This window comes from Chiloscyllium plagiosum, unplaced genomic scaffold (assembly GCF_037043375.1).
Source record: "Chiloscyllium plagiosum isolate Xiang-an unplaced genomic scaffold, Cpla_swu_hap1 HiC_scaffold_6, whole genome shotgun sequence".
NCBI lineage: Eukaryota > Metazoa > Chordata > Chondrichthyes > Orectolobiformes > Hemiscylliidae > Chiloscyllium > Chiloscyllium plagiosum.
This window is the reverse complement of record NW_028270144.1, coordinates 84,503,679-84,647,857: the sequence shown is the minus strand read 5'-3', so window position 1 is coordinate 84,647,857 and position 144,179 is coordinate 84,503,679. Positions and strand designations below refer to the sequence as shown.

The window sequence follows — 144,179 nt, the reverse complement described above, 5'->3', positions numbered from 1 at the left end:
CACGGTCACGCTCTCCTGTTTTTAATCTGAACCAACTGGCATCCAGGCGCAACCATAAAGTACAGTTGTCATGCTAAATTGTCCGTGGTGTCCAGGGATTTGCTGGCTAGGTGGGTTAGCTATGGGAAATGAAGGGTTAAAGGGATAGAGTAGAGGGTTGAGTCTTCACATTCTTAATTAACTACTTAACATTTTTCATTAGAGTATATCTTTACTAATGTTTTTATGTATCTTTTTATCTGGTTCTTTATAATATTCACTTTAAGAACAGAATAAACATTAGTCACTTACCAGAAACCTTTCAATAACTAGGTTCTTCTCTGGTGGTGGAGTAAGAATCAACTCCTGGAGGCTGACAATCTTAGGAAAAAACAATAGAATACTTTCTTGCCTTGATAATCCAATTTCAGCACTCTATGTATTTTGTAATCAACCTGTTCAGAGATATTTTCATACATCTCTGGAACACGTAGGTTTTGAACCCAGACATCCTGGCTGAGAGGTGGGAACACTACCACTGCACCACAAAATCCCTTTTAGATAAGGTTACCAGAACTCCAGAGGATCATAGATGACTAGAGATGAGTTTAACCTGAGGGGAGAGATTGAGAAGGTAGGACTTTCATTGTGACCTCAGCCAGCGAGGGAATTGAACCTATGCTGTTGGCTTTTCTCAGCCTCCCCATCCAGCCAACTGAACTGACGTATCCCCAACTAGCATTCTAGATATTTTCCAGTTGAACTGTCAGAGATGTTATTACACACTTTTCGATAAGGAAGGACTTGAACCTGGGCTCCTGTCTCAGAGGTAGCACCTATTACAACTCTACCACAAGAATCCGCTCAAGCACTCTAGATAATTTTCTAATCATCCTGTGGGTTGATATCTCTGTGAGTTTTGCCAAATTCTCCAGTTTCCTCCCACAGTCCAAAGCTGTGCAAGTTAGGTGGATTGGTCATGCTAAATTGTCCGTGGTGTCCAGGGATTTGCTGGCTAGGTGGGTTAGCTATGGGAAATGAAGGGTTAAAGGGATAGAGTAGGGAGTTGGGTCTTCTATTGTGTTATTATAAAAGATGAATGAACAATATTAACTGGACAATGGTAACATTAACAGCAATGGTAACATTTTCGTTCAGCCATTGCAAGCATATCATATACCAACAGTTAAAACTAAAACAATGAGGTACAGCTGCTTAGTGCGTTCTTCCAATACACCACTAGTTGTTTTTTGTTTCTAATTTCTGTCACATGGCAGAGTCTCCAGTATTTTGAGCTGTGCATCATTCCCAATTAACGTTAACTTGGTCAGAAGGATTTTGTGGTAACGATTAATTTGAGGTACAAGATTCTGAGTAAAACGTTTATTTTGGTGATATTATGACAAACGTCTACAGCATGTGAGACTTGAACCCATGCCTCCTGGCCCAGGGGTAGGAACTTTACAAGTACACCTCAAGAATCTTACTCAAGCTCTCTATTGTAAGATGCTCTCAAGTGCTTAGCTACAGTAAGTTGGCTAGTTTATGTGCCTTGTTGACAAAAGGCTTACCTGACCACTTACAGAGGAACTGGCTTGAGCTGCTTATTTATTTAAGCCCAACTGCTCTTCCAATTGAGGCCTTGTTGAAACCCTTCAGAATATAATCATTAAAGTTCATCTAAATGCCAACCACAAACAGATTAGAATTGTACACATAATTCAAACTTTCCAACCCACTAACTACAGCATTCAGTCTGAGACGCGGGAGTGGACCAATGTTTCCTGTAGGGAGACAAAAGGAGGGAGTGAGTATGCTGAAAGTGGATGCAAGTAGTTGTGATGCTCAAGCAGCAAAAGTGGTGAGGTGCTGCTAATGGGTGAGTAGAAAGTGCAGAGGAAGGAAGGGTTAGTAATTTAGGATGGTGAGGTGGACATGATAAATACAGGAATGAGAATTGTAGTCCATGAGCCTTGATGATAGTTGAATACAGTGGTACATTTAAATTAAGTGGTGACCCAAGGGATGAGGCAGCAGAGAAAGAATGGTGACACTTAATGTTGTGGAGCATAGCCGATCATTGACCTTGTACCTACACAGCTGGGCATTGGGTTCAGGTTGACTTTGTCAAGTGGCATAGCCTCCTGTGGTGGCCTGCAGGAAAAAGAACTATCACACTCTCCTCCACTTCCAGGTCCCCATGTGCAAAGAAACAAGTGAGCTTTCCTACATACGGGCCATGTACTCAGTCTTAACAGTCAAGGGCCACTTCTGGGCTTGCAGTATCTGAAGTGATGTGGAGCTGTACTTTAAATGTGGCACCAGCAGCATGAATGCTGGCAAGTTCCAGCAGCGGTTGAGATGTCTACCTCGTCGAGAAAGTTTACAAGAGGCTGGTTATATAATTATTAAGATGAAGAATGGAATATTGCAGGAACAAAGTCACTCTGAACCAGGCAAACTAGCTTCCAAGAATCTCATTCAACAAAACACATTAACCGAAAATGGAAAGATTTCATCTAAAACTTTAGTAGTCAAGAAACCTAAATGCAGAGATACACCCCACAATGTAGGTTGAAAACAATTTGAATAAGACTTGGTAACTTTAGTGATTAGGTGATAACAAGCTTGCATGTGGATGAAAAACTTTTATTAGAATTCCTCATCTTGCTATCTCCACTAAATGTCAGTTTAAGCAATCCTTCTGCTTTCTTACAAAATCCTCACACTGAGTCAGGCTTCCAACATTAAATTTTACTTAAGCAGAAGGCTTTCCATTTGTTTTCAATTTATTATTAACTTGCAATGGGATGTTAATATGTGCTAACATTTAGGTTTGCAAATATGCACAACTTCACAAACTTTGACCCCATGGCTAAGGTGCTGTGCTGTTTTGGGCAGAATGAATGCAACAGGTCACCAGAACAGTTCCTTTGAACTTTGCCCACTAACAAAGTCTATCCCAGACTAAACCTTTTGTTCAGAATCTTGTCCCTCAAATTATTCGTTATCACAAAATCCTTCTGACCAAGTTAAAGTTAATTGGAAATGATGTACAGCTCAAAATTCAGAATATGGAGACCCTGCCATGTGACAGAAATTAGAAACAAAAAACAACTAGTGATGTATTGGAAGATCACACTAAGCAGATGGGAGTGGACCAATGTTTAACTGGTGGTATATGACATGCTTGCAATGGCTGAATGAGAATGTTGTTGTAACAGTTAATGTTACCATTGTCCAGTTAATATTTGTTCATTTGTCTTTTATAACAACACAATATGAAGACCAACCCCCTATTCTATCCCTGTAACCCTTCATTTCCCTTAGCTAATCCACCTAGCCTGCAAATCCCTGGACACCACAGACAATTTAGCATGGCCAATCCACCTAACTTGCATATCTTTGGACTGTGGGAGAAAACCGGAGGACTTGGCAAGATATGAGCTGAACGTGCAAACTCCACACAGACAGTCGCTGAAGGCTGGAATTGAACCTGGTTCCCTGGCACTGTGAGACAGCAGTGCTAACCACTGTACTGTCCATGTATGGCAGGTTATTTTTTGTAACCCCTCTTTCCACTGCCATGTAGATTTTCCACTGCCGTGTTTTTGCTAGATTTTAGGATTGAATAACTGAAACAGCAATTCTACACCCTGAAATTGCATTCTGATCCAAATCTGTACAGTATCATTTAAACTCCAGTATTTGTTAAATATTATTGCGACATAAGAAATATGAGTAAGAGTATTCTATTTGGTCCTTCAAACTTAACACCATCATGGCTGATCTTCTATCTCAGTTCCATTTTTCTGACCATATCACATATTCCTTGATTTCCTGAGGGATCAAAAATCTATTGATCACAGTCTTTAGTAGATTCAATTCACAAATTCTGGAGTAGATAATTCCAAAATGTCACCATTTTTTGAAGAAATTTCTCATGTCAGTTCTAAATGACAGACCCTTTCATTTCAAGCTGTGACCTTGTGTGTGATTTCCCAGCCAAGGAAAACTTATTGATAATCTGGCAGGAATTCTGAGGCTTAGTGATCTCAGGAACAGGCAATGGTTACACATTGAGAGTAATTGGGTGAATTATTGACTGTGTTTACTATATATATATATATATATATATATATATATGTGTGTGTGTGTACATATGTAAGGAATAAGTAATTAGCAAGACGTGAGTTGGTGGTGCGTGAGTCCAAATAAGACTCTGACCAGAAAAACATATGTCTGAATCTGTCTAACCAACATTTCACCCTCTGGGTTTTTATCAGTGGTAGCAGAAAATGGCTAGTTGTTTGTCAATCAAAGATTGAAAACAAAGTATTATTCTAACCCTCAGAATGGATTTGGAAAAAGCTTCAGTAAGATGGCTGAAACAACATGTAAAGTATTGGAGTATAATTACCTGCTGTGTTCTGAATGGGAACCTTAGGACCAGTCTAAGAACAAAGTTACTCTGTGAACATGGATACTTCTTTCTGAAAAGGAAATGAAGTATGACCACAGCACCTTCGCTACCGCACAAAAACAAGATGATAAGCAAAAATTTATCAAAAATTAGAGACTGATGATTTGAATCATGGATGAAGGTTTAGTCAATCATTTACTTTTTTAAATGCATTTTAACAAACAATGGTTTACTAACTGGTTATGGAGTGTGGTCAGATTTGGACAAATTTAGAAAGAATCAAGATAGTTCCAGAGAACTATAGAATAGTTCCATAGAATAATTCTGTATATTCTATGCACGACTGCAGAAATTAAATGTAGGAAACCTTAATAAAATGCTTTGAAAAGAATTCCTTTCCAGCAACACTCGTAGCACAAATGGGACATTTTGCCATACAAAAGAAAATGGAGAACGTAATGAGGTGAAACCATCTGGATATAGATTGCAGACAACAGTACAAGGGAAGAATTTTAGCTGAGACAAGGATAGAAATGTTCTTGAAAATGTTGAGAAGTAAAAAGAATTGAGAAGTGCTGAGGGTGCAGTCAGTTATTGTTTCAAGTGTGTTTCAAAGTACCATTACACCATGATCCATCCCAAATTTTAAAATAGATTATTTGAAACTAAACACAGATTGAAGATTTAGGACTGCAAAATGGCTAATGTATCGCCTGTTTAAGGAAAGAGGGAGGTAGAAGACAGGACACTATAGACCAATTAGCCTGACCTCAGTCATTGGTAAGATTTTAGAGTCCATTATGAAGGATGAGATTGCAGAGTGCTTGGAAATGCATGATAAAATAAGGCTGAGTCAGCACAATTTCACCAAAGGGAGGTCATGCCTGACCAATCTGTTAGAACTCTTTGAGCAGGTATCAATCGAGTTAAATATAGGAAAGCCAGTAGACATGATCTATTTGGATTTCCAGAAGGCCTTTGACACGATACCGCAGAGCAGGCTGCTTAATAAGATAAGAGGTGTTCGGGGAAAGATACTGGCATGGATAGGGGATTGGCTGACTGGCAGACGGAAGAGGTCTTTTTCAGGTTGGCAGCCAGTGACTAGAAGAGTTCCACAGGCATTTGTGTTGGCAGTACAATCATTCATGGATTGTTTTCAGCATTGTTTTTGCTGGAGTCCAGGTGAATGAGGGGGATCTCATAGAATTCTAATAGGACAAGACAGGGTAGATGTAAATTGCATGTTCCTGATGTTGGGTGTGTCCAGAACCAGGAGTCATAGTCTGAGGATTAGGGGTAGACCATCTAAAACGAAAATGAGGAGATATTTCCTCACCCAAAAAGTCGCGAGCCTGTGGAATTCATTACCATAGGAAGTAGTTGATGCCAAAACATTGAACGTATTCAAGAGGCAGCTAGATATAGTATTTAGGGCAAAAGGTTATGGGGAGAAAGCAGGATTAGGCTATTGAGTTGGATGATCAGCCATGATTGCAATGAATGGCAGAGCAGAGTTGAAGAGCTGAATGACCGCCTCCTGCTCCTATCTGCTATGTTTCTATACATTAATGATCTAGATGAAGGAACTGACGACATTGTTGCTAAGTTTGCAGATGACGCAAAAGTAGGAGGATGGACAGATAGTGTTGAGGAAGCAAGGAGATTACAGAAAGACTTGGATAGGTTGGAAGAGTGGATAAAGAAGTAGAATACCCTGTGGGAAAATGTGAAGTTTTTCACTCTTTGGTTGGAAGAATTGATGCAAATACTATTTCCTAAATGGGAAATGGTTCAGAAATCTGAAGCACAAAGGGACTTGTGAGTTGATTCTCTTAAGGTTAACATACAGGTTCACTTGGCAGTTAGGAAGGCAAGTAAACACTAATTTCAAGAGGTCTAGAATACAAGAGCAGAAATGTACTGCTGAGGCTGTATAACACTCTGGTCAGACCGCATTTGGAATATTGAGAGTAATTTTGGGCCCTGTATCTAAGGAAGGATGAGCTGAAAATGTGTTGCTGGAAAAGCGCAGCAGGTCAGGCAGCATCCAAGGAGCAGGAGAATCGACGTTTCGGGCATGAGCCCTTCTTCAGGAATGAGGAAAGTGTGTCCAGCAGGCTAAAAAAAAAGGTAGAGAGGAGGGACTTGGGGGAGGGGCGTTGGAAATGCGATAGGTGGAAGGAGGTCAAGGTGAGGGTGATAGGCCGGAGTGGGGGCGGAGAGGTCAGGAAGAAGATTGCAGGTTAGGAAGGCGGTGCTGAGTTCGAGGGATTTGACTGAGACAAGGTGGGGGGAGGGGAAATGAGGAAACTGGAGAAATCGGAGTTCATCCCTTGTGGTTGGAGGGTTCCTAGGCAGAAGATGAGGCGCTCTTCCTCCAACCGTCGTGTTGCTATGGTCTGGCGATGGAGTAGTCCAAGGACCTGCATGTCCTTGGTGGAGTGGGAGGGGGAGTTGAAAGTGTTGACCAACCCAACCACCCTGTGGCTCAACACTTCAACTCCCCCTCCCACTCCACCAAAGACATGCAGGTCCTTGGACTCCTCCATCTCCAGACCATAGCAACACGATGGTTGGAGGAAGAGCACCTCATCTTCCGCCTAGGAACCCTCCAACCACAACGGATGAACTCCGATTTCTCCAGTTTCCTCATTTCCCCTCCCCCCACCTTGTCTCAGTCAAATCCCTCGAACTCAGCACTGCCTTCCTAACCTGCAATCTTCTTCCTGACCTCTCCGCCCCCACCCCCACTTCGGCCTATCACCCTCACCTTGACCTCCTTCCACCTATCGCATTTCCAACGCCCCTCCCCAAAGTCCCTCCTCCCTACCTTTTATCTTAGCCTGCTGGACACATTTTCCTCATTCCTGAAGAAAGGCTCATGCCCGAAACGTCGATTCTCCTGCTCCTTGGATGCTGCCTGACCTGCTGCGCTTTTCCAGCAACACATTTTCAGCTCTGATTTCCAGCATCTGCAGTCCTCACTTTCTCCTCCAAGGAAGGATGTGCTGGCATTGAAAGGGGTCCAGAGAGGTTTATGAGCAATGCCCTCAGTTCCTTCATCTAGATAATTAATGTATAGAAAAATTAAAGATAGGAGCAGGAGGAGGCCATTCGCCCCCCCCCCGACCCTGTTCCACCATTCATCACAATCATGGCTGATCTTTCAACTCAATAGCCTAATCCTGCTTTCTCCCCATAACCTTTTGCCCTAAGTGCTATATCTAGCTGCCAATTCTGTGGTAATGAATTCCACAGGCTCACCACTCTTTGGGTGAAGAAATATCTCCTCATTTTTGTCCTAAATGGTCTACCCTGAATCTTGAGACTGTGACTCCTGGTTCTGGACACACCCACCAGCAGCAACATCCTCTTTACATCTACCTTGTCTTGTCCTGTTAGAATTTTATAAGTCTCCATGAGATTCCCTTCACTCGCCTGAACACCAGCGAAAACAATGCTGAAAACAATCCATGAATAGTTGTAGTCCCAACACAGACGCCTGTGGAACTCTTCTAGTCACTGGCTGCCAACCTGAAAAAGTCCCCTTCCTTCTATCTGGGGATGAAGGGCTTAGCATATAAGGAGAATTTCAGGACTCTGTGCCTGTACTCAATGGAGTTTAGAAGAATGAGGGGGTATCTGATTGAAATTTATAGAATACTGAGAGGTGTGGAATAGAGTGGATATGGAGATGCTAGGAGAGACTAGGATCTGAGGACACAGCCCAGAGTGAAGGGACAACCAGTTAGAACTCACATGAGGAGGAATTTCTTCAGCCTGCTGGCAGTTAATCTGTGGAGCTTGTTTTTGCAGAGGGCTGTAGAGGTAAGTCATTGAGTGTATTTAAGAAAGAGGTTCTTGATTGGTAAGGGGGTTACAGGGAGAGGGCAGGAAAATGGGTTTGAGGACTATACCAGTCACAATCGAATGGTGGAAAAGACTCGATGGGCTGAAAAGCCTAATTCTGCTCCAAGGTCTTCTGGTTACCTCACTCAGAATTTACAGGAGGTCACCCAAGATGCAACAGTTTGTGATGGCTGCATGGGGAGAGCTCAGTGTGGATGAGTACATCCTGGAATCGCCATGTCCTGTTGCTGACCGGAATCAAGGAAGTCCTGTTGGCCACCAGCAGTAATGTGGTGCAGATCAATTCAGGGTGAATCAGGCAGAGAGAAGCCTGGTGTTGACCCTCATGCAGCTGTGGCCACCAGGACCTAAGACTCCTTCAAGATCAACTGGCAGCAGCTGCACCACCTCCAGGAGGATCCAAATTACTGAATGGCACCAGCTGCACCTCACCCTCTAGGAAGATCTGATCTCCTAAGCAGCATGCGGGGATATAGAAGGAACAGCTTTTGTGAAAGGGAGCACTTCAAAATATAAAGGTGGGAGACAATTCCGCATTGGAGGACATGGGTTACTGCAGGAAGGAGTATCATCAATGGTCGCCACTACGCTGGCAATGGGGCTTGGGATGCAGAACAGTGCATCATGATAGTTGGCATGGCTAAGATGTAAGGCCAGGATTTAGGATGTAATGTTGGGAGATAAAGATAATAATAAAAGAGCTGGTTGAGAATGTATGGAAGCTCAGAACTGAAGAGATTAACATGGAGTGCAAGGAAGTAACAATATTTGAGGAGGGAATTCCTAGATTACAAGGCTGAGATTGTGACCCGCTCTGTGAAGTACAACTTGAGTTGCCTTCATTCCTCATCTGGGTTGTAAATACTCACAAGAAATAAAAATGGCTACCAATACAGAGCAGAGTAAGTGGGAGTTTTCTGTCTGAGCATGCGGGGTCTACTTATAAGTGATGCCGTTTGAGGGGCAATTGAATTAATCAGGCATTTGCACAGGACAGGTTAAAGACATTTGTAACATAATACTATACATTATGAAATGTGGAGGTAGCAGTGACCAAATATGTGGGTTACAGATCCTGAGGCCACAGGTAATCTGGACCATGTCATTAGTCATTACAAATTTATTGTAGCCTTCTTTATGAGGCAGATCTAGTCACAGGTGACCTGGCAAGTGCCACCTATGGGCCACAGTTTACAAAGACAATCCTAAGATCTCTAAAGCTGTACACATGCACAGAGCTTCTTTCCTCACACCTCGAATTGTAAATACTTGCCAAAATGCAATAAGCTGTACTGAATTTCTTGGCTGGGTTACAATCGCCTGCTGTATTTGCATGGTGTGGCTTGTTTTACATATATAGGTCCATTATGTCAAAGTTTCAAGTAGAGGCATCCCATGACCCTCCTTGGTGGAGTCCTCCTTCTCCCAGCCTATGGACTATAGTAAACTATAATTTGTGATATGAATGCTGATTGATTACATAATGGAGAGCCTATTCTGTTTCTGATATTTCCTAAACAGCTCCATTGAAAATGTGACTAACGGATCCAGCCACAGCAGGGGTTATCATCCCTGAGGATGCAATGCAATGAAAGTGCAGAGAAATTGAGAAGAAACAAATGCACCAGCAAATCCAGGACCAGCAGCAACTTCCAGCAGCTGCCAAACTGCCTCCATATGAAAAGTCACAGTTGAAGGTCCCCTCAGGATGTGCAGGAAGTACAAGGGGCTCAGAGTCTATTGTCCTCGATGTCATTTGCTCCAGATGAGCAAGACACTTTGGCCGGGCCGATTGAGGTTGTCACAGAATTATGCCTTCTGCTGGAGTGCAACTTCTATGTGTAGGTGATGACATTGTCCCAATAGCTGTCAGGGTACCAATGTTAATGGTTCCAACTGTTTGAAGCTTTTAATAATGTGATACTCCCACATCGAACAACGAGAAGATTTTATGCTACACTAGCCATTCTAACATGGTATGGTGCTAAGAATGATTAGCTTCATTCTTGTATCTGCAGTTACAGTGACAGTCAATCAGACATGTACTGATGTAAAATAGCAATACAGTCAGGAATGTGAAGCTGCTTGCAATAAATTGTCACCCGTGCCTCATACGTGCCCTGAGAAGTTTTTCTTGTTTCCCTTCTACAATGTGTTCTGTAAAAGGCTGTTCACGGATGGCATTGTTTGATCTGACTTAAATGTGACATTGGTGGCATGAATCCCAGAAAGTTCTGACAGTATGTTGCCATTTTATGACAGAGATGAGGGAACCTTTTTTAATATTGGTCTATTGTGCAACTTTGCTACTCTCAGAAGCTGTAGATGAGGTAATTAAATAATTTTAGAAAACAGAGGTGGATGGACTAATGTTAGGCGAGGGAATCAAAGTGATTACACAATCATGGGATTGTATAATTCAAAACATGAACAGATCAATTATGATTTTATTGAATGGCAGGCTCAAGGAGCTGAATGGCCTGCTTCTGCTCCTATTTCATTTGTTCAAGTGCAGGAGGATTTATAATTTCCCTTTATGGGAGGATGGTAAATGTTGCTTGGGAAGTTAAAAAGATCAAAACATTCATTGTAAATACAGCAGCATTAGAAACTCTTCCTCTTGTTTAGGTGCTTAATGTGGCATTTTTCTTAGGAAAATATTGGGAAAAAATTCAAAAAGGGATTTAGCAGCAATACCATTAAATGCTACATTGATAATATATCATTACAGCATAATGTATCTTTTACAAAATGCATCAATGAAAAAAGCTTGAAGGATACTGCAGTTTTAAAATTGATGCAGGAAAATGGAGAAATCTCTAATTTGAAGTGGGTGCACAGCAGCAGTCACTTAACTGATTGCTTTAGCAAGTAAAGGGCAACCCCTAAGAAACTATTAGAAATATTGGAAAATGGCATTTTGAACATTATATTCCCTTTTTTTTATACATTAATCTACTGTCATTTTGCACATTATGTCATGATTTGTGTTTTTAATATTGTTTGTTTTTCATTATTATTGTATATACATTATTTTATAAAGAAAAAAGAGTAATGTAATTATCTAGTGGAGAAAGTGAGGTCTGCAGATGCTGGAGATCAGAGCTGAAAATGTGTTGCTGGAACAGCACAGCAGGTCAGGCAGCATCCAGGGAACAGGATGCTGCCTGACCTGCTACGCTGTTCCAGCAACACATTTTCAGCAATTATCTAGTGGAGTCTGGCAAGGATGCCTGAGACCAAATTGACCTGGGGAACAGGTGATGAGTAATAGAGGGTAACTGGATAAGAACCTGACTTAGTTTATGTATACTATACTATATAATTTTATTATTATTATTCATTCATTGGATGTGGGAAATGTTGGGTCATCCCTCACTGCCCTTGAGAAGTTGGTTGTGAACTTCCTTCTTGAACTGCTGTAGCCGAGTAGTTCAACAAATATAAATGGAACTTCTTCCAATGCATTTACATACTTCTTTAAATAAGGAGACCAAGACTATACACAATAGCAAAGTGGGGTCTCGCCAGTGTCCTGTGTAACCAAAACATAACTTCCCTACCTTTGTGTTCCATGTCCTTTGCAATAAACAGTAGAATTTTATTAGCTTTCCTAATTACTTGCTGTGACTGCATACTAACATTTGCAATTCATTCACAAGGACACCCTTATCCCTCTGCATCCCGGAGTTCTGCAATTTCTTACTATTTACATGATTTTTAAAAATTATTTCTGCCAAAGTAGATAATTTCACACATTATGTTCTATTTGCTAGATCTTTGTCTACTTACTTGGTCTTTCTGTGTTCCTTTGTGACTTTCCTAAGTCCTTTTCACAACTTATTTTTTCTAAATTCAGCAACCAGATTATGTTGTGTTCAGGGCACCACACTTTAGCAAGGATGTGAACATATTGGTTCCAGGAATAAGAAACTCCAAATATGAGGATAGATTGGAGGAGGTGAAACTGTTTATTTTCTTGAAGAGAACAAGGCTAAGTGGAAATGTTTTCAAAATTATGAGGGATATGGACAGAGTAGATAGGGAGAAACTTTTCCTACCCATAAGAAGATCAAGAATAAGAGGTCACAGATTTAAAGTGTTGTGCAAAAGAAGCAAATGAAAGATGAGAAAACAACTTTTTTTCACCCAGCAAATCATAGAATCCCTTCAGTGTGGAAGCAGGCCACTCAGCCCATCGAGCCTACACCAGCCCTCCAAACAGTATCCCATCCAGACCCATCCCCTACCCTGTAACCCTGCATTTCCCATGGCTAATCCACCTAGCCTACACATCTCTGGATACAATGGGCACTTTAGCATGGCCAGTCCACCTAACTTGCACAAGTTTGGATTGTGGGAAGAAACTGGAGCATCCAGAGGAAACCTAAGCAGACAGTCATCCAAGGGTGGAATTAAATCAAAGTCTCTGGTGCTGTGAGGCAGCTGTGCTAGTCACTGTGCTGCCCCCTAAATGGTTGGAGCCTTGCTTTAATAACTTTTATAATCACATCAACATTTTCTCTGACAGGTCTCATGCTAGTTAACCTGTAGCTTCCTGTATTTTGTCTCCCTTCCTTTCTGAACAAAGCGAATACATTTTCTGTTTTTTCAATCTATTAGAAGTTTCCCTAAAACAAGAAAATTTTGAAAAATTCAAACCAACACATGACCTTAGGATAACGTCAGCCAACCCACACTTTAACAATTTACTCTATAGCATTTCTATAGAAATTGGAATTTTCTTGAGTTCCTATTACCCTTCCAGTTTCTGATTTACAGCCATTTTTGGAATCTTACATTGTATCCTGCATAGTGAAGACCATTGCAAAATGCCTGTTCAATTCAGCTATGATCTTGTTAATCCGCAGATTCAGATTATAGAAATCTTTGTTAGATCTTTTCAAAATATCTCGAGACTTTCTTACTTTCTGTTTTTATATTTCTAACTAGCTTTCTCTTGTTCACTTCTTCTTACTCATTATTTTAAGTCATTCTTAGCTCTCTTTTACATTCTGCCACTTTTCTGACCTGCCACTCATTTCTGTGCAACTATATGCTTTTGCTTTAGTTTTTTTTAATATCTTTAATTTTTTTGATTGATCATGAATGATGGGTCTTCTCTTTAGAATTTCTCTTGTTTGAATATATCTATTCTATGGTGTAATCTGCAATATCCTCTTAAATGTATGCATCCCTATGACCTATCCTTTTAAGCTCATTTGCCAGTTCATTTTAGCTAGCTCTGACTTCATGCCCTTTTAATTGGCCTTATTTAAGTTTGAAATATAATCTTGGACTTAATCATTTAACTGAGTGTAAAATTCAGTGATATTATGATCACAACTATCTTGGAGTCCTTCATTATGAGATCACTAATTAATCTTATTTCATTGCACAGTACCAGGTTTAGTATAGTCTGTAATCTTGTTAACTCCAGAATGTGCTGATATAAGAAATTCCAAAGACTTCCTATGAACTCCACTTCTATGCTATCTTTCCTCATCATGTTGGAAAAGGTCATTGCCCAACATCTATCTGGTATGAATGTTACTTGTCACTTCTTGGACCAAGTCTACATATTGTCCAGATTTTCCTGCATGTTGGTATGAACTGTTTCAGTCTCCATATCAGTTGCAGATGATATCGAGCACCATTCAGTCATCAATGAACATTCTCCCCTTTGACCTTATGCTGGAGGAGCGAACATTGAGGAAACAACTGAAGAAGGTAGGACCTGAGGATACAAACCTGAGGAACTCCTGTAGAGATATCATCAGGGTGAATTAATTGGCCTCCAAAAACCATATTAAAGAATGACTAAAAATACCTTAATTAGGAGTGGTTTATCCAAACACTCATTACCTGAAATGGAAAAGTATCCAATTTTCCAAAACTATCACCCCTCAAAGAGCACAAAAAATAATCAAAATGGTGGTTTTTGTGAACTGTATGTCTGGAAGGATGCTTCTTGCAGCACATTGGAGAATATACAGATAGGTGAAGAAATAAGTGGAAGCTTGGGACAACACTAAATTCAAAAATCTTTTGAAAATATAATTGATTGTTCGAGGTCAGTAATTCCTTATTTACATAATTAAGTATGAATAGTTTTGCCTTTTGAATGTGTTGGAGGACAAACCATGTCCCACTTTTACGCTAGTGACTGCTATATTCTGTAGTTTATAGGTCTCATAGGTATTTTAATAAACTAGGGAGTGAGCATAAGTGTATTAAGTAAATGGGTTAGGTGTTAGTAGCATAGTTAGCCAGAGTTGGTACATGTTTTAATCATCTAACTTACCTTCAACAATTACTGAAGTGAGTCAGAACCTCTGAGTCTCTGATTCTAACTCAGAGTTGGGCATCTTGATGGAAGATTCCAGGCACATGGTAAATTGCCCATTGGAAATTGAAACTTCCGGAGCAATTAGTGCAAACTCAATGGTTAAAAGAAAGAAGAAAGCCCTCAAGCATCAACTGAATAAAAACACTTTTTTTCAGAGTGATATATTTTTGGTCATGTCAGTGTTTAATATGTTTAATCATAGCACAGAAGCATGTAAATTATCATGAGGACAAAATTATTCATTCTTGACATCTTTTAAAAACAGGTATTTTGAAAATGTTACATCACTCAATATTTAAAATTACAATATCTCAAAACTGCACCCTTTCAAAAAATATGTAAATGTGGTGAAGTCCAATAAACTCCCAGAGGTGTATTCTTTATTTTCTAAATGGCATAAACTGAAAGACTTTACCGGAATTTCATTATAATTGTTGTGGGAATTGCTGCTTTAAATCTGTTTTGCCAACTTAAGCTGTATGACAGGGATCACAGAGGCATGACGATCTGACTTTTCAAAATGAAACGGGTTAATTATTACTTCATGATCATAATCTCATATGTAGTAAATTAATCCAGTAACATTTTGTGATCAATTTAGTAACTGGATTTTTTTAGGTATTTTTTACAGAAATATATACATATATAATGCAAAACTTCAACTGAAGATTTCATTATAACTTCTATGAAGAGTTCCTGAATGCATAAGACAATATATTTTATTGTTGGTTTATGATTTGCAGGCTGTATTAGTAAGTCCTTCTGTCACCTGATGCCCCTCTCAAGTTCTTTTTCTAAAATACAAGTTAAGAATGTGTGAAATTTGACCAAAACCTGCTGTTACTGACTGGCAGCAGTGGAATGTTATTTGTTGCAGATGAATGAAATGATACAGGGAGGCAAGAAGTACCAAAATTAGACAGTGAATGATAAAGTGTTGGCAGAAATGCAATTAAACATTTCTCTCTTTTGTATTCATTAGCTTTTTAGCAAGAATTCAGTTCATACCAGAAGGTATTGACACATTGGATGGAACTTAATTGACCCTGTCAGAGTAGCGTAATGGCAGGAGGGCTGCAAGACTCAGACGGGAGTACTTCCATCAAAAAATACAATTCCGAGGTTGGAAAAAATTATCCCCATTATGTTGGGGGTGGAAAGGGCCTAGCACTGGAACTCATCTGTTGTCTGTAGGATATCAATTAGGCTCTTAATGAGGTACATTACAAAATTTATAAACTTTCAGAATTCACTGTCAGCTCAAAATGAATGGAGCTTGGTCAGCTTTTCTGTGCCTGTCAGAGCCCACTCAGTTTCTCTGTGGCATTTTCACAGCTGTTCAATGTTCGATCAAAGAAATTTCTTTTGAGAAGGGGAGAAAGACTGAAATCTACTCCCTAGTTCCCACTGCACCCACCCCCAAACAAATCCTTCCCCATCATCTCCATTCCTCTCCACTCAGCTGTGTTCTGGGATCCAGTAGCAATGGACATAAGAACATTACTAGTAGTTGTCACTCCTTGGATGGTGAAGGCTGGCAGCAGGGAAGGTTGGTTGAAGATGAGTGAATTGTTAGATGAAGTGCCTTGGCAATACCTGGCATGAAATGCTAGTGCTTTTTGAGCAGCAGCCACTCGCCTGCCATAGCTGAACTCTTCAGTTTCACTGATTAAAGGCATTGAAGCTGTCAGTTTCACTGAACAAGCATTCCCACCTGGGAATTGGCAAGTTACTTAAAACCTTTTGGAAAGTTGGGAAACAGGTGCTCTACTTGAAAGCCAAAATTTAGGGATAAAATAATACAAGGTATTTTTTTTCTTAATTCTTTCACGGGCTGTGGGGGTCAGTGGTAAGGCCAGCATTTGTTGCCCATCCCTGACTGCCCTTGAATTTGGTGACTTCCTAAGCCATTTCAAACAATAATGAAGAATTATACAGCTCTGGTCTGGAGTTGCATGTGAGCCAGACTAGGTAAGAATGGCATATTTACTTCACTAAAGGACACTGGTGAACCAGACAGATCTTTTAAACAGTCAATGATAATTGCCTTTGCATTACTAAGAGTCAACTCTTTATATTCTGGATATATGAATTAAACTAATAAATTTAGTTTAATCCAAGAGAGGATTTGAACCTGTGTCCCAGTTCATTTGCCTGAATTTGTGGATTACTAGTCTGTTGACATTGGGTTAAGTTTCTAGTTATTTACACTCCAACTGCACAGTTACTCCTAGCTCTTGTGAATCCATGCCTTGAAAGATTTAGGGTTGATACAAGGACCATGAATGTAATCCCCATGTACCAGGACCTCTAGGTCCCAGTCTGCAAAGCAGAATGCTAGTATCTCTCTGTTTAACATGTCTGCAACAATTGACAAGGTCTGTGCAGGGCAGCTGCAGACTGCCAAAGCTTGACTGGGTACTTGGCTGGGCTTTAATGATGGCACTGGTGCCAGGAATCCTAGGAGGTCCAGGCAGTGACCAGTATTTTATCTGTGGTGAGTGAGAGCATAAAACAAGTAGGGTATCATAGGGGCATGGTGTAGGAGATGAGGCAAATTTGCGCAAATAACAGGAGAAAAATCTTAGGACTCATGGAGAGAAGCCCTTCATAAAACCAGCCGAAAATGGCACCTATTTCTGGTGAATATTATGATTTTGATCCTGCCTAAGTGCGAGTTGCATTATATTTTTTTGAAGGGATTCTCATAAAATTTCCCACCATATCCTACCAAACCTGCCTCATTAACTGGCTTCCCCACCCCCGGTACTCCTCACGTCTGATTCTATCTCCATCTTACTGCATGCTATTCCAAGAACAACCCGCCACTCAACAGGTATCCGCTGAAAGTCCAGCATTCTTTGTGTGTGCACCATCTTTCAAAGGCTGCTATGTACCTAGATGAATATTGTCGATGAGGGGCAACACCAGATTTCTAATGTAATGGCACAGCAGCCTCAAATTCAGGCTGCTCACAGTATTTAGCTGGCATGGCTGATACTTTCTTGCACATACAACACTATTCGCACACCCCAGTCACTGTTTAACCACCAGGGCCACACAGTTTACCTATCCTTAGCTACATCCTGTATAATCACTCTCTCTCTGTCACCACTACTGTATCCCCAATACCAACTGGACACCCACAACTTCTCATTGTCCAGTAGGGAATATTACATACAGGCAAACTATTGAACAATTTCAAACATAATCTTTTATTTGCAGACAACAAAAGTAAAACCAAAATAGAGACTGCAGGTCGACCTGACATTACAGACCAAATGACCATTGTGACCAATGACCAGGCTACAATCTAATATGGTCTGCTGCAGCTAGCTTTCATCTAATGAACCCAAGTGTCAGTGACATCCCATCTGGCTATATCACCCAATGCGGCTGAGCTCTGTCATGGATAAAAAGAGCTTCCTACTCCCCAATGTCCTCATCTTCCTTCTCAAATAACTGTGCACGCTCTCCCTGCTCATCACCTTGTTTGCATGCTCCAATTGCGCAGAGCACAGCACACCAGGATGACACAACACACCTGTCTGGCCTGCACTGGGGGGACCCACCAGACTGGTTCAAGCACTGGAACTGTATCTTCAGCAGCTGTATCGTCTGCTCAACCTTGCCTCTAGTTGCAGCATCGTTTCTACTCCATCAGTTAGATGCTCACAGAATGGTGTCATGGGCCATGGTCACAGGGAATGATGCTTGTCCCTCGTAAATAGCCTTCTAAGGCACCTGGACCCTTAAACACACCAGATACACAAAACTGCTCCAGGAGGCAGGGTGGCTGCCAGGGCAGTGGACACATACCTCCAGGGTGTGGTAACACAGATCACCAGAACATGAATGGAATGGAATGGTACCCCTTCATACTGATGAATTCCACCACATTGAAATATGGCACCTTCAGTATCATATGTTTATAATCAATGGCACCTTGCACATCGGGATGCCAGCTATGTATATGAATGTGACTGCAGCACTGACCTCGTCACCAGCAACTGCTGTAGTCTTGCACAGCTGGCATCAGTCACTGTCCTGATGTATTTGTGTTTCCATGACTGAAAGATTCCACACAGGTCAACCATCATTCCCGAGAAGGTGCCAGTCACATAGAAGTTCAAAGTGGCTGTCACCTTCACAGTTGACTCCTTCAGGTATCATTCCAGCATCTGGCATAACTCCATCTGGCATTCAGAATCTACATATGCCCAGGAAATGAAGCTTGGTCTGAAAAATGCTGGCCCTGCTTTGGGCCCCACACATCCTGAGGCACCCTGTAGCTGCAACCTCTCCCTGAGCTGGTGGTCATGACAAAGCATGGAAGGTGCGATCATGCAGCTAAACACTCAATAGGTGAGTGCTAAGAGAGCAATGAGCAACCCTGAGATGCAGCCTCGTCTAATCCATGGGCATGTATGCAAAGTGTCTTTGCTGTGGTCTTTTAATGCCATTTGCCAATGCGCTGTGCAATGCAACTGAGAGATGTCATGTGTTGGCAGATGTTGAGAGTCAAATACCATGGATGAGGGGTCCTTATGGCGTCTGCCCATGGACTATGCCACAAGATGCTGTTTGATGCTGAGCAATATTGAGGCTGGTAACAGCCAGCAGTTAGTTGAAGTCACCAGGTACCCATGCTGACTTCCTACACAAGAATTCTCGACTTTGGCGTGTTCAGCCCATTGGATAAGATAGGAAGCTGAATATTAAAGAGGCAAGTTGTGGCTTTAACAAGTTGTAATCATCCTTAGTTGGCAACTCACCATTGCATAGCGAGAAACTTGCCATGACACCCATTAAAAGCACAGAGGACACAACAAAATGCTTCCAACATTAAGGTAGGCTTTGCTGGACTTCCAATTTGATTCAGCCATATAACTCACTGTAGCCCATGTTGTCAGACTCCAATAAGATTCTGCCCATAGTGTTTCACCAGCAGTTTTGTTGGCAGACACAGCAGAATTCCTACAGTATAAATGTGTTTTGATTTATGCATGTCTGGAATTAGGATGAAGTTGGCTTTATAGATAATTTTCTAACTTCATATGTTAACAAGGAGCCTCGCTAATCAGAAGCACACAATAATGAGGGTCATTGACTGAAATATCAATTCTGTTCTTGCTTCATAGGTGCTGCCAGATCTGCTGAGTAATTCAGTCTTTATCTTGGAAGTTCAGGCAAATACTGTGCTAACTATACAGGCTCAAATATCATGTGACCAAATTTTTTGGTGGACACTAATAGCAAGCTATCTGTTCAGCTGGAAAGATACCACTTATATCCTCAATCTCAGAAACTACTGTTTGCTTTTCATCAGGATGGTGTACTGTCACCTGAGGACGTGGACCTTGTAATGTCAGCAGGTTTGGGAATGCGTTATGCTTTCATGGGTCCTTTTGAAACTATTCACCTCAATGCAGAAGGTGAGTGCTGGTATCCTCTAGTTTATCGTATCAAAACGATATCACATCACCAAAGTACTATTGTATTAAAATAATTCTTATTGGCTGGAGAAAAGGTTAAGATCAAGAAGAACATGGGTCTAGTTATAACTTTTGCCTCTTTGCATTCCTTGAATCAGAGCAGTGATTGTGTCGTGTACAAAACCTGACTGACTGAAAGAGTGGGCTGAAACTTAGCCAGAAACTGAAATCCACATTCAATGACGACGGAAACAAAGAATTGCAGGAATAATATCATCAGAAAACACGAATTAACATGGGAAGAATGTCTCAAGATTATATTTGTTCAAATTTAGCCCATGAGCACATAGAAAGGAAGAAAGAAAGGACAGATAGGTAAAGTTGCTGAATTAAAAACTTGTCGAAGAAACAGCAAAATACTGTATTAAGCTGCAACTGCACAGATGTCTTCTACCTCCTTCCCTAACCATGCCATCTCCAAAAGAACAGTAACACTCCTAATTTAAACTTTGAAAATAAAAATGTTTATTTTATGGAAGGACAAACAAATTTTAATGTTACTGAATTTATCTTATAAACAATTGGGTCCCCAGCAGTTGAATTCCTTTCTTTTTGACTTCATGCCAGTAGCTGATTTACACTAAACATTCCAGGAGATTCAGTTTCCATTCTGGAATACCCTTGGACTATCCCACAGGAGTTTGATAATCTTAAACAGCACTCTTTCACTTATCACCAGTGATATTGAAATGAGCCAATTTATTAACATTTTCATAGAAAACCCAAATTTAAGATTTTGGTTATTAAATTCTTTACTCTGTCATGGGATGTAGCATTACTGATAAAGCCAGCATTTGGTGCTGAACTTGCCCTCATTGTCCTTGGACTAAGTAATTTGCTATTCCATTGCAGACTGTATTTAAGTGTTAACCACATTGCTGTTGGTTTGAACACACATGTTGGCCAATTTAGGTAAGGATGGTAGATTTCTTTCCATGAAGGAAATTAGGAAATCAGTGTGCTTTTATGACAATCCTGATAGTTTAATGGTCAGCATTACTGAGACGAGGTTTAGAATTCTCCCTTTCCGAAAAGCAGTGGGAATGTGAGGGGAAGATAATCAGGCAAGTTCACATTGGTGAAATATTGGCTTAGTTCCTGTCATCAAAGAAATTTAGTTATGGATGGGATATCCCAAACCTTAAGTTCCTACCCTGATGCCAGTTGAGGCACTTAATCCTCAATTAATAACTACCTAACGACCAAATCCTAACCCAGCTTTCAAGTCTGGATTTAAATAATTGAATTTAAATTTACTATCTGCCACGTCAATATGTGTACTCATGTCTCCAAAGCATTAACTTGGGCCTCAGATTTACTTAGATTAGATTCCCAACAGTGTGGAAACAGGCCCTTCGGCCCAACCATTCCACACCAACCCTCCAAAGAGTAACACCCCCAGACCCAATTCTCTCTGCACCTAGTACTACGGGCAATTTAGCATGGCCAATTCACCTGACCTGCACATCTTTGGACTGTTGGAGGAAACCCACACAGACACGGGGAGAATGTGCGAACTCCACACAGATAGTCGCCCAAGGCAAGAATCGAACCTGGGACCCTGGTGCTGTGAGGCAGCAGTGCTAACCACTGATCCACTGTGCTGCCCATGTTGGCTTGTCCAGTGACGTTACCACTACGCCAGCATCTCCTCTAGTTGACTGTTCAGTTGAAATTGCCAATTGTTGTTTTTAAAATTATGCTTACCTCATTGTATATCCTTTGTTCTCTTTATAGAAAAATGTGCAGCTCGTATACTTATTCATCTCTAAATAAGATGACTTAGAGATCTCCAAAGTACAATACTACTTTGTCAGGGTATCGGCTGAGCTGTTGTCTCCAGAATTCAAATAGCTCCATATCCATATTGATTATTATGGTAAAAATTCTCATTAAATGCTACCCCTCTCCTAAATCTGCCTTGAAGGAAGTATAGTACAGACTCACCAGGATTATGCTGAAGCTTAAAGTTTTCTGCAGTGAGACCAAGTGATATATTTTCTTTAGATTTGATGGTTAGGTCTGAATTGAAAAGGAACTTTTTCACTCAGAGCGTTGGAAATCTGTGGAATTCCATGCCCAATGAAGTAATTGAGACTTCTTCATAGAATATTTTTAAAGCTAAGATAGATAATATTTTTGAAAATAAACGAATTAAGGGTCATGATGAGAGGGCAGATAAATGGAGCTGAGGCCACAAAAAGATCAGCCATGATCTATTGAACAACAGAGCTGCTCGAAGGTCCAGATGGCCTACTCCTGCTCCTATTTTTTCTGTTCTTATGTTATGTACTTATGTTAAGTGTAATCCATTGAAGTGTTTAAAAGGATAAAAATTTTTATAGAATAGATTCAGAGAAGCTGTTTCCTCTTGGAGTCCAGAACAAAGGGAATCCATCTTAAGTGTTAAGTCATCTAGAAGTAAAGTAAAGCTGCACAGAAGGATTGTGGAAGTGTGTAGAGTTCTGTTCCCCAAAGGCTGTAGTACAGTATTGGAATTTTCAAGGCTTAGGTCAACATTGGTCAGGGGATCAAATTATCTGAATCATAGGCAGACAGTTCTAGTTACAGTAAAGATGTTTAAGATCTTTAAGAAGCTGTTTAAGATGGTCTGATTGAAGCTTGAGGAGCTGAATATTTAACTGCTGTTCCTATTCTTTCTGTTGGAATCAGACATAAAATTGTCTATATTGCAAACTCAATTTATCTGTTAATTTGATAGGTCTCAAGAATTATTGTGAACGTTATGCTGCGGGTATGAAAAGAGTTTTATCATCTTTTGGACCTGTTCCCGAATTTTCTGGTGAAGCCATGGAAAAAATTAACCAGGTAAGTAAGAATACCATTTTTTAGACCTGGTGATTAGAGAGTGAGAAGCTTTTCCAGCAGCTATAGTACGAGAAAATTAGAATTGGGACCTTGTGGGTTGGATGTGCTACATTTGGGACAGCACATTTGAGAGCTTTTTGAGGGCTGAATGCCAGCCTGTGCAGGCCTGAAAATCATATTTATTTTTCATTCTGTGTAATTTGTTTTGATTTTGTGACTTCATTTCGGCTCAACTTACAGCAAAAGTTCTGCTCATGAATCTGGAGTGTATTGGGCTTTTACAGTTGTGATCTGAAAAGGAGAAGGTACATTTTCAATAAATATTTACAATTTCCACAGCACTTTCAGATGTTTGACAGAAACTGCTTTATCTCTCAGAGCTCAGATTAACACTCCATCCTAACTGAGTGCCATGTATGGTGGCTCAGTGGTTAACACTGCTGTCTCACAGCACCAGGATCCTAGGTTCAATTCCAGCCTCCGGCAACTGTCTGTGTGGAGTTTGTTCATACTCCCTGTGTCTGCGTGGGTTTCCTCCCACAGTCCAAAGAAATGCAGGTCAGGTGAATTGGCCGTGCTAAATTCCCATAGTGTTAGGTGCATTAGTCAGAGGGAAATGGGTCTGGGTGGGCTACTGTTTGGAGGGTCGGTGTGGACTTGTTGGGCTGGAGTGCCTGTTTCCACACTCTAGGGAATCTAATCTAATAATATATTCAATTACTTAAGCCTCTGTTGTTTTCAGTCAAAGACAATTCCAAAGACATATGAGCATCTGAGAGAAGAAATTCCTCCTCATATTTGTCTTAAAGGGAGACCCATTATTTTGAAATTCTCTCTCTAAACCGGATTCACCACAGGGGAAATATCCTCTCAGCAACTATCCTGTCAAGCCCTCTCAGAATCTAAGATCACCTGCCATACTTCCGAACTCCAATGAGCAGTGGCCCAACCTGCTCAACATTTCCTCATAAGACAACCCCTTCATGCCAGGAAATTAGCCTGATGAATCTTCTTTGAACTGCTTCCAATGTAAGTATACCCTTTTCCAGGAAGAAGACCAAAACTATACAATATACTAGGTATGATCTCATCAATTCCTTATATACCTGTAACAAGAATTACCTGCTTTTATATTTAATCTCCCTTGCAATAAAGGTAGTTGTTCCATTTGCCTTCCTAATTACTTGCTATACCTGTACGCTGACTGTTTGTGATTTATGTACATATGCAGTTTGTCTCCATTTAAATAATATTCTGCTTCTTTAGGGCCACAGCACAGATACAATTTTATGGTTTATGAACCTGAAAATTATTCATTTATATCATATCTGTATTTCTCATTCATCTGTTCATACTAATAAAATCCCTCAACATCGTGACTTTTATTCTGTGCAGTAACTATTTATGTGGCACTTTGTTAAAAACCTTTCTGGAAATCCAGATACACTATATCTGCAGGTTCCCTTTTAATGTTTTTTAATGATTGTTACATCCTCAACTCAAATAAATTTGTCAAATATAATTTCCCTTTGACAATTTCCCGACCTGATTCTATTACGTTATTCTAAATTTCCAGCTCTACCTCCTTAATAATAGACTCTAGCATTTTCAGATGTAATTACTTGCTTTCTGTCTGCCTTTTTTGAACAATGGAGCTTTTCAATGTTTTTCAGAATATAAGGAATTTTGTCAAATTAGGACCAAAACATTCGCTATCTCAAATGCAAATACTTTCTTTAGCATCCTAGGATGCAGGCCATCAAGTCCTGGGGACTTGTCAGTTTTTTGATCCATTAGATTTTAACGGTACTTTCTTTCTAGGAACTATGATTGCTGAAAGCTCCTCGCTTTTTTTGTCACTTGATTTTCAGCTATTGGGGTTTTTTGTTTAGCTTTCTACTGCGAAGGCATACAAAATACATGTTCAAAAACTATCCCGTTTTCATGTTTGCTATTATTAATTGCTAGTCTCATCAATCAAGACACCAATGCTCATGATAGCTTTCCTTTTCCTTTTCATATAATTGTAAAAAGTGTTTTTTGGCTGTTTTTATATTTCTTGCTAGTTTTTTCCTCATACTAATTTCTTTTGTTACATCAGTTTTTTTGCTGGTTTATAAACTTGTCTCAATTTTCTGGCCTACAATTAATCTTCACAGCATTGTCCTTATTTTAATTTGATACTATTCCTTCTCCTCCTTAGTTAGCCAGATTTAAGATTCTATTTTCAAACTCACAATTCTGATTCTCAAACTAAATATGTAATTCTACTACATTAAGACCACTCATACCTTGGGGATCCCTTATGGCAAAGTAAATAAATTAATCCTGTCTCATTACACATTACCAACTCCAAAATTGCTTGCTCAAAATGCTCCAAAAAACTGTCCTGAATACGCTCTAAATGCATCATCCAGGTTACATTTTCCAATTTGCTTTGTTTAATCTATCTGGAGATTCACATCATTCACAATTATTGTAGTACCTTTCTTATAAGTCCCCAATATGCTTTGATTTATACTCTGTATTACAATATATCTTCCAATAAGGGGTCTAGAAACTATTCAAACCAATGACTAATTAAGATTGCATGGCTCCAAGAAACAGTGAAATTAAGTTGTCTGAGTGCACGAAACACAAGCAGTTAGTATGCAATTACAGCAGGTAATTAGGAAATTAATAGAATGTTATCATTCATTGTGATAGGAATTGAATACAAAATTAGGCAGGTTATGCTTCTGCTATCCAGGGCATTGGCAATACCTTTCTGATGAAGGCTTTTGCCTGAAACGTTGATTTCCTGCTCCTCAGAAGCTGCCTGACGTGCTGTGCTTTTCCAGCTCCACACTCTCAACTCTAATCTCCAACATCTGCCTAATACTTTTACCTAATACCTTTCATCTCCTTATTTAAGGATGAATGTAAATGTGTTGGAAGCAGTTCAGAGAAGGTTTACTATACTAATAAAAAAACTAAAGAACTGCAGATGCTGGAAATTGAAATAAAATTAGAAATTGCTGGAAAAACTCTGCAAGTATAGCAGCATTTGTGGAGAGAAAGTAGAGTTAATGTTTCAGGTCCAGTGACCCTTCTTCAGAACTAACTGATTTGTGTTCAAGCTATTCTGAAGGGTCACTGGACCCAAAACATTAACTCTGCTTTCTCTATACCAATGCTGCCAGACCTCTTGAATTTTTCCAGCAATTTCTGATTTGGTCTATGTATCAATATCTGGAATGGATGGGTTGCCTTATGAGGAAAGGTTGGACGGTTTTGTAACTCCTGGAGTTTAGAAGAATAAGACACAACTTGATTGAAACATGTAATATCTTGAGGGGTTTTGATAGGGTGAACATAGAAAGGAAGTTGTATTTGTGGGAGAATCTGAACTAGGAAGAGCTAGATAGAGACTTGGATAGGCTAGGGTTATTCTCCTGGAAGCTGAGGGCATCAAAATAATAATGGGCTTGTTTAGAAGGGAGAGGTAAGAGAAGCAGACAAGTCAGTTACCACAAATTTGAAGTCATTGATGGAAGAATTAGAGTAAATCGTTTTCACCCAGAATGTAGTAGTTAATGGAATTCACTGCACAGTTTGGTGATTGAAGAGGAAATATTCAACTAATGTAAAATAAATCTGCAATCTGCATTTAAAGGGCTAGAACCTAGATGACCATAGACCAGGAATTGATAAGTCACCTTAGAACGGGTTGCTAGTTTATTCAGCCAGCACAGACACCATGAAATGAATGGCCTTTTTCTGTGTTGTAACTTCTCAGTGGATCTAACTAGAGGTCACTGTCACAAATAAGAGGTTATCTATTTAATAGGGATGAGGAGAAATAGTTTCTCACAGAAGGTTGTGAGTCTTTCAAATTCTCTTCCTCAAAAGAGATTGACGTAGCACACAATTGTACAATAAGATGTCTGCCCTATTGATGGGGAACTTCTCACCACCAAGACAAGCTGCCTGGTTGTGTGACTCTGCTGATGTGTGAGGCAAGGTATGCATTCTGTGGGCTCTAGGTGACCGAGTGCTAAGAGCCCATAAGCAGCAATGACATGCAGCCTGATCCAATCCGTGGGCTAGATGTCTGTCGCTGCACACTAAGTGTTCTTGCAGCAGCCTTTAATGTATGTTACTGGTGTGTGCTGTGCAATACAAGTCTGCGTTCCTTAAGCGGCCTGCAATCAATGAGGTGCCATGATGATCATGAGATATTGGCAAATATCACATGCCAAACTCTATGGATAAAGAGTGAATCTGACTAGTGCTTGTGAATCATGCCCTGAGTTGCTCTTTGGTGCTGAATAACATGGAGGCTGGTCACAGCCAATGCTGAAGTGAACTTGCCAGGTCCCAGCTTCTGAGTTCCATGTCAAGAAATCTGGACACCCAGCTTGTTTGACAAATTTGATAAAGTAGAAAGTTGAATATTAATTAGGCTAGTTGCAGCATTAATAAGACATTTAACAAGCTGTAATCCCTCTTAAATGGCACTCACCTCACTGCTTGACAAATGTATAAAAGACACAGATCTGGGTCTCTAGACTTCTCAGCTGATTTTGCACCAAATGTCATCTTAAGACCCTACCAGATTCTATCCTATGTCTTGATTGTATGAACCAAGAAAGAATTTGTAATTGTTCTGACTTCATCCTTTATTAGGAGGGGAATTGCATTTTTTCCTTTCTTCCTATCACTCCCAAAATATCAATATTCAAGTCCTAATTGTGATCACTTTACAACCGTGGCTACCATATTATACTCATTTGTTTCAATGTATGCCGTCAATTTATCAATTTTGATACAAATGCTGTAGTACCCATTACCCATCTTTCTACTCTACACTACTGCCTTGTGCTTTGCCTTGAACTTTCCAATCTCCTTTCATATTTACTAACTGCCCAATTATTTAAATAAGAATCTTGTCTACAGTGCAAGTTATACAATACATCAGGAGATTGGTTTTATGTCAATTCAGGTGAAGGCCATTTCCGCAAATTTTCTGCTTTTTTCTGCAGTTCCTGTATAAGTGCATCATGAATCAAAATCCATTTTCCCCACATCAATCTCTGGGCCGATCCTGAACTCTCTGATCTTATTTACCCTCTGTTAATTTGTTTGGGCTAAGGTGGTAGCCCGGAGATTATTACCTTTGTGCTTCTGCTTCTTTATTTAGACCCTAGCTGTTCATACTTCCTCAGCAAAACCTCTTTATTAGTCCTGCCTCTGTTGTTCATATTGTTGGACCAGGCCAGCCCCCTCAAAACATTTCAAGAAAGTATCTCGGACCCTGATGTTGCTAGTTGCTTTAAGCAGGTTTAAAATGGATATTCCAGGAGTGATGTAGCTGGCCTAACTACTTAGTTTTAAACAAAATAGAACTTATTTGTAAGATTACCAAATGAAATATCAACAAAAGAGAACAGAATATAGAATAACTTAACTTATCCAAAAGCCCTACATACTATCCCAACTTAATGATGCTATTCCAAATTCCTGCAACAATCCCCATAAATACCTTTTGGAAAAAAAGTTAAAAATCAAACACAGTTTTACAAGAGAGAGAGATAGCAGAGAGATTCAGCATGGGACACCTTCTTCCAGGTAAATGCTTCTTTTGGATTCTCAGCTAACACCTGACCAGTAGTCTCAAAAAAACTGACTGCTTGCTGAAACCAAACCAAACCAAACCAAGTAAGATAAAGCTGAGCTGGGCGAACTGGCTGCTTCCCTTTCATTATACAAGTGTTTTTTTTAACTTAAAAGCTTCTTTAAGTAGATTAACCTAGACATTTAGGCAACTCTGCCTCGTACAACACTTGAAAAAAACCAAGGACAACACAACCTTGAAGGAGCAGCATTGTCACAATATGCAGATGGAGCACAACAACTGTATATTTCCCCTTTCATTCCAAGTTCCTCTCCACTCGGAAATATCCTTCGACCCAAACCAGGCAGTCACCACATACTCATACTCATGGTACTCATATTCTTGGCTGCAAAGAACAGGATCTATCCTCCTAACTATACTAATCCCTACAAGTACATGTCTTTTAATTCCCTCGCCCACTTGAATGTTCCCCTGCACTATAATACTGTAATAAGTGCATTCTTGCACCCTGCACTCTATTTTCTTTTTGATAAAGGTAGCAAAACACCAAATCTTTTGGACAATTGCAAAGCCCCAGGCTCTGCCATTGCCACCTACTGGTTCCCCATACCCACCTCTCCTACAGTTGTTATGCAAATTCATGATATTTTATTCAGAAACTTGAGCTTTAAAGAGGACAGCACCATCTTAAGCTTTAAGTGTGATTTGTAAATTCATACTGTAAGGTTCAGAAGGAAAGAACCTAATTTTCTTTTTTGGGTTGTGCACGTGGTACTGGGTGTCTAAAGATTTGTTTGCATGTGTTTAAATGAGGCTTTTAAGAAACTGTTTAGGTGAGTGGTTTAAGTGCTTATGAAAACAAGAGTAGAATAGACAGAAAAAAAGTGTCCTGTTCCCTAACAACAAGATTTCCTTTGATACAGAAACAGTTTGCCTTTAGAGAGGACCATCCAGACACTTATTGAGTATAGGTTTCTTTCAGAGAGAAAAGGCCTGTGCAGTGCAGTGCCTGTAGCAGCTGCAGTGCAGGTTAGCAGTCTCCAGAACAGTCAGGGCAAACGGGCGAAAGAGATCCTGAGAAGCTTCAGATATAGAAGGCTGTGGAAGAAGAGTTTAAGAAACTGTTGGTAAGAAATAAGTAAGTTTTGTTCACAGTTTATTTAAGCATCTCATGAAGAGGCAATAACTAAAAGTGCAAATCAAGTGAATACAAAGGTTTGCCGAAAGAAACCAAGTACTGCCAACTGGACAAGGAACTTTAAAATGATTAAAGGGTGACCTTTTCTGAGCTTTGAGTATTTATATGGATGTTGTGAAGGAAAGAGGGTTGAATCTTTATTGCTGATATTTGTAGTAAGACTGTTTCAAATAATTCTCACATAGTGTCAAATAGCTTGTGTGTTTTGTTTTACCTTTTCTACGTAATAAACATTGAAGTTCTTTTGTTAGAAGTTCTTTGGCAGCCTCTTTGAGTATGTTCAGTGACTGACCACCATGGTAATCAAATTGGAAAAATAAAACTTAAAGGCTATTAAGTGAGGTTTCCCTCTGAGATGTAACTGGTCTGGCGGTATTGCTGGGATCATGAAGCAATCACCCACTCCTGTCCCTAACCATGGACCTAGACTAAGGTGTGTAAATAATTCTTGGGCAACTTCACCCTCCTTGATGCATTGCAGCGTCTGACAACCAAGCTTATCAACTCTGTACTAGAACAGTGAACACTCACTGCAGATGTACTTATCCTGGATGACATTGGTATCCACTGGCTCCCACCTTCTATAGCTGCAACATATCAGCTGCCCTATCACCTTTATTGTATTTATTTAACTAATTTTGTTTCAAGTTTAGAAATATCACTCAACAACTATCTGTAGTTAGATTATGGTGTTTATGTGATTGCACTATAAATTTAATCCAGTATTTGCATCTCCACTGTACCAGTCTCAACGACTGCTCCAGGTTAGAGAAGAAAAATAATCATAAAAGCACACCAACTAATCAAACTACCTGCTCACCTAATTAATGCCTCGGGGCTTCTGCTCCCAGATCTGGCTCATGCTTTTGACCATTCCTTTTAAATGAAAACAAAATTCCCTTGCTTAACAAATTCCGAAAATTAAGCACTGTGTAAAGCTGCACCTTTTATGCTACTTATTTTATGTTCAACATGGAATGTAATGACATATTGAATAACTTTCAATAATCTAGGTAGTGTCTCAGAAAATTCCACCTGATCCAGAAAACCTCAGTGCACGAAGACAATGGAGAGACTCACGTTTAGCTGCACTGGCACAGTTGAATAAGAACATGAAGTCAGATTGCAAGTAAAACAAGTAGCTGAGATTGTATCAACATTCATCTCATATAAGACCTCTTAATATATATTGCAACATAAAATGTGCAGTTGTATTAATTTTAAAATGTTGTTAATTTTGACTTGTGTCATCGTTTAGTATTATCATGAATTGCATTGTTTGTGAAAAGTCTCTGGAATACGGTTTAGCCTTACCTTTAAAAAAAATCTTCGCTTTAAGAGCTATATATCACAATATACATTTGTCTGTGTTTAGATTAAAACTAGTTTTAACCTTTTAGAATTGGATTTATTAATCACTAAAAACTGCATGCCTTGCACACTACTAAGACAAAATCCATTAATTGTTTTGCTAAATACATGAATTGCTTTTACAAAATGAAACTGGCATTATCTACCATATACAAAATAAAAATATGCACTAACACAAAGTATAAATTGTTCTCTTTCTATCAGAATGCCATCAGCGTTTTTTACTAAAATTGCTGAACAAAATGGAGACTGTAATTTTGAGAACTCTGTATTTTACTCACTTACTATTTTTCTAAAATTAGCATGCTGCAGAAAATACGTTAAATTATGTTTATCACTTTATCATGTTAAAAAGATGCTCCTTGTGGCTGAAAGATTTCATTTTGTCATGGTCTTATTAACCAATGGTAAGAGGATCCATCTTTGGTCCAAAGTTGATATGTGATCCTCGTGGAACCTAAACTGAGCAGCAGTGAGCAGAGTATTTTTGAATAAATGCTGTTGACAGTATAACACCTTCTATCACATTGCTGATGAGTGTGTATACACTGCTGGGGTGAACATAGGCAGGATTAGGGCAGTTTTCCTCCTTGCTGGGTTAGATGTTAGTGTTGTAGTTAACCCACTGAAAGTAGCATCAAAATACATGACTGGCTGAACAGATTTAATGAAATCAACAGTATCCATATATCAGTGAGGAAAGAGTACTCTTGATATCCTGAGGTCAGTCATGACGTTGCTTACAGAAATATGAACATAATAATCATTGGCCTCTTCACTTAGTCTCCCAAGGTTTACTAAATGCTGGGTTATTGCAGGAAATCAGTAGCCTGAAGGTTCTCATTAAGCAGTTATATGCAAATACCCCTGTAGCTGAGTTCAATTTGAAATGAATTTACTGTAACAGTAAATTATCCCTCTTTTATTGTGCCACAGGAGGCAGTATTAAACTCTGCATGCATTTGCAGCCACATTCTCAGCCATGTGTTGCATCAGAAGTATTAATCATGTGAAATACTACTCAACTTCCACTCATATCTGATGCACTGTTGGCAATTTTAGTTTACACCATGACCCTAAGATTAACATCTGCTTTAGAATCAGGAAGAAGTTTGCTGAACCTCCTGAAGATCATCAAGTTCTTTTTTCCATTGCAACATCCTGTTGTGTTCCTCTGTTCTATAACTACTCCAGTGACAATTAATCATTTGTAGTGTGGTTGAGAAAGCTGAAATCTGAGTAACCTCTGCTTTAATTCTGCTGATTGTATTTAATGAAATTCAAAATTTAACACCTTCAAAATTATTGACCAACTTAAACAATACAACTTTCATTTATACAGCACCCTTAATTTAGCAAAACCTATTGAGGTGCTTCATCTGAGGTGTGTCAAACAGCATGTGGATCCAATACACTTTAGGAGTCATTAGAAATAAAAGGAGGAAATACTGGAAACACCGAACAGGTCAGGCAGCATTTGTGTAGAAACAGTTAACATTTCAGGTTGCTTGACCTGAAATGTTAACTCTTTCTGTCACCACAGGCAAAATCCAATCTGCTGAGTGTTTTCTGTTTCAGATTTTCTGTTTTCTGAACTTCTAGACCCTGGAGTATTTTGCTTTTTTTTTAAGAAATAGTACAGTAGGTGAACAAAAGCTTGGTTAAATAGCCTAATTATTAATAATCACTTTTATAGTAAATCATTTCCTCCTCCTCCAGCTCATTCAGTGAATGGATTCTAGTATTAAGGCCAACATAACCATTTGAAAAAAGGTGCAGATGTTTGTTTGAACTGCCTTCTGTAGCCATTGAGCCACAGTCTGTCTCAGTTGTGCAAATAAACTAAAAGTTTCTCACACATATATTTCAATTACAGTCATAAAATAAATTGACATTATTTTTGATTGAATATTGACAAAAGATTCATTCAGAGAAAGTATCTCATTTTACAGAAAATTGAGGATTAGCTCTAATTTCTTCCATCTCAGGTTGTAACAAGTATCAAAATAAAGGATCAACTAATTTTGTGCCAAGTATTTTTTTAAAAATTGGTTTGAAGCCAGGCTCTGAGCTCTACATAATGACTTCACTGTAAAACTGATGTAGCTTGGGCAGACTTAATTCTTTGACAATGTATCCTTCCTTTTCCTGAAAGAAACACTAACCTGATATGCTCGGTTTTCAAAAGGTAACTCTATATATCACATTGCTGAAAGTTGAAGAGTCCAGATCTACATACATTTGCAGGTTGTCTCAATTGTTTATAGGAAGTTGATCTGCCTATGTTATACATATGTGACCCACATCAATGTAGTTGACTCTTAATTCCCTTCTGAAATGATATAGTGAACTTCTCAGTAGTATCAAATTATTGTGAAAAAGTTTATTAAGAATAAAACTGGATGGACCACCTAACATTTGCCAAGGTATGGGAATTGTACACACCAGTCAGACCTGCAAAGTCCTCTTTATTAACATTTAGAGACTTGTGCCAAACTTGGAAGACCTATCCCACAGACTAGTCAAATTTATAGATGTCACAAAGATGGGAAACATTGTAAGTACTGGCGATGGAAGCATAAAATTGTAAGAAGAGGTTGAGTGAATGTCTAAAACTTTGGCAAACAGATTTCACTGCAGCCAGAAGACCATAAGATATAAGAGCAGAATTAGGCCATTCAGAGCATTGAGTCTGTTCTACCTTTCAATCATGCTTAATACATTTCTCAAACCCAATCTCCTGCCTTGCTCCCCTTGCTAATCATGAAGCTATCTATCTCTGTCTTAAATATATTCAATGACTTGGCCTCCACAGGTCTCTGCAGCAATGAGTGCCATAGGTTAATCAATCGATATGTTGAAAAAGTCCTCCTCCATTCTAAAGTGTCACCTTTTCACTTTGAGGCTGTGCCCGTAACTCCTAGTCTTTCCCACTAATGGAAACATCTTCTCCATGCCCACTCTATCCAGTCCTCTCAATACAGTATTTTTAAATTTCAATCAGATCACCCCTCATCCTTCTAAACTCAATGAAGTAGAGGCCTAGAGTCCTTAGCCGCACCACGATTAGTATGGGGTCAATCATGTAAACATCCTGTGGAACATTCCAATAGCAACAAATCCTTCCTTTGATATGGGGCCCAAAACTGCTCACAGTATTCCAAAATGCAGTTTGACCAGAGGCTTATACAGCTTCAGAAGGACATCTTATATTTGCGCCTTCTTGAAATGAATGCTAATATTGCACTTGCCTTCCTAACTGCCAACTGAACCTGCATGTTAACCTTAAGAGAATCCTGAACTTGGAGTCCCAAGTCCCTTTATACTTCAGATTTCTGAAGCTTTTCTCCATTTAGAAAATATCTCCTCTTCCTACCAAAGTCATAACCTCACTTTCCCACACTGTATTCCATCTGCCACATCTTTGTCCACTCTCCTAGCCTGTTGATGTTCGTCTGCAGCCTCCCCGCTTATTCAACGCTACGTGTCCCTCCTTGTGTCACTTGCAAACTTAGCAACAATGCCCTCAGTTCCTTCTTTCAGAATAGTTGGTCCCAACACGCACCCTGTGAAACTACACACGTCACCGGCTGCCATCCTTGGAAAAAAAAACCCCTGTGTTCTGCCAGTCAGCTAATCCTTATCCATGCCAGTACCTTGCCCCTAACATTATGTGCTCTTCTCTTATTTAAGCAGCCTCTTTTGCAGCACCTGGTCAAAGACCTTCTGGAAATCCAAATAAATCACATTCACTAGCTCTCCTCTCTCAAACTTGCTTGTTATAATCTCAAAGAATTCAAACAGATTTGTCAGATATGACCTCACTTGACCAAGTGATGCTGACTCAGCATATTTTGCCAAGTACTTCCTTAAGTGCTCTGGGATATAAGTTATCAAACCCTGGAAATTTGTAAGCCTTTAGTCTCATCAATTTGCCCAACATCATTTCCCTACTAATACTGATTTCCTTAAGGTCCTCCCTCTCCTGAGATCCTGCATTCCCCATAATTTTTGCAGCATTATCTGTGTTCTCCTTTGTGAAGCCAGAACCAAAATATGTATTTAAGTAGTCTGTTATCTCCCTGTTCCCTATTATAAATTCCCCTGCTCTGATTATCCACTAGTTTCCTGACTGATTAAATGCAACCCCATAAATAAACTCATTCTGGAGACATAATTAAATTCATCCTATAGAATTCACGCATTAAATGTCATGAATTTGAAGGTGTATACTGCACCTTTAAAAGAGTGTGAATGGTGCAAAGATGGCAAGCACTTGTCATATGACTGCAGGCATAAAGTGTACTGGACAATTTGAAGATGTAACATTTGAGCTGTCACTCAGGCACTGAGTTATAGAATAGAATCCCTACAGTGTGGAAACAGGCTCTTTGGCCCAATAAGTCCATACTGACCCTCTGAAGAGTATCCTATCCAAACCTATTCCCCTACATTTGCCCTGAATGTACACATCCCTGAACACTATGGGCAATTTAACATAGTCAATTCACCTAACCTGCACATCTTTGGATTGTGGGAGGAAACTGGAGCACCCAGAGGGAACCCACGCAAACACTGTGAGAATGTGCAAACTCTACACAGACAATCACCCAAGGCTGAAATCGAGCCCAGGTCCCTGACGCTGTGAGGCAGCAGTGCTAACCACTGAGCCACCATGCCGCCCCTTGTTTTCACAACAATTTTAGTTTAGCCAATCTGATTAAATTATGCCCCAAGATACTAAAACCCAATCAAATTTGAATTTTACTGATCTGACAACATCGAACCACGGAGACGATCCAATGTTTTGGGGTATAAAAAGCAGGCATTTTGGACAGTTAACCAGATAAAGAGCACCTACTGCCATCAATAGACTGCCCACAACCCTTCTCTCTAAACATTACCTTTTTCATATGAAACAACTTTGAAGCAGAAGACCGAGGATGAACCAGGGGAATCAACAAACAGAGGAAGTTCAACACTCGAAGACGACAACTGGTTTTGAAAATTGATTTGCTGTAAATTTAATAGGAGCTTTATCTGATCAGCATATTGTTATAGAGTGGGAGGTAGATAAAGTTTTAAGAGGAAGGAAGCTTAGAGTTGTGAATAGTTATTGTTTAATGTTCTCTTTTGGAGTTAAAGAATAAATTGTTATTTTTCTCTTTAAATAGTGAAATTTGGGGTAGTTCTCTGTCACTCATACTTTAACAGATTGCAAGGCAATGTGAGCTTTTCTGTCTGTTTAGTTTAATTAGCAGAAGGGTTTATCCCATTTTGTAACAAAAACAATTACAGAAAATAATCTAACATGCTAATGGCTACTGCCCTTTATATCTAGAGGACTAGAATATAAGAGCGTAGAAATCATACTTTAGTTACAGAAATCCTTATTAGATTATACCTTGAATATTGTAAGCTGCTCTGAGTAGCGCATCTCAGCAAAGATAAATTGGCCTTGGAAAGAGTGCCATATAAATTTACCTGAATGATACTTTGATTCCAAGGGCTAAGTTATGAGAAGTGATTACACAAACAAGGGAAGTATTCCCTGGAAGTTAGGTGATTAAGGAAAAATTTGATCAAAGTTTTCAAAATATTAAAAAGAACATTGGGAGAAACAATTCCTGCTTATCAGGCAGGCTAGGTCTAGAAGATGTCATCATAACATTAAGTCCCCCTTTTAGGAGGGAAATTAGGAAACACTTCTATTAAGTCAAAGCTTTGAGCTCTCTTCCACAAATGGCAATTCATTCCAGATCGATTGTTAATTTCATAACAGAGATTGATAGAATTTGTCAGTGTTGGGTCCACTGCATTTCATCATTTATATAAATAATTTGGATGTGAACGTTAGAGGTGTGATGAGTAAGTTTGCAGATGACACCAAAACTGAAGTGTAGTAGACAGTGAAGCAGGTTACCTTAGAGTACAACAGGATCTTTATCATGTAGGCCAATGGGCTGAGGCGTGGCAGATGGAGTTTAATTTAAATAAATGTTAGGTGCTGCATTTTGGAAAGGCAGATCAGGGCAAGATTTATACTCTTATTGGGAGGTCCTGGGGAGTGTTGCAGAACAAAGAGACCTTGAGTGCAGGTTCATAGTTCCTTGAAAGTGAAGTCACAGGTAGGTAGGATAGTGAATAAGACATTTGGTAAACTTTTTCCTTTATTGGTTAGTCCATTGAGTATAGGAGTTAGAAGGACATGTTGCAACTGTACAGGATATTGGTTAGGCCACTATTGGAAGACTGTGTGCAATTTTGGTCACCCTGCATTAGAAAGGATGTTTTGAAACTTGCAAGGTTAGAAAAGATTTACAAGGATGTTGGCAGGATTGGAGGATTTGAGCCAAAGGGAGAGGCTGAATAGGCTGGGGCTGTTTTCCCTGGATCTTCAGAGCTGAAGGATGACGTTATAGAGGTTTATAAAATCATGAGGGGCATGGATAGGGTAAATACATAAGGTCTTTTCCCGGGCATAGGGAGTCCAAAACTAGAGGGTATAGGTTTAAATTGAAAGGGGAAATATTTAAAAGGGACCCAAGGGCAACTTTTTCAAGCAGAGGGTGGTGCGTGTATGGAATGAGCTGCCAGAGGAAGTGGTGGAAGCTGGTACAATTACAACATTTGAAAGGCATCTGGATGGGTTTATGAACAGAAAGAGTTTAGAGGGATATGGGACAAATGCTGCCAAATGGGACTACGTGTATTTAGGATATCTGGTCGGCATGGATGAGTTGGACCAAAAGGTCTGTTTCCATGTTGTCTATCTCTATGACTCTATGTTAATTAAAGGCAGGCATAGGCAGCTCATTTCATAACTCACAACAAATCCCTTACAAACAGCAGTTCTATCTCTTTCCAGAGGCTGCAGTGGTTCAAAGAGTGGCTCACCACCAACTTCTGAATCAAGGAATTAGGGATGGGCAATATATGCTGGCCCAGCCAGCACTGTACATATCTCATGAACAAATTGAAATTAAAGGTAACCCATTGGTTAGAATCATTCATAACACAAAGGAAGATGTTTGTGGTTGATGCAGGCCAATCATCTTAACCCCAGGATATTACCATACAAGCACCAAGCAATGATCATCTCCAACAAGAGAGGATCAAATCATTGACCCACAATATTCAATGGCATTACCATTGCTGAATTCCCCAATATCAACATTCTGGGTGGCTACAATTGACCAGAAACATAATTGGATTAACCATTTGAATACTGTGGCTAAAAGAATGGGTTGAAGATTGTGTATTCTGCAATGTGTGACTCATTTCCTGAATTTCCAAATTCTTTCCACCACCTACAAAGAACAAATCAAGAAAGTGATGGAAAACTCTCCGCTTGCCTGGATGTGTGCAGTTCTCACAACACTTAAAAAGCTCAACTATCTTGGACAAACTAGACCATTTGATTTGCATCCCATGCACTACTTTAAATAAAGTTAGAAGTCACATGACACTAGGTTATAGTCTAACAGGTTTACAGGTATTTGAAATCACAAGCTTTTGGAGCTTAGCCCCTTCATCGGGTGAAGTGACAAAGAGGCGAAGCTCCAAAAGCTTGTGATTTCAAATAAACCTGTTGGACTACAGCCTAGTGTTGTGTGACTTCTGACTTTGTCCACCCAGTCCAACAACGACACTTTCACATCGTGGATACCTTAAATATTTACTTTCTCCAAAACTAGTATACATTGGCTAAAGTATGTACCATCCATGATATACACTGTAACAATTTGCTGAGGCTTTTCCAAAGAATACCTATTCCTACAAAAATCTAGCATCTAGAAAAACAAAGACAACAGGCGCATGGGAATATTATCACATTGAAGTTCCCCTCCAGGTCTAACACCATTCTGACTTGGAACTTTTCTTTCATTGTAGCTGTTTCAACATCCTGATATTCCCTATCTAGAAGCAGTGTACATCTACCTTTACTAACAAAGACTGTATGGTTCACCACTACCTTCTCAAGACCAATTAAAGATGAGTAACAAATACTAGCCTTGTTGGTAATGCCCACATCCATGAATGAATAAATCAAAGGAGCTTTAAAAGTCAGTATTTTGAGAAGTTTGAAGAATTCACCATCTTTTATATACTGTCTAAAAATGATATGAAACACTGTTGATTGTTATTAATCTGGTTCACTAATGTCCTTTACAGGAGGAAATCTGCCATCCTTACCTGGTCTGGCCTACATATGACTCCAAATCAATAGCAATGTGGTTGATTCTTAGCAATTAGGGTTGGACAATAAAATGCTGGCCAAGTCAGTGATACCATGAATGAATAAAAATAAGTCTACCACACAAAAAGACTCAAATACAAATTACTAAACAGCACGTAAAGAGTGATAATGTAAAGAGGCATTTCTTCATCCAAGGAATGTTTGTAACTTGGAGTGGTCCTTGGGCAAGGTAGTGCAATCAAAAATGCTAATGTTCAAGTGGCACTGAATGAGGGAGCTCTGGCACTGACAATTGATGAGAAATCACTAATGCTGAGTGTGAGGCACCTCACCGCTATGTGAGACTAACATTGGCACTGAATCAGAAACCCTGGCACTGCCAATTTTCCCAGAAATCAAAACATTACAAATTTCTGTTACCATAATAGTGCCACTGGGTGCCTTGGGATTTAAGTATTTCTTTCTGTGATGTCAACTAATGTGAAATGATAAAACTGCTTTTGACATTTTGTTAAATTTATTAAAGCAGTTGTTCTGATTGGGATGGATATTTAGATTTCACTACCCTCAATGTAGCTATAAATAGTTTAAAATGGATTAGTGTAAATTGACATTTCCTACAGTTGCCAGAAATCTGAGGATTAGAGTATTAATGAAAAATATGTGATACTATATTGACACCTACACCTAAAAGTCAATTAAATGCCAGTCTTGATTATTCATTCCTTTCTTGACCGATGTTTCATTCCATTTCCAATCTATGGATATTTCTCAGCTGTTTGTTATCAGTTGATTTGTGTTCTGTGTTCTCTTAATTAAGAATTTAATTGCATTTTCTGCAATTGAAATATAAAATCCAATATATATTATGCGATTATGAATTTCTGTCAAAACAAAATATTCTCAACGTGGTACAGTACGTTGACTATTAAAACAATAGCTTTAATACTAATACTATTAAAACAATTGCTTCACTCTAAGCGTTTAGCTCTGTTCGCTAAAGTAAAATAAATTTACAAACAAGGTAATTGACATGCTTAAAATTGTTTGGCAGACATGTTTAGTTAATTTTTAATGTTAAATCTAATAAATTAATCTAGCTCAAGTATTTTTTACTCTTTTTCAAATCAGTCAATCATGCCATGAATGAATCTAAATGATTTGTAGTCAACATTTTTTAAATTAGGGTTATTTATGATAAATTACTCATATTAGAGTTAATTTTAATCTTTCATTTGTTTTATATTAGAAGACTAATTAGAAGACTTTGTTTTGAGTGGATACATAATGTAGGATTGAAGTTGTCCAGATATTTTGGATTAAATCCATATTGTTATAAAAAGAAATTTTAATGCTGTATGGGTGTGAAGCAACAGGTTACAATTTTAAATCTGGAGTAGTAGAAATAGAAATCCAAAATGTAAGAAAATATGAATGTAAATGTAAAGTTTGACTATTGCCACATAAAAGTTAAACATGGAAGCAAACTTATTCACAGAGCAGAACATTGTTTTGTAGATGTGATGGCAATCTGAACAAATGCCTAGTTAAATATTTATTCAGTAAATCAGAGAAGCCTGTTATATGACCCATTTAACATTTGGATGTAGTCCTGAGCTTGCATTCATTCCACATGTTAAAAAGCAGCTTTGTTTTCAGTTCCACAGTGATTGAGCGCTGTAGGTCTGCCAAACGCAGATTTTCAGAACATGCCTTTTGTCAGCTAATAAGATTAATTTCCATCTTGGTCTGGGATATCACAAGACATATAAAAAAGGCTTTCGCTGGTGTCACAGTGAAGTGCTTTCACCTGTTGAGAAGCTTTGATTGTGACTATGAAGTTCTTTCACATGAATCAAACAAGATTAATTGTGCCTCAACACAGGGGTAGCAGAAAGGTAAGTTAAATATACAAGTTAATGGGAAAATTTACTATTGAAAAAGAGTGCCCAATTCTTACAATTAGTAGCAGAACAGTTCCAACTGAAGCTAGTCATATAAAAAAAGACATTAATCTGCCAGTGTCTTTTCTGGCCAGACTTCCAATTCTGGCTGCTATGTAGAAACCTAGGCTGGATTAGAGCGGTACTGGCCTTGATACAGAGTAGGAGAAGCCAAAACACATCGACTTTTTATGTTAAAAATCACACAACACCAGGTTATAGTCCAACAGGTTTAATTGGAAGCACACTAGCTTTCGGAGCGACGCTCCTTCATCAGGTGATAGTGGAGGGCTCGATCGTAACACAGAATTTATAGCAAAAATTTGCAGTGTGATGTAACTGAAATTATACATTGAAAAATTGTGGAGAGGATCTCCAAGAAGATTGCACATATTGACACAGACATCAAGTTTCTATAGGAATGACAATTTTTCAATGTATAATTTCAGTTACATCACACTGCAAATTTTTGCTATAAATTCTGTGTTACGATCGAGCCCTCCACTATCACCTGATGAAGGAGCGTCGCTCCGAAAGCTAGTGTGCTTCCAATTAAACCTGTTGGACTATAACCTGGTGTGTGATTTTTAACTTTGTACACCCTAGTCCAACACCGGCATCTCCAAATCACGACTTTTTATGGCATTAGCTGCTGTAATCTGATAAGTTTAAATATTTGAGAACTTTGCATTGTGTTACTATGTGTGTATGAGTGAAGGAGGGTGGTGTGGTCAGGGCTGGTAAAGCTGGGGAGTTGGGGGTATACCTGAGGGAATTAGAGGATTGGGTTGGGGAGTCTAGGGATCCAGAAGGAAGTTGAGCAGCTTGAACATATAGTTACTAGGATTCTGGATACTAGGTGAGACAATTCAGTCATAACACAGTGTAGTCATTGCATTAGAACTTCCAAGAGGTCATGATGTGTATAATGGTGATGCTTACAGTCTCTGACTACAGTATGTGTAGTAGAAAGATTGGATCAAATTCAATTCTTAGAAATTCATTCATGCTGTGCCTGGTTTGTACATACGAAAAGTCCAAAATGGCAAGATGCTCATCCATCCCAGAAGTATATTGCTGACCATTTTGGATTTATTTTTATTTGTTCATGGGAAGTAGGTGTCACAGGCTTTATGGCAGTTATTGCCAATTTCCAATTGCCTTTGAGAAGGTGGTGATGATCTGTTTTTGTGTCCATTCAGTAGGTACCATGTCGATACACCACAGTATTGTTAGGAAGGGAGTTTCAGAATTTTGACCCAGCAGTGTAGTACTGGCAATGTATTTCCAAATCAGGTTGGTGCGAAGCTTGGAAGGAACCTTGCAGGTGGTGATGCTCCCATGTATTTGCTGCCCTTGCCCTGCTAGGTGATAGAGGTCGCAGATTTGCATTGGATTTGCATTCCTCATAATGGGCTTTGCTGTTAAATACTTGATTGGCCAGTAGCTCTTTGTGGCACTGAAAATCTGCGGTTATAACACAAATTAAAAAAAAACACCTGCACTGTGTCAGCAATGTCAGTGGATTCATCCAATACTATCGAATAAAAAAAAACTTTGCTTTGGCATATTGCACAAAGTTGTTCTGTTACATTGAGGGCTGATTCACGTTGCCAATCAGTTGTGGTCTTTCTTGAAAGAGATAGCTGTTTGTACTTATTAACCTTATCTGAATCTAAACATCCTACTACTTCAACAATGCATTCTTTTATGATTTCCACATCGCTAAATGGCTTATCTCTTCTTCCAAATATATTTGCTATTATATAAGTTGCTCCAGTGATGTCAGTCCCTTGTCCTGACATTATTTTAAATTCTTTCTGTTGCTGCTGCTTATGATCTTTCATTTTGTTAAGTGCAGACTTTTGGGATTCTCCTTCCAGTTTAGTGTATTTGTGGTCATCATGAGTTGCATTATGCTCACATGCATTGTATTTCTTCACTGTTGCAATTATGGCATCGCAGAGCAAACATGTCATTTTATCTTTCACAGCAACTACGTAATACTGCAATTCCCATTCTTCTTTGAATATTCTGTTGTCTTCCTTTAATGTTATTTTCTTAGTTTTGGACATGATTGGGTTACCAGTAAAAACTTTAAAAATGGTACAGAGATTTAAAAAGATGGATTTAGTATTTGCGGACAAAGGCTGCAACTAGTACCCCAAAAGGCCGAATACAGCCTTAAGGTCGTAGGTTCCCCACTCCTGAGCCATCCGAACAGAAATGGTTTTTAGTCTGTGAAATGTCCAAATTGTGAGCATGCATAAAAGCTACACAAACTGAAAAGAGGCTCAGGTAATAAGAGTCATAGAGATGTACAGCATGGAAACAGACCCTTTGGTCCAACCCATCCATGCCAACCAGATATCCCAACCCAACCTACTCCCACCTGCCAGCACCCAGCCCATATCCCTCCAAACCCTTCCTATTCATATACCTTCCGATTCAAATGCCTCTTAAATGCTGCAATTGTACCAGCCTCCACCACATCCTCTGGCAGCTCATTCCATACACATACCACCCTCTGCGTGAAAAAGTTGCCCTTTTATCATTCCACTCTCACCCTAAACCTATGCCCTCTAGTTCTGGACTCCCCCATCCCAGGGAAAAGACTTTGTCTCTTTATCCTATCCATGCCCCTCATAATTTTGTAAACCTCTATAAGGCAATGAAAATAAACTGTGAAGAACCAGTGAAGTAAAAAAAGAGTTGAGATGGCAGAGACATATTTCTGGAATTAAGTATCTGTCGAATGATAGTGTTGAGAAACAGGTTGAAACTTTGTTTTGCTGTTTACGTTAAGATCTTTCTAACTATCATATATAGCTTTGTTTGTTTATTTTCTCTTTTATAAATTAAAATTATGCTCTCTTGTTAAATAATGTTTGCAGTCTCATATGAATATGTTTTCAGCGACTAAGTACCATGGTAGTCAATTGAAAACAATTAAACATATGATCTATCAAGTTAGATTTATTTCTAGGAGAGGATCAGGGAATAGCAAGAACCCACCTATCTACTGCCTAAATTGGTGGCATGGTGGCTCAGTGGTTAGCATTGCTGCCTCACAGTGCCAGGGACTCAGGTTCAATTCCAGCCTCAGGCAATTGTCTGTGTGGAGTTTGCACATTCTCCCTGTGTCTGTGTGGGTTTCTTACCACAGTCCAAAGATGTGCAGATTAGGTGGATTCACCGTGCTAAATTGCCTATAGTGTTAGGTGCATTAGTCAGAGGGAAATGGGTCTGGGTAGGTTACTCTTTGGAGAGTCGGTGTGAACTTATTGGGCCAAAGGATCTGTTTCCACACTGTAGGGAATCTAATCTAAATGAGAGTAAATTGGAGATGAGCTAGTTCCAGTGCTGGTGCGGAGTGACTCTTAAGGCAAATGGTGTCAGACATCCGTGACTTAATTTCTGAAATCCTTGCATTTTTCAGCATTGGTCACATAACCTGCCAGTAGCTGTCAAAATCTCTGTGGCCTTGAATATCTTCACTTATGGCTTTTCCAAGAATCAACTATGGACAATTCTGGCAATTTACAAGGACTAATACAGCATTTCACCACAAATGTCACAGATGCACTATTTTCCAACACAGCAGCACTTTCAGTTCCAGACAGACATGGCCTGATGGTTTTACCACCATTACTGGAATCTCCTAGGTACAAGAGCATTATCAATTACCCTCATGTAGCTGTTGAGGCCCTAATTGACTGCCATATTAGAAGTAAATTAATGTGTAGCAATATAGATATCCTGACTGAAACATGGTCAATGATGTGCATTTGGAAAGTGCATGAATAGTTTGATTTGATTTATTACTGTCACATGTACCTAAGTACAGTGAAAAGTTTTGTTATAAAATACAAAGACAGTAAGATCATAGAGTGATTGAACGGAGTGAGGAATACAAAGTCATGGCTGCAACAAAGGTATACAAAAAGCAAGATCAATATTAGATTTGAAATTTGAGAGGAAGCTGTTCTTGAACCTGTTGATACGTGTGTTTAAGCTTTTGTATCTTCTGCTCAACGGAAGAGGTTAGAAGAAAGTTAAACCAGGGTGGGAAGGGTCTTTGATGGTGGTGGCTGCCTTTCCATGGCAACGAGAAGTGTAGATAGAGTCAATGGATGGAAAGTTGGCTTGTGTGATGGACTGAGCTGTGTTCACAACTTTCTGCAGTTTCTTACAGTCCTGGGCAGAACAGTTGTCATACCAAATCGTGATGCATCCAGTAGAATGCTTCCTATGGTGCATCTGTAAAAATTGGCAAAGGTCCTTATGTACATGGTAAATTTCCATTGCCTTTTGAGGAAAAAGAGGTGTTGTTGTGCCTTCTTGGCCATCGCATCAATGTGGATGATCCAGGACAGATTGTTGGTGATCATCAATCTAGGAGTTTGACGCTGTCGGTCATATCTACCTCAGCTCCACTGAGGTTTTCACTAAAAAACCTGGGAAGGTGCAATGTACAGTATCATTATAAAATAAAGCAAAGCCAATCTAGGCAACCAAGGCCAGCACATTTCTGGATCATTTGCTCCCAGCTTTGGTGCACTGCATTTGCACTATCTATTTCAATTAACATAGAATCCCTACAGTGTGGAAACAGGCCATTTGGTCCATCAAGTCCATAATAAACCCTCTCAAGAGAATCCCACCCAGAACCCTGCCCTTCCATCCATGAAACCCTGCATTTCCCATGGCTATTGCACCTAGCCTGCACATCCCTAGACAATTTAGCATGGCCAATCCACCTAACAAGCACGTCTTTTCACCATGGGAGGAAATCGGAGCATCTGGAGGTAACCCACACAAACATGGGAAAACGTGCAAACTCCACACAGACAGTCGGTGGGTGGAATCAAACCCGGATCTCTGATGCTGTGAGGCAGCAGTGCTAACCACTGAGCCACTAATGCTATCCCTACCAGTATCCAGACTGCCTGAACATTATTCTTGGCTATAGCATTAGTCACAGTTCCTAATGTGACCACTCTTTTCCACAGGATCTGCTGAAGTTGGACGTCGGAGGATATCCCATTGTTAGTCCATACAGCTTTGCTTTTTGCCTTGTTGCAGCCGTTTAGGGTAATACAGATGTACAGATCCTCCGGTCCAACTCGTCCATGCCAACCAGATATCCTAAACTAATCAAGTCCCATTTGCCAACACTTGGCCCATATCCCACTTAACCATTCCTATTAATATACCCATCCAGGTGCCTTTTAAATGTTGTAATTGTGCCAGCCTCCACCACTGCCACTGGCAGCTTATTCCATACACGCACCATCCTTTGTGTGAAAAAGTTGCCCCTTAGGTCCCTTCTAAATTTTTCCCCTCTCACCATAAATTCTGGACTCCCCCACTCCAAGGAAAGGATGATGCTTATTTACCCTATCCATGCCCCTCATGATTTTATAAACCTCTGTAAGGTCACCCCTCAGCCTTCAACAGTCCAGAGAAAACAGCCCAAGCCTATTCAGCCTCTCCCTATAGCTCAAACAATCCATCCCTGGCAACATCCTTATAAATCTTTTCTGAACCCTTTCAAGTTTCACAACATCATTCCAATAGGAGGGAGACCAGCATTGCACACAATATTCCGAAAGTGGCCTAATCAATATCCTGTATAGCTGCAACTCCTATTTTCAATAAAGGAAAGCATATCAAACATCTTCTTCACTAGCCTATCTACCTGCGACACCTCCTCATGTTAGCAGGACAGCCTCAAGGATGAGCAAAGGCCTTTAGGAGGTGCTGGTGCTGACGCTTGACTCCTCACATTTCCCCAGTTCATCATCTGCTGGGTCAAAAACATCATAGTTTTATGTTCATGAACTGACTTTGCAGTATAGCACAAGAATGGCTCTATGGAGTACAGGCAAATATGTCATACCAAGAGTGCATTATTAATCCCCCAACTCAATATAAATATATTACTTTTCACTGTTCTTTAATTCTAGTTAGAATTAATTTGTATTTTAAATCTTAGCTGGAACTAACATAAATAATGCATCACTTGGATCCACTTAAATCCACCTTTTGTTGTGGATCTCTTTGTTACTTTCCTGTTCTACTTTTTACCCATTTTTCATTTCCAATCACATATCTCTAAAGTCAAATTTTTGTGAGTCATCACCCTTTCTTACCTCTGGATCTTAGTTGTATAGTTATGAACACTTTATCTGGGATGCTCTGCTACTTCTGTGTTAGTCACTCTGTCTGGGTCTGGCTAAAGGTTAGATCAAGAGTTACCTTCAACTCTTGGTCATTTGCCAAATTAGTAAATAATCCGACACACATTCCTGTAACAATCCTCCTTGTTTATTCTTCAACTATTTTCCCTATCTCTAGATAATTAAAATACTCAATGACTAAAACACTAGGCTTTGTGTAGGCTCTTCTTATCTGCAATAATATTTCCTGTCTCTCCTTTCGAGGAGTCCTATAACAATATCCAATTATTATAATTTCTATTAATGTTGACTTATTTCTGATATCAAAGAATATTATTCCTCTTTCATGTTCAGTCATGGTTACAGAACAAACCATGAATCATTGACAATATATCTTGATGCTTTTCATTTATTGTGTTACTAAATTATTTGTTTTACATGACTGTAATATTTAAACTTATTACAACTGTGAGGTTAATAAGATTGTCACATTTTGAGACTGTCTTTAAGGTAAAAATGAAATGTTTCATGTGATCTATTCTCAAGTTTGCCTGACAGAAAACCAAGGAGAGTAGTTTGATTGTTTGAGATTAAGAGGCTCTTACTTATTTTACTGAGAAGAAGTGCAAGATGTTGACACTTGGAGACAACGGCAGCACCTGTATTCTAACAGTGGATAAAATGTGAGTTAAGGGTTGTGATGTAAACAATTTAAACTGCCTATTTACTTCATTCATAAGAAAGAGTTGCATTCTCAGACATAGCTAATAAACATTTTCTATTTGGATACAAGACCTGTGTGATTCTCATTGCCATGGAAATTCAGACGGGAATAGTTTCTAAGATATTCCTGAAACTCAGACAAAAGCTTTCTACTAGAGTCCAGAAGATAGGGAGCAGCTATAGGCAGCAAGATACTATTGTTCATCATGCAGAAATGAAGGTGGGAGCTGGTGATCAGTTTGAAAGGACCAAATTTGTGAAGAATTAACATAAAGCTAGAAAATTTGCCTAGCTTTTATTGAAGTCTGGATCAGTTGAAAGTGGAGCATAGGGGATCTAATTGTGAAACCAAGTTTTAAGATTAAAAGTTTTCCTACTGACTAAGAAAAAAAACAACAGAAATAAGCCTTTGAGAGAAAACCTAAGAATCACCTTGCACTGCTTCCTGGGAAGTTGCTCAAAGAACACTGTAATTTATAGCTGTGATATGTGATTTGATTGTATTAAAAGAAAAGTGGGACAGTTCTAAGTTATGCTTCAAGGTATAAGTTGATTCTGAAGATAGTTGGTTAGATATTATAGAATCATAGAAACTCTACAATGTAGATGCAGGCGATTTGACCCATTGAGTCCACTCCAACCTGCTGAACAGCATCCCACCCAAACTCACCCCCATTTCTATAATCAATAGACAATAGGTGCAGGAGTAGACCATTCTGCCCTTCGAGCCAGCACCACCATTCATTTGCCATGGCTAACCCACCTCGTCTGCACATCCCTGGACACTCTGGGCAATTTAACACAGCCAATCCACCTAACCTGCACTTCTTTGGATTGTGGGATAAAACTGGACACTGCCAGTTGTATTTTCAGCATGGGCATCTAATACGAATCTGGTGCTCAATCCATGACTTTCTCATCCAATCCCAAGCTCACCCCCCTTAAACAGATGGTGAAATGGGCGCTAAATTATTCAGACCACCCACTATATGTTAATAAATAATTAATGGTTGATTGAACTTATGAAAAGCAAAATTGGCCTCAAAGATCACCCTAAAACATCATACAATGGTTGGTGTGGTGAGCCAGACTGCAGTGATCTGTCCATTTCTTTTCAAAGCTTTTAACACGTTGGGTAGGAAAAGGAACTATCTTTAGGTGATGACCTTTGTTTTCCAGAGCCATCCAGCTTACACTTTAAAATCCCCCACTCACTTGCTCCCTCCCGAAGATGGGAAATCCCTCCCCATGCAATATCTCTCTGACTTACTTCACTCTGCCATGGACATCTTCTTTGTGAGCCTGCCTGTAGTCATGGCAGGAGCCAATACCAATCTCCAGCACTGCAGGGTCTATTGGAGCAACCAGCCAACCAGCCCCTGAGGGTAGGACTACTGCCCCAGTGAGAGGCAGAAGTCCTACTTTCAATCTGTTAATGCCACCATAACATTTTATTGCTGTAGGGCAGATGTTTTCTTTGTTGGTTGGTATACGATAGACATTTCGGACGGGAGCATGGTGGCAAGTAGTCAAGTGTTTTCACTCAGTGTTTTGATAATAGTTTTTTTCATCTGTTGTTATTGTTATGACATGGTGGTGCACCCTTCTGTTAATTAAACCAAACACCCTGAAAAGCTTACCTTGCCTCATAATCAAATATGAGTGACAGAGAACTCCCAAATTCCACTATTTAAAGAAAATAATATCAATTTATTCTTTAACTCTTAAAGTGAACATTAATCAACAACTATTCACAACTCTAAGCCCCCTTTCTCTTAACTGCTTGTTACCTTCCTTCAAATCTATAACAATATGCTGTTCCAATAAAACACTTATTAAAGTAACATCAATTTAATTTCAAAACCATACAGCAGCTGTCATCTTTGATGTCTTTCTTCTTCTGGCTGAAGATCTCCCTGGGTTATCTTCTTTCTTTTTACTGTGAAGATGATTCATATGAAAAGGTACCTTTGATAGAGAATGTTTCAATGTCTTGGGTCTCTCTCTCTCTCTCTCTCTCTCTCTCAATGGCAGTTGCTCTGTCTGATTTTCAAAATGCCTGCCATTTTTATATCCCAACATTGGACTGTCTCATTGGTTTGATGTTGGCAAAACAATAAATTCAAACTCAATTGGGTTTTAGTATCCTGGGGCATAATTTAAACTGACTGGTTAAATTCGAATTGTTGCCAAAACAGCAATCAACTCAGGTATTTATTTCCCATCCAAATGTTACATATTTTCAATTTTCCAGTACACTCTGAGACTGCTTTTGTAAGCTCTCAGTGCAGAACACCATTCACTCTTTCTTAAAGATACAGTACATGCCTTCAACTTCATAACATTATATCAAACATTTTAAAATGTCAAATCTTATTATATTATCATTCAGCTCTTAACTGGAAGCTTGGATTTCTTTTGTTATATGTAATTTTTCTCTATGAAGATCATAACATATTTCAACAATTCCATAACTAGAGGTCACAATGTAAACAATCACTGGATCTTAATAATGAGATTCATCAAACCCTTACCTAGTCTGGCCTATATGTGGCTCCAGATGCACAGCAATGTGTTTGATTCTTAGCTGCCCTCTGGCCAATTAAGGGGTGGGCAATAAATCTGGCCTAGCTAGTGATGCGAACATCTCATTAACATTTTTGTTTAAATTGTCCTCTAGATGCAATTAATTAGTGAAGAAGCAAAAACAGAAATTGCTCAAATATCTCAGCAGGTCTGGCAGCAATTGTGGAGGGAAATCAGAGTTAATATTTTAGGTTTAGTGACTCTTCTTCATAACACAGTTCTGAGTGTAATGGAGTCAGGATCAGTTGAGGCATTCAAGAGAGCATTGGCTGATTATTTAAATAAAAACAATGTGCAGGATTACTGGGAAAAGGTGGGAGACTGGCAGTAAGATAAAATGTTCAAGAGTCAGCACAGACATGATTGGCTGGATCCTTCTATACCATAACAATAATATGATTCTGTCATTGCTGCAGGAATTGCTGAGGCTAATGACTGACACTAAATCATCCTCATCTGCTTCTGTCCATTTTCCTCCATCATAAAGTCATTGATGATTGCACCTTTCATGACACCTCAGGTACTGAACCAACCTACGTCCAAATGCAGCAAGACCTGGACAATATCCAGGCTTGGGTTGACAAGTAGAAATAACATATGTGCCACAAATGTCAAGCAGCCTGCTTGATTGGCATCACATCCACAAACATCCACTCCCTTCCCACCAATGTTCAACAACAGTAGTGTACACCATCAACAAATTAACTATAGAAATTTACCAAGGTTCTTTTAACAGAAACTTCCAAACCCATATCCACTATGATCTAGAAGTGCAAAGGCAACAGATACATAGGAACATCCTGATGTGGAAATAAATTGCCATTCCTTCAGTGTGACAAGGTCAAAATCTTGGAACTCCCTCCCAAATAGCATTGTGGATTTACCTTTAGCACATGGACTGCAGCCCGATCACCTTCTCATGAGTAATTAAAGATTGGCAATAAATGCTGCCCAGATAGCAAAATCCATATTCCCAAGATGAATAAACAAAAACCTTTAATTCTGCCAATCTAATAACAAGCAATCATGCATTGATTGTTAAATATTGCATGAGCTTTTTTTTTGAAGTTAACTAACAAAAATACTAGTTTCAGATTTCTTGAAAGTAGCGTCCAATATGTTCTAATCGTAAAATTGGCACCCTCCATATGCATGCATATCGTAAGACGAGATTAAGTTTTAACAAAACCAAATCAAAACAAGAGACCAATTTTAGATCCAGTAGCTTTTAAAAAAATGTGACAATTATATTTCCATTCCTTGAACTTGAATTCACAGAAGTCTAAACTGAATCTGTCTTTAGATTCAATGAAACTTAGGTGCGATTATCAAACTGATAATGTTATCCCAAAAAGATGTGTGAGATTTTCAAAAATTCTCTCATAAAAATTATGAAGAATAGCTTCTTGGATTTCATTGATCCATACAAGATGTAACAAAAGATGAGAGTCTGGCAGTTATGATCCACACTATGATCTAATTGTTTAATTCACAGGGACAAAATAAGTCATGAATTTTGGCACATTAATATTTTATGAGATATCAAGTGCTTTCTAATTTAATGACATTATAAAAATGCCATCTATTGGTTAGAAATTCTCCACTAGAGCTGGTGATAATTTATGCTTCGCCACATCAAGTAACTTTGAAATAATTTATAATGCGATGAGTGTTTGAGATACTTCTGAGACATGACAGCATGTTATATAAATACAGAAGTGTAGACTCCCAATAGTATAGAACCAGGCCATTTGGTCCAACAAATCCACACCAACCCTCCAAAGAGTAACCCACCCAGACCCATTCCCCTACACTATATTTACCTCTGACTAATGCACCTAACACTCTGGGCAACTTAGCATAGCCAATTCAACTGACCCGCACATCTTTGGATTGTGTGAGGAAACCCACGCAGACACAGGGAGAATGTGCAAACTCCACACAAACAGTCACCCGAGGTGGGAATTGAACCCAGGTCCCTGGCACTGTGAGGCAGCAATGCTAATCACTGAGCAACCGTGCCGCCCCTCTTTTTATTTTTTCCTCTTATTTATTCTATTTATTTCCTGCTATTATTCCTCCTATTTTTCCTCTTATCTAAAAATATATAGTTCTTAGGGCAAAGGGATCAAAGGGTAAGGATGAGAGCAGGGACAGGGGACTAAGTTTGATGATCAACCATGATCATATAGAGTGCTGGAGCAGGCTCGAAGAGCAGAATGATCTACTCTTGTCCTTACTTTCTAAGTTCCATTTTCTACTTCTCAATACTTAATACATATAAATCTGGAAGTAATTTTGGTAAAAAGAACATGTCACTAAAATTACAACTTTATCCCTAAGTTTATTACGTAAAGGAGGAAGAGATTGAATCAACATCATTTTGGGATGAGCACAATGATCTGGCTGTTATTTCATGCTGATACTAATGCTATTTAAAATATCTGTGGATCATTCTTGTAATGATGAACTAATAAAACATTGGTTCAGCCTTAATTGTAGTACTATGTTCAATTCTGGGCATCATATTTTAGAAAGGATGTGTAGACTTCAGAGAGAGTCGTAGAAAGTCTTACGAGAATGGTTCTAGAGATAAAGAACATCAGTCATGCAAAAAGATTTGATACTCTGGACAGTTCTGAATGAACAGTTGAGAGACCACTTAATAAAGGCTTTCAAAATCATGTGTGGTACAGGCAGAGTAGATGCAGAGAGAGCGCTCCCACTGATGAAGAGAAGGCAGAGTACCTTGATTCAAGGTAAATGGCAAAGAACCAATAGACATGAGGAAAACATTTTTACACAGAGAGTGGTTAGGAACCTCAAGTATATTGACTAAGAGTCATTATTTCCAAAAGGGAGTTGACTAAGCTTCTGAAGAAAAATAGTTTGCAGGGCTCCAAGAAAAGGGTGGGAGAATTGGATTAATTGATTTACTCTTTCAGAGAGGCAGCATGAGCATGGCTGGGCAAATGGCCTTCTCCTTTGCTATTATCATTTTGAATGATTCATTTTATTTTATATATTTGCACAAAAGATAGTCTAATGATTTTCAGTGCTGAAATTAATCAATGATATATTCCAACTTTATTGCAAAACTTGGAACCATACAAACAATAGGAAAACAATGAAAGGTTAAGAGACATAAGGCAAACACCATTTAATTTATTGCCACCTTTCATCTAATTGTAATTCATTTTGATCCAGAAAATTTTCTACTATTTACTTATTACTATTCCTCCACATTTTTAAAAGGTGTTCCTGGGATAAAAGCAATATTGCCAAGGTTACATTTATTACTCATTCACATTTATTACTCATTCTTAATTACCCCTGAAAATGAAATCATGATCTTCTTAAATTCCTGCAAGTCTGAGCGGTTATCAATTACCTCTATAGTGACATGTAGAGAAATGCAAGATTTTGTCCAAACATCACTAATGGAATAGTGATATATATTGAAACAAAGATTTTGTGTCCTGGTGAAAATTTGGAGGTAATGTGTAGTCTACATGTGACATCACTCTCTTGCCTGCTTTATTAATAGATGTCAGGATGGAGGGTGTTATTGCCAAAGTAAATGTGTTGAGGTGTTGCATTGAGTCTGTAGGTATGCAAACTGCTATCACAGTTCAGTTAATGGAGTGTGCAAATATTAGGAACATAGGAACAGGAATAGGCCATTCAGCCCCTCAAACCTGTTCTACCAGTTAATGAGATCAACTCCACATACCTGCTAACATAATAAACAAAGAACTGCAGATGCTGAAGATCTGAAACAAAAATAGAAATCACTGGAGAAACTCAGCTGGGCTGGAAAGAAAGCAGAGTTAATACATCAAGTCCAGGGACCACAATGCTGTTAGGAAGAGAATTCCAGAATTTTGACCAAGCGACACTGAAGGAACAGTGATAAATTTCCAAGTCAAGATAGCATGCGACTTGGAGAGGAATTTGTAGGTGGTGATGTTCCAATGTATCCACTGCCCTTGTCCTTCTAGATGGAAGTCGTCATAAGGTCACATAGGACAGAAGAGGCTCTTCAACCCATCAAGATTGCACTAATCTATCTACACTAATCCCACATGTCCATAGCCTTGAATGTTATGACATTTCAAGTTTTGCTTCAAGTACTTTTTAAAGGCTCTGATATTTTCCATCTCTACTACCCTCACAGGCACTGCATTCCAGATTCACCATCCAACGGGTGAAAAAATATTTCCTCAAATCCACTCTAAAACTCCTCTTCCCGCCCTTAAAATTATGTCCCTTTGATTCTTCAAGTAAGGGAATAGCTGCTTCCTATCCACCCTGTACATATTCCTCATAATCTTATCCACTTCAACATAAGTGATGCGTAATATTATGGTCATGAAACTGGAAAGTCCTGTCTGAGGAACCTTGGTGAATTTTTGCAGTATCCATTGATGGTGGAGGGAATATTTGTCAATGTGGTGCCAATCAAATGGGCTGCTTTGTCCTGGATGGTTTCAAGCTTCTTGAGTGTTGTTGAAGTTGCATTCATCCAGGCAAGTGGGAAATATTCCATCACAGTCCTGACCTGTGTCTTGTTTAATGGCAGACTGGCTTTGGGGAGGCAAGAGGTGAGTTACCTGAGGCAGGGTTCTTAGCCTCTGTGCATTGAGAGCCATTAGTCCAAACTAGACCTCCAGATTTGACTAATAAGGAAAGAATATATAGGAAATCAGTCCTTTATTCTGTGTCAATTCTGCTGAATATTAAGTTAAAAATCACACAACACCAGTTATAGTCCAACAGGTTTAATTGGAAGCACACTAGCTTTCGGAGCGACGCTTCTTCATCAGGTGATGCGTCGCTCCGAAAGCTAGTGTACTTCCAATTAAACCTGTTAGACTATAACCTGGTGTTGTGTGATTTTTAACTTTGTACACCCCAGTCCAACACCGGCATCTCCGAATCATGGCTGAATATTAATGTTGATTACAGTTCAATTATTGCCAAAGCTTAGGAAGGTAATATCAAAATTAGTTTTCTGTAATCAAAACCTAAAAGAGCTCTCTCTTTAGTTCAAAAAGTATTGCCAGAAAAGGATATGTTTGAAGTAGAATTTGTTTGGCTTTTCTTGATTTCTCACAGTTATTCCAGTCCTGTTTCCCAAATGCATTTAATATAGTACGACATACAAGATTCTTTAAAATTTGATTATCTTGGTGAATATTAGCTATGAATTGATTAGACAGGTGGCTTTCAACAAAAGTAGGTCTGTGTTCAACCATTTTGCATCAAAAAGGCAGACTTAAAAAAAAGTTAAGACTAGGAACTGTAGAGGTCCAAAGAGGTTTAGCTTCTGGAACTAGCATACAAAATATAAGGGCAGGAAGTTTTGCTACATCTATCTTACTGTAAATAGTGACCACTACGCCACAGGAATATTAGCCTTGGACAGAATGTGGGTAGATTCACCAGAAGGTTATCAGGAACCTGAAGACTAAAACATGTCAAGAGATAATGTAAATTAGGTTGTTATTCCCTGTTAATAGAAAGTTAATAGGCTGCTTGATTGAGGTTTTAGGATGTTGAGGACACTTCTAGGGTAGAGGAATCTAAGACAAGGAAATGTAAGCCTGAATGATTGCTCCCTTGAGCATGGATAATGAAGAAAGTTGGGAAAATAGTGTGAGAATGAAAATATCAGAATCTCAGCATCAAGAATTTTTCTTCCAATAGGCCCTTTTAAGATAGTGAAGTCAGAATGGTAGTAATGAACAGTGCCTGTCTTATTTCCATGTATTTGCAACTCATTATTAGCCTAATTCACATCAGCCATGCAGCTTTCAATTTTCCCCTTCTTGCTCAAGAAACTAGGTGGAACTGATTGCTGACGTGAGAGTCAGAATGGTTATCTCACAGCACCGCACATCATTTTCTTCTCTGGACCTTTATCCAATTCCATTATCACTACCATTTCCCTGCATGCTGCATGGATACCACCGAGTTCCACTCTTCATCCACGCAAGTAGCATTGCCAAACAACCAACTTTGGCATGGCATCATGCCTGCTTTCAGTAAATCACCAAGTCACCATTCCAGGATTTCAGTTTGGAACTCAGAGTCACATGACTTGCAAGCTTCTGCAGATTCCTCTATGTGCAGGGATACACATGCATCTACACAAGATTAATCTTGTAGCTCTTTTTCTTTAATCAACCTGTTCAGGGATGTCCTTACACACCTCTGAGGTAGGTAGGACATGAATCCGGGCCTTCTTGCTCAGATGTATGAACATTATTCACTTTGCCACAAGAGCCCTGTTTTATTCCGTCTCTGAAAGGTGAAAAGTTGAAATGTCATCAGGAACTGAGGGACAATAGCATAAAAGGCAACATAAAGGACGGGGAATCATTCTGCGTCAAGTCACTCATGAGGAGATGCATTTGAAACCTTGCCATGTCAAATTAATCAAATCAGATACTAATTTTAAAAGTCACACATGCACTTGGCACTTCTGAATCACATTTAGTACACGACACTGGAAGACAACAAGAAGATAGCATAGAATGTCACAACAATGTTAGGAAGAAAAGCAACTTTCAGCATCCGTCACACAGTCTCTTGAGGGAGATGCAGTAGATGAGGATCCCCATGGAAGCAGAGGAGAATAACTAGACTCTGTATCTACAGTCCTCACTGTCATTCCCTACAGCGCTCTGGAACACAAGGCAGACACAGACTAAAAATGCTCCATGCCTTCATCACCAAAGTGTGTCATCTGCTAGAACAGGATTTGCATTCAGAAAAATAGGGACCATCCAAACCATTGTCCATCAAGGTTACAACTGTCCTCGATTTTTATGCCACTGGTTTGTTTCAAGGAGCATTTGGGGAATCTCCCAAATCTTGATCCACAAATGCATCCAGGGTGCCACTAATGCAATTTTCTCCAGATTGCCCCTGTTTATAACCCTCACCCATGACAAGGAGAGTCAAGCAGTACAGGAAATGAGATTCACAACCATCATTGACTTTCCCCAGGTAAAGACCACTATAAACTGCACTCATGTTGCTTTCAACCCACAGAGTTCATCAACAGAAAAGGCTTCCACTCTATTCATCATCCAATTATCTGACCATAAGTGCCAGTTTCTGGAGCTCTGCACTTACATAAAAGAGAATATATATATAAGTTCCTGTCTCCGTGCAAAGTCCCTCAGTAACTGAAAGACTTGAGTTACCCCATCCAAACATACTTGATTATAAAGCTCTCAGACCTTAACCACATGGGTGGTATCTTTGTGTGATTCCACTTTCAAGTTTACAGATCCAACTCACCATCAGAAAGAAAGCAGCAGTGAATGAGCAGGGCACTGGCATCATATGATGCTAAAGTTAGATGTTTTTAAAATTTCAATCAGTATATGATATCCAGATCTGCAATGAAGTCTCTCATAATAGACAGCAGATTGAGAACAATCCTGAAGAATATCCTTTTGACCCTTCCATCACCAGTGTCCTTTCAATGTTTTGTAAAAAAAACCATCAAGATGGTGGTCAAGATGACGATGGCAGAATAGGCAGCATCCAGGTCTCTGTATCTAGGATTGTCCTTTTTGTCCACTTTTTCTTTTTGTCTTCTTTTACCCCTTTCTTCTTTTCTCAGTTTTTTTTTAGTTGTCACTCAAACCGACCTTATAAAGAGAGTTCTTGGGTAGGATAGTGTCTTCAATGGGCTCCTGAACAGCAGCGACATCTTTACAGGCAACATGGCTACAGAGCCCATTGGTCTGTGAAGCCCAGGGCGGGACTCTGGCAGTGGCATGGCTTGGCTGGTGTAGCCCAAAGCGGGACACTGGCAGTGGCATGGCGTGGGCTAGTGTAGCCCAGAGCAGGACTCTGGTAGTGGCATGGCATGGACTGCTATAGCCCAGAGCAGGGCTCTGGTGGCAGAGAAGGAAAAGTTAGAGTCTGTTTAAATTATCTTCCTTTATTTTTTATTTTATTTTAAGTTGATGAGAATGGCACTTATGCATGGTGATGGTACACACTTTTCACTGTATTTTGTATTGAATATGCGTGACAATAAATGAATCAAAAATTCTTGTAGACTATTCAATTGTCCTGAAATGTTTAAACAGCCAGTAAGATACCTGAGCTGAAAATGTGTTGCTGGAAAAGCGCAGCAGGTCAGGCAGCATCCAAGGAGCAGGAGAATCAACGTTTCGGGCATGAGCCCTTCTTCAGGGCATCTGCAGTCCAGTAAGATACCTGCGACAGGTAACACTTTGTGCAGATTTTTTGGAAGTCCAACACAGTTTGAGGGAGAGTGGGCATGTGACCTACTTATTGTAGACAATAGACAATAGGTGCAGGAGTAGGCCATTCTGCCCTTCAAGCCTGCACCACCATTCAATATGACCATGGCTGATCATCCTTAATCAGTATCCTGTTCCTGCCTCATCTCCATAACCCTTGATTCCACTATCCTTGAGAGCTCTATCCAACTCTTTCTTAAATGAATCCAGAGACTGGGGCAGAGCATTCCACACAGCCACCACTCTCTGGGTGAAGAAGTTTCTCCTCATCTCTGTCCTAAATGGTCTACCCTGTATTTTTAAGCTGTGTCCTCTGGTTCGGCACTCACCTATCAGCGGAAACATGTTTTACTGCCTCCAGAGTGTCCTATCCTTTAATAATCTTATATGTCTCAATCAGATCCCCTCATAGTCTTCTAAACTCAAGGGTATACAAGCCCAGTCGCTCCAGTCTTTCAGCATAAGGTAGTCCCGCCATTCCAGGAATTGACCTCGTGAACCTACGCTGCACTCCCTCAATAGCCAGAATGTCTTTCCTCAAATTTGGAGACCAGAACTGCACACAGTACTCCAGGTGTGGTCTCACCAGGGCCCTGTACAGCTGCAGAAGAACCTCTTTGCTTCTATACTCAATCCCTCTTGTTATGAAGGCCAGCATGCTATTAGCCTTCTTCACTACCTGCTGTACCTGCATGCTTACCTTCATTGACTGGTGTACAAGAACACCCAGATCTCTTTGTACTGCCCCCTTACCTAAATTGATTCCATTGAGGTAGTAATCTGCCTTCCTGTTCTTGCCACCAAAGTGGATAACCATACATTTATCCACATTAAACTGCATCTGCCATGCATCTGACCACTCACCTAACCTGTCCAGGTCACCCTGTAATCTCCTAGCATCCTCCTCACATTTCACCCTGCCACCCAGCTTAGTATCATCAGCAAATTTGCTAATGTTATTACTAATACCATCTTCTATATCATTAACATATATTGTAAAAAGCTGCAGTCCCAGCACTGATCCCTGCGGTACCCCACTGGTCACTGCCTGCCATCCCGAAATGGAGCCATTTATCACTACTCTTTGTTTCCTATCAGCCAACCAACTTTCAATCCAAGTTAGTACTTTGCCCCCAATACCATGCGCCCTAGGTTTGCTCACTAACCTCCTATGTGGGACTTTATCAAAAGCTTTCTGAAAGTCCAAATACACTACATCTACTGGATCACCCTCGTCCATCTTCAGAGTTACATCCTCAAAAAATTCCAGAAGATTAGTCAAGCATGATTTCCCCTTCATAAATCCATGCTGACTCTGACCTATCCTGTTACTACTATCCAGATGTATCGTAATTTCATCCTTTATACTAGACTCCAGCATCTTTCCCACCACTGAGGTCAGACTAACTGGTCTTTAATTTCCTGCTTTCTCTCTCCCATCTTTCTTAAAAAGTGGTACAACATTAGCCACCCTCCAATCCACAGGAACTGATCCCGATTCTATCGAACTCTGGAAAATAATCACCGACGCATCCACGATTTCTCGAGCCACCTCCTTCAGTACCCTGGGATGCAGACCATCAGGCTCCGGGGACTTATCAACCTTCAGACTTAACAGTCTCTCCAACACCAATTCCTGGCAAATATAAATTGCCTTAAGTTCAGGTCCTTAAGCCACTGTTACCTCCGGGAGATTGCTGTGTCTTCCCCAGTGAACACAGATCTGAAGTACCAATTCAATTCTTAAGCCATTTCTTTGTTCCCTGTAATATATTCCCCTGTTTCTGTCTTCAAGGGCCCAATTTTAGTCTTAACCATTTTTTTGCCTTTCACATACCTAAAAAAGCTTTTACTATCCTCCTTTATATTTTTGTACCTCATTTTTTCTCTGCGTATTTCCTTCATAGTAATCCTCTGTTGTTCTTTAAAAGCTCCCCTGTCCTCCATTTTCCCACTTATCTTTGCTATGTTATACTTTTTCTCTTTTAACTTTATATGTTCCTTAACTTCCCTCGTCAGCCAGGCCACCCATGCCTCCTCCTAGGATCTTTCTTCCTTTTTGGAATGAACTGATCCTGCATCTTCTGCATTATACACAGAAATATCCGCAATTGTTCCTCCACTGTCATCCCTGCTAAGGTATTGCACCATTGAACTTTGGCCAGCTCCTCCCTCATAGCTCCATAGTTCCCTTTATTCAACAGAAATATTGTCACTTCCAATTGTACCCTCTCCCTCTCAAATTGCAGATTGAAGCTTATTGTATTATAGTCACTACATCCCCAATGGCTCTTTCACTTCGAGGTCCCTGTTCAATTCTGGTTCGTTGCACAATACCAGATCCAGAATTGCCTTCTCCCTGGTAGGCTCCAGCACCAGCTGCTCTAAGAATCCATCTCGGAGGCACTCCACAAAGTCTCTTTCTTGAGGTCCAATACCATCCTGATTCTCCCAGTCTACCTGCATGTTGAAATCCCCCATAACAACTGTAGTAACATCTTTGCGACAGGCCAATTTCAGCTCCTGATTCAACTTACATCTGACATCCAGACTACTGTTTGCATGCCAAAAGCCTTCTTCGCCACTCTGTCTATCTGTGATGCCAATTTCAAGGAACTATGCACCTACACCCCTGGGTCTCTTTCATCGACAACACTCCCCAGGGCCCTACCATTAACTGTATAAGTCTTGCCCTGGTTTGTCTTACTAAAAAACACTTCACATTTATCCAAATTAAACTCCATCTCGGCCCACTAACCCATTTAATCAATATTCTATTGTACTCTTAGATAACATGTCTCACTGTCTACTATACCGCTAATTTTGGTGTCATCCACAAACTTACTAACCATGCCTCCTCTATTTTCATCCAAATCGTTTATATAATGACTAACAACAGTGGACCTACACCAATAGGTTGCATGCCTCCAGTCTAAACAACAACCCTCTATCACCACCCTTTGTCTCCTACTGTCAAGCCAATTTTGTATCCAATTGGCTAGTTTTCCCTGGATCCCATATGATCTAACCTTCCTAACAAGTCATAGAGTCATAGAGATGTACAGCACAGAAACAGACCCTTCGGTCCAACTTGTCCATGCCGACCAGATATCCCAACCCAGTCTAGTCCCACCTGCCTGTACCCAGCCCATATCCCTCCAAACCCTTCCTATTCATATACACATCCAGATGCCTTTTAAGTGTTGCAATCGTATTAGCCTCCACTACTTCCCTAGCAGCTCATTCCATACACATGCCACCCTCTGCGTGAAAAGGTAGCTCCTTAGGTCTCTTTTATATCTTTCCTCTCTCACCCTAAACCTATGCCCTCTAGTTCTGGATTCCCCACCCCAGGGAAGAGACTTTGTCTATTTTTCCTATCCATGCCCCTCATGATTTTAGAAACCTCTATAAGGTCACCTCTCAGCCTCCGATGCTCCAGAGAAAACAGCTCAGCCTATTCAACCTCTCTCTGTAGCTCAAATCCTCCAACCCTGGCAACATCCTTGTAAATCTTTTCTGAACCCTTTCAAGTTTCACAACATCTTTCTAATAGGAAGGAGACCACAATTCCATGCAATATTCTAAAAGTTGCCTAACCAATGTCCTATACAGCCGCAACTCCTGTACTCAATACTCTGACTAATAAAGGTGACCATGCGGAACTTTCTCGAAGTCCTTGCTAAAGTCCATGCAGACAACACTTGGCCATTACAAATTCTTTCATCCTTAGGGTACTTGAAGAGCTGCTCATCTCTCCGATGCAACTTAATTAGTAACAGTGGCAGTGACAAAAGCATGACAGTAGACATTTTAAGAATGCAGATGCATATATTTACAAACATGCAAGAAACTTTACATTGATTTGTATATGCCACCTATCTGCCCTCAGGTTGATTCCTTGTCTCTCTTAATGTCTAAATGCAGTTGCAATGCCGGAAGCCGGAATAGAGATAGCCCTGGTCTGCATTTGGGCCTAAAATAAACACAAAGAATGCCAGCGAAACCCAGTAAGTCTGGCTTCACTTATGGAGAGACAGGTAAAAGTAAAGTTTCGAATCTGGTATGACTTCTTCAGTTCTGGGCCTATAGGCCTGGAAGATTGACCGTATTTAGAGCTGGAGGGCCCAGGCCTGTTAACAGTATCACGCCCAGAATCAGGCTCACCCTCCTCAGCTTGGAATTATGCCGGCTTTGGCTGATGCAGGCTGATCCTGTGTGTGCCTTCTCCTTCTGGCACCACCATGTCTATCTGAGAGAAAGGGGCACATGGACTGAGATTGAGATCCTTCATCCTCCACTCCCTTGCCTCTGGTAATGATCATGAATGGCTGGAGTGATGGAGCACAGGTCCTTGCATTCAGAAACTCAGCAAGACTGGCAGCATTCGTGGAGAGAAACATTTTGAGTCTGATCAGAACTGAAGGAGCTTGAAAATTATGTTTTTTGTGCATTGACAAAGGGGAGGAGGAGCAAGTGGAATAGATGATGGGGTGCTCATAGCAAAATACAAAAAAAGTGTTAATAGTGGAAGTAGAGGAGATAAGCAAACATAAAACATACCTATTGTTCCTTGTCCCTTTGTCTTTTGCTGTGGGCACCCTCACCATCTGTTCCACTCACTCCTCCTTTTCATTTTCCAGCCCTGTCAGTTCTGAAGAAGAGTCAAATTGAACTTGAAAATCTGTTTTTCTCTCTCCACAGATGCAGACAGTCTGTTCATGGAGGCAGCCAAACACACAGAGAGCGAGCACTGTACTGAAAATGTTGGAGAACTCCTCCATCCTTTGATCCAGTTGTGGACCGTCTCTGATATATCTGCCTGCTGTTCCTGTGCCCCTCCATGCATTTTGATAAAGGCATTAACGTCCAACACCATGGGATCATCTCCTGTCTGGGGCTGAGCCAGTGCCTGATTCTGACAGTCCTCTGAGTGCCAGCAGCTTTGGGCACTTCTTCCTCAACCAACTGCAGTGATATGTCAGTGGTATGCTCACTGGAATGTGTTCCTGACTCTAATCTAGATAGAGAACTGAATGAGGTGAAAGTCTGTGAACTGATGGAAGGTGCAGATGAAAGACTCAAAACTGCTTTCTCCTTAGAAGTGGAGGTGGAGTCGAGAGTCTCTAGTAGCTTCTGGACAGACTTCCACTGAGTGATTTTCATGTCTGCACAAGAGAAGGAAATTAACTGCAAGTAAGAGGAAGAAAAGCGTTTACAGGTTAAGAACGAATTGGCATTGTTGGTAATGGGAGAGCAGTGCTACACAGTGCAATCATGTTTACTCGTCAGTTTCGAATTCTGTTCTTTCACTTTTTCTGACCGAATCAAACATATTTCCCTTATATGGCACATGGACCCCAATGTCCTACCCACCCGCTTCCCCTGATTCCCACCCACTGGTCTTTGCCGTCATGGCATGGTTGTGAAACTAAAGATGGGAATAAGCATGGAAGAGGGTGGCAGAGTGGTGATGCAGGGGGAAGAAGAAATGGTGAAGCTCCCTAGGGAGTGGACAGGAAACACAGAGGGATGGAAGGGTTTTGGGGAATGAAGTGGGTGAATGCTGTTGAGTGTAATGCAGAGAGTTGTAGTCTATGAGCTTTGGTGCATTGGCACGTTTGAGTGAGCGATGGCCGTGTAAGTGTGAGGTGGTACAAAGAAGTTTATGGTATTTATCCTTACACAGCGCAGAAGATTACTGACCTTCTGCCTTACGTGCTGTGTATTTCAACCAGGGTACTGCTCTGATCCAGGCCGCTATCTCATTCTAGGCTGGCTGAGTCTGACGGCCTGGCCTCCTTTATCAGTTAGCAACAAAAACTCACTGTTCACCTCTCCACCATCCCATCAACCAGCACATCAGATCTCTGTCTGCAAGCTGAAGGGCTAACTTCCCTTTCTGGGCCAACTTCTTCAGAATAATGGTGTAGGACTACGATATGAATGGCAGCTCCTAGTAATGCATACCTTGGGTTTAAATATAGGCCCTGCAGCAGTGAATACATCCATCAGCCTTGCTGTGTGGTTCTATGAGATGGGTTCTGAAGTGTCCGGTCGCCAGTTAAAGAGATGAAGTGTGGAAAATATGAGAAAAGTAACTATGGGCCATGGAGGACTGGGTACCACAAATCTTGTTGAAAAACATTTTGCAAAGAAATGGGAAATTTAGCCCATATTCTTAAATTCACAGCCAGGCCATTTAGGGAGAAGTTCAGAAGATCTCTTTTATCCAAAGAATGGTAGTAAGTGTGGAACACCTCTGACAAAAGCAAAAGATGCTGGCTCACCTAATAATTTTAAGTCTGAACATGATAGGTTTTATTAGCTGAGGTTATAAGGAATATGAAGCCAAAACACTGAGATACTGATCAGCTATCATTATACTAAATGGTGGAATCAATTTAATGGGCTGAATGGCCTATTTCTGTTCCCATGATTTTCAGTCACATGGTGTGGTCAGGGTGAGAGTGTGTTGAGGACTTTCTTGTTGCCCTTATTAAAATGGCAACTCATCATTCTAGAAAGGAGGATGAAGAATTAATTTGGTTGTCTGTCTCATTTCTGCTGCATCTTTTTAATATATTTGTTCATGGAATTTCTTGCCCATCCTTGATTGCTGTGTGTCTGGAGTCACATGTAGGCCAGCCTGGGTAAGGATAACAGAGTTCATTCGCAAAAGGGCATTAGTGAACCAGTTGAGTTTTTACACTTGGCAATAATTACATGGTCATCATTGGGTTAGCTTTCAATTTCAGATTTTCGTTTAATGGAATTCAGATTTCACCATGTGGGATTCAAACAAAATGTCACCAGTACATTAATCTGAGGTTCTGGATAACCAATCCAGCAACATAACCACCAAGCCAATGGCTCCCTAGACTTTGTGTGGACTTGAAAGGAGAGTGGAAATGTGTATTGACCTACTTGAAGCTTTCTGCAACTGTTAGGCATGGTGTAATTTAAGTTATTCTTAATCAATCTGTTTGCACAAGTCATAGAGTGGTGCAGTAAAGAAATAGACTCTCCAGTCCAACTCATCCATACCAATCAGTTTTCCCAAACTAAATTGGTCCCATTTGCCTGCATTTGGCCCAAATCCTTCTAAACCTTTTCTAGTCATTTACTTGTCCAAATGCCTCTGAGGTAGGTGGGACTTGAACCTGCATCATTTGCCTCAGAGGCAGGGACACTACCACTGTGTTGCAACATCCCTTTGAGTGTATTTTAAATACCAACATTAGAATTGTGCATGGTAATTTTGACCTATTGTTGATTAGTTAACTGGAGCCAATAGGACACTTCCCTCAAAATAATCAGAAGCTCTTCACTGGAACAGCCTCTCATTTCCTTGATCAGCAAATTCCTCTCAATGTGTGCGACTGTCTCAGGCTGCTCTATAAAAGCTCCTGTACGCTCTCTCCTTAATACTATTGCGTCATTCAGGTGAGTGACCACAGAAAGAGGAAGGTGTGTGGGAAAGGTAGGAGCGTCCAGGGAAGCGGGTGGTGAAGCATAGGCGCAATGTAAGTTGACATTCGAGAATTACTCCGAAAGTTCGTAAATTAAACAAGGGCCAGTTAAGGTGTTTCTCTGAAAATCTTTCCTAACTGCATTTTAAGATCTGGCTTGCAAAATGCACCTTTTTGTGTGGCGAGTTGGAATAAAACAGCTTGAGTAACGACTGTGGTTTGAAGTGTTCACTATTAAATTTTCTTTTAAACACTGGAACTTTAGTTTCTAGTTGACGGTATCAACTAAATAGTGAGCGCTCAGTCTCCAAATCTAAACGATTTAGTTTAGACAGCGGGAGAAAGAAATTTCGTAATTGAGGAAAGCTTTGTTCCCTAACTTCCATTTCGGTTTTAGTCAACTTTCTTAAACTAAGATTTTGTCAGCGTTCTGACAAGCTTTTTTCCCTAACCATGGGTTTCTCGCTGACTTGTTTGTCATTAAGGTTATTAATAACGGGCGATGCGCACTTGGTAAGGAGACCTGAATGCAGCGGTGTAGTTTAACTGGCTTTCTCATGAATTGCGCCAGATTGGCCCATCCTCTGGAGGGAGTTGAGATCCTAAACTGATTATTGGAGTTAATTCTAAATGCGACTGAAATGCCAGTTGTTTGCTAAACTCTTAACAAAGGCACTAAAGATGTTTATCAATCTTTAATCAAGCCACTCGACTAAGGTCAAGATTCAATCTTGGCACTCGTGAGTTTGTGTGCAAACAAGTGGTTCGTGTTCTATTTTCAATAAGATTGTCTAAAGCTGTAACCAGGAGACTTTGACCTGAATGAGGAGCTCTCCGTCATGTGACTCCTACCACTTATGATTTCGGTAAATGGATACATGTGACACATAGTCAAATGCTTCTCCCCCAACTGGCGAATAGGTACGCTGGGGAGTATTCTTGCTCCCCAGACCCCCTCCGCCCCCCAACGCAGTGTACTTTCCTGCAGACCAGGTCTTGTTTCTATTAGCCACGAATTGGGCTTAGAGCTGAACAATCTAAGACTGGTTTTAGAATTTACTTTTTTGCCTTGGAAACTAGCAGATCCGCTCCCGTTCTAAAAGTTCGGAAGCAGAACTGGATGGTTAAAGTCACCACCGCCGATAGTAAGCGCCCTCCCTCGGTGTCTTCCTCCAGGATGGAGGCGATTGGAGATTTTACCATCAGAACCAAAGTAGCTTCCTGGTGGTACCCCTTTGGGAAGGGAGTGATTTGAGGGAGCTGTATTTTTAGCTTAGATGTCTCATGTCGTTATAATTTGACTAACTCTTGAGTTACATTCTAGATCTGACTGAAACCGAAAGATGAATTGGGGTCAACTACATCTCATTCTCGGAGGGGTCAACAGACACTCCACCAGCATCGGGAAAATCTGGCTCTCTGTAATCTTCGTCTTCCGAATCATGATTCTGGTGGTGGCGGCCGAGAGTGTTTGGGGAGATGAGCAGTCAGACTTTGTCTGCAACACCCTGCAGCCCGGCTGCAAGAATGTGTGCTACGACCAATTCTTCCCAATGTCTCACATTCGTCTCTGGTGCCTGCAAGTGATCTTTATCTCCACTCCCGCCCTCTTGGTGTCGCTGCATGTTGCCTACAAGCAGCACGAAGAGAAGAAATGTTTGGAGAAACGGCAGGGCTTTCTTAAGAAGGAGGAAGTGGATGCCCTGAGGAAACAGAAAATGCGGATTGTTGGTGCTTTTTGGTGGACTTATGTCACCAGCATTGTCTTTCGCATCCTGTTCGAGACAGTTTTCACCTATATGCTGTATTTCCTATACGGTGGTTTTCAGATGGCTCGACTGGTGAAGTGTAGCGCCTCCCCCTGTCCCAACACCGTGGATTGTTTCATTTCTAGACCCACCGAGAAGACTGTGTTCATCATCTTCATGACGGTGGTGTCCGGGGTCTGTGGCCTCCTGAATGTGGCCGAACTGTTCTATTTGTTGGTGAAAGCTTGTGTGAGGCAGTCCCGCCGTAGGCACCATCCTCACCATCTCTCTAGGAGCAGAGAGCACCAACAGAACGAGATGAATGAACTCCTGTCCATTGACGCCAAACAGAAGGTGGCCTTGGAGCTGAGCAAAACCTCCTCCTGAGTCGAGGTTGATCGGTCAGTGTTACACCCCGTGACTTTAACGATAACCAATTGTATCGTAGCAAACTGACCGACGTTTTCAGCTGAATATTTCCACTTGGTTTCCAGCGGACACTTTCTTTTAAAAATAGCAGGAAGTTGCTCCAAGCGTACACCCGGCACTAATTTGGCCACACTACCGATGTTGTCTTCACGATGTTCTGTCAGGAATTGGTGTACCATCAGTGGTGGACAGTGAAACCGCCACAGTTCAATAGGATTTCACCATGTGGATCACTGCCAGTGGATTAACCCTAACCAATGCACCTTTAAAACCGTGTTTATACAGTAGTGTACAGTCACTTATCGTTGTATTCATGAAGTGTTCAGTATTGTATTAAACGCACTGCCCACTCTGTTACGAAGAATATTTTGCTTGTGGCCACTGGGTGGCACGCGCTGCTACGAATTTGCGGTTTTCTGTATTTTAAAGCAATAAAATCGTTTAATAGTATTGCACCTCGTCTGAGGATATCTGTAGCCCTAGATACAACACTTTCGATAAAAACTGAAAGTAATCCGCTTTCGGAATTGAAAGACCGGATGCTGGAAATCAAACAGCTGGAACATCTGCATAGGTCATTGGACTCAACATTGGCCAAACCTGAGCTTTCAGTTTTTGCATTCTATATCTTGAGAATGAAGTTTCAAAGATATTACTTTGTAATCCCTCCATGCCCTGATTGGACTTCATTTGTACACTCGTTGGTAATGTATCCCTGCTGACCAATGATTCTACAATAATTTCCCAACAATGCAAACTTTAAAATTCATTAGAAATCACTTTTTTAGGTTGAGGCTTTGTTAAAAGATTAGATGCCTCATGGCCTCTGACCCAGTTGAGTTTTTAATTGAGAAACTGGGCTGTAAGGGAGTTCTGGGGTTTTTCACCCAATGAGTGAGGAAGGGTATGGTTCCAAGTTGGCATGATGTACAGGTAGTGACCCCATCCACCCTTAGAGCAAGTTGCACAAGCCTGGTCTTAAGTCCTACAGTTTAAATGCAAATTACTCTCCCTCTGAATACATTTTTTCAAGGTATTAATACCTCCTTTCTAAATGCAAATTTGAAAATATGCATAACCAAACTGGGATGCGAAGGTTTGCAGGGAATGATTCCATAAAATAACTGCTGTTGCCTTCTCGAAGGGTGTTGGTAAGTATGCACTGAACTCCATTTCAAATGGAGCAGATTAAAAGTATGTCCTTACCCTGTCTGACCTAATGGTTCTAACCACTTCAGTCTGATCAAGAACAAATGTCTGGTAATAAAATGCCAGTCTGGTAACAATTTGGTTCCTCTATCCTCTTGGAACTACAGCCAGCGAATCGAAGGCCAGGAACTAAGTTGAATAACTAGCTGAGTGCTACAGTACTTTCAGGTGGACAACTTTGCAATACTAAACAATCTTTTTGGCTTTTAAATTACTTGCTATGCAGACTGTTAGTCTAACTTAGATGTAATACCAGGTAAAAGCAGAGAGCAAGCCTCTGATTCCCTGTCTAATTTAAAAATAACTTATTCCATATGTCTTCAGAGTTTGTCCATTAACTTATGTCAGAATATGCCTTTTGATTATAAAATGGATTCTGTTTTCAGTGTAGCAATTAGTGGTGAAAGGACTGATCCAAATTCTTTACAAGAACATCTTAGGCAAAACTTTTATGCCCAGATACTGGGGTACCTCTCATGCCTGCTGAGGCTAAACTTTATTCAATTTAATGCAACCTTTCCATGTATCCTATATCACCTTTTTTGATTTGAGTACATGCACATCCAGTTTTTCTGCTCTGGTACATTTAGTTTTAGTCTTTGTCAATGTATATCCTACAACAGTTAATCACTCTCTGCATTGAACATTTTTGCTGCTGCTTTATCAAGTCATTTAGGTTTCTGCAGTTTGTTCATCACTTTAGTACTACAGCATTTCATGAAAATCCAAATTCATGCCCTGTGTACATAGCAACTTTTAGTGCAATTGTCAGTAAGTCCTCTTTCCAAGGACCTGATCTGCCCTTGGTTTACTCTCAATTTGAAAGTGGCATATTTGACTTTGCTGTAGTGTTCTTACTGATTCCTCAAGACTGAGGTTGCAGAAGTATTCAACATGTTTGTTTGTTGGATTCCACTGACAAGGGCAAGAGGCTAAAAGATGCTCAATGAACTATAGTTAAGATGCAGGCTGCTATCTGCTTGACAGTGAATGTACATCCCTGCCTCTTAAGTGGAGACCTGTACATGCATACTTCTGACTTCATTTTTGCTGATACTTCTGATTTCATCTTCCACTGTAAAGATGAAAAGTTGTCAATTTCTGAACAGTTTTATGGCTGAGTATAAATTTCCTCTTTGTGAAAGGGAGGGGCTGCAATGACATTGTAATAGCACTGGACTGGCAATCCTGAGCCCCAAGCTAATAGCCTGGAAACATGAGTTTGAATCACATGATGTGGTAAAACTTTTATTCCTAGATCTAGGAATAATGGTTATTCTGTAGCCTTTCAAGAAACCCTGATCTTAGCCATTAGTACTTTAAATAGAAGATTTTTTTTTTTGAAGACTGTCCTTACTCCCTAAGAGGCTCAGTCTCAAGGGTAACTAATGTCTGGTAATAAAATGCCAGCCTGGTCAGTGATTCCTAAATGCTTCATACAGTCTTCCTCTTTTCCCCCTTAATGTAGAAATCTAGGTATGTTAACTTGTCAATGGAGCATACAATTCAGTTCAGTAGTATTAGACCAATCTATTCCAAATAAAACTTGGCTTGATGTCTTTAGATTAGAGTGGTGCTGGAAAAGCACAGCGGGGCAGGAAAATCTGTTTCGAGCAAAAGCCCTTCTTCAGGAATGGAGGCAGGGAGCCTCTAGCATGGAGAGATTTAAATAGGGGGTTGGGGCTGGGGAGAAGGTAGCAAAGAGTAAATAGGTGAATGGGGATGGAGGTGATAGGTCAGAGGGGAAGTTGGAGTGGATAGATGGGAAGGGAGATTGGCAGGTAGGACAGATCAGGCAGACAGTACTGAGCTGGAAGGATGGAACTGGGATAAGGTTGGGGGGGAGGGGAAATGAGAAACTGGTGAAGTCCCCATTGATGCCCTGGGGTTGAAGTGTTCAGAGGCAGAAGATGCATTCTTCTTCCAGGCATCAGGTTGTGAGGGAATGGCAGTGGAGGTGGCCCAGGACCTGCATATCCTCAGTAGAGTGGGAGGGGAGTTGAAGTGTTGCCCCATGGGGCCGTGGGGTTGATTGGTGTGGGTGTCCCAGAAATGTTCCCTGAAGCGCTCTGCGAGGAGGCGTCCAGTCTCCCCAATGTAGAGGAGACCACATTGGGAGCAACTGATACAATAAATGATATTGATGGAAGTACAGGTGAAACTTTGATGGATGTGGAAGGCTCCTTTGGGGCCTTGGATGGAGGTGAGGGAGGAGGTGTGGGTGCAGGTTTTGCAATTCCTGTGGTGGCAGGGGAGGGTGGTTTGGTGGGGGCACGTGGACCTGACCAGGTAGTCATGAAGGGAACTGCCTTTGCGGAAAGGGGTGGGGAGGATAATATATCTCTAGTGGTGGGTTCTGTTTGGAGGTGGCGGAAATGTTAGCTGATGATGCCGTTAATGCGAAGGTTGGTAGGGTGGAATGTGAGGACAGGGGGGTTCTGTTTTTGTTACGATTGGAGGGGTGGGGTTTGAGGGCGGAGATGCGGGATGTGGATGAGATGCGTTGGAGGGCATCTTCAACCGCATGGGAGGGGAAATTGTGATCTCTAAAGAAGGAGGCCATCTGGCGTGTTCTGTAGTGGAACTGGTCCTCCTGGGAGCAGATACGGTGGAGGCGGAGGAATTGGGAATACGGGATGGCATTTTTGCAGGAGATAGGTGGGAAGAAGTGTAATCCGGGTAGCTGTGGGAGTTGGTGGGTTTGTAAAAAATGTCAGTGTCAAGTTGGTCGTCATTAATGGAAATGGAGAGGCCCAGAAAGGGGAGGGAGGTGAGAGAGATGATCCAGGTGAATTTAAGGTCGGGGTAGAATGTGTTGGTGAAGTTGATGAACTGCTCAACCTCCACGGGGGAGCATGAGGTGGCGCCGATGCAGTCATCAATGTAGCGGAGGAAGAAGTAGGGAGTGATGCCAGTGTAACTACAGAAGATGGACTGTTCTATGTGGCCGACAAAGATACAGGCATAGCTGGGGCCCATACGGGTGCCCATGGCTACCCCTTTGGTCTGGAGGAAGTGGGAGGATTTGAAGGAGAAATTGTTAAGGGTGAGGACCAGAACAGCCAAACGAATGAGTGTGTCAGTGGAAGGGTACTGTTGGGGACGTCAGAAGAGGAAGAAATGGAGGGCTTGGAGGCCCTGATCATGACAGATGAAGGTATAGAGAGATTGGATGTCCATGGTGAAGATGAGGCATTGGGGGCCAGAGAAACGGAAGTCTTGGAGGATCTGGAGGGCATTGGTGGTGTCTCAAACGTATGTGGGGAGTTCCTGGACTAGGGGGGATAGGACAGTATCGAGGTAGGTGGAGATGAGTTCGGTGGGGCAGGAGCAGGCTGAGACAATGGATCGGCTGGGGTGGTCTTGGGAAGGAGGTAGAATCGGACGGTGATGTCTTTAGCTGGTTGCTGAGGCATTCATGCTCTTTCCAAACAAGAGCAGACACAGTACAAACCAGTTTTCTAAACATACAGTTGGCAAGATCTGAAACGCACAAACTGAAGTGTCAACCAGTTTCCTGACACTCAGGTTCATTCACTTGGTTGAACCTTCTCTGGACTGCTTCCGATGCCAAAGTATCCTCCCTTGGATAAGGGGACCCAAACTATTGTGTATTCCAGAGGTGGTTTCCCTAGTGCCTTGTTTGTTTTTTAGTAAGACCTTGCTACTTTTATATTACATTCGGCCTTTATTTCAACATTCCATTCACCTTTCCTATACCTGCTGAATTTGTATACCAGCTTTACATCATAAATGCATGAGTACTCAATTGTCTGTTTTAAATAACACTTGTTATATTATTGTCAAAGTACAGAACCTCACTTTTCCTCGTAGTTCATCTGCTAAATTCCCACCCACTCACTAAACTCATCTCTATCCCATCTATTTGGGTCATCTGTGAACTCAGCTATACTACACTCATTTTCCTCATTCAAGTTATTAATATACTGTCAATAATTTGTGATCCTAGAACTGATCCCTGTGGCACTCCTCCAGCTACAGGTTGTCATCCTGAAAATGGTCCTTATCCCAGCTCTAGACAGTCTTCTATAATGCAATACATTATATTCCTTCTGAGTTTCCTTTTACTAAGTAGCTTAATATGGTGCCTTATCAAAAAACTACCTGGCAATCCAAATATTTTACTTGCACTGCTTTTCCTTTTATCCATCCTGTTTGGTACTGCCTCAAAGACTACATAAGGTGGAGCACATGCACCAGAAGGTTCAGGAACAGCTTCTTCCTGGCTGTTGTTAGACTAATGAATAGACTGTAACTCCAAATACTATTGATCTTGCCTAGTGCATGCATGTGATGTAATCTCTATGCCTCTAAGTTTTTTTCGCCACCCTATGATCTGTATGTCCTTGGTTACAATGAACTGCCTGCACAGCTTGTAAACAAAGCTTTTCGCTGTACTTTTGGGTACACGTGACAATAAATAAATTCAAATCAAATCAGATTAGTAATAAATGAGCCCAGTATTATTTCCACATTTCCTCTTGAAGTCATACTGATTCTACTTGATCATGTATGTTTCAAACTGTTCTATTCTTATGTTCTTTTTAAAATAACTTCCATAAATTAAAATGTTAAGCTAACTGGCTTACTTGCTATTTATTGTTCTTATATCCTTTTATTAAAATATAGGGGTTACATGATCAGTTCCCTAATTATTTGGGACTTTTCTAAAATCTAAGGATTCTTTGAACTCTACTGCGAATGCATCCACTAGCTTGATAGCTATTTCATTTAATATCCTAGGATGCATCCAATCAGGTCTGAGAACTTATCAGAAACAAAAATTGCTGGAAATTCTCAGCAGGTCTGGCACCATCAGTGAAGAGAAATCAGTTAATGTGTCTGATCTAGTGACCCTTCCTCAGAACATGGGCTTATCAGTCTTAAGTCTTGATAGTTTCCCTAACATTTTTTTTCTCTCTGGTAATAATTTATTGTATTTCTTTCCTCTTTTGCCCCTTGATAATTTAGTAATTTTGGAATGTTATTAGTGTCTGCTGATGGAAAGTATTTATTCAGCTCTTCTGCCAATTCCTCATTCCCAATTATTTCCCTAGCCTTGTTCTCTGAAGGAGAAAGTGAGGTCTGCAGATGCTGGAGATCAGAGCTGAAAATGTGTTGCTGGAAAAGCGCAGCAGGTCAGGCAGCATCCAGGGAACAGGAGAATCGACGTTTCGGGCATAATTCCTGAGGAAGGGCTTATGCCCGAAACGTCGATTCTCCTGTTCCCTGGATGCTGCCTGACCTGCTGCGCTTTTCCAGCAACACATTTTCAGCTTTGTTCTCTGAAGGGCCTATCTGAACTTTGGTGTCTTTTTTTAAATTTTGTTTTTACAAAGCTTTTTTATTACTTGAAAGTTTACCTCAAGTTTGTTTTCTCCCTTTTTTTTGGTAAAGTTTTAATCAAGAAGAAACAAAATCAATCTACTGGTTTGGTGCATGTTATTTTCTTTCAATTTCAATTCTATCCTTTCCTGGTTACTCTTGACTGGCTTATCACATTCTGAGAATCCTCCTTTCTTACTGGGATACCTTTTGTGAGCTGTGACATTTTTTCTTAAATATATGCCATTGTTTCTCACATGTCAATACTGCTAAACTTTTTTTTCAGCTAGCTCTACCCTAACTTTTGTTATGGAAGGAAATGCACTAAACACTTCTGTGATTCTTCTGTGTAATTCTTTCATTAGTTTGTGTGTGTATAGTGAGTGAATTGATCAGGGTAGTCATTACCATTGCAGGATAGTTTTACATATCAGTGAATATATGGCTAGGTTACTGCTCACAAGGTTTCTGATGAGGCTTATCTTGTAGCACATGGAACTGCAGGAATCCTATTCTGTACATTGACCAATGAACACCAGGTTTGTGTTGGATAGCAGTGGAGAACCTACCCCCTTCATTGCAGGAAGGGAGCTTGTTGGATTGTTCATTTTGGTGGTAAGTTTGCACACAGGATAGAGTTTATTAGGGTGTGTTTAAAATAAATCTTCGCAGTTGCTGATTCAACGATGAACTCAGGCCTTGGTTAGGAACATAGGAATGGGATATCATAGCAATTACAGAAACATGGCTCAGGGATGGACAGGATACAAATGCTACAGGAAGGATAGAAAGGGAAGCAAGAGAGGAGGGGTAGTGGCGTTTTTGATAAGGGATAGCATTACAACTGTACTAAGGGAGGATATTCCTGGAAATACATTCAGTGAAGTTATTTGGGTTGAACTGAGAAATAAGAAAGGGATGATCACCTTATTGGGATTGAGTTAGAGACCCCTCTAATAGTCAGAGGGAAATGGAGAAACAAATTTGTAAAGAAATCTCAGTTATCTGTAAAAATAATAGGGTGGTTAAGATAGGGGAATTTAACTTTCCAAACATAGACTGGGACTGCCATAGTGTTAAGGGTTTAGATGGAGAGGAATTTATTAAGTGTGTACAAGAAAATTTTCTGATTCAATATGTGGATGTACCTACTACAGAAGATGCAAAACTTGACCTACTCTTGGGAAATAAGGCAGGACGGGTGATTGAGGTGTCGGTGGGGGAGCACTTTTGGGTCAGAGACCATAATTCTATTAGTTTTAAAACAATGATGGAAAAGGATAGACCAGATCTAAAAGTTGAAGTTCTAATTTGGATAAAGGCTAATTTTGATGATATTAAGCAAGAACTTTCAAAAGCTGATTGGAGCCAGATGTTTGCAGGTAAAGGGATGGCTGGAAAATGGGAAGCCTTCAGAAATGAGATAACGAGAGTCCAGAGACAGTATAGGAAAGGCTGGTAGGTGTAGGGAATGTTGGATGACTAGAGAAATTGAGGGTTTGGTACAGAAAAAGAAGGAAGCATATGTCAGATATAGATAAGATAGATTGAATGGATCCTTCAAAGTGTATAAAAACAGTAGGGATGTACTTAAGAGGGAAATCAAGGGGGCAAAAGGGGGACATGAGATAGCTTTGGCAAATAGAGTTATGGAGAATCCAAAGGGTTTTTACACATACTTTAAGGACAAAAGGGTAACTAGGGAGAAAATAGGGCCCCTCAAAGATCAGCAAGACGGCCTTTGTGTGGAGCCGCAGGAAATGGGGGAGATACTAAATGAATAGTTTGCATCAATTTTTACTGTGGGAAAGGACCTGGAAGATATAGAGTGTAGGGAAATACATGGTGACATCTTGAAAAATGTCCATATTACAGAGGAGGAAGTGCTGGATGTCTTGAAATGCATAAAAGTGAATAAATCGCCAGGACCTGATCAGTTGTACCCTAGAACACTGTGGGAAGCTAGGGAAGTGATTGTTGGGCCTCTTGCTGAGATATTTGTATCATTGATAGTCACAGGTGAGGTGCCTGAAGACTGGAGGTTGGCTAATGTGGTGCAACTGTTTAAAAAGGGTGGTAAGGACAAGCCAAGAAACTATAGAACAATGAGCCTGACGGCAGTGGTGGGCAAGTTGTTAGAGGGAATCCAGAGGGACAGAATGTACATGTATTTGGAAAGACAAGGACTGATTAGGGATAGTCAACATGGCTTTGTGTGTGGGAAATCCATGTGTCATAAACTTGATTGAGTTTTTTGAAGACATAACAAAGAGGATTGATGAGGGCAGAGCAGTGGACGTTTATATGGATTCAGTAAAGCATTCGACAAGGTTCCCCGTGGGAGACTGGTTAGTAAGGTTAGATCTCATGGAATGCAAGAAGAACTAGCCATTTGGATACAAAACTGGCTCAAAGGTAGAAGACAGAGGGTGGTGGTGGAGGGTTGTTTTTCAGACTGGAGTCATGAGACCAGTGGAGAGCCACAAGGATTGGGGCTGGGTCCACTACTTTTTGTCATTTAGAAAAATAATTTGGATGTGAGCAGAAGAGATATAGTTAGTAAGTTTTCAGACGATATCAAAATGGGAGGTGTAGTGTACAGCGAAGAAGGTTACCTCAGATTACAACGGATTTTGATCAGATGGGCCAATGGGCTGAAAAGTGGCAGATAGAGTTTAATTCAGATAAATGCGAGGTGCTACATTTTGGGAAAGCAAATCTTAGCAGGACTTATACACTTAATGGTAAGGTCCTAGGGAATGTTGCTGAACAAAGAGACCTTAGAGTGCAGGTTCATATTTCCTTGAAAATGCAGTCGCAGGTAGATAGGATAGTGAAGAAGGTGTTTGGTATGCTTTCCTTTATTGGTCAGAGTGTTGAGTACAGGAGTTGGGAGGTCATGTTGTGGCTGTACAGGACATTAGTTAAGCCACTGTTGGAATAATGTGTACAATTCTGGTCTCCTTCCAATCGGAAAGATGTTGTGAAACTTGAAAGTGTTCAAAAAAAGATTTACAAGGATGTTGCCAGGGTTGGAGGATTTAAGCTATAGGGAGAGGTTGAATATGCTGGGGTTGTTTTCCCTGGAGGGTCAGAGGCTGAGAGGTGACTTTATAGAGGTTTATAATTTATCATGAGGGGCATGGATAGGATAAATAGACAAAGTCTCTTCCCTGGGGTGGCGGAGTCCAGAACCAGAGGGCGTAGGTTTAGGGTGAGAGGTGAAAGATATAAGAGAGACCTAAGGGGTAACGTTTTCATGCAGAGGGTGGTACGAGTATGGAATGAGCTGCCAGAGGAAGTGGTGGAGGCTAGTACAATTGCAACATTTGAAAGGCATCTGAATGGGTATATGAATAGGAAGGGTTTAGAGGGATATGGGCCAGGTGTTGGCAGGCATGACTAGATTGGGTTGGGATATCTGGTCGGCATGGACAAGTTGGATGGAAGGGTCTGTTTCTGTGCTGTACATCTCTATGACTCTATGACTATAAATATTGCAAGCCTGCCATCAACATATCAGAAATATGCCAGGAGTAGGAGGTTAGTGGTTACTCCATTAAAGATATAGTTCTCAAAGAACCTAATGAAAATGTTAGCAAGAGCTAGGCCTAGAGGGGATTTTATGGCAACAACATCTATGACACAATCCCTACAGTGTAGATAGAGGCCATTCGGCCCATTAAGTTTTCACCGATCCTCCCAAGAGCATCCCACCCTATTTCTGGAACCCCATGTTTACCAATTAACCTGCCTAGCTTTGGACTGTGGGAGGAAACTCATGCACCCAAAGGAAACATACCCAGACATATGAAGAATATGAACCTGAGTCCCTGGTACAGTAAGGCAGCAATGCTAATCACTGAGCCATCATGCCACCTATCTATTCTGACAAAAATGGTGTATTGCTTTTGAGGCTATTGCAAGAGTTCCACAGCCACAGTGTGCAATTACTTTGTGACTTTAGAGCAGCCTGCAATCTTTGTCAGCAGAGGGTGTTTTATGTAAACAACCAATTGCTAAGCGACCATTGAAAGTGCACTCTGCAGAAATTCCAAATGTGTCAAATTCCAAGGGAGCACTCCTGAAATGTATGTGCTGCTGGACTCCCAGCTCCCACGCTTGTCTGAGTCTGTCCCTTACTTTCAAGGATAGATATTCAGTGATGGGGAATATATGGTGGCTGACACTGGTGAGGAACCTTTATACTGGAGCTGAGAAATGACAGAAATACCTGACAGAGGTCAACTCAGGCAACAATCAAAAGACAATGTGTTCCAGAGGAGTGTTGCAATATGACCCAGTGAGAGTTTCTAGAATCAGAATTGGCTGCTGCGCTTTGCATAACCTAATGCAACAGATGGATGAGGCCTTGCATCCAGGGAACCTGGAAGTGACTTACTCCTTTCTTATTGGAAAGATAGGGCAAAGGAGACAGGACACCAACATTGGCAAGCCAGTACACCCAAATTGCAGCTGTTTTGTTAAAGCTTGAGGCCCTTGAGTCGCCTACTGCATATCAGTAACAGATCAACTTGCCCCTACAAGTCAGTCACTTAGAACTTAACAGCATCAGTTGCTCAGCCTCTCTAAGCCCGGACTCCACCTTCACCCCTACAAACAAGCATATGAGGGTTCAAGGGTTCACATTTACAGTCAGAATCTATTTATTTTCAACAAAGGATAAAGGAACAAATGCATCAACACAATTTAATGATACACTCAGTAACATTTAAAGTTTAAACATCTGTGCCACCCCGGGCATCTAGGTGCTCATTCTAATGCTTCCAAATGCTCTGATAACGTATGGTCCTGCCAACTGCTGTTAAGGTGCATATTATGATAGCCTGAGAAGACTTTGACTACTGTCCATCTGGATGTTGAGATCTACAGGGCCCAGCATATTAGGGGATTTCTGCACTGATGCAATTACGTCCTTTGTGGCTGATGCCATGGAATGGAATCAGATCACCGGCAGACGTGCTGAAGAATGCCTGTACACTCCTGGGGAGCCCCAGGTTATGGCCAGCTGCTACTTCTGCTCTTGCTCAGCATGCAGTGGCACCTTCCTAACTACTTGAGGGGCAGTGGCACCTAAAGGAGAGTCCAGGTGCATTGACTCCCACCCCCTTGCCTGTCCACTATTGTGAGGAGCTCATGGCCAAAGTGATTGCAAGGAAATCTACATGCTTATCTGGCAGCCACTGAGTGATCTGCTGGACCAGGGGGATCACTGACTTCTCCAGGTACTCAGAAATTTGAGACTGTATGTTCAAGGCAGTAATTCATTCTTCCAGAGTACAGATACCTGAATGGAAGCACACAAAGAATTGAGGCCCTTCTGTTCCCTCCTCATATTCGAAGTGTGCATCCTTTCCACCAAGTTGAAGCCTCCTAATCTCACCATTAGCCAGGTCACCCAGCTCTCTTGTCACCTCAGTGACTGTCAGGATTCATAGATCCACTATCTTCAACCTTTCACAGGAGTTATGAGCACTTTTCTCCAGCAAGGAAAAGGATAGAGTGAGGCTCCATAACATGATCGATTGCCATTCTACTCAGTTGGCATCCCTTGATCACATAGGTAAAAACAAGGACTGCAGATGCTGGAAACCAAAGTCTAGATTAGAATGATGCTGGAAAAGCACAGCAGGTCAGGCAGCATCCAAGGAGCAGGAAAATCGACGTGTCAGCATGCTAAGCTATCTCTTTTTATCCTTGATCTTTCTGAAAACTATGATATAGCCAATCACATGGTTATCTTCTGACACTTATTCTTTGTTCAGCTCCTTGATCATCTTTGATTGCTTTGACTTCTTACTTATCCTGATCAGACTTTCTGTATCAATCTGTTCCGATGATGCAAGTTCATCAAGGGGGCCTCCAAAATGTCCATCCTCTTGTTCAGCCAAGGATTTCCTATCGTCGTGGTTGACAGGCTCCACAGCTGTGTCCAACCCATCTCCCACACTTGGCCCTCATTCCCCCTCTTCCCTGCCACACAGAAATAGGAACCCCCTCATCCTCATCTGCCATTCCACCCGCATCCATATCCAAAGGATTCATTTCTGACATCTCCAGTGGGATGCCACCACCAGACATATATTCTCCTCCCTTCCTTCTCAGCCTTCCACAGAGATTGTTCCCACCTAGACACCCTGGTCCATTCCTCCACAACTCCCAACATCTCTTCACAGACCCAGGCACCATTCCATGCAATCGAAGAAGGTGTAACAACTGCCTGCTTACTTCCTCTCTCCTCGCTATCTAAGGCCCCAGACACACCATCCAGGTGAAGCAGCGATTGACCTGCACTTCACTCAATGTAATCTATTGTATTCCTTGCTCACAATGTGGTCTACTGTATATTGGGGAGATGAAGTGGAGACTGGCCGACCGTTTTGCAGAGCACCTATGTTCTATGCACAAAATTGACTTTGAGCTTCCAGTTGCATGTTATTTCAATGCACTACTGTGCTCCCTGACCAAATTCTCTGTCTCGCGTTTTCTGTAGTGCTCCAGTGATGCTCAATGCAAGCTGGAAGAACAACTTCTCATTTTTCTCTTGGGAACCCTGCAGTCTTCTGGACTCTATATTGAGTTCAACAATTTTAGGATTTGAGCACCTTATCCTTTACTCCAAACCCCAGATACCAGTTCTTATCATTACATAGGCTGCTACCACACACAACCCATTGTCAGCCACTAATGGTCTGCATTAGCAGCTATTGATTCTCCTGGTCTGATCTTTACTCATTCGTTTGTCACAGAGTCATAGAGTCATATAGTCCTACAGACAGAAGCAGGCGCTTTGGCCCAAACTGGTCCATGCCAACCAAAGTGTCCCTCAATGCTAACCCCATTCTCTGCACTTGGCCCATATCCTTATAATCCATTAATATCCATGTATTTGTCCAAATGCCTTTTAAATGTTGTTAATGTACCCGCCTCAACCACTTCCGATGGCAGCTCAATCCATATGAGTACCACCTTCTGTGTAAAAACGTTGCCCCTCAGGTTTTCTTTCAATCTTTCCCCTCTAACCTTAAACTGATGCCCTCTAGTCCTCAATACCCCAACCCTGGGAAAAAGACTGAGTGCATTCACTCTATCCATGCCTCTCATGACCTTGTACACCTCTATAAGGATTCCCCCTCAGTCTCCTACGCTCTAAAGAAATAAAGTCCTAGCTTGTCCAACCTTTCCCTATCACTCAGACCAGGCAACTCAGTTCAGGCAACATCCTTGAAAATTTCTTCTGCACTCTTTCCAGTTTAATAACATCCTTCCTATAATCAGGTGATCAAAACTGAACAACACTCCAAGTGTGGCCTCCAAGTCCTGTATAACTAACATAACTTCTTAACTTCTATATTCAATGCCCTGACTGATAAAGGCTAGTGTGTCAAAAGCCTTTCTCACTGTCCTATCTATCTCTAACTCCACTTTCAGAGAACTGTGAACCTGAACTCCAAGATCCCTCTGTTCCACTACACTCCTTAAGGCCCTACCATTCATTATGAAACTCCTGCCTTGATTTGACTTTTCAAAATGCAAGACTTATGCACTTAATGGTAAAGTCCTAGGGAGTGTTGCTGAACAAAGAGACCTTGGGGTGCAGGTTCATAGCTCCTTGAAAGTGGAGTCGCAGGTAGATAGGATAGTGAAGAAGGCGTTTGGTATGCTTTCCTTTATTGGTCAGAGTATTGAGTACAGGAGTTGGGAGGTCATGTTGCAGCTGTTCAGGACTTTGGTTAGGCCACTGTTGGAATATTGCATGCAATTCTGGTCTCCTTCCTATCGGAAAGATGTTGTGAAACTTGAAAGGATTCAGAAAGATTTACAAGGATGTTGCCAGGGTTGGAGGATCTGAGCTACAGGGAGAGGCTGAACAGACTGGGGCTGTTTTCCCTAGAGCGCGGAGGCTAAGAGGTGACCTTATAGAGGTTTACAAAATTAGGAGGGGCACGGATAGGATAAATAGACAAGGTCTTTTCCTGGGGTTGGGGAGTCCAGAACTAGAGGGCATAGATTTAGGGTGAGAGGGGAAAGATATAAAAGAGACCTAAGGGGCAACTTTTTCATGCAGAGGGTGGTACGTGTATGGAATGAGCTGCCAGAGGATGTGGTGGAGGCTGATACAATTGCAACATTTAAGAGGCATTTAGATGGGTACATGAATAGGGAGGGTTTGGAGGGATATGGGCCGGGTGCTGGCAGGTGGGACTAGATTGGGTTGGGATATCTGGTTTGCATGGATGGGTTGGACTGAAGGGTCTGTTTCCATGCTGTACATCTCTATGACTCTATGACCTGACACTTATCTATATTAAACTCCATTTGCCATTTCCCAGCCTTCTTCCCCAGCTGTTCAAGGTTCTGCTTCAATTTCTGACCTTCCTCTCTGTTCACGAGACCACCTATTTTAATGTTATCAGCAAATTTACAAATTGTGCCTTGTACATTCTCATCCAAATCATTGATATAGATAACAAACAGCAGTGGGTCCAGCATCGACCTCTGAAGCACTTCACTAGTCACAGGCCTCCAGTCCCACAGGCATGCTTCCAAGATTATCTTCTGCTTCCTACCATCAAGCCAATTTTGTATCCAATTTGCCAGCTCGCCCTGGATCCCATGCGATCTAACTTTCCAGAGCAGGCTCTCATGTGAAACCTTATCAAAGGCCTTACTGAAATCCATACAGACTATATCTACCACCCTTCCCTTATCAACCTCCCTGGTCACTTCACCAAAGAACTCTAACAAGGCATGATCTTCCACTCACAAAGCCATGCTGACTACTCCTAATCAAACCTTGTCTTTCCAAATGCATGCATATCTTATCCCTCAGAAATTTCTCAAATAACTTACTCACCACAGATGTTAAGCTTACTGGTCCACCCCCGCCCCCAATTTCTTCTCTAGCGTCTTGCGGTGATCTTGGATATATCTGATCAGGATCAGGAGTTTTATCCACCTTTATTCATTATAATACAGTCAATGCCTCCTCTACAATGATATGTACTGTTCTCCAAGATATCACCACTAACTTCCCCAAGTTCTCAAGTCTTAATGTCTGTCTCCATGGTAAACACAGAGGAGAAATATTCATTGAGAACCTTGCCCATCTCCTGTGGTTCTACACATACATGTCCACTCTGGTCCTTGAAGGGCCTTATTCTCACTCTAGTTATTCTTTTTCCTTTAATATACTTAAAGAACCTCTTGTCTGCCCAGCTGTTTTTCTCTCTCTCTGGGCTCCACCTATCATTTATTTCTACCCCCTCCCCAACCCCATCCCATCACCAGCATATATACCAACCTTTTCCTAGCTACAGTCAGTTCTGAAGAAGGGTTTCTAGACCTGAAACATTGACTCTGTTTCTTTCTCCACAGATTTTGCTGGACTTGCTGAGTTTTTCCAGCAATTTCTGTTTTTGTTTCAGATTTCCAGCTTCCTCAGTGGTTTGGATTTTTTATCAATTACTTCTCTTCTTACCTCTCCATGACCAGGCTCTACATTTCTCAATCCCTCCACTGTTTCTCTGTTGCCAGACTGTGTGTTGACATTCAATATTCTGTTAGTCATAAATTCAGCGAACTAAGCACACTATTCATATTAATCCACGTACCCATATGGCTGATTCAATCCACCTTCTCAGCCATTGTCTTGGACAAAAGATTGCTCATTATCTTACTGGCCTAATTTACTTTAAGCTTATTCCTTACACTATGCATCACAAAAAAGAACTACCTACCTCTTCTCTGTAACATCACCAACCTTCTTTCAAAGTAGAAATTTTGTATAAGGTAATAGTTTTGTAAACAAAAGAGAAAATGCTGGAAAATCTCAGCAGGTCTGGCAGCATGTGTAAGGAGAGAAAAGAGCTGACGTTTTGAGTCTAACTGACCCTTAGCTTTGTAAGGGCTAGTGTTGAAGACTGCATTAAATTCCATTCAATATGATCATGTCATACAATCATGGGCAGAAAAATGGGGATCTCAAAGAAGATAGATGTATCATCTATGTCTCCCCATAGTTTTGGTAATGATGTGTATCTAGCTAATGTAAGTTGTACCTAATTAGTATCGTGCAATAAACTACATTTTACTGAGAAGAGGATCTTCTTGTTACTCTACCCAGTAAGCCACATAATCAGGGAAGGAGGAATGGTGCAGCATCCTTCTAGCCACAAATACCACAAGAACTAATCCACAACTACAAGCTACATATTCTATCATCTCCAGACAAACGGTTCAACACATTCCTCATTGACTTCCACTTTCTTTGTTTCATGATTTCAGTTCATCTAAACATATACTGCTTATATCTTACTTAGCACAAAGTTATGTTGGGGAGTACACCTGGTTTCATTTATCAGCATTGGTTAAAGGATCCCAGCATGCACACTTAAAGTTCTATCTTTGTTGAAAGGTCTGAATTTGGTTTTTCCTATCTCTAACTGCATAAAATAAAAGCTATGGACCCTGATAATATGTCAACTAAAATATTCAAGAAACCACTTACTTGCCAAGCTGTACTACTGCATCTACCACAATTTTGGAAAATTGCCCAGGTATATCCTGTCCCTTAAAAATAATCAGGACAAATTCAATCCAGCATTTACAAACTCATCAATCTTTTTCATCAGCGAAGTGATAGTACTTACTATAATGAATTTGGCTGCATTTTGGATACACTGGCCCAGACTTCATTACAGCCATGGACAAACTCAAAAAAGGATATGATAGTGACTGCCCTTGATATCAAGGTATCATGTGAGCAAATGTGGCATCAAGAAGACCAAACAAAATTGAAGTAAATAGGAATCAGGAGGAAAATTCTGTATGGTTGGGATCATACTTACACAAAGGAAGATGGTTGTGGTTGATTGATCCAGTCATCTCCATCCCAAGATTTCCCTGTTCTGCAATATTAGAATTCCTCAGGATAATATTTTGTGTCCAATCATCTTCAACAGGTTAATCAATTACCTTCCCTCCATTATAAAATCAGAAGTGGTTTGCTGATGGTTCAGTATGTTTCTTATACTCTACCAAAGCAGCTTGTGCCCATGTTCAGCAAGATCTGGAAAGTATTTATGCTTAGGTTGATAAGATGGTGCACAAGTTTCTAACACACAAGTGCCAGACAATAACCATACTCAGCAGAGAGAATCCAACTTCTTCACTTAACATTCAACAGTTTTGCCATTGATGAATCCTCCATTACCAACATTCTGGGACTTCCATTGGCCAGAAACTTAATTAGACCCATCATATAAATATTATGGTTACAAGATCAGATCAGAAACTGGAAATTCTGCAGCAGGTCACTCATTGCTTGACTCCAACAACTACAAGGAACAAGACAGGATTATGCATATGTGAGTACATCTTCAACAATCTTCAAGAAACTTAAAACTTTCTTAGGCAGAACAACCACTCGACTGGTACCTCATCCAACATCTTTAACATTTACTTCTTCCACTACTGGGTAGAGAAGGAGCAATGTGTACCATCAATAAGAAGCACAGCAGCAACCCACCAAGACTTTTTGAATGCACCTTCTAAACTAATAATAACATCTCCCACCTAAGACAACATGGAACACCACCATCTTCAAATGCCCCTCTGAGATACACACCAACCTGACTTGGAATAGTATCACTATTCCTTCATTTCTGCTGGGTCAACGTTCTGTGATTCTCTCCCTGACTGCAATATGGGTTACCAATACCACATGGGCTGCAGTATTCCAAGAAAGCAGCTCACCCCTTTCCAAATGGCAGTTACAGATGGCATATAAATGCTGACCCACTCAGCAATATTCACATCCCATGAAAGAATGAAAAACGCTGTTCAAATTCTCTAATTCACATGCTATGCTCATCTGATTCCAACATCCTGTACATTATTCACGCTGCTGGGAAAAGTGCCATCGTTTTATACATTAAAATAGCATTTCAATGCAAATTGCAGATTTAAGGTGAATGAAATTAAGAATTCAGGTAGAGCTGAGAAACAGAACTGAACATATCATTAGTTTCACATCGACATGCTATGAAATAGCACTATTCTCTGGCACCCCACCCAAATATTGACCATACAGAATGAAAATAGTGAATATTTTATTATTCTTTCCACAAAATGATATCACAATGGAGTTTCTGTATAGTGATCAAGGATCTCTGACTCAGTATCTGACCTCCTTAGTGAAGTAACATCAAATCCAATTGCAGTCCCTCGCCACAATGTCAGTGAAGATCAGTTTACTCAGCACAGAGCAGGGATCAAAGCTGAAATCTTCAATATATATGATTCAATGCCACACTAGGTCATGGATCCAGACACTGAACTGACATTAAAATTGTTTTGAAAAAGTTTTACCTACTTACATTGTTTTGTTCGCGCATTGGAGCATGCGCGGTGACACACTATAATGGTGAGTACCTAATGGAACTGTGCGGTTGTCATATGTTTGGATACACTAACTTATGCAGTATTACATGGTGCTAGATGCTGGCTGATCATTAAAATAACATAGATGTAAAAATTAAATGATGGAATATTAAGATTCATTTAAGAGTGTAAATACTTAAAGATATGTTATTTTCTCCATCCTGGGTTGATTTTATTTCATACTTTTAAAATGCAGATTTACTTATTTGTTTAAAAATGGCATTCAAAATTGTAATTAGATTTGAGATAGTAGTAAATCAGAACTGAGTTGAGAATGTAAGATACTTTTGCCCTGAATCAGCATAGTTTGTTATTTCTTGTACTGATTTTGCTCTATCCAAATTATTTTACAATACATTTGAGATAATACACAAAGTACCATTTTGGCATCTTTTAACAGAAATAATACGAGTGGAATATAACTTGCTTAGAGATATAATTAATTTTTTATGAACTATGCTTTCATTAAAATAAGCAAATTTCCTATCAGGGAATTATGAAGAGTGTAATGTGGTCAATCAGAAAATAGAACTTCGCAGCGTTATGTGGCAATGCCAAGAATTAGTTTTAGAAACAGCTGCGGCAATGTGTTTAACATTAAACACTTATGACATTTCTAATCATCTTTTTGATTGTTAACATTTTAATACTTTTGAGTCAGTTACTAAATCAACAAAGTTGTTATTTAATCATGGGCTGATATTTTTAACAAATGACACATTTAGTAATGACTTAATAGTCTTAAACTACATTAAACGTTTATCGTTTCTTTTACCGGCAACATTTACATTATAAATGGAAGAATGTATCCATTTGTGGTTAATCAAATTCAGAGTAACTACAAAAATAAATACTATATAACGATGCAATTCAAATCAATTACCTCCTGTATTCATTCCACTGGAGTCATAGACTAGCAATCTTATATTTTAAAATTTAAAGCATATAATTACGAACATGATCAGACTGGGTTGCAAGTTTAGTGAGCAACCAAGTGAATTCAGAGCTACAAAATTCGGGGCTACACAAACACAAAGAATGCGGTAATATTTACAGTGAAAAGTAACTTTTCAGTTTGGTTATTTGTTTTAAAGTGGAGTGATAAGCCCACAAAGATTATAACTCTACCTTCTTCCAGAGTGATGAGTTTTGCTTGGGTCTTTATGGTAGGGGCGTGGCGTTGTCCTCCGTCTAGTGACAAGCGAGCTTCAGCCATGCATTCTCTCATAACGTGACAGCGGCGATGGCTGGGGGAGAGCCGAAACTTCGCGCGGTCCAATCTGCAGGTTTAATAGAGCTTTGAATCACTTTTCTCTTCCTCGCAAGACTGCCTTGGAAATCAATGTGTGAAGAAAGTGATTGTGCTTAAATAGGCTGTCTGACAGCGGTCAGAAGTGTTGGGTAAGCTGGCAGTAGTGCTGGGGAGGGGGAGGGTTACATAGAACAAGTCTGCTTCGTGTCCCCAGTGCATTCAAAATATGGCATCTATGACAGCCGGATGTGTTAGTAGCTAGCTGGGTTTGTCATCTCTATTTGAGTATGATACAATTTGGTATCATGAAACATTTTGACGAGGTGAGAGTCTTCACACACGTCTTTTTTTATGTGGCTGGTGGTTGGACGGGTATGATGAAGTTTCTTATAGAAGGATTTTCAGTGTCTAGTTTAATACGATTTCAAATGAAATTTACAGTTGAGCAACTGGTAAATGTTTGGTTGTAAAACAGTGGTAAAGTAGTTTATTAGTGTATGAAAAGAACGGCCTCGCTGATCCCGATGATCCCTCATGGTGAGTGTATTCTGAAACTCAAAGCCTATGGTTCAGATTAAGGTTGGTATGACTGAAATGAGCTGCAACATTTTAGGTTAAATTCGGTTCTGCGCAAACTTGTTTGTTATTTTTATTCTATTAATTTCCAAGCAACTTCAAATATACTTTTGGAAAACAAAAGCAGCTTTAAAACGGCACATCTGGGACCCAGCATCCCCATAAACCAAATATTGTAGAATTAACTCTAATTTCACCGTTAAAGCACCAGAAGTAGTTTTCCGGCAGAACTTAGAGGAAGACACTGTCATTAACAACAATGAATCAAAATACACTTTAACAACATCGACATCGTAACTGACCAGAGAGATTTTCATCTTCATTGCATTTAGTTACCTTTTCTAGAAGCACTGTTCTACAATCCTTGATGACTACAATGGTTATAAAAACGGAGACTATTTACAGCAAACCACAGTGTTATAAATCTGATTATTTCCTTTCGCAGCAGTTTCTTGAATTTTCTTCTTAATTTAACAGGCATCAGAATTTTCCACTTAAATAAGGCGTCATTGATGTTACATTTAAGCAATAGTGCCATGGATAATGATTAAGTGTTTGCTTTTATTTTTCATACCAAATTGTGTAATTTATTGACACTCTCCACGAAATGGCAATAATGACACTGAAGCAAAAATATAATGTGAGAAATATTACACGAGTAAAATCGATTCTATTTTGTACAGGGCACCTGTTGATGCCACGTGAAGCTGAATAAGCTATTTTTTCCTTATTCAGCAATTTGTTTTCTGTTGACGCAAGCATTTGTAGAAAGCTGCATCTCAGTCCGCTGAATTGCCAGGATTTCAAATTCTTAAATTGATGGTTATGAGGTACATGCAACACAAAAATTTAAACTTCTTGACTATCTAGTTTTGATATGAACAAGTTAAACGATTTATATTTTAATTATTGCAATGTAAATTGATTACCGATACTTTAATTAATCGTAATGGTATTGAACTTAAAAACGACTTAAATTTAGTGTTCCCTAGACCGAGAGACACGGCTTCCAATCCCACCTGTTTCTGAGGTGTGTAATCACATCTCTGAACAGCTTGATCGGAGAAATAGGTTATTTTTTTTAAAAAAAGTAGTTAGTGGTTGCCAATGATATTCTAATAAGCCCAGTATTAAAACTAAACAGAATTAACTTTTCACAAATCTGGTTGGAGGCCTATTTCAAGCAAATTTTAAAATGCTAAATGTTCAATGTAAATTCCAAGGTTGATTTAGTTAAAAATCACACAACACCAGGTTATAGTCCAACAGGTTTAATTGGAAGCACACTAGCTTTCGGAGCGACGCTCCTTCATCAGGTGATTGTCAAAAGTTTGGGAAGACATTGATAGATTTTATACGATCTGAAACACAACTCGTATACATTCAAAAGGCGATACTCCTGCATTTCGATTATTAGTAATATATATCCAGTGTAATCGTCAACATCATGTTCTTATGTAACACATGCATTTCTGCGTGATAAGCTTCATAATATTCTTTTAGACTGAATCACTAATACCGAATTTGCCTTTTTAAATTTAATTTGTGGTGCAAGCCAAATTCAGTCTGGTGAGATTGAGTACATAACACAAATGTTTTCGCTTTAATAACGACTTGGCTAGTCATTTATACGCACGAACCATTTTACGTGCCTGTTTTGAACGATCAAACGTGTCTGAAATTATGCTATTTTGGTGTTAATAAACCCATCAATGCAATTAACTGTTATGAGTTACACTTTTCGACAATTACGTTCTCTGTGACTCAAACCAGCAATTCACATCTAGGATACACAACTGTATCCTAGATCCTAGAGGGCACCGCTAAATTGAAATAAGTAGAACTAATATTTTAAAACGAACCAAAGTGCAAAATAATGAATTCAAATGATAACAATACGAATGAAAAGTAAAAGGCAATGCATTGCAGAAATGTCGTTTGGTGATATAAAACCGATAAACAATTAAGGCAATGAATATGTCAACGATTTCAAATAACCAGCTACATCAACTTGCAAATTCTTACAAGGCTGGAAAAATGTCCATTGTATTAAAAGAATGCTGGTTGTGATTGGCCGAGGCATATTCAACCTGGAATAAGAAATATATCAGTGTTTGAATATGTAAACTGAAAGATGTTCAATGAGATTATATTTATTGATAACTAAATGACATTGAAATGAATTGATGAAGGAAATCGGGCATGTTCGTTACTTGGCGGTACAGCTATGCGATCAAGTAAAATTAAACCTAATGGGTACTGATGGAAAATCGGGTCAATAATTTATCAGTTAGTACACACAAACAATAAGTTAATGTTTCTGAAATTAGTTATTATAGTTCAAAACTGGAAACTGCTAGTCTTACCGTCATTATCAAAATCAGCAACTGGCATATCTCTTAATATTTCACAGAAGTGCCTTTAGTTGTTTTATGCGGTGATTTCTAGGGTAGTTGCAACAACCTAAAATATTAAGGGAAAGGTTGAAGAAACGAAAGCACCGAAATTGAATGTACTGATCAATTTATAGGAGTCCAAACCTATCATTCAAGTTATTGAATTTATTATGCAGTTATTCACAACACGGATAAGATTCATCTGACATATGTTTATTCTGTGTGCTGTGGAAATCACTAGAAATGTATTTATTGAAGGCTGCAGATATTTTAATCAACCTGTTCAGACGTGTAACGATATATTTCTGGAATAGGATGGGACTTGAACCTAGGCGTTCTGGCCCAGAGGTAGAGGCACTACCACTGCATCACAAGACCCCCACCCCCACCCTGTGTGCGTCTATGGTTTATTGCCCCGCCTTTTAATAGATACAAATCGTATCATCGATAGAATCATGACGATTTCTTGATACGATTTTTGGACAAGCGCAACTGGTCCCCACCACGCCCCCCATCTTCCACATCATGCAGATAATATGAAAAGCAGCGTCCTATGTACTAGAGCAGGCAATTTGATTTGATTTAAGCAATTTCACTGGTTCAGTGTTTCTTTTCGGTACTGTTTCCAGTGATTTCTTAAGATTTCCATATCATACAGTTATTACCATTTCCTCAAAAGACATATTTCCAAATACTTTTCAAAGTGCTTTTCGCATAAATGACTTAATATCATTGTTTCATATTCAATTTCTAAATGTTCTGTTTACTAATATGCATGGTATTTGGACTGACGCCAAATTACGGCATTCTTTTCAGAACTCAAACGGCTTTGTAAATCTGCAAATAGATGTAGAGTTTTAGTTTCAGATTTTAAAGCAATTGATTGGTTTCCGACTTAATTGGCAAAATACAAGATTTATCATCTTTAATTATTTGATATAGATCACAACAATTTGTACATTTAAATGGGAAAATGAAGTGGCAAAAATACCCACTTTGTAAGAACATGCGGGGTACAATAATGTAATTAGCGCGATTTAAATTGATAAAGAATATGTCAAAAGATTATTTTCAAAATGAACGATATTGTGTCGTCGCAATTATAATACTATCTATGGCCATTTCAACAAAGGTCTTTTCCCTGGGGTGGGCGACTCCAAAACTAGAGGGCAGAGGTTTAGGGTGAGATGGGAAAATTTAAAAGTGACCTATGGAACAACTTTTTCACACAGAGGGTGGTGCGTGTATGGAATGAGCTTCCAGAGGAAGTGGTGGAGGCTGGTACAACATTTAAAAGGCATCTGGCTGGGCATATGAATGTGAAGGGTTTAGACGAATATGTGTCAGGTGCTGGCAAATGGGACTAGATTAGGTTAGGATATCTGGTTTAATGGACCAGTTGGACCGAAGGGTCTGTTTCCTGTTGTACATCTCTATGACTCCATATTAGCTTTTTAATAACCACAATTAAGCTTAATGACTGGCATTGCGTATTTTCAAAACCATTACTCCAAATATCCACCGAGGGTTTAGCCTTCCCATTCTCCAATATCTAATGGCTCTTTGTTCTATGGATTGTTTTTGCAGGATAGAGATTTGAAACAATGGGTGACTGGAGTTTTCTGGGAAGGCTTTTGGAGAATGCGCAGGAACACTCGACAGTGGTAGGCAAGGTTTGGTTGACTGTGCTCTTCATCTTCCGAATCCTAGTGCTGGGGGCTGCGGCTGAGGAAGTCTGGGGAGATGAGCAATCCGATTTCACCTGCAATACCCAGCAGCCTGGTTGTGAGAACGTCTGCTATGATAAGGCATTTCCCATCTCTCACATCCGATTCTGGGTGCTCCAGATCATCTTCGTGTCAACGCCTACCTTGATATATCTGGGCCATGTACTGCACATTGTGCGGATGGAAGATAAAAGGAAAGAGAGGGAAGAAGAGATTAGAAAAGCCCAGAATGAAGCAGACAAAGAACTGCTGCTTAAAAATGGTAAAAAGGAGAAGCTTCCTTTTAGAGATGACCATGGCAAAATCCGAATTCAAGGGGCTTTGCTACGCACCTACGTTTTCAATATAATTTTCAAAGCGATGTTTGAAATTGGATTTATTGTAGGTCAGTATATCTTGTATGGCTTTAAGCTTAGTCCACTGTATCGGTGCAATAGATGGCCATGCCCCAACACCGTGGACTGCTTCATATCACGGCCAACAGAGAAGACTATCTTCATCCTATTTATGCTTGTGGTGGCTTGCGTGTCCCTTTTCTTGAACCTAATGGAAATCTACCACCTCGGATGGAAGAAGCTGCGACAGGGTGTAACCAACCGACAGCCCCCGGAACTGGAGAAGAAGCCGGAGCCCCTGACGCCAATCACAAGAACTGCCCCAAGCACCTTCAGCTATCCATACTTCCCAGACACAGCCGAGGGACCCCATCCCTACCCCGGAGGCCCGCCGAATGAGTTCAAAATGGCGGCGTTGCCCGAGGATAGGTCGCCGTACATAGCATACAACAACAAATTGGCTGCCGAGCAGAACTGGGCCAACATGGCCGCCGAGCAAAACCGCCATCTCAGCGCCAGCAACGACAATGGTAACGGGAGTCAGGAGCATGCGCTCCTCGTGCCGGCCAATCAGGAGAGCGCGTCTGCGGGCGGGGTTCCGCGCGGCAACGGTCACCTGACCACAATGGCCGAGATGCACGAGGCTCCCGTTACTGACACACGACCGTTGAGCCGGGCCAGCAGAGCAAGCAGCGGCCGAGCAAGGTCGGACGATCTGGCGGTTTAGCGTCCGCTTCAGACATCACTCGTCCTCCTTCATCCTCTCTTAAATCGGTACAAAATTTTAATATCAAATCGGGTAGGTGGGAGAACCATGCATGCTGAGAAGCATGTAATTGCGATGCGCTCCCGGAGTTATATTGTTAGTGGCTTTCACAGAGCCGATTTTGTTAAAAGTTACACACCTGTTAGCTTAAACATTTAGATATGTTCCGATTTTATGTTTTTCATAAACGAAAATCTACTGATTAACTTAATTAAGTAGACAGCCAAAAATGACTATGCTCTTGATTTCGCATCATGTGGAAGTTAAACCGGATTCAGGAAAGTATACTTCCAATTGATTTATGATCATTAATTTCACCTCTAAGAGCTCATTTTACCGAACCCCCTACTACATGTTGACTTAAGAACTGTACTTTTTAATACGTTAATCACTATTTTATGGCAAGGTAAGATGTCTACAGTAAACTCGATAAACAACTCCTTAAATGTCTTATTCAAGTTAAAAATATGCACTCTGATTGTAATCTGTTCTCTTTAAATGAATAAGTACGTAAAGTCTTTAAAGCCGAACACCAAATTGCAGAATGCTTCATCACTCATGAGACATACTCAACTTAGATCTACTAAAGAGTTGCAATATTTAACTTCTTGGTTTTCATCCATCTCCAGTGTTCTACGTGGCTCAACAATGTTGTAAAATATTAAATTGTTCTGCTTATAGTGACAAAAGACAAGGAATGAATGCATGTTTTATAGCATATGGTACATGGAAATAACATGAATTTAAGTGTATTCTAAAAAGTATCATGGCAAGGTAGCAAGCAAACCAATTATAGAGTAAGGGGGATACATTGCAGTTTATTTGTGTGTGAGGGTATGTTTGTGTGTGTTAATAGATACAGTACTATTCTGACAAATTTAGGAGTCCATCACACTTGACTACATCAGAGCAGAAGATGGGTTAGAATGACCAAGAAGTAATATAAAATTATAGTTTGCAATAAAACCAAAAGTCATTTTTTTACTTTTTAAAAAGGTTTTTAGGTTAAGTTTACCATCACAACATGGTTTTTAAAAAAACCATCAATAAAATTGAAAGTCCCAAGTGTTTATTTACCTTTCCAACACCATGTTAAATTTGGAACGATCAAACAGTAGTTCTGTAATTACTGCTATAAGCCTTAATTGTGAGAGATGACAACATACTACTAATATTCCAGGGCTAGGACATGATGCTGCAACCTACTTTTCATTGCTGGAAGAAAGAAAAACAGTGAATTGAATTTTGTTGCTTTAGGTACTTAGTTTTGATGTGTTTTCGAGATTAGGAATCTTGGCTATTATCAGGAAAACAAGTGTTAAAATGTCAATTGCCCTTGACAGCCATGGTAGAATCTTCAAAGAATCATTATGCAAAACAAGGCTGCACAGGCCATTCATAATCACATCTTTTTAGGAGATGAGAACCTGAGTAAAAGTTGATAAAACTTTCAGAAATAAAGGACATACAGAAACTGTTATGTATTAGAGGTATTCTAGGTTTCATCTGTACTTCAAAGTCACATTGACTTTGGAAACAGATTTTATGACCAGCAACCTCTTTTCCTTTTTAAAAAAAAGAGAGCAATGCTATTACTTTAATTGCATGGTTTAATGCAAGAGCTATTGTCAAAATGTAGTCCATTTTCTGAAGTACCCTAACTCAAAAAAAAATCTTAGAACAGACTTACTTGTGGTGTTGTTTTTAGTTATAGTGAAAAGATAAACAAACAAATCTGCTCTTATCAATGAGTTGATCTTCTTATATAATGTTTTAAACAATTGGCATTTGTTTTGATGAATCCAATAGATAATTGGCGAAATAAACAAACAAAATTACATATTTCTTGAATTAAGGAATCAAAAGTTTCCTTTAATTTAATTTTCAAGGATTAATTTAATTTTCTATCTTGGGATTACTTTATTTATGAAACCCTTAACATTATTAACTAAATAAATGAAGGAATAAGCTTGTAGGTGTAATATTTTTAACATTCTTTATTTGCACCTATTTTCTTGTACTGTATGTGATGTCTTTGTGACAGTGTTACGGTTTCTGAAAGTTTACGTCTAAAATTGCACATTTGAGCAAACAAAAAATAAGATGCCAAAGTTTATATTGTTGGACACCAAATTTTAAGAAAATAGCCCTGCCGATATGTATCGAATTCAAAGTAAATGTCTTAATACTAAATTGGGGCTCTTCACAGAAAAGGCAGTACATACAATAAAAAAAATTCTGGTATACACATGAAAGTTATTACATTTGTTATTGTATTACACCTAATTTATGCTGAATGTGAGAAATACACAGCTTTAGCCACAGAATAATTTACCTTGCGATAGAAAATCATGTAGCATTGGGATATAGCAGTGGGGCATATTTGGTGATTAGTCCAGTATACATTTACTACACCAGAAGACTATATTAGGTGAGAAAATATTTTGTACACTAAATTTGAGTTGACTAATTAGGTTTCTTAATTCAATGTGTTGCTTTCTACTATGCTTTTCGTTAACAGCCAAAGATTTGCCTAGAGGTTTCAAGGCCTGCTTGTTGCCCATGAAAACATTCTATTACTTACCTAATACAGTATATCCTCTCATTCAGAGGCAAAGTATTTCTGGGCAGTCAAGGGCATTCAATGATTTGGAGCAAAAACAGCAAAGCTGTTTTAAGTACTGTCTTTAAAGATGTGCCTTATGTATTATAATCTGTAAGAGCAAATTGATGTAAATGTTAATTTACCTCAAATGTTTACAAAAGTGTTATCTAATAAACGTTTTTTGTACCATCTTCTTGCCTGATCACTTCAGAGCAATATCCTTGTTTTACATAATTTTAAAAAAATTGACTCATGTTTTTCAGATAGGTATAAAATTAAATCAACTAGAACACAAGAATACTCAAGAATGAAACAATCTGCTAAACCTCCAAATTTCTGCCTCCGATATAAATGTATAGAGACCAAAACCGCGCACACGATTCCAAGTGTAGCTTCAAAGCCTTGCACAATTGTGTCAATGATCTTAAGCTTATGTTCCAATTTCCTTGCACTCAAAGCAAGCGTACCACTTTCTTTCCCAATTGCTTGTTGTACCTGTATGCTAACTCTGTGTTCCATATAGAAGCCTCTCCGAACATTAGCAGTTATAAGCTTCAAGCCTCTTAAGACTAATTTAATAGCCTCACATTTCTCCCCATTGTACTCCACCTATCTCCTTTTGCCCACTCATTTAACATCTCTTTGCAGCCTATGTCCTTCACACACCTTACATTTCCACATGATTTTGAATCATCTGCAGACTTTGCTCAGCCTGCCAACTTGAAAATGTATCATTTATTTGTATTATCTGTCTCTGTTCATTAACTAATCCTCTAAACATGCAAATACACCATTCTAATAACTTGTGTATTAACCTTTTATGTGCCACCTTATCAAGCATTTGTTAGAAATCCAAGTTTACTACTCCACTTTCTGTTCTTCCAGTTACACCCTCAAAATAACACATTTTTGAAACAGAATTTTCTGTGAAGTCACACAAATCACACTGTGTGTTTCTATGTATATTCTTAATAAAACTTTCCTGATAACTGATATCAAGCTAACTGGCCTGTAGTTGCCCCTTCTTGAATAATGATGTTGCATTTGCTAACTTCCAGTTTGCTGGGTCCATTCCAGAATCTAGTGAATTTTCAGTGCATCCACCATCTCTGCAATAATCCCTTGTGGAATCCTAGGATGCAGGCCACTAGACTCTGAAAGTTTACCTGATTTTAGTCTCTTCTGTTTCTGCTGTGTTTTTCCTCTACTAATGCTAATTAACTTAATTTCCTTGAAGTTATTAGCCCCTAAATATCCTCTGTATCTACTATGTTGCCAACCACAATCAACTTACAGTTGGGATAGTTTGCTATAACTATCCTTTATCCATGTGCTGTCCACTTCTATGACTCTGTGGGGACACCTAAGGTCTACTTGGATTATGTGGTAAAGGAAAACTACTAGTGAGCCTTAATGAGTAGAAGATCCTGTCTTAAAAAAGATGTAACTTATTGCATGATAGCAATAGGTACAGGTTACATTAGTAAGTTAGACATTGCTACAAAGAGTATGAGGAGACATAAGACATAAGTCTGTCCCCTCTGAGATTCTAATCTGTTCTATCTTTCAGTTTGGATGCTTAATAATGTCTCCAACATTAACCATTTCAGAACCATTACCTTATAAAGTACCCTTAATTTCTGGTATGTAACTTGTGCATTCTATTATGAAGGCAGGCACAAAATATTTATTTCGTCTCTTTTCCATTATGTTCATTCCCCATGATAATTTCTCTTCCCTCTGCTTCTCAGGGATCAATGTTTAGTCCAACTACTCTCTCCCTTTACACATTGTATTTTCACGAATCCTGGATAGCTTACTCTCATTATTTTGATAGCCATTTGCTGGTTTCTAATATTTTTAATCCTCAGACTGTCCATTAAACTTTACTATGTTATATGCCTCTTTAATAATCCCTTAACTTTAATACACCCCAGATGTATCTTTCTCGTTGAATTTTTATGTTTCAACAGAACATATTTAAGTTGAATATTTTGTACTATTACTTTGAATGTATACCACAGTTTATTATCACCATACTGTTTGCACAATCGACCTTAGCCAGCTCTCTGCTCATGCCTATGCAATAGGCTTTGTTTAAACTTTAAGATTGTTGTTTGTGATTGAGGTTTGCAATTTTCAAACTTAATGTGGAATTAATTGTATTATATTCTCTAATTCACAGTGGACTTTTTGCCATGATATTATGAATTATGTGAGAATGTAACAAGACCATAAAAAATTGGGAACAGGAGTATGCCATTCAGCTCTTTGAGCCCATTCCACTATTCAATTGGCTTATGGATGATATACCTCAATATACCTTTCCCTGCGTGGCCCCGTATCCACCGATGTTTTTAATGTGTAAATCTGTCAATCACAATTTTGCAGATATTTCATGATTTAGCCTCCACAGCTCTCTGGGTGAGAACTCCAAATATCGCTCATGCTTTGACTGAAGGAATTCCTCTCACCTCAGTCTTAACTGCTTTGTCAAATATTCTTCAGACTACTTCCCTGCCCACCCAGGGGAAAGACAACGGTATAGTGATATCGTGACTAGATCAGACATCCATGGTAATGCTCTGGTGGCATGAATTTGAAGGAGACAGTAAGGTCTGCAGATGCTGGAGATCAGAGTTGAGAGTGTGCACTGGAAAAGCACAGCAGGTCAAGCAGCATCCGAGAAGCAGGAAAATCAATGTTTCGGGCTGGAACCCTTCTTCAGAAATGCGGCTGGGAGCCTTGAGGGTGGAGAGATAAATGAGAGAGGGGTGGGGGAAAGTAGCTGAGAGTGCAATAGGTGGGTGGAGATGGGGGTAAAGGTGATAGGTCTGAGAGGAGGGTGGAGCGGATAGGTGGGAAGGAAGATTGACAGGTGGGACAGGTCATGAGGGCAGTGCTGAGCTGGAAGGTTGGAACTGGGGTAAGGTGGGGGGAGGGCAAATGAGGAAGCTGGTGAAGTTCACATTGATGCACTAGGGTTGAAGGGTTCCGAGGCGGAAGATAAGGCATTCTATCTGCAGGCGTCGGGTGGTGAGGGAGTGGTGATGGAGGAGCCTTGGACCTGCATGGCCTTGGCAGACTAGTAGGAGGAGTTGAAATGTTCAGCTACGGGGCATTGGGGTTGGTTGTTGCAGGTTCCTGGAGATGTTCTCTAAAGCGCTCTGTGAGAAGGCGTCCAGTGTCCACAGTGTAGAGGAGATAGCATCGAGAGCATTGGATGCAATAAATGATGTGTGGAAGTGCAGGTGAAACGTTGATGGATGTGGAAGGCTCCTTTTGGGGCCTTGGACGGAGGTAAGGCAGGAGGTGTGGGTGCAGGTTTTGCAATTCCTGCGGTGGCAGAGGAAGGTGCCAGGAGGAAGGTGGCTTGTTATGGGGCGTGGACCTGACCAGGTGGTCACGGAGGGAATGTTTTTTGCGGAAAGCGGATCGGGGTGGGGAGGGAAATATATCCCTGGTGTTGGGGTTTGTAGGTGTGGAAATGTCAGTGGATGATGCGATTTATGCGGAGGTTGTTGGGGTGGAAGGTGAGGACCGGGGGGGGGTTCTGTCCTTGTTGCAGTTGGAGGGGTGGGATTTGAGGGCAGAGGTGCGGGACGTGGATGAGATGCGTTGGAGGCCACTTTCAACTATGTGGGAGGAGAAACTTTGGTCTTTAAAGAAGGAGGCTATCGGGTGTGTTCTGTGGTGGAACTGGTCGTCCTGGGAGCAGAGGCAGAGGACTTGGGAATACGGGATAGCATTTTTGCAAGAAGTAGGGTGGGAGGAAGTGTAATCCATGTAGCTGTGGGAGTTGGTGGGTGTGTAAAAAATGTCAGTGTTGAGTCGGTCCTCGTGGATGGAGATGGAGAGGACTAGGAAGGGAAGGAAGGTATCAAAGATGGTCCAGGTGAATTTAAGGAATGTGTTGGTGAAGTTGATGAACTGTTTGACCTCCTCATGGGAGCTCGAGGTGGCGCCGATGCAGTCATCAATGTAGTGGAGGAAGAGGTGGGGAGTGGTGCCTGTGTAGCTCTGGAAGATGGACTGTTCTACATAGTCAACAAAGACAGGCAGAGCCGGGGCCCATGAGGGTGCCTATGGCTACCCCTTTCATCTGGAGGAAGTGGGAGGATTAGAAAGAGAAATTGTTAAGGGTGAGGACCGGTTCAGCCAAACAAATAAGTGTCAGTGAAAGGGTACTGGTGGGAACGCTGGGAAAGGAACAAACGGAGGACTTGGTGGCCCTGGTCATGGCGGATGGAGGTGTAGAGGGACTGGATGTCCATGGTGAAGATGAGGCATTAGGGGCATTGGAAACGGAAATCTTGCAGGAAGTGGAGGGTGTGGGTGGTGTTCCGAATGGAGTTCCTGGACCCGGGGAGGGTAGGACAATATTGAGGTAGGTGGAGATGAGCTCGGTGGGGCAGAACCAGGCTTAGACAATAGGTTGGCTGGGGTAGTCAGGCTTGTGGATCTTGGGAAGGAGGTACAGTCGGGTGATGCGGGGTTCCTGAACTATTAGATTGGTAGCTGTAGGTGGGAGATCCCCTAAGGTGATGACGTGTATAGTCTGGGAGATGATGCTTTGATGATGGGGTGTGAGGTCATGGTAGAGGGGGCAGTAGGAGGAGGTGTCTTCGAGTTGGCGCCTGGCTTCAGCGGTGTAGAGGTCAGTGCGTCAAACTACCACTGCACCCATTTTGTCTGTCGGTTTGAAGGTGAGGTTGGGGTTGGAGCGGAGGGAGTGGAGGGCTGCACGTTGTGAGGGCGAGAGGGTGGAGTGGGTGAGGCGGTTGGACAGGTTGAGGCAGTTGATGTCACGGCGGCAGTTTGAAATTAAGAGATCAAGGATGGGTAGCAGGCCAGCACAGGGTATCCAGGTGGATGGGGTGTGTTGGGAGGTGGGAGAAGGGGTCCTCAGTGGGAGGGTGGGTGTCTTGGTTGTCAAAGTAGGCACGGAGGCGGAGGTGGCAGAAGAAATGTTCAAGGTCGCAGCGTGTGTAGAACTTGTTAATCTGGGACTGCAGAGGGATAAAGGTGAGGCCTATACTGTTGACTCCCAGCCTTACCCCCCTCCCATTTATCTCTCCACTCCCCAGGGTCCTAGCCTCATTCCTGAAGAAGGGTTCTGGCCCAAAACGTCGATTGTCCTGTTCCTTGAATGCTGCCTGACCTGCTGTGCTTTTCCAGCACACACTCTCAACGGCATGAATTTGAATCCCACATGGCAAATGAATTAGGAACAGGTCACTTGGCTCCTCATGTCTGCTCTGTCAAGACCTTGGCTGATCTGATTACTCCATGCTCCCATAAGCTTTAACTCTTTTGCTTATCAAGATTCTATCTACCATTAATTTAAAAATATTCAAAGTATTCAACTTCTGTTACCTTTTAAAGAAGAACATTTCAAAGGACACCAAAATTGGAGGTGTAGTGGACAACGAAGAAGGTTACCTCAGACTACAATGGGATCTTGATCAGATAGGCTAATGGGCTGAGAAGTGGCAGATGGAGTTTAATTCAGATAAATGTGAGATACTACATTTTGGGAAAGCAAATTTTAGTAGGACTTATACACTTCATGGTAAGGTCCTAGGGAATGTTGCTGAACAAAGAGACCTTGGAGTGCAGATTCATAGCTCCTTGAAAGTGGAGTCACAGATAGATAGGATAGTGAAGAAGGCATTTGGTGTGCTTTCCTTTATTGCTCAGAGTATAAAGAACAAAGAAAATTTACGGGCCCTTCGGCCCTCCAAGCCTGAACCAATCTAAACCTAAACTACTGTCAATTCCTAAGTATCTGTATCCCTCTGCTTCCCACCTACTCATGTATCTATCCCTTAAATGAATCCACCACGATTGCCTCTACTTCCTCTGTTGGCAACGTGTTCTAGGTACCTATCATCCTCTATGTAAAGTACTTGTCGCGTATATCCCCTTAAACCTTTCACCTCTCATCTTGAATATATGACCTCTCGTTATTAAATCCCTCACCCTCGGAAAAAGCTTATCTCTATCTACCCTGTCTATCTACCCTTCATGATTTTGTAGACCTCAAAGAGGTCCCCTCTCAATCTCCTTTTTTCTAGTGAAAACAATCCTAACCTACTCAACCTTTCTTCATAGCTAGTACCTTCCATATCAGGCAACATCCTTGTAAAAACCTTCTCTGCACCCTCTCCAAAGCGTCCACATCCTTTTGGTAATGTGGTGACCAGAACTGTACACAGTATTCTAAATGCGGCCGAACCAATGTCTTGTACAATTTTAACATGACCTGCCAGCTCTTATACTCAATTCCCCGTCTGATGAAGGCAAGCTTACCATATGCCTTCTTGACCACTCTATCCACCTGTGCAGCCATTTCAGGGTACAATGGACCTGAATTTCCAGATCTCTCTGCTCATCAACTTATCCCAAAGCTCTTCCATTTACAGTATAGTTCGCTCTAGAATTAGACTTCCCAAAATGCATCACCTCACATTTGCCTGGATTGAACTCCATCTGCCACTTCTCTGCCCAACTCTCCAATCTATCTATGTTTTCCTATATTCTTTGACAGTCACCTGTGCCTTTTGCTACTCCACCAATCTTTGTGTCATCTGCAAACTTACTGATCAGACCAACAATGCCCTCTTCCAGATCATTTATGTATATTACAAACAACAGCAGCCCCTGCACTGGTCACCTTTCTCCATTTCGAGAAACTCCCTTCATCTACTACTCTCTGTCTCCTGTTGCTCAACCAGTTCTTTATCCACCTAGCTAGAACACCCTGCACACCTCACTTTCTCCATTAGTTTACCATGGGGAACCTTATCAAACGCCTTATTAAAGTCCATGTATATGGCATCTACTGTCCTTTCTTTATCTATCAACTTGGTCACTTCCTCAAAGAACTCTTAAATTGGTAAGGCACGATCTACCCCACACAAAACCATGTTGTCTATCACTGATAAGCCCATTTTTTTCCAAATATCAATGATTTTATCCCTCAGTACCTTCTCTAACAACTTTCTCACCACTGACGTCAGGCTCACTGTTCTGTACTACCCTTCATGTACACGGGGACAACATGAGCAACCCTCCAGTCCTCCAGCACCTCACCTGTGTTTAAGGATGCTACAAAGGTATCTGTCAGCTATTTCCTCTTTCGCCTCCCTCAGCAACCTGGCATAGATCCCATCCGGTCCTGGGGATTTGTCCACCTTAATATCCTTTAGCCTACCCAACATATCTTTGCTCCTTATGTCAAGGTGATCCAGAGTTAACAAACTTCCATCTCTAATCCCAGCATTCATCACCTCCCGTTCCTCAGTGAACACTGATGCAAAGTAATCATTGAGAATCTCACCCATTTTCTCAGGTTCGATACACAACCTTCCTTCCTTATCTTTTAGTGGACCAACCCTTTTTCTGGTTACCCTCTTGCTTCTTATATAAGAATAAAAGGCCTTGGATTCTCCCTAATTCTGCTCACCAAAGCTATTTCATGACCCCTTTTAGCCCGCTTGATTCCTCGTTTAAGAATGGTCCTACTCTCCCGATATTCCTCCAAGGCCCATTCTGTTCTTAGCTGCCTGGACCTTATGTATGCTTCTCTTTTCCTCTTGGCTAGTCGCATGATTTCTCCTGTCATCTACGGTTCACGAATCCTGCCTTTCCTATCCCTTGTTTTCAAAGGGATGTGCCTAACCTATGCTATCTTCAACCTATCTTTGAAAGCCTCCCACATATCAAGTGTGGACCTTCCTTCAAATAGCTGTGTCCAATCCACATTTCCCAGCTCCTGCCTAATTTTGATATAATTGGCCTTGGCCCAGTTTAGTACTTGTCCCTTAGGATCACACTCATCTTTGTCTACGATATTCTAAAACTTACAGGATTGAGGTCATTATTCCCAAAGAAATCTCCAACTGCAACTTCTACCACCTGGCCTGGCTCATTCCCCAACACCAGGTCTAATATGGTTCCTTCCCTTGTCGGACTATTGACATACTGCTGTAGAAAGCTTTCTTGGATGTTCCTTACAAATTCTGTCCCATCCAGACCTCTGACACTAAGTGTATCCCAGTCAATGTTGGGAAAATTAAAATCTCTCATTACCACCACCCTGTTGCCTCTACATCTTTCCATAATCTGTTTACCTATTTATTCTTCTACCTCACGTTCACTTTTGGGAGTCCTGTAATACAGTCCCAACAATGTAACTGCACCCTTCTTATTTCTTAGCTCCACCCATAATACCTCACTGTTCAAGCCCTCCATAGTGTACTCCTTTAGCATGGCTGTGATATGATCCCTGACCAGCAATGCAATCCTCCCCCTCCACCTTTAACTTGCCTCTCTGTCCTGTCTGAAGCATCTATATCCTGGAACATTTAGTTGCCAATCATGCTCTTCCTTCAACCAAGTCTATGTGATCGCAGTAACGTTATACTCCCAGGCACCAATCCAATCCCTAAGTTCATCTGCCGTACCCACTATACGCCTTGCATTAAAATGTATGCACTTCAGGCCGCCAGTTCTTTTGTGTTCATCTGCTCTTTGTCTACTCTTACTCTTGGTAATGTTAACTTTGTAATCCTTACAGTCTCCAGTTTCCACCTCACTGTCTAGTAGTCTTCTCTTCTGGTTCCCAGCCCCCTGCTGCATTAGTTTAAAACCTCCCCAACAGCAGTAGCAAAGACTCTCCCAAGGACATTAGTTACAGTCTGGTTCAGGTGTAAACCGTCCAATTTGTAATAGTCCCACCTTCCCCAGAACCAGTCCCAATGTCCCACAAATCTGAATCCCTCTCTCCTACACCATCCCTCAAGCCACGTGTTCATCCTGCCTATTCTTTCATTTTTACCCTAGCTAGCACGTGGCACTGGTAGCAATCCCGAGATCACTACCTTTGAGGTCCTCCTCTTTAACTTCTCTCCTAGCTCCTTGAATTCTGCTTTCAGGACCTAATCTCATTTTTTAACTTAACATTGGTGCCAATGTGCACCACGACAACTGGCTGTTCACCCTCCCCTTTCAGAAAGCTCTAGCTGATTGGTGACATCCCTGACCCAAGCACCTGGGAAGCAACATACCATCAGGTAGTCTCGTTTTTGGCCACAGAATCACCTGTCTACTCCCCTTGTAATAATCCCCTTTGACTGTGCTCCTACGAGTTTTTTCCCCGCCCTTCTGAACAGCAGTGCCTGCCACGGTGCCATGATCCTGCTAACTGCTGCCCTCCCCTGGTGAGCCATCTCCCCCAACAAAACGGTATACCTGTTTTGGAGGGAGATGACCACAGGGGACACCTGCACTGCCTTCCTATTCTTTCTCTGCCTTTTGGTCACCCATTCACTATCTCCCTCAGTAATTCTAATCTGCAGTATGACCAATTCACTGAACGTGCTATCCACAACCTGCTCATCATCGCGGATGCTCCAACATGAGTCCATCCGCAGCTCCAGAGCCATCATGAGGTCAAACGAGAGCTGCAGCTGGACACACTTTTTGCAAGTGCAAAAGTCAGGGAAGTCAGCCACTTCTCTGAGCTCCCACATCAGGCAAGAGGCACATGCCACGGGTCTGAGGTCCCCTGCTGTTGTAAGCCTTAGCTTTATGTCAACTAATTAAAATGAAACAATGCACTTAAATATATGAAAGAAAAGAAAGAAAAAAATAATAACTTTACCTTACAGAGTCCTTTTTCTACTGGTTAGAGGAGGGTGGGCGGGAGGGAGATACTACACATATAATGTCTCAGGTTTAGCCGCTGCCCAAATTTATCCTAAGTCCATATATTCCTGGCAACCTCCTTGTCTCCAACATCACCTCTGCTCTGTCTCCTGCTGCTCCCAAAGAGTATTGAATACAGACGTTGGGAGGTCATATTGCGGCTGTACAGGACATTGGATGGGCCACTTTTGGGCTTTATTGCTTGCAATTCTGGTCTCCTTCCTATGGGAAGGAAGTTGTGAATCTTGAAAGGGTTCAGAAAAAATTTACAAGGATGTCGCCAGGATTGGAGGATTTGAGTTATAGGAAGAGATTGAATAGGCTAGGGCTGTTTTCCCTGGAACATCGGAGGCTGAGGGGTGACCTTATAGAGATTTCTAAAATCTTGAGGGGCGTGGATAGGATAAACAGATAGTCTTTTTCCCTGGGGTTGGCGAGTTCAGAACTAGAGGGCATAGATTTAGGGTGAGAGGGGAAAATATAAAAGAGACCTAAGGGGCAACTATTTCACACAGAGGGTGGTACGTGTATGGAATGAGCTTCCAGAGGAAGTGGTGGAGGCTAGTACAATTGCAGCATTTAAAGGCATCTGGATGGATATATGAACAGGAAGGGCTGGGTGCTGGCAGGCGTGACTAGATTGGGGTGGGATATCTGGTCGGCATGGACAAGTTGGACCGAAGGGTCTGTTTCTGTGCTGTACATCTCTACAATTCTGGCTCAGGACCCTCTGTGAGAAAAAAGTTCTCCTTATGGTAGAATTTGAATTCAATCTACTAAAAATGGACAGGTTTATGTATAGGCAGAAGTGAGGACTGCAGATGCTGGAAACCAGAGTCTAGATTAGAGTGGTGCTGGAAAAGCACAGCAAGTCAGGTAGCATCCGAGGAGCAGGAAAATCGACATTTCGGGCAAAAGTCCTTCATCAGGTATGGAGGCAGGGATCTCTCCACCCTGGTGGCTCCCAGCCTCCACTCCTGATGAAAGGTTTATGCATATACCTGTGAGACATGTTTTTGTGGAGCACTACTGGAGCTTTCTTGTGTGGAATGTGATGTACAAAGTGAGCTTATTAGGCTAATTAAAATTCAGTCACAATAATCCTCCACATAAAGGGACAGCAAAAACTGTTTTGGTGGAGGAATACAGAGCTGTACTGGGACTTTGCAAAGAGATTTGCAATATACTAAACTTATTGCCATGAGTTCTTACATCAATTCAACTAATGAAAATTTAACTACCATAATCTACTGATGAAAAATAATTTTCTTTGCATCAATTTCTTAGTTTCAAATTATTTATTACTATACTGCACTTGGAATTGCGCTTAGTATAAGAATGGTTTAAGGGTGCAGAAATTGAACAATTTTAAAATTATTAAAGTGCAGAAAGCTGGGAAAGAATTTGCTTCTCCCAATCGAGAGCTGTTTTCAATCAACACTTGAAGAAAATGGAACACGCTCAAAGTCATCTTCTAGATGATCATGGGGAAAGATTAAGAAGTGGAGGAATCCATCAGGAATCCGGCACTGCAAACATAATCACTTCTGCTGCAACAATCGGATCATCCTGTTACAGGTGTACTTTTTAAATGGGCCATACATCACTGCAGCCATCGTGTGAGCAGCCTTCAGTGAATGCTGATCCCAGTACATGATGATCCCACTAAGCAATCCATCCCTGGCATCTGCCTGTTCAACAGTGCTAACAACTCATTCAATGAGAAAATCAACACCTCAACTTTGGTCAAATGAACCAATGGCCCAATTAGTGAATTGTAACAATCTAGTAACTAAAAAGCTCGTCAGTCAATGACCGTGAAACTATTGTCAATTGTTAGAAAATCCAAGTGGTGTAAAGACTGAAGCCGTTTATGGAATAAAATCTGTCTTCCGCACCTGGCCTAGTTCCAAACCCATATGTTTGATACTTAAATGCCCTCGGAAATGGCCCAGCAAGTTGTATCAATTGTTTCATTGTCTGATAAAAGGAATTAAGTCAGAAGGATAAGCAGGCAACGACCAAAGCATGAGAAATGACAATGACAAATCGGTCCTTTCAACCCAGTAAAATTCTACTGAGTTACATCTTGGGGGGCTGGTTCTGAAATTTTGAGCTAACCCACAGTTTAGTCAAGCCTCAACCTGACATTTTCTATAAGATATAATTCTGTGAAAAAGACTGGGTATTCCTAAGTACATCCTGTCTTACCAAGGGGCAGAGCCAGTAGAGATGGTAACATGGTAGTATACAGTTTCCCTGGGAATTCTCAACATTGACTCTGAGAGCATGAAGTCTCTTAGTATCAGGTCAATCATGGAAATAGAAAATTTCCTGCTAATTACCATATACAGTAGAACCGCAGATTCGGTTTCTGTGGTTTCAGTTATCCACGATTTACTACAACTTGAAAATATTACACGGAATAGTCTAGAAATAATTCCAGTGGGATGCCGGGGAGGTAAATTTGCATTTAAATTGGAGGGTTCGCCACTATCGGCGCTTTCGGGCATCCGCAGTAGGCCTTGGAACACATCACCCGCGGATAGGAGTGGACACCTGTATCGACCCCCATCCCTCAGCTGATAAATCAGTACTCCTCCATGTTGAACATCACAATAATTCCATTACTGGTTGGACTGACCATGTTTTAAAGATTGAACCTACAATAGGTCATGAGTGATCCAGCAAGAATAAAAAATAAACTTAACTTAAACTTCACTAATCTATCTGTAGCAGATACATCTGTCTGTGACATTCAGTGGGAATGACCATGGCATAGTCCTTGTGGACATGAAGTTCCACCTTTACATTGAGGAAAACCTTCATTAAGTTTTGTGGCATTAATACTGTGTGGAGTATGGGATAGATTTTGAAAATACGTTTTATCACAAAACTAGGCACACGTCTTTTGGCCATCAGCTGCAAAATTATATTCAACCACAATCATAATCTCATGGCCCAACATATCTCCATGTAATCAAGATCATCGTCACCATGGCAGAAGATCAACCTTGGTTCAATGAGGAGTGCAAAAGGGCATTTCAAGAGCAGCACCGGGTATGCCTAAAAATGAGACATCAACATTCTTAGCTGCAACACAGGGCTACATACATGCCAAACAACTGAAGCATGCAACAGTGAAGATTAGAGTGAAGCCTGAAGTCCTTTCATATTGTGTTGTGAATAGTGATGGATAATTTAAAAACTCATTGAAAGAGGAGACTCCACAAACATTCTAATCCTCAATTAAGAGGAGCCCAGCACATTAGTGTAAAATACATTGCTGAAGCATTAGTAAGCATCTCCAGCTAAAGATATCAAGTGGAAAATTCATTTCAGCATCTTTCTGAGGGTTCCAGCATCACAGGTGCCTGTCTTCAATCAATTTAGTTTACTCCACATGATATCAAGAAACAGCTGAGACACTGAATACGGCAAAAGCTACAACTTTCCAGCAATAGACCTGAAGTATCGTGCTCCAGAAATTGCCATGACCTGAGTACAGCCCCAACATGAACATGACAATGTGGAAAGCTACTAGGTGTATTCCATCCACAAAAAGCTGGACAAATCCAACCCAGCTAAGTAGCACCTCATCAGTCTATTCTTGATCATCAGCAAAGTGATGATTGGCAGTGCTATCAAGCAGCACTTCTTATCAAGCAGTAATCTATTCACAGATAGTTAGTTTGGCTCCACTAGGTCCACTCACCTCCTGACCCATGTCTCAACATGGACAGAACAGCTGAACTCAAAGGAAGAAATAAGGGTGACTGCCCTGGATTTCAAGGTAGCATTTGACTGAGTGTGGCATCAAGGACCTCTAGCAAAACTGGAGGTACAAGTAATCAGGAAGAAAACTTCGCTGGTTAGAGTCATATCAAGCATAAAGGAAGCTGGTTATGGTGGGTTGAGATCAACATCTATGGTACAGGACATCACTGCAGGAATTCCTCAGATCATGTCCTAGGCCTAACCATTTTCAGCTGCTTCATCTTTTTCCCTCCATCATAAGATCAGAAGTGAGTATGCTTGCTGATGATTGCACATGTTCATAGCTCCTCAGATGCTGAAGCAGGTCATGCCTGAATGCAGCTAGACCTGGACAATAGTGAGACTTGGGCTGATAAGGGACAAGTAACTTCTGTGCCTCAGGTATGCCAGGCATTGACCATCTTTAACAAGACAGAATCTAACCATTGTCCCTCAGCAATCAATAGTGTTACCATCCAATCTCCCACCACCAATATTCTGGAGAGTTACCATTGACCAGAACCTGAACTGGACTAGTCATACAATTGCGTTTCTACAAGGGCAGGTTAGTGGACATGCTTGCAGAACACCTAAGTTCTGAAAAAGGGTCAGTGGACTTGAAATGTTAGCTCTGCTTTTTCTCCACAGGTGTTGCCAGACCTGAGTTTCTCCAGCAATTTCTATTTTTATTTTATATCTTTCCTTTGGCTGGGTGACCAAACTACTCAAAATACTTCAAGTGATTTCATCAATGCCCTATATAATTGCAGTACTGACTAATGAAATAAGGCTAACATTTGCTTTTTTTTAATTGCTTGTTTTACCTGTATATTAACTTTCAGTGATTCATGAATAGGGATACCCAAATCCCATTGAAGTTCAACAATTCCCAGCCTCTCATTATTTACGAAATTTTTTTTCCTACAAAGTTAATAACCTCTCATTTCTCCACACTATTTCATCTACCAAATGTTTTGACCACTCACTTAATCTTTCTCAATTTCCTTGAAGCACCTTTGTCCCACTCCTGCTTAGTTTTGTGTCATCTGTAAAATTAGAAATTTATATTTAATTCTCATATCAAAATCATTGACACATATTGTGAATAGCTGAGGCTCAAGCATTGATCTTTGTAGTAACCCACTACAGGTAGTCACAGTCTGCCAATGTGACAATGACCCATTTGTTTCTGACTATCAGTCAGTTCCCAATCTATGCACTTAAATTTTGTTTACCAACCTCTTGTGTGGAACCTTGTTGAAAGTACGTTTTGAAAACCTGTCATATCAACCAGCTTCCTCTGATCTGTTGTGCTGGTTATATCCTTAAAAAACTTCTACAGGCTGGTGCAAACGATTTCCCTTTCATAAGTTCATGTTGACTCTGCTTAATCCTACTATGATAATCTAAGTGTCCAGTTATTTCAACTTTGTTATAGATTTTATTCTGATGTGATTGAGATAGTGTACATATGTGGACAGAAAATTGGTTGACAGACAGAGATCAAAGATCAGGAATAAATGGATCTTCTTCCATTATCAGCCAGTAATTAGTGGGGAATTGCATGGACTCCATTTATTCACAAAATACATTCGTGATTTTGATTAAGGAACTAAATGTATTATCTCCAAGTTTTCACATGACACAAATCTGGGTAGGAGGGTGAAATATAAGAAGGATGGAGAGATGCCCAGGGCTTACACAGCCAGGAGTTACATTTTAAGGATACAGACTAGGCCATTTATGACTGAGATGAGGTGAAATTTTTCACGTAGAGAATGGAATTCTCTACCACAGAAAGCTGTCAATGCTAAATCACTGAATATTTTAAAGGAGTTGAATATGTTTCTGAGGGCTAAAGAATCAAAGGTCATAGGGAGAGAGCTGGAACTAAGTTGAATGATCAGCCATGATCATATTGAGTCACAGAGCAAACTTGAAAGACTGAATGGTCTAATCCTGCTCATATTTATGTTAGTATGTTTCTATGAAATTAGTTAGTTTTGTAACACCCTTGTTTTCTCTCTTCCTTCTTTCTTAAATAGTCCTGTTTCAAATGCTACCTTTCATTCAGCAGTAATCATTCCAGAATATATAGAATTTTGGGAGGTGACACACCTATTATCTTCACAGCCACCTCTTTCAATGCTGGGATGTAGATCTACAGGTTCAGAGTATTTATGCAATTTTAATCCCGTTAGTTTCTCTATCACTACTGTTTTAAACTTATATGAATACTTTGAAGTTCCTCATTTACACTACTCTCTAAAATCTCCATTATTTATGGGAGTTGTTCAATATTTTCCTCCATGATTGCAAACACAAAATAATTTTTTTTTAGTTTCTCTGCTATTTCTTATTCCCATTATAAATTCTACTGATTGTAATGGACCCACATTTAGATTAGATTACTTACAATGTGGAAACAGGCCCTTCGGCCCAACAAGTCCACACCGACCCTCCGAAGAGCAACCCACCCAAGACCCATCCCCCTACATTTACTCCTTCACCTAAACTATGGGCAATTTGTTAGTCATAGAGATGTACAGCACGGAAACAGACTGTTCGGTCCAATTTGTCCATGCCAACTAGCTATCCCAACCCAGTCTAGTCCTACCTCCCAGCACCCTGCCCATATCCTTCCAAACCCTTCCTATTCATATACCCATCCAGATGCCTTTTAAATGTTGCAATCGTATTAGCCTCCACCTAGTTAATCTTTTCCTTTTTACATACCGATATAAAGTTTTACTGTCAGCTTTTATGTGTCATTCTTCTACACTTTCTTTTTCTATCTTTTTCTTTTTTAAATTTTTTTCTAAATTTTTTCCCTCATTGTCCTTTATAAAATTCTAAAATCATCCCAATCCTCAAGCATAGCTTTTTTTAAACCATAAGATCATAAGATGTATGAACAGAATTAGGCCATTCAGAATGTTCAGTCTGCTCTGCAATTCAAAGAGATCTGGGCTGTTATGATATTTCTGAATTGCATTTCCCAGCCTTATCCCCACAAACCTTGTTTCCTTTACTGATTAAAAGTTTGTCTATCTCAGTTTTGAATATACATAATTGCTCAACCTCAACTGCCCTCTGTAGTAAAAAATTCCATAGATTCACTATCCTCTAAGTGAAAACTTTCTTCCGTAACTCTGTCTTAATTGGATGACCCTTTCCTCTGACATTATGTTGTCTGGTCCTAGACTCTCCCAGAAGGGGAAGGAACCTTGCTGCATCTCCCCTGTTCAGTTCACTAAGAATCTTATATGTTTCAATAAGATAATCTCTTATTCTTCTATACTCCAATGTGTACCGACCCAATCAGCTCAACCTCTCTTATTAAGACTGTGTCTCCGTACTTGGTATCAGTGTAGTGAGCCTTCTCTGGACTGCTTCCAGTGTGAGCATAGTTTTCCTTAGATAAAGAGTCCCAAAACTGTTCACAGTATTCCAGCTGTTGTGTGATTTGTGCCTTGTATAGTTTTAGCAAAATTTCCATACTGTTATACTTCATTGCCTTTGAAATAATGGCCAACATTCCATTTGTCTTCAGTATTACCCACTGAACTTTGATGCTAGCGTTGTGTGACAAATGACGAGAAATCCCAAAGCCCTATGTTCCATAGCTTTCTGCAGTCTTTCTCAACTTCCCTTTTCTTCCTGATTATGTGCAAAATTTCATATTTTTCTATATGATATTCCATCTGCCAAGTTTTTGCCCACTTGTTTGATCTGTTTGTTTCCTTTTGCAGATGCTGTGCCATTCCTCACCACTTGCATTCCCATCTATTTTGTATCAGCTGCAAATTCAGCTATAGTACTTTCATTCTCCTCATTCAACATATTGTAAATAATTGTGATCCCAGCCCTGATACCTGTGGTACTCCATTAGCTGCATGTTGCCATTGTGAAAATGCCTCCCTTATTCCAACTTCTCTGTCTTCTATTAATTAACCAATCCTGTATCTGTGTTAATGTACCACTTCCAACACCATGAACCCTTATCTTATTAAGTAGCCTAATATGTCATACCTTATCAAAAGTTTTTTCAAAATCCAAATATATTCTATCCACTTCTTTCTCTTTAACTATCCTGTTTTTACCTCCTCAAAGAGCTTGTCAGGAGTGATCTCCCTTTCATGATGTCATGCTGATTCTGCTTGATCATGTTATGTATTTCTAAATGCTCTGCTATTACATCCATTATAATAGACTTTAAAATTTTCCCATATACAATAAAGTATGAGAATGAAGCCTGTACAGAGCTCATTACATTTCTGTCTACAACACAATCTAAGACATTTTCTTCAATTTTGAAACTTGATACACAATTTTCTAACTACCTTCTTCAAGCCACTGTCTGCCTTCTGACTTTAGTATTTTTTTATTGGCTTAAATTTTCAGAAGTACATCTGTGGTAATTTATAAGTCAGCTTTCATATGTAAATTAGTTTGCGATAAAATTGATGCAGGCTAAACCTAAGTAATTCCAAGCCTGTGAACATTTGATATCTACATGATCATACATAGGCACATACACATACAGTGCACATACACATACACTTTGCCATTAGAAGTTACTTCAGGTATGGATACTGTATTCAAATTTTTCCCACTTTAGCTGGGAAGATTGTGGCAAACTTCAGTGTGCCTCAGTTCCACTTTGGTTGGGATTATGTAACTCAAGAATGAGTTACGTAGTAAATCTTTAGACTCTCCTGAGCAGATTCACATCTGTGTCAGACCATTTGCCATATTTATCCACTGAACAACAGGGCTTCTGACCTTTTTTTCTTCATTGAAGAATCTGTTTGCAATTTCTTAATTTATTGTGTATCTTTTGAGTGAGTATTGTTTCTGAAGTAATTAGCTAACACTGATAACAAACAATTGATTCAACATCTGTCCAGCCTTTCTTCTACAATGTGCTGCTTTGAATGTCAGTGACAGAAAAAGATTGTTAGTATTTTCATTTCGATCCATCCTTTTCTCTCAGCACCAGAGTTAATAAAATCCCTACAGTATGGAAGCAAGCTTTTCCACCCATTAAGTCCCCTTCAGCCCTCTGAAGAGCATCCCACCCAGATCCATCCCTGTACCCATGCATTTCCCATGGCTAATCCACTTAGCCATCAAATTCCTGGATACTAGGGGCAATATAGTATGGCTAATCCTCCTAACCTGTATATCCAGAGCAAACCCTCGCAGACATGGGGAGAATATGCAAACACCACACAGACAGTCACCTGAGGGTGGAATCGATCCTGAGTCCTTGGTACTGTGAGGCAGTAGTGCTAACCACTAAGCCACTGAGCTGCCTCCACTCGCATCCACTCTGCACGAGCATTATTCTTGGCTACAGCATTACTCCATACAGGCATGGATGAGTGCAGCCCAACAGCACCCAAGAAGCTTGACACCATCAAGGAGAATGCAGCCTGTTTAATTGGCACCACATCCACAAACATCCATTCCTTCCACCATTAATGTTCATTAACTGTAATGTGTATTATGCACTGCAGAAGTTCACCAAAAATCCTTAGGTCTTCCATGACCATTTACATCAAGAAGAACAAGGGCACCAGATACATTGGAACACCACCACCTGCAAGGTTCATTTTCAGATGTTTCATCACCCATACTACATAACATCTTTAGTGAGCCAGGTTACCTAGTATGGTGATGAAACGTCTGAAAACGAACCTTCCAGCTCAGCGAGCAAACCTACATCCACGACTTCAACCTGAACCACAAATCTTCTCAAAACCTGCTACTGCCACTTGCAGTTTCATTCCAAGCCCATCACCATCTTCACTTGGAAATATATCACTATTCCTTCACTGTCACTTGGTCAAAATCCTGGAATTCCTTCTATAAGGGCATTGTAGGCCTATCTTTGGCACATTAACTGCAGTGGTTAAAGAATGCAGCTCATCATCACCTTCTCAAAAGCAACTAGCCCAGCCAGCACCATCCATATCACACAAAGTGAATTTTAAAAAGATCTATCGTTGAATTCAAACTTACACGGAAGCCTTCATTTAGTACAAAAACAGCTTTCAACAGTAATAAGTTAAACGGTATTCCTTTTTATCATTAGATCATAAGCAAACAGATTTTACTAATTAAATATGTTATCTCACATTGATACATTTTTCCTAAAGATTGAAGTCTCTTCAAAGAATATCCATTAAGTTTTCAATGCTCATGCCATTAGGAAGCAACTCAATGTCTACTATTTAGACAATGTACATTGGACGAATATAATTTATTCTTTTATTTCAATAGTGGGAGTGATGTGTCTTGTAGTATTCATAAAATAAATAATATGATCATAAGATACATTATGGATATTTATTTAAGAAATGTTACAAGGTATTAGAAGAAACTTCTTGCCACATTTTGATGGCAATCCGAAAGTTACAATACTGATAATCCTTCATGAACAGCTATGGGTTCCCACAGCTCCTACATTAATACTTTTACAGTAGCATTTCAGTAGTAGGGCCTCTTGTTTTACTTGTGTATTTCCTCATGCATTCTGAACCACTGATTATGCAGTCCACACTGCTTTCTGGCCCCATGTATGTGTCTAATCAGTCATTTGACAATAGTGTTTCCAGAAGTAAACAATAGTTTTAAAAATAGTAACATGTGTCCTTTGGTAGGTCAAGTAATAGTTGGATTGTTAAAATAAGCCAATATATATTTTTTACCTGTGCTTGATAATTAATGGGAGCAATGCTTTTAAGGAGTAGCTATTGGCACTCAAAAGTCAGACTTTCAAATTTGCTTTCTTGTTTAATTATGTTACATATATATATGATTGTGTCGATTTTAAACAATTATAGCTGACCAAAAGAATTTAATATATTTGATAATAAAACTATTTTGTAGACAGAATTGTACTGAACCCCTATCTCTAATCTCAAGGCCCAGCATATCCTTCACTACACTACTAGATCAAGTCAGGGATCAACCATAATTCAGTGGAGAGTGCAGGAGAGTATGCCAGGCAAAGTACCTAGTATACCTAAAAATAAAGTGTCAACTAATGAAGCGACAACAAGGGAGTATACGGTATATATACCACAAAGAAAAAGCAGAATGCAAGAGATAGAGCAAAGTGATCCCGCAACCAATGATCAGATTAAAGCTCTGACATGCTGCTAGGTCTAAACCTGGATGGTGATGGATAATTAAACAGCTAACTGGAGGAGAAGGGGGCTTGACAAACATTTTTACTTTCAATGACAGAGGAACCTAGCATATCAGTGCAAACTGTGCGAATGAAGCATGTGTAAACATTTTCAGCCAGAACAAATAATCTATCTTGGTCTGTTCCTGAGAATCCACTGGCTAGAATCATACTGTACCTAGTGCCAAGGAAAGTGATTGTGATTGTTAAAGACTAATCATCTGGAACATCACTGCAGGAATTTGTCAGGGTGGTATCTGAGGCCCAACCATCTTCTGTTTGCTGATGAATACACAGTGCTCAGTACCACCATATGCAATTGTTCAGAATCTGAAGCAGTTGTGTCCAAATGCAAGAGGACCTGGGCATCATTTAGGTTTGGGCTGATAATTAGCCTGTTGTGCCCGACCGTCGTCATGACCAGCAAGAGTAAGAATCTAATCATGTCCACTTGGCATTCAATGGCACAACCAGCAGTGACCCACACACAATCAAAATCCTGCAGACCACTACTGATGAGAAACTAGGCCAGCTATGTAAATACTATAGCTACAAAAAAAAAACTTCTGCAAATTCTTTAGCATACAACTCAATCCCTGACTTCCCAAAATCTGACTACTAATTATAAGGCTCAGGTCTAGAGTGTAATGGGATATTTTCACTTATCTGGATGAATGTAGCTTCATTAATGCCCAAGAAACTTTTTTAATGCCATTGAAAACAGAAACTAAAAAAGAAATACTTCCAGAACACAACGTCGTTCCTGGAAACAGCGATATCTGCGTGCGCATGAGCAGGACACAAGAAACCATCTTTCGCAAGCTTTTTTTTGTACACATTATCCAGACTATAAAAATTGCTGTACCTGTTGTTCAGGGAGAGATGTCGTGGTCAAGTCCTGCGATTAGGGTTAGAATCATGCTGCCCCTCCCAAAAGCTTTTGATTTGATAAATTTGACTTGTTTCTAAGTTTGATTGACTTTTAAATTTGAGTTTTATTAATTTTGCTACAACAAATTGGCGCTGTGAGCAGAGTCTTATTCACGGTCCCGGGTAGGGTGGCCACCTCCTGGGAGTCGGGGCAGGTAATCAGACAAAAATAGGTCAAACTACAGAAGCTGTTGGTCTGGTAAGAACAAATGAGAGAGTATCTGTTGTGTGGCCTCTGAGTTGAGACCTAGACTAAATAAGTGGGATACGGGGAAATGATCACTCCCTAAAACAGGTATCGCCGGACTCCAATGGGAACAATTCCGATTGAGACGCTGCAGTCGTGGCCAGTGGCTAAACGTGATCAACCAACAGAGAATATGTGAGTATAAATCTTATCAGTGTAATGGCAGGACAGGGACCCCGGGATCTGTCATTAACCAGTATATGATAGACAGACATTCATCCACTAGACAGATGAGAAAGAGTGGGTGGGATCCATTTCCAGACCTTAGATCAACAGCAAAATTGGCTCATGGGCGAAAAGAAAGATTAGACAAAGAAAACAAGTGTCCTTTCGGTCCATTAATTGGCTGGCCTCATATGTCAGAGTTTGGAATCCACAAAGAAATGGACCGAGGAAAAACAAAAGCTTCAATCCCAACTAAGGGAACTGGAAAACAAAAATCAGTTCTTGGAGAATAGTCAGTGGGGATCATTGCCATCTTATAATACCCGGGAGAGCCCGGTCGCACTGTCGGACGACCCTCCCGAGGAAATTAACTCAGTCCCGGTAACTCGCATTGGGGAAGGAGCTCACCCAAATGCAAAATATAAGCCATTTACACCAGGTGAATTGCAGCAGATCTTAGCTTCCCTAGGTCACTTACAGCCCTGCAGTAATAACGCAAAGTTTTGGGTTGAATTAGATACCATCTGGGTGGGGGGGGGCACCAACTACATTTAAGGGATATCCACCAACTGGTTCGGGCTGCATGCCCTCAGGACAATTGGCATCTAGTATTTGATGGGTCTGACATAGCAAATGCCACACAGCAGCAAAGTCAAGATTATAGGAAGGACAGATGGACCAATGGAACCCTTACTAAAGCAGATATCAGCAAGAACCCTTCGGCAGAATTAAGGCTGAAATCCAGCGTGTTTTGGGGAAACCGCTCACCAATTGGACAAAAATAACAAACACCAAACAGCCGAAGAGGGAGGACGCCTCCAAATATGGGGAACGACTCTCAAGTCTACCAAGAATGCTTAGGGATTCCCCAGACAGAATACTCTGACCGGGCATTTCATCAGGCTTTCAATGGTGGGCTGTCTCCCGCGCACGAAGCAGTCCTAAAAATGGGGGTCGTCATTCTCCAAGATGATGATGCCCTGGCACAATGGGCAACAGGTGTTAAGGAGGACACAGAAGGAAACCTCCGTACGCATAAAGCAGGAAAACCTAGTCGCTGTTACAAAGGCAAAATCCAGACCCATGTGTCATAATTGTGGCAAGACGGGACACTTTGTCCGGGATTGTAGGGGGAGGAAACAGAATAATGGGAAGCCCACTTGTGTCTGTCAGTGGCAAAAGGGGCCACGCTGAAGACACTTGTTGGGAAAAACACAGCAAACCAACAAGCACCGACTGACGTCCGGCAGCCCCCATGGGCACGGATAATAAGGAGGGAAGGATTTATGTGTCTGCGCTGGTAGGAGCCAGACTGTGTGAGATGTTAGTGGACACGGAAGCCTCCATATCTATTACTGACCTAACCCTGCCCACACCTAACAAAATGATTTATGTGAAGGGGATTAATGGACAACGAACCCCTGTGTACTTGAGTGAGACCACTCTAGTAGAAATCAATAACCTGTATATACTGAAACGATTTTATGTGTGTAAAAATAATGAAGGAACTATTATGGGAAATGATTTAATGAAGGAGTACAAAGACCTTATAGACTGTGGGAAGGGTGAATTAATCTGGCTCCGTCCTGATGGGAGAAAGGAAAAAGATGGGGACTTACGTGAGCCACTTGAGCACTGTCCAAGTCGCCTTCTCTGTGGGATGCGTTTGGCAGCTAGAAGATAATGGCTTTGGTGCCATTTGTGCCTCCGTCCCAGGGCGGAGACTATAAATTAGATATAGGCTTGATTAAAATAAACCCCGTGGTCATGGAGGGTCCGGAACACAAGCCGCACCACCAATACCCTATAAAACCTAAAGCCAGAAGAGCGGTTGTGGAAATTGTGAAAGGATTAGTGAAGAGGGGAATTCTCCGAGACATTGCGAGCACTACTAATTCCCCCGCATGGCCGGGAGTAAACCTGACAGAAGTTACTGTTTCACAATTTACTATACAGCCCTAAACAATGTCGCTTCTAAATCACACCCTATAATCTCCAGTCCATCCACAATCTTAAGTGGGCTCTCCCTGACTCACAAAATCTTTACTGTACTGGATATTGCGAATGGATTCTGACCTATGCCCTCCATTGTGACTCCAAAGACAAGTTTGCATTTACTATCAGGGATAAACAGTATACTTGGACAAGACTTCCCCAGGGATTCTATAAAAGTCCAGCCATCTTTCACTGTGTAATGAGTGAGGTGCTCAGGAAGATCGATCTGCCTCACGGCAGCACGTTACTTCAGTATCTGGATCAGTGGTGCTGGAAGAGCACAGCAGTTCAGCCAGCATTCAAGGAGCAGCGAAATCGACATTTCGGGCAAAAGCCCTTCATCAGGAATAAAGCTTTATTCCTGATGAAGGGCTTTTGCCGAAACGTCGATTTCGCTGCTCCTTGGATGCTGCCTGAACTGCTGTGCTCTTCCAGCACAACTAATCCAGAATCTGGTTTCCAGCATCTGCAGTCATTGTTTTTACCTCGTTACTTCAGTATGTCGATGACATCCTCCTGGCTTCTGAATCCAAACCAAGACATCAGGAGACGCTATACTTAGTCCTGAAGCACTTACAGGACAGAGGTCAAAGCCAACCTGAAGAAAGCGCAAACTGGGAAAATTAGAGTTCTTTACTTGGGACATTTAATTTCCCAAGGCACAAAGGAAATGCCTACAAACAGGAAGACAGCTATACAACAGATGCCATGGCCTGTGATAGTACATGGTGTGAGAAAGATCCTGGGTTTGTTTAATTACTGCAGGATTTTTATCCCTGAGTTTGCCAAAGTTGTTGAGCCTTTCCAACAATCGGTAAAAGGGGGTAAATCTGCAACAGACCCCTTTGACTGGGGACCAGAACATGACAACTCCTATACAAAAAATGAAAGTGGACTTAATGTTAGCACTGGGATTACCAGATGCTAATAAAGACTTCAACATTTACTGCAATGAAGCTGGAGGTTTTTACTCAGCAGTAGTAATCCAGCTCCATGGCGATAAACAGCGACCTATAGGGTATTACTGTACTGCTGAGGGTCCCATAGTGAACGGCTTGCCCAGATATATTGCTGCTTTAGACAGTGCCGCGTAGGTTGTGAGGGTCAGTGAACCTATTGTGATGACAAGAAATATAGTCTTGCATACCAAACACACCCTCGTAGAAATGTTAAATACGGGAAAATTACGCTCATTTTCTAACATGAGAAGGGCAAAATGGGAGGCTGTTCTTTTGCCACCAACCAAATCTATTACCATTGTACGAGATGCCCGAAAAAATCCAGTGGAAGGGATGTTAGGTGATGGTGAACCACGTGTGTGGGAATGTAGACGATGAAGTAGAGGAAAGTAGGATAAAGGATGTACCCATGAATGGCTGGTGGAAAAATGTAGATGGTTTGCCACGAGCGGGATGAGCAGTAGTGAATGCGGAACTACGAGTTGTCCAAGCGGGGAGATTAGAGGGAGGCCTGTCAACCCAGGTGGCAGAATTAGTGGCCCTCACCCAGGCCTTCATGGAGGCGACAGGGAAGAGGGTTAACATTCACACTGATAATAGATATGCGTTTGGAATTGTCCACGATTACATGACCGTTTGGGGAAGACGGGGATCTGTCACCACGGAGGGGCACCCCTGTCAAGCATGGATAGATAATGAAGACCTTACTGGAGGCCACCGGAGGCTGCAATGTTGAAGGTCAAGGCTTATCAAAGGGAACCAGATAAACAGAATTCCAAGTGCCACATTTTTAAGGGGAACCAGGCTGCTGACAAAGCTGATCAATTAGCCTTAGAGACAGAAAATATCTATCCTTTGCTGAGGATGGCCCCACTATAAGCGTTACAGCTCCACGCTGATACTCCTGAGGGTGAGTACGCCAGATGGAAGGCGGAGGGAGCCACGCCGGCCAAGAAAGGTGTCTGGAGATCGAATGACAAGGTCCTGGCCCCCGCGTGCATCCAACATACTCTTATGTAATTGCACCATGGCATTTCCCATGTGGGGCGTGATGCTATGATGACAAGCTTCGGGAAGGAATGGTGGTAGAAGGGCATGGGCAGAGCTTTAGCTCGATTCCGTCACCGCAGTGTGACGTATGCCCAGCGCAACCCAGGCAGGCCCATTAAAATTAGAATGGGGCACCAGCCACGCCCAAAGGCGCCCTGGGAGCATGTACAGATAGATTGTACGGGGCTTCTTCCCCAAGCCCATGGGAATACATATTGCCTTGTGATTATTGATCAGTTCAGCAGGTGGGCCAAGGCCTACCCTACCCGGAACTGCACAGCTATCATTGGGGCAAGGATTTTAGCTGGGGAGGTGAATCACAGGTTGGGGGGGGGGGGGGTTGGTGGTGGCGTCCTAGATTGACTCCGAGTAGAGGACTCATTTTACGAGAAGAGTTGTAAAAACTATATGTCAGCTGATGGGTATTAAACAGAAATTTCACATACCCTACCGTCCAAAAAGTTTTGGCACAAAGTGGAGCAAATGAACAGAACTCTTAAAACCTCCTTTGCTAAGGCCATGCAGGATTCTGACAAATGCAGAATTGAGGTCTTGCCTGCTATACTCTTTCGACTCCGGCCCATCACAAGCTTGTCGACTGGTTTGACCCCTTACGATGACAGGTAGGGCAATGCAACTTCCTGAGTCCATTACCATGGGGGATTCTGATGTTGCCCTCTCCGCGATAGAATACGTCGCTATGCGCTCGAATTGAGCGCCCAGCTGAAGGGAAATAGTTAACGACAAACAAGAGGGGCAGGATGAACAGTGGCAATTAGAGGATTGTCCGGAGATCCCATTGGCAGGTAGTAAGGTTATTGTTAAGACTCTACCCGCTAAACCTGGCTTCGCCCCGAAGTGGAATGGTCTCTATGAGGTTATCATTAGCGGTGACACATGCGTCAGTATTAATATGCGAGGGAAAGGGGTCTGGAGACACTGGTCACAACTGAAGAAATATACAGACACTGATTGATGATCCTCACCCTCTGCTTTCTCTTCAGACAGACTCCACTTGAGGCCTGCTGACGTCGTTTGTGTGTGTGCGGTTGTTGCAAACGGGAAGTAAGAGCGGGCTGTTGTACACGGGCGATATAGCCTTTGGGCCATTGTATAACTCCGTTCGGTAGGCTCCAGGATGTTTCTGCTTATTTCTGCCTTCGCCCTTTGCCTAGTAGCCACTCGGGGGGGGGGGGGGAGCACGGAAGGAATTGTGCTGACTGAGGTACTGTTCACCAGAGTGGGCGGGGGTTACATGTTAATACTTACATGTAAGTATTAACATGTAATACATATCCTGTATGCACGTGCAGCAAAATAACATGACTAAATGCTGGGTCTGTACTTGAATCCCCGCACACTCTATTGGGGGGTTTCCCCTGAGACCCATTCCGTTTAATAAATCAGAAATGGTGATTGGACCAGGATTGATCCTCACAATTATCCATTGTGGGTGATGGGGGTAAAGTCTGACAGGGAATCTCACGAGTCATTCATGCGAGGCCCTGACCGGACCATTTATGCTGCCGATGATAAGATCACCTGGGAGACCACGGGTTATAACATGCAAAACTATAAAGGTTGGTTCCAGCCTCACTACAACCTCCAACTCTGTCCCTCACAAACACCACAGGTGAAGGAACGCCCACGGGGACTATTTGTTTCAAATGTAATCGCACGTCAGGAGGAATGCCGGAACCAGCAAATGTTCCCATTCCCTGCCCCTTACCCCATCTGGCCGCGAATCATTTCTTTCTAGAAATATTCTGAGCCTTGAGGTTGTCAATATGACTACAGGTAAAATGTTCAAAACCAATTCAGACTAATTACCTGAGGACTTACAATGGTGTGTATTTTGTCTGTGGTCTCAAGGCCTACCCTTGGCTTCCTTCAGATTGATCCGGATCTTGCTACATTGTCTATGTGGTTCCTTTTGTTCGCTTTTACAGTTCCCTCGACCTTCATCCCAACATACACCTACTTCGATCCAAACAGTCCATCACTGAACTGAGCGATTCTTTATGATCGCCTTCCCCACCTATAGGACTATTAAGGCTGCTAGGGAACTGATCAATATGGCCTCAACCTTGGAAAGGCTGGCTAATGAGACTGCCGATGGCTTTGCAGCTGTTAGCACGACCATCTCTGAGATGTCGGATGAGGTTATTGCCACTCGCACTGCAGCATTGCAGAACTGTTTGGCCCTTCACTATTTGCTACTGGCACAAGGTGGCACCTGTGCTGCTATTGGCCCCCAGTGCTGCATACATTCCGGATACCTCGGACAATATAAGTAACCTAGCAGATTATATCCGCCTAGAGGCTGATAAGATCCAGCAGGAAGGGAAATAGTTTCATGATTATAATCCCCCGGGGTGGCTAAGATTGCTACAAGGCGGATCTTGGGCTTTTACCTTTTGCATGCCTTCATCATGTTCATTGTTATTATTTTCACTTGTTGCATTGTTATGGCTGTCCTTAACTCATGTTGTAAAGTTTTGACAGCGAGAATTATGCCGGGTACTAGCCTCCACGTCGAGTTGCCTGAGAGTCATCCCCTTTCTGGCCACAGTGATGATTACTGGATGTAGGTGGCCTGTTCGTCATGCTCCCAATTGTCTCGGATCACAAGGGAGGGACTGAAAACAGAAACTAACTAAAGAAGAAATAACTAAAGAAGAAATACTTGCAGAACATAATGATGTGGTATGCCATTCCCGGAAACAGCGATCTCTGTATGTGCGTGTGCAGAACACAAGAAACTGTCTTTCGCGGGCTTTTTTTGTGTACGTCGTCCAGACTATAAAAACTGCTGTACCTGTTGTTCTTGGAGGGATGGCATGGTCAAGTCCTGCGGTTTGGACCAGAATCACGCTGCCCCTCCCAAAAGCTTTTGATTTAATAAATTTGATTGACTTGCTTCTAAATTTGAGTTTTATTAATTTTACTACAACACCATTCAAGACTAAACAGCCCCTTTGATAGGCACCATCTTAGCTATTTACTTCCTTCACCACCAACCAATAGTGACAACAGTATGTATGAATGTTAATATTTGCCTTTCTATCTGCCAGGTGAACTTGCATGTTAGGTGAATCCTGAAATGGACTGTCAAGTTCTTTTGTGCTTCCGATTTCTGAAGCTTTTTCCTATTTAGAAAATAGTCTATGCCTCCATTTTTCCTACCAAAGTGCATAACCTCACATTTTTCCACCATTGTATTTCACCTGCCACTTCTTTGTCACTTCTGGTAGCCTGTCCAAGTCTTTCTGCAGTTTCCCTGCATCTTCATTACAACTTGTTCTATCACCTATCTTTGTAAAGTGTGAACTTAACAACAATGCCCACAGTTCCTTTGTCCAGATTGTTAATGTATTATGTTATGGCTGGTGAATATATTTTGATGATTCAGTGTGGCTGCCTTTTTTATTGTGCAGGATTTGACATCCTAAAGAATTGTTGAAAAAAAATTTGCTTCATGATTTTGTACCTAAACAATCTGATTACTATGTTATCCTAGAATGCAAGAAAGAGAATAACTACAATTATGCATGAAGTGATTTTGTGGGACAGTGGTGGTCCCTACTTCTAACCTAGAAAGCCTGGTGAAATAACTCCACAAAGGCAGGTATCCCGTCACCAAGTCACTCTTTCTTTACATGAGCTGTCTCCTAGAATGAGCAGAACATCTGACACTCCTGTTTATATATATTTTTTATTTTATTAAACAGTACAAGTTACAAACAAACAGTTAACATTAACAGCTGTATATAAGAAACAGCAATTTACAGGTGAAAGGGGCAACAAAGCCAGAGACATTGCTGTTTATTTTTTTTATGTTCCCCAACACTTCTGCCTAACAACGCTAGTGCTTATTTTTCCCCAGCACCCATGTTGTGTGTGCGCAGGCATCAGACACAGTGAAGAACAACAAGTGCGTAAAACTTTATTTATATTCCACCACCAGGAAGAAAGGAAACACCAGAGTGGCCAGTGACAAGCAGTGCCCTTCTTGACAAAGGGCAATGCTGCGTGATCAAAATGTAAAGGAGAGGACCGGGGTTAATTCAAAATAGAGTTGGAGGGGGGAATAAAATACTCCACTCCCTGCGATGCCCACCTCTCCCTGTACAGCTCAAGGGTGTTGGTGGACACCATGCACACTCCTGTTTATTTTTTAAAGAATTTTTTATAGAGGTTAGACCCCTCCCTAACACAAAATAGAGAGTCCTTCACCACTGATCCAGCTCCCTCAGAGGCAGCTTTCAGAGTGAAGAAAACCTCTGACGTTACTTTTTTGTTTATTTTTTCATTTCCCTTTCTTTCCTTTCCTCCACACTACTGCCTAACAGCGGTGGTGCTTATTTTACCCCAGCATCCATGTCGTGTGTGTGCAGGTGTCGGATGAAGTGAAAAACAGCAAGTGTGTAAACCTTTATTTATATTGCACCACCAGGAAGAAAGGAAACACCAGAGTGGCCCAGTAACAAGCAGTGCCCTTCTCAACAAAGGGCAATACTGTGTGATCAAAAGGTGAAGGGGGGGGGGGGGTTGCAAGGATTAAATCAAAATAGAGCTGGAGGAGAAAATAAAGCACTCCACTCTGTGCGGTGCCATCTCTCCCTGAACAGTTCAAGGGTGTTGGTGGACACTGCGCACACTCCTGTTTATTATTTAAAATTTTTTTGTTTACACATGGACACTGATGCAGCTCCCTCAGAGCCAGCTCTCAGAGTGAACAGAACCTCTGACACTAATGTTTCTTTTCTTTTATTACCCCAGAACCCATGTTATATGTGTGCAAGTAAAATAAAAAGGTGTGTAAATCTATTAAGTTCCACCATCAGGAAGAAAGGAAACACCCGAGTGGCCAGTGACAAGCAGTGCCCTTCTCAAAGGGCAATGCTGCGTGATCAAACAATGAAGGGGAGAGCAGGGATTACATCAAAATAGAGTTGAAGGGGGAAATAAAGCACTCCACTTCCTGCGGTGCCCACCTCCCCCTGAACAGCTCAAGGGTGTTGGTGGACACCACGCACACTCCTGTTTATCCTTTTTTTAACTCTTTTTTTGTCTTTTTTTTCCCCCACACTAACGCCGAACTGTGGTAGTGCTTATTGTTTTCTCCAGCACCCATGTTGTGTGTGTGCATGTGTGAGACACAGTGAAAGACACAAGGTGCACGAATCTTTATTTAATTTCCACCACCAGGAAGAAAAGAAACACTCAAATGGCCAGTGACAAGCAGTGCCCTTCACATCGAAGGGCAATGCTATGTGATCAAACAGTGAAGGGGAGGGCAGGGATTAAATCAAAATAGAATTGGAGGGGGAAATAATGCACTCCATTTCCTGCGGCGCCCACCTCTCCCTGAACAGTCCGAGGGTGTTGGTGGACAACATGCACACTCCTGTTTTTTTCACCCATGTATGTGTGCGCAGGTGTGAGACACAGTGAAAGACACAAGATGCACAAATCTTTATTCAGTTTCCACCACCACGAAGAAAAGAAACACCCAAGTGGCCATTCCACCAACACCCTGGAGTTGTTCAGGGAGAGGTGGGCGCTACAGGGAGTGGAGTGTATTATTTCCCCCTCCAACTCTATTTTGATTTAATCCCTGCCCTCCTTTTCACTATTTGATCACGCAACATTGCCCTTTGATGGGATAGTGCTTATTTTTGTTCCCCAGCACCCATGTTGTGTGTGCAGGTGTGAGGCACAGTGAAAGACACAAGATGCATGAATCTTTATTCAATTTCTGCTACCAGGAAGAAAAGAAACACCCAAGTGACATCAAAGGGCAATGCTGTGTGATCAAACAGTGAGGGGGAGGGCAGGGATTAAATCAAAATAGAGTTGGAGGGGGAAATAATACACTCCACTCCTTGCGGCACCCACCTCTCCCTGTACAACTCCAGAGTGTTAGTGACACCACGCACACTCCTTTTTTTTTTAACCCCCACACTACCACCTAACTGCTGTAGTGCTTATTTTTCCCCAGCACCCATGTTGTGTGTGCACGCAGGTGTGAGACACAGTGAGAGACACAAGGTGTACAAATTTTTATTCAGTATCCACCACCAGGAAGATAAGAAAACACCCAAGTTGCCAGTGACAAGCAGTGCCCTTCACAAAGGGCAATGCTGTGTGATCATGCAGTGAAGGGGAGGGCAGGGATTAAATCAAAATAGAGTTGGAGGGGGAAATAATGCACTCCACTCCCTGCGGCGCCCACCTCTCCCTGTACAACTCCAGAGTGTTAGTGACACCACGCACACTCCTGTTTATTTTTTTTCTTTTTTTTTTCTTTTTTTTTTATCCTTCACTCCATTTTATTTTTTTTATTTTTTTTTATTTTTCTTTTAACCCCACACTACCACCTAAGTGCGGTCACACTCCTGTTTATCTCTGTCAGCCAGGACTCCCTGATTGGACCAAGTTAACAGCCCCAATCAGGGAATTCATATTCTATGAGGTCCTCCTGGCTGACCTTGTTCCAGTCATTACACCTGTGTTCAAGTCTTACCTGCTCCAGAAGTATGTCTAAACAGATTGGTTAAAAATATTTAGAATTATGCTCAGTTTTCACATGTGGCGGTGATAATGGTTATGGGTTTTAAACAGGAGACTTTATTCATTGTATTGAGATATATAATTATTATATAAGTATCATGATCAAGTTATATAGATATATAGATATATAGAAAAAGAAACTGTAATAGTGCAGAAAAATGAACTTTTAAAATATTCATTTTTGGTAATTGGGCATCAGTGGCTGAGCCAGCATTTGATCCAGTTGCATTGAAGAAACAGTGATATTTCAAATTCAGGATGGTGAATGGCTTGGAAGTGGTGATGTGTCTACTGCTGTTGTCCTTCAAGGTGGAAGCAGTCATGGGTTTGGAAGGTTTTGTCTCAGGACCCTTTGCGGATTTCTGCAATGCACCTTGTAGATGGAATACACTGCTACTACTGAGTATTATCATAGAATAGAATCCCTACAGTGCAGAAGCAGGCTATTCAGCCCATCAAGTTCACACCAACCCTCCAGAGAGCATCCCATCCAGATCCACCACCCTACTCTATCCCAGTAACCCTGAATTTCCCACAGCTAGCTTCTAGTCTGCACACCCCTGCAGAGTATGGGCAATTTAGCACAGCCAATCCACCATACCTGTACATCTTTGGATTGTGGGATAAAACCAAAGCACCTGGCAGAAGCTCACACAGACGTGGGGAGAATGTGCAAATTTCACACCAAAAGTTGCCTAAGGATGGAATTGAACCCAGGTCCCTGGTGCTGTGAGGCAGTAGTACTAACCACTGAGCCACTGTGCTGCCCTGAGCATTGATGGTGGATAGTCTAAATGTTTCATGGTATAGTGCCAGTCAATGAGCTGTTCTCTTTGATGGTCTCTAGCTTCTTGAGTATTGTTGCACTTCTTAGATGGTGGACAAGCTTTGGGGAGTCAGGAGGTGAGTTACTTGCTGCAGTATTCCTAGCCTCTGACCTGTTCTTGTAGCCACTGTATTTATATGGTGAGTCACTGTATTTATATGGTGAGTCCAGTTCACTTTATGATCAATGATATTCCAGTGTTGATAGTGGGGGATTCAGTAAAAGGGATGCCATTGAATGCCTATGGATGATGATTGGATTCTCTCTTGTTCGAGATGATCATTGCCTGGCACTTGTGTGTGTAAAGGTTACTTGCCACATGTCAACCCAAACGTGAATATTGTCCAAGTTTCGAGAGTGTGGTGCTGAAAAAGCACAGCAGATCAGGCAGCATCTGAGGAGCAGGAGAATCAACGTTTCGAGCAAAAGCCCTTCATCAGGATGCTGCCTGACCTGCTGTGCTTTTCCAGCACCACACTCTCGACTACAATCTCCAGCATCTGCAGTCCTCACTTTTGTTTGAGTATTATGCAAGTCTTGGTACATTGAGCATGGACTGCTTTCATATCTAAGTTAACACAAATGCTGCTGAACATTGTGCAATCATCCATGAATATCCCTGTTTCTGACCTTATGATACGGGGGGGGGAGTTCATTGATGAAAACACGATGGTTGGTTGTGCCATGAACAATACTAGTGTCATAGCATAGAAAGTTTACAGTATGTAAAGAGGTTGTTCTGCCCAACACAAGTGCTGCTTGACATGTGGCATGTGGTAATCAGCAGGAGATTTACTTGCCCATATTTGATCTGATGCCATGAGACTTCAAAGGGACTAGAGCCAGTGTTAGGGTCAATGGCAACTTCTTCCTGACTGTATACCACTGTGTCGCCACCTCTGCTAGGTCTGTCCTGCTAGTGGGACAGGTCATAACCAGATATGGTTATGGTGGTGCCTCGGATATTATCTGTAAGGTATGATTCCATGAGTATTACTGTGTCAGGCTGTTGCTTGACTAGTCAGTGAGTCAGCTCTCCCAATTTTGGCACTCGTCCCAGATGTTTGAGGGGATTTGAGGCAAAGTTTTTTTTCATCCAGAAGGTGATTAGGTTCTAGAATGTGCTGCCTAGGAGGGTGATTGAGGTGGGTAATCTCACATCTTTTACAAAGTGATTGGATGAGCACTTAGAGTGTCATAACATTCAAGACTATGGGCCTAGTGTTGGAAACTTGCACTAGTAGCAATTTAGAGCAGTCTTTGCAGCACAGACTCACTGGGCTGAAGGACTTTTTCTGTACTGTCTGATTCTGTGTTACTAGGGAGAATAGTTAGCAGGGTCAACAGGGCTGTGTTATTGTAGCCGGTGCCTTATTCAATGCCAGGTCATTCACCCAGTTTCCTTCCTTTTTCCTTTTTTGTGGTTGATACAGTTGAATGGCTTGTTAGGCCATTCATAGGGTAATTAAGAGTCAACCACTCTGGAGTCAATTGTAGGCCAGGCCAGCTAAGTACAGCAGTTTCCTTGAAAGGACATCCATGAACTAGATGGGTTTTTTTATGACAATTAGCAATGATTTCTTGGTCATCATTAGACTCTTAATTCCAGATTTCTTTTTATTGAATTCAAATTCTGAAAACTACTATGGTAGAATTCAAACTGGATTGTTTCTGATTATTAGTCAAATAACAACACCACGAGCCCAATACTTCCCCTAACTATTTACACTGTTTAGAGAGACATTATTCAGCAGCATTGTTAGAACCTTCTTTCCTCAGATACCAGTTCAACATGATTTGCCATCATCTGACATCACTGATCATGGCCACAGCTATTAAAATTTTATACTGCAATTATCCTTAAATGCAATGAAATTTCCCTTAAAAATCACAAGACACAGTTACTTTAACATTGCTATAAAGCTTAACTTGGCTATAAAGTAGCTTCTGCATTGCAGAGATAAAAAAGTCATATTTGGAGTCAGATCCTAATCTGACTCTCCCAGAGTTGTTACTCTTGATTGCTTAGAGTGGGCACAACTCCAATATCATGTGTTAAAAATTGTTCATAACGTGACCTGTTAGTGCTGGTCATTTTATAAATCAACTCAAGATTATTTTCTTTGATATGACACAATGTCACATTCGACCATCAGTCTCAGGGCAGTGGTTAAACTTAATCACAGTCTAAGATTACAAAGGAGAGAATTGAGAAGTCCAGCCTCTCATTTATATCAATAGTTAGTTTCCAAAGGACAACTCTATTTCTCTATCGTCTAATTTGTCAACTTTAGGGATCAGTGGCTATAAGGAGGCTAAAAGATATTGTAAAATCAGTTTGTTTTCCAAATCTGTTTTATATTTTACCACTTTTGTTTATATACGGTGTGACAGACTTGTTTATTGTGTGATTTTATTCAATGATTAGAAATGAGAGTGTAAGCATTCAATTTCACTCATTCTGCTGTCTAAAAATTCCTGCGTGGTAAATGTAAATTGAGTTGGTGACTGATATTATCATCTATATTTAATGTTAATAGTAATAATGTCTTGATCTCATCACAGATCTAAATTCATTTCAGAGTTTCTGCTTATTGGATCCAATCAATATTGAAGTCAGTGATCCTCAGTTGGCATCTTTGCCACTGGGCTGATACACCTGCACCACCGCATCACCACCGCCTCTGCCAGACCAACCAATGTCAGAGTCTTTACCTGCCACTGGGCCCACCTCATCGATGTTGCTGTGAGGCCCTTCCACCACTGCTTTGCTGCCGCCAGTGCCAGATCAAACAAACACTTAAGTTGCTGATCCTCAGATGCCATCTTTTGCTGCTGGGCCTACCTTGCCGACATCGCCTTTGCCAATGTGGCAGCTGCTGATTCCAGCTGCTTGCCCTGGGAAAGTAAGTAGGGGCTCACTTGAGGTATGTGCTTGGCCCACTCTCCTTTGCTTAGGGCCCAGCTCGAGCGTGCTTGAGGTCTGTGCACTGAGTTTTTGCTGCCAATGCCATCCAAGCACAGGACAAGATAAGCAAAAAAACAAAAATGATAAGTGGAAAAAAAACCAAAAGCGGTCAGAGCAGATGAGCTTCTGCACAGGAGCTCTACCGCGCTGCCACCTTGGACCAGTTTGGTGGGGTCCTTTTGCAGTGCAAAGGTAGTGTCCCTGAGCCAAGAAGCCTTGGATTCAAGTTCCACATGTTCCACGGGTGTGCAATAACTTCTCTGAATAGGTTGATTAGAAAAAATATGTTAACTAAAAAAATGTTGGTGTGATAGTGACACTCCTAAAAATATTACAATTGTTGTAATGGAGGGAAGGTTAGAGTTGGAGCAATTTAAAGAGGCTCAGGAAAACAGCAAATAGAATAGACAAAAATGCCTGAGTATGCAGCAGATTTGAGGAAGAACATCAGTTTGAAGAACTCTTGAATGCTTGCTTAATTTGCAAAGGTCCTGTTGCTAAGAGATGATAACTAAAAGAGAAGCAGTGCTGAGTGTGGATGATATGAAATTCCATAAGAGTGGGATATGCAAGCTGTAATAATGGCAATAAATATGCAATAATTGATTAACACTCACAGTAATGTAGAAATATAAATGCTTGTACCCTGAAATATTCCCAAAACTCTCAAACACATACCAACATACTCTTCAGAAATAGATAATAAAAATTTACTTTTTCTGCTGAGATTATAAAAAATTCTCAGTTTGGTCAATTGGTTATGTTTGAAGACAATCTTTCACAATCTGTTACTCGTGTTCTGGAAGGTCATTAATGATGCACTATTGTCTCTGATGTCTTGCAGACATAGCTTGCTCAAGAAATATATTCTTGAAATGTTTCTTCAATAACTCAAAAGAACAAATAGGTTTCACCATGAACTCAATAAGAGGGGTATCCTTTCATAAATAAGAGAGTTCAGCTGTGTAGCTTGTTCTCACCAAGCTTTCCTCTAACTAAGCTTGTTCACAGTAGGGTCCCTGCAAGTCAATCAAATAAAACAGGCACCTCACAAAACAGGTCACTGTTCAAATAGCTCCACAGCAGGGGTCTACAGCAAAGCAAATAGTTATCAGCAGTCATGTGATTTACTGGAATTATTCTTTTAAAAAATTTCTAATATCCACAGTGAACTTTTGTTTACCTCCCTTAGAGAAACCACTCCAATTATTTCACAAAACCTGAAATAAATCTATTTTATGCAATCCTTGAAAACCCATGTCCGCAAAAATATCTTTGTACTGGCTTTCACCATAGTCACATTTCTCCACTAACGTGCTGGTGTCCTTTAAAGAAGTATCTATGGTTCCCCTAGATGTTGAACACTTCTATTAAATATTGCTCTTTCAATAAGTTACCATCTGGTTTGCTAATGTACTTTAGGGAGGAAACTGCCATCCTTGTTCAGGATCATATGCAACTCCAGACTCATAGCTATGTGGTTACTCTGTCCTCTGGGATGGGTAATAAATGCCACCCCAGCTAATGATGCATGATTGAATTTTTAAAAATTACAGTAAGATGTAAATGGTCTGATCAGATGGTCTGATTAGTATCAAATGTATTTTAATCCTGAACAGTGTGAGATGATATATTTTGGGAAGACTAATAATGAAAAGGAATACGCATTGAATGATAGGAATCTCAGAACTTTAGTGATCAGAGAGATCATGTTGTGCATGTCCATAGATTCTTGAAGGCAGCAGGACAGATAGGTAAGGTGGTTAAGAAGCACAGCAGGTCAGGCAGCTTCCGAGGAGCAGGAAAATCGACATTTCGGGCAAAAGCCCTTCATCAGGAATATTCCTGATGAAGGGCTTTTGCCCAAAACGTCAATTTTCCTGCTACTCGGATGCTGCCTGACCTGCTGTGCCTTTCCAGCACCACTGTAATCTAGACTCTGGTTTCCAGCATCTGCAGTCCTTGTTTTTACAAGGTGGTTAAGAAACCCTATGGGATACTTGCCTTTATTAGTGAAGGTATTGAAGAAAAGGGCAAGAAAGTAATGATGGAGCTGTGCATAATGCTAGTTAGGCCATAGCTGGAAAGCTGGCCACCACACTGTAGGAAGTATGTAATTGCACTAGAAAGGGTGCAGAAGGGATTCAGTAGGATGTTGCCTGGGATTAAACAATTCATGAAGAGAGACAAGACAGACTGAAGTTGCTTTCTTTAGAGATGTCTGAAGGTGCATCTGATTGTGATATACAAAATTCTGAGGGGCATAGATAGATTGGATAGAGAGAAACATTTCCTCTTAGTCCAGACCAGTAATTAGAAGGCACAGTTTTAAGGTAAGGGGCAGGAGGTTTAGTGATTTAAGGAAAGGTTTTATCACTTAGAGGATTATGGGTGTCTGGAATTCCCTGCCTAAAAAAATGGTAGAGAGGGTAACCCTCATGACTTTAAGAACTACATAGTTAACAGTTGAAACACCATAGCATACAAGGCTAAAGACAAGTACTGGAAAATGGGATTTGAATCAATGGTGCAGATAAGATAGGCCTCTTTCCATGCTGTAAAAAGTCTAAGATTCTACAACTCTTCATTAGTTCTGAGGTTGAAGTAATTGTCAAAAGTGTTCTTCAAAAGCATCTGTTGTTGCTTAAAAAGTTATAATGCCATCAGCTACACTCTTGTGTAGTAGTTTTTACTCAATGAGCTTGATATATTATTTAATCTGGAAGATATTCTATATCTTAGAAATTGCTTTCTCCATGATATCCAATCCTGTTTTCTGTCTGGCCTATGTCTGAAGTTAATTTTTCCTGACAATGTTATTTCTCATGCCACATTTTCATCATGTGGTTATCTGTTTTGCTTGCTCAAAATATTTTTAATTGTGTATAATTGCAATCTGCCACTCTGCTGCTGTGCTAGAGATGCTTTGCAGCTAAGATGCAGAAAAAGTGGACGATTCTCAACATTTTTTGTGATTTCATAGTATGAATCCTGTTGTTTGCAGCTTTAATACATTCTTTCCTCTTCAATCATTCTTTTACTGAATGATTCCCACTTCTCTAATTTAAATAAATTATTGTCATTTTTATCATGGCTCTGATGAAAGATCTCTAAACTTGTCTCCATTAGACTAGGCCGAGATTTTAATCTGCTTGGCTTTATCATTTTATTTACAAGCTTTATGATGTTCCCAAGTCTGCAGCCTCAGATTAATATTTGTTTCATGGCTTTTTCCTTCCTTTCCTATAGCTGTGCCTTGTGGTGCCTGGTTGCTATAGATCAGTGCTTGATCTGAGGTGTAAAAATATTTTAACTTGTCACATTCCCAGCCTAGATCACTGCATTATTTAAAGGTTTCCCTCGTCTATGAGAGGTTTAAAGCATTTCTCATGGAGCTTTCAGTACTGTTTGCTGACTGAACCTATAGACTACTGTCTGTGATGCGGTCTGTATCTACTTTGGAATTATTAATTCTTTGTTTCCAGGAGGTTACTATCTGTTCTTTTGTAATGTGTCCCTTACCAGATCAGAAATGTTTTTACCATCTACTGGAATATTCTTCCTTGAGGATTGCCATTAGAGTTTGTTATGTAAGATTCTCAAATGTTAAAGTCCTCTCCATTGCTGACTTTGTTGTATGTGCAGTCGCCATAAAGCTGTGTTTGAAGATCTCACACCACTGCTTGCCATGTTTTATATGAGCAGTGAAATTAAATGCACACCGCTATTACCAGCTTAATACATTATATGAGCTGCTGTCCATGAAAGAGGAGTAATTGTGGCTGTCCTGTATCTTCAATGAATCGTAGGGTGCCAATAGCTGGAAGCTCCCCAGTGGATGGGTGTGAGTGAGTGGGTGGGTGGAGGGTTTCCACAGAAGTTGGTGGTTGATGCTGATCCTCAGCTTGCAGATGTACTTCCATTTATGTGGCAGTCCTTAGTGCAGTGGACACAGTGATGACCACAGCTTCTGAGCCTGGATACATTTGGGACACAATGTCCATACCAATCACACCCACTACATTTCCCCCCATACAGTAGCTCCTGAATTCCTGTAGCTTTAATCGATAGACTCATATTAAATTACAAGGAATTCATAATCTTGGTTCTGGTTTCAGTTAGCTGAGTATTCCTTTGTTGAAAAGTTTAAAAGTGCTGTCTCATTTTTTGCAGCCTCTCTACCCTCTTTACAGATCCTCTTCCATACCTGCAACAGCTGTTCTTTCCCTAACCTCCTCTCTACTCACTGCTGCCCCACCCAACCCACAGTTTCTCTCCTTTCCATGGAGGAGCAGCTTCTCACAATTTCTATCCATTCTGTTTACAAGAGTGACATTTTTCATGCTGCCCTTTTCTCAACTTCTGCTCAAACTCTGGCCACAGTCAGCTCCAATAATAACCATGAACAACATTTGAATTTCTTTAATTCTAAGATTGAGGTGATCTGTTCAGCTGGGTGACAAGTTGATTCTATAACAACTTCAGTTACCTAATTACAAAATAGCATTGCTAAAAATTTAACAGCAGATTAAACATCATCAACAGTCTGTTTCTCTTCCTAGAGGGGCTGTGAGATCTGCTGATTCAGCAATTTTATTGTTCCTGCATCCTCAGTTTTTCTGTATTGCTCGTGTTTAGATCAAGGATGCTAAGTGTCATAAAGAGGCAGACAAAATACATTGTCAGAAGAGATTTGTTTTAAGCACATAAAAAGAGAATGTTATTTTCTTTTGGGAAAAACCATAAGAGCGAAAGATCTACACCCAACCAGTGTTTTGATAGTCTGTTGTCATTCATGTTCAATGATTGAGGTGAAGATTGATTGGAATCATTCTTTTCCAGAAGGCAGTATACAATGATTAATGATTTACAAAAACAACATTTCCTAGACCACGCATACCACAGTGGAGACATGAAAAGAGATCTCTTAGTTGATTTGGCATTCATAATTTAAGAAAGAATTTGCCCATCTGGCTACATCTGTGGAATTTAACTGGCAGCAATATTGCTGCCTGAGTCAGGGATAATAGTTGTCTGATCTGTATTTCTTCAATGATGCATGATTGTAATGATGTTGGGCAAACAAAAGGGGTGAATTTCCATGGGGCTGTCCCAAATCTCCAACACAAGTCCAACATAAGAGCCAAGGGAAACCCCAGATTATTTTTTATTCATTCATGGCATTTATTGTCTATTCCTAATTACCCTTGATGCATATAATGCATTATTTATTGTCATGAATAAATGCAACTGTCAATTATATTTTGACATTCAAAGAAATTATTTATTATTCCAGATGTTATTGCCGATCTAAGTAGTCTGGTGGTTGAAGTACTGAATTCATAATTGTTACAATTCCTGTAGAGACCAGTAACTTTTAAAAAGAGACTTGAATTTCCCATTGACTAACACGAAGGATCACACAAGATTTTGTTTATTACATTTATTCTAATAAATACTGTAAAGTTCAACATCAACCAAACTTAGTAGCAACTAGTGTAATAAATTACACAAAAAGTATCCCTTAGTTCATTTTAAACACAACTGAGAAAGCCACTATGCTTTAACACATTATGGAAATGTAGCGATAAGTTTAAGATCTAGCTCTTCCTGGTGAAAAGGAAGTGGGTGTCTCTCATAGCTGCCCATTTCTCATGCCTTGTCCCTTCCCGGAAGCCTTTAGTGATCCTTTGGACAAAAACAGCACGGTTTACTTGTTGTGCTCCCCACATGATTAGCCATCTGCCTGCCTCTGGATGAACAACAGAATAATCCAGCCTCAGTGGCAGTGCAAGGAGGCTATTCACAGTCCTTTTCTTCATGGACTTCGAAATCACTCCACAGAAGCTGTTATCCTGTCACCAAGTCACCCTTTATTTACATGTGGAGAGTCCTTGATACTGAGATCTCAAAGTGAACAGGATGTCCGACACTCTTGTGTTTATCTGTCAGCCAGAGCTCCCTCCCTGATTGTCCAAATTAACAGTGCCAATCAGGGAACTCATGTTCTGAGGTCGACCTGGCTGACCTTGTTATCATCCCACTCCTTCTGAGTCTGAGGACTTAGGCCAGTTCTTTTTTTGTAACTCCTCTTGGGGCGTTTTAGCACTGCGTTAGGTTCCTCCAACTTTGCCTTGGATACGGGAGTAGTTTTCCTCTTGCGCCCAGAACGTTTTGGAAGAAATTCATTCTCTTCTTCAGGCAGCAACGGCATTGAGAGGCAGCAACATATACCGTGTCGATCTCAGATTCCGATGTATCTTCAATGCTTGATGGAGACAGAGAACGCAAGGGGTCCAGAACAGTCAGAAAAGCAGTCAAGATGCCGGACACATTTTGCTCCTGCACTGTTTGCGACTTTGTAGCTTTCATTTAGTTCACGTGTTTGTTGAGGACCCTCACACCTACCCAGACTTCATACATCACTGGACCTGACCTCACATTGACCATGTTTCTTACCCATGCAGGATCATTCCTGTGGTTCCTGCACCAAACTTCATCCCCTGAAGTAAACTGTCTCTCTCACTTATCAGAGTCGTGTGTCCAGCAATGGCGTTACTGATGCTGTTACACCATCCCCATCCCCCCCCAGGTTCAGGAAGATCATATTTAACGCAGTGCAGAGTTGTCTCCCCATTAGCAACTCTGCTGGAGCTATCCATGTAGTTGTATGAGGGGTGGTCCTATAACCAGGTCAGTTTATCTAGTTAAGCTGTAAGCTGTTTCTTTAAACCTGCCTCCAAAGTGGATGGCTGAAAAGATAATCGGAGTCTGTCTTCTCTCCATTACAGATATTTACACCACATGCTGCATCTGAAAGGCTAAGTGCATTGTAGAAGATCCCACACACAACCCCATTCAAATTCTTCTCCCTCATGCCATCTGGCAGAAGATACCAGAGCATACAATCTCTCACGGCCAGACTGTGCCACAGTGTCTTGCCCCAAGCCATCAGGCTCCTTAACACTGTATGAATGGACTCTTTTCCATCTGAAATTCTTTGCACGACTTCGAATTGTTGCTAGAACTATTAATTATCATTCTTATGCAATTTGCGTGTTTTGCACTTCTTGCACTTTGTGCTGCCCTTTGTATGTTGTGTAGTTTGTGCTGTCCATTTAGCACCTTGGTCCTGGAGGAACACTGTCTCATTTTTACTGTATCAGTTGTATATGATAGAAATGACAAATAAAAGCTACTCTAATCTACTCTGTCAGGAGAATTATCCATTGCTTTACAACTGCCCCAATGTCATTTGCCTCGAAAGAATAATGCATTCTTTCCACATACTTGGCCCAATCTATAATGTCAGGATTGAAAGAGTCAAACTTCCCAAATAACAGCATGATTCCAGAAATGCTTACCCCAATTCAAAGCCGACTGTTGCAAGTGAATTTCTTCCATAGCATGCTTTTCTCATTGCCACCTAAGTGACTCCACAGAGGCCGGTATCCCATCAACAAGTCACCCATTTTTTAACATGTGGAAAGTTCTTGACACTGATCCAGCTCCCTCAGAGCCATTTCTCAGAGTGAACAGGATGTCTGACACAGTTTTATCTGTCTCCCACAGCTCCCTGATTGCACCAGATTAACAGCCCCAATCAGTGAACACATATTACATGTAATCCGCCTGGCAGACCTTGTTACAGTGACTACAGATTTAATTTGAACTGGAGGCAGGAGGTTGATGGGATCATCACCTGCCATTCTCCTGGTAGGTTAGATGCAACCTCGCCATGATTCCACATTATTCTACCCAATGTAGTTGAATATTAATGCCCTCTAACTAGAAATAGTCAATAAATATAACTGTCAACAATATCCACATTCCAAGAACAATTTGAAAAAAAAATAGTCTTAGTTTAAGGTTATTTTTCAGATTTATATGGACAGAATATACAATATAACTATGAATGGTTTATACAGATAACATTGCTAAAGGTATGTGCAAGTGTGGCTGATTGCTTATGTTTTCTGCTGTAAAATGTTCATAAGCTATGTACAGTCTTGCTGACTTCGTAATTATGCATTTACTATGCCTTTGAGCTGATTTCTTTCCTAAGTTTGTGTGGTGTCAAGCAAAAAGCAGTAATCCACTTTTTATTAAAATTTTATCCTTTAACCTGTTACTTTTCCTTCTCTGTATCATGTTGGCAGCAGCTTCTGTCATGAGCTACTTCAAGTAGTGATGGTATCACATTCTTTAGGAATATTGAGATAAGCCATTTCAACACTCTATGGAACTAAACTTCCCTTTTGCAAATGCCACTGGAAATTTATCATTTACCTATTAATTTTATATATTGTAAGTGGTTGCTGTTACCATAAGATTGTTACCATTTGGGTATGACACTTCAAAAATTACTGCTTCCCAATGTGGATTAACACACAGTATTATGGAGCCTGTGTTCAAGGACCAAATCAAATGGTTCCAGGAAATGCTTGCTATAGTTCAGACATTATGAAGTCAACTGTTAGATTAGTTTAATCTAAGTGAAGTACATTGTGACCTGATTATCTCCATTGTTAATGAAGTGTATACAAATTCTAAGGCTTCAAGCATTTCAGTACAACTTTTTGTCTCACTGAGGCCATAGTGATATGCACCAAATGTTTTTAATTTTTACACTGGTTCTGACATTAGACCAGGCATAGTATTTTAGAACATAGAACAATACAGCACAGAACAGGCCCTTCAGCCCTCGATGATGCACCGACCTGTGAACTATTCTCAGCTCATCCCCCTACACTATCCCAAAATCATCCTGTACTTATCTCAGGTTGTTTAAATCTCCCTAATGTGGCAGAGTTGACTACATTAGCAGGTAGGGCATTCCACACCCTTACCACTCTCTGCATAAAGAACTTTCCTCTGACATCTGTCTTAAATCTATCACCCCTCTCGTAATTATGCCTTCTCGTACAAGCTGACGTCATCATCCTAGGAAAAAGACGTTCATTGTTTCCCCTATCTAATCCTCTAATCATCTTGTATGTCTCGATCAAATCCCCCCTTAGCCTTCTTCTTTCCAATGAGTACAGCCTTTCCTCATAAGACCTTCCCTCCAGACCAGGCAACATCCTGGTAAATCTCCTCTGCACCTTTTCCAATGCTTCCACATCCTTCGTGTAATGCAGCGACCAGAACTGTACACAATATTCCAAGTGTGGCCACACTAGTGTTTTGTATCGTTGCAGAATGATATTGCGGTTTCGGAACTCAATCCCTCTACCAATGAAACCTAACACACCGTATGTCTTCTTGACAGCACTATCCACCTGAGTGGCAACTTTCAGGGATCTATACACATGGACTCTAAGATCCCTCTACACATCTACACTACCAATAATCTTTCCATTTACCCAGTACTCTGCCTTCCTGTTATTCTTCCCAAAGTGCATCACCTCACATTTAGCTGCATTGAACTCTATTTGCCACCTCTCAGCCCAATTCTGCAGTTTACCCAAGTCCCCTTGCAACCTATAACATTCTTCCAAACTGTTCACTACTCCACCGACTTTAGTGTCATCTGGCATTGAAGTAGACACACTTCAAACCAGTTTGCTGTCTGCCAGCACATTCCTGTGACCCTGAAATCTTGTCCCTGTCCTTCCTACTCTCATCCTCCTGTACACTGCAACTACACCTCCGGTTTCCATTCCCCTGCTGAGCTAGTTTAAACCCACCCGAATAGCACCAGCAAATTTCTCACCCAGGATATTAGTACCCCTCTGCTTCAAGTGAAGACCATCCTGTTTGTACAAGTCCCACCTTCCCCAGAATGAATCCCAGTTATCCAAAAACCTGAAACCCTCCCTCCTGCACCATCCTTGCAGCCCCGTATTTAGCTGATATCTCTCCCTATTCCTTGCCTCGCTATCATGTGGCGCAGGTAACAACCCAGAGATAACAACTCTGTTTGTTCTAGCTCTCAGCTTCCAGCCTAGCTCCCTGAAATCCTGCCTTACGTCCCTTTCCCTCTTTCTACCTATGTTGTTGGTACCTACATGGACAACGACTTGAGGCTGGTCACCCTCTCCCTTCAGGTCACCCTCTCCCATAAACATACGATCCGAGACATCATGGACCCTGGCACCTGGGAGGCAACACACCAACCACAAGTCTCGTTCGTATCTGAACTTCTAACTATTGAGTGCCCAATGACTAACACTCTCCTCCTTTCCCTCCTTCCCTTCTGTGCAACAGGGACAGGCTCTGTGCCAGAGACCTGAGCCCCACTGCTTGCCCCTGGTAAGTCGTCCCCCTCAACAGTATCCAAAACAGTATACATGTTTTTCAGGGGAACTACTACAGGGGATCCCCCACTGACTGTTTTTTCCCCTTTCGAACAGTCACCCAGCTTTCTTCTTGCTTAGGAGTAACTACTTCCCTGTAACTCCTATCTATCAC

General features: G+C 40.8%; 3 protein-coding genes across 11 annotated transcripts in view; all 3 read left to right on the top strand.

Annotated features, from left to right (window-relative positions):
- Nucleotides 1–31,654, top strand: part of cryl1 (crystallin, lambda 1) — a 97,060-nt gene extending 65,406 nt beyond the window's left edge. For both annotated transcript variants that reach the window (XM_043691913.2, XM_043691909.2), the window contains 3 exons: nucleotides 19,954–20,059; nucleotides 22,842–22,948; nucleotides 30,777–31,654. In XM_043691913.2, the coding sequence (XP_043547848.1) occupies nucleotides 19,954–20,059; nucleotides 22,842–22,948; nucleotides 30,777–30,896 (333 nt within the window). In that variant the 3' untranslated portion in view covers nucleotides 30,897–31,654. The remainder of the gene's footprint in view (nucleotides 1–19,953; nucleotides 20,060–22,841; nucleotides 22,949–30,776) is intronic.
- Nucleotides 31,655–66,430: 34,776 nt separating this feature from the next.
- On the top strand, nucleotides 66,431–69,158 carry gjb8 (gap junction protein beta 8). 3 transcript variants are annotated; one of them, XM_043691915.2, is made up of 2 exons: nucleotides 66,431–66,505; nucleotides 67,856–69,158. In XM_043691915.2, the coding sequence occupies exon 2, from the start codon at nucleotides 67,875–67,877 to the stop codon at nucleotides 68,664–68,666; it is 792 nt and encodes a 263-aa protein (XP_043547850.1). In that variant the 5' UTR covers nucleotides 66,431–66,505; nucleotides 67,856–67,874; the 3' UTR covers nucleotides 68,667–69,158. The 3 variants fall into 3 exon arrangements, with proteins under 3 accessions (XP_043547850.1, XP_043547849.1, XP_087844284.1); XM_043691914.2 differs by lacking the exon at nucleotides 66,431–66,505 and adding an exon at nucleotides 66,540–66,585; XM_087988158.1 differs by lacking the exon at nucleotides 66,431–66,505 and adding an exon at nucleotides 67,296–67,676.
- An 18,435-nt stretch (nucleotides 69,159–87,593) lies between these two features.
- gja3 (gap junction protein, alpha 3) lies at nucleotides 87,594–133,596 on the top strand. Of its 6 annotated transcripts, none has more exons than XM_043691903.2 (3): nucleotides 88,983–89,129; nucleotides 93,540–94,788; nucleotides 133,381–133,596. In XM_043691903.2, exon 2 carries the CDS (start codon nucleotides 93,557–93,559, stop codon nucleotides 94,739–94,741), a length of 1,185 nt encoding a protein of 394 aa, XP_043547838.1. In that variant the 5' UTR covers nucleotides 88,983–89,129; nucleotides 93,540–93,556; the 3' UTR covers nucleotides 94,742–94,788; nucleotides 133,381–133,596. The 6 variants fall into 6 exon arrangements, with proteins under 6 accessions (XP_087844291.1, XP_043547838.1, XP_043547837.1 ...); XM_043691902.2 differs by lacking the exon at nucleotides 133,381–133,596 and adding an exon at nucleotides 124,401–124,533; XM_087988165.1 differs by lacking the exons at nucleotides 88,983–89,129; nucleotides 133,381–133,596 and adding an exon at nucleotides 87,594–87,711 and having other exon boundaries at nucleotides 93,540–97,570.
- Nucleotides 133,597–144,179: the final 10,583 nt, after the last annotated feature.

Bases quoted from the DNA above. Each gene is read 5' to 3' on its own strand.
- gja3 (XM_043691903.2), top strand. From the start codon at position 93,557: ATGGGTGACTGGAGTTTTCTGGGAAGGCTTTTGGAGAATGCGCAGGAA.
- gjb8 (XM_043691915.2), top strand. From the start codon at position 67,875: ATGAATTGGGGTCAACTACATCTCATTCTCGGAGGGGTCAACAGACAC.